General features: G+C 36.6%; 2 protein-coding genes and 1 long non-coding RNA gene across 7 annotated transcripts in view; 2 read left to right on the top strand and 1 right to left on the bottom strand.

Moving 5' to 3' along the window:
• The window catches only part of Mfap5 (microfibril associated protein 5), a 15422-nt gene extending 8614 nt beyond the window's left edge, over positions 1-6808 (bottom strand). Inside the window, exons 1-4 of the mRNA XM_078015283.1 lie at positions 6583-6808; positions 5811-5870; positions 4786-4821; positions 238-273 (exon numbers count right to left, since the gene is read on the bottom strand). Coding sequence (XP_077871409.1) covers positions 238-273; positions 4786-4821; positions 5811-5868 — 130 coding nt within the window. The 5' untranslated portion in view covers positions 5869-5870; positions 6583-6808. The remainder of the gene's footprint in view (positions 1-237; positions 274-4785; positions 4822-5810; positions 5871-6582) is intronic.
• A 16332-nt stretch (positions 6809-23140) lies between these two features.
• On the top strand, positions 23141-100869 carry Rimklb (ribosomal modification protein rimK like family member B). 5 transcript variants are annotated; one of them, XM_078015281.1, is made up of 6 exons: positions 23141-23342; positions 61630-61856; positions 89608-89838; positions 91669-91755; positions 92956-93159; positions 98242-100869. In XM_078015281.1, the coding sequence occupies exons 2-6, from the start codon at positions 61682-61684 to the stop codon at positions 98703-98705; spliced, it is 1161 nt and encodes a 386-aa protein (XP_077871407.1). In that variant the 5' UTR covers positions 23141-23342; positions 61630-61681; the 3' UTR covers positions 98706-100869. The 5 variants fall into 5 exon arrangements, with proteins under 5 accessions (XP_077871407.1, XP_021576539.1, XP_077871405.1 ...); XM_021720864.3 differs by lacking the exon at positions 23141-23342 and adding an exon at positions 27465-27483; XM_078015279.1 differs by lacking the exon at positions 23141-23342 and adding an exon at positions 27584-27802.
• Positions 100870-102816: 1947 nt separating this feature from the next.
• LOC144364946 (uncharacterized) lies at positions 102817-110325 on the top strand. The gene is made up of 3 exons (XR_013423109.1): positions 102817-105802; positions 106801-106893; positions 109503-110325. It is a non-coding gene; the product is annotated as an uncharacterized LOC144364946 (long non-coding RNA).
• Positions 110326-144179: the final 33854 nt, after the last annotated feature.

Raw genomic sequence — 144179 nt, 5'->3', positions numbered from 1 at the left:
TCTAAATAAAATACAAAATAGGACTGGGGCTAGGGGCTCAATGGATGAGTGCCCTTGGGTTCAATCTGGGCAAAAAAAAGACAAGAGAGCTCTGGTCTGGGTGAGCACACAATGCCGACCAAGTTTTTGTTTGTTTGTTTGTTTTTTGGTCAGACATTATCCTCAACCCTTGTATTCCCAATATGATAGCAAGAAAGTTACAAAAAAAAAAAAAAACAGTGGGGGTGGATAGCTTACTGGGATCTTCTGTGAATGTTTCTGGAGTCACATCATCTGAAAGAAAATCAGAAAACATTTTTTGAGCCCCCTCTACACTTGCACTTCCAATAAATGACATTATCAAGCACAACACCAGTACATGGTTAAGTATCCCCTAAATTGTTTTTCTTTATCTGCCTATAATAATTACAATGGATTGATGATCTCTTTGCTAATCACAAATTCTACCACTAAGATATACCTCCAGCCCAACATTTATAATTTTGATATGAATTTGCTGATAATGCTATTATACAGAGTGCCTACAAAAGGTGGTGGTGCTGATTTTCTGATGCTCAGAAATGAGAGAGGGGGTGGGGGATGCCCAAAGACAACTCTTTGCATTTGATCGTCGGAAAATTAAAGGCAAGAAGAGAGGAAATAAAAATGGTCCAGATCTTTGGGTGGATTCTATTAGGAAATACTGAGAAAACTATATCTGGGATTTTAAATAATGGTGCTTTTAAAAACAAATTGTCTTTTCTATTATTCTTATTATTTGGTGCTGTAGATTGAACAGAGAGCCTTTGTACATGCTAAATACATATTTTACCTCTGAACTATGTTCTTAGCCTACTGTCTTTACATTAAAAGCAAAAAACAAAAAATAGCAACCAAAAAAGCAGTTCTATGTTTCATTTAAAAAAAAAAAGATCTTTTTTTATATGGACACAATATCTTTATTTATTTTCATGTGGTGCTGAGGATCAAACCCAGTGCCTCACATGTGCAAGGCAATGTTCATTTGTCTCGTTTTTAAATTAACTTTCTTCTTCCTTTTTTCTGGGAATAAATCCAAAGATGTTCTACCACTGAGCAACAGCCCCAGCCCTTTTTACTTTTTATTTTGAGACAGAAGATCTCGCCAAGTTGCAGAGGCTGGCCTCACCTGAACTTTCGATCTTTCTGCTTCCATCTCCTGAGTAGCTGGGATTATAAGCATGGACCACCATGCCCAATTTAAGATTTTCATTGATTATTATTCATGCTAGACAAGGGCTCTACCACTGAACCATACCCAAAGCCCAACATTTTGCTTTTTTTTAGATGTCAATGGACCTTTATTTCTTATTTATATGTGGTGATGAGATTCAAACCCAGTGCTTCACACATGCTAGGCAAGCACTCTACCACTGAGCCCCAATCCAGCCCTTTGCTTTGTTTTAAAATGTATATATTTGTATTAAGTGTACAAATGATGTGGTTTTTATAAATTTATTTATTTATTATGGAGTGCTGAGGATGGAACTCAGTGCCTCACATGTGCTGGATAAGTGCTCAACCACTGAGCCCCAACCCCAGCCCCACAATGTTTTTGATATATATTCACAAAGTGAAATAATACTACAGTCAAGCAAATTAATTATGTCTATATTCTTACATAGTTACTGTGTAGGTGTGTATGTGGTGGGGAGAGAGAGGGAGAAAAGAGCATCTAAAATCTGCCATCTTGGCAAATAACTTTTTTTTTTTAAAGCAGATACCACATTTTTTATACTTTTATTTTATTTAGCCATTTTTACGTCGTGCCGAGGATCAAACCCAATGCCTAGAACATGCTAGACAAGCGCTCTACCACTGCTCTGAGCCACAATCCCAGCCCTTGGCAAATACCTTTTAAATACTGTATTTAGCAAATGTTCCATCTGGAATTGTTTGAATAGTTCATAGTCATAATCTATTCTGTCCACTAGAGGTCAGCAAATTCACAAAGTTTGCTTTGACTTTTTAATTTAATTTTTTTTTTTTTTTTTTTTTTTTTTTGGTACTAGGGATTGCACCCAGGAAAGATTTCCCATTGACCTACATCCCCAGTTCTTTTTATTTTCTTATTTTAAGACCAGAGTCTCACAAAGTTGCCCAGGCTGGCCTTGAATTTGCAATCCTCCTGTCTCAGGCTTGGGAGTTTCTAGGATTATAGGCATACCCCACCGTATCCAGAAGAATCAATGTTTTTTGTTGTTGTTTGTTTGTTTGTTTTAATAAAGCATGTCAGAGTTATTGATAATTGTAAGGAGGAAAAATACAAATAAAGCATTTCGTAAGCATTTCTTCTGGTTATCTCATTCTTTCTGTAAACTTCAGATAAAACAGATAGAAATTCATCCGATCTGATAAGCATCTTTTTTTTGTGCCTGTTGCTAAGTATTGAACAGGATCTCCCATAAGCTAGGCAAGCACTCTATCCCTGAGCTACACCCTCAGCCCTGAGCCTTGTTAACATTCAGAAAAAGCTTTCTTCTTTCAGAACAAATTTTGATAAAAGGAATCCATGTCTGTTCCAATATCACAGGATTTTTTCTTTTCTTTTTTTCGTCTTGGTACTAGCGATTTATCCCAGAGGCTCTCTACCACAGAGCTCCATCCCCAGTCCTTTTTATTTTTTATTTTGAGACAGGGTCTTGCAAAATTGCTGAGACAAGACTGTCCTCAAACTTGCATCCTCCTGCCTCAACCTATCCAGTTTCTTCGATTATATGTATGCACCACTGGGCCCAGCTATCACAGGATATTTGAAATATTATCACTAACCCACATCATTCTAGATATTATGAGAGGTAGATAGAGCCTCTCAAAGGTAGAGCCCAGTTTCAACCCACTTTCTCCCTTTCTCCAGAGGCTTCTCCACATTCCAGTCCAGACACACACATAGGTAGAGTGAAGCCACCGGAGGGAAGAGTTTAAGAGCATGGTCTGTCCTTTGGTTTTCAGGGCAGAGTACTGCTTTTCTGTATATATTGCAGTTAAACCAACTTTTTCATGAGCTACCACTGTGAAATCCTTACTCTAGGTTTCATGAAGTTCTCTGAAAAGGAATCCTTAGAAATTTTCATCATAACTTATACTTTTTATGTTAAAAAAGAATCCTAAAGTCATAAGACAGGACTGGTCCTTACCGCCCTAGAGAAATCGACTCAAGAGTTTTAATTTTACTAGTGCTGTCTCATTCAAAAACTTAGCAACTCAGATATTTTTACCAATAACAGGAAAAAAGTTTATTTCTATATTTTTATCTTCAGTACCAGGACTTTCAACAAGAAATATATATTATATGGGCCCTGGATACAAAAATGTAAACCTGAAACAACTTTTGTAAAATAATGCTTTACTCTTACAAAACACAAATAATAAATTCTGATACATTTAGTTTACCTTAAGTTGTTTAAAAAAAAAAATACCAGTTGTGACCCACTAAATTGATTTTATGACTCATTGGTAGACTATATATTTCAGTGTTCTATTCTCTAGCCCTCATGGGCTGGAAAAAATAAGGTGATAAATTATAATCATGTCAAAAGCTTAGAGGCAGGGTGGAGTTTCCTTAATCAGATTGAAGGAAGAGTCCTTTAGGAACCAAAACTTTTGAGTCCTGTCCAGTTGTGCCACAGTTTCACCATAGAACTGCAAAGATTTCTTGCCCTGTTTTTGCATTTTAGTTTTCCCACTATTATGTGGATAGAATAATGCTTTCTGGGGGCTGTGGGTGTAGCTCAGTGATAGAATGCTCATGTAGCAGGCTCAAGGCCCTGATTCAATTCCCAGTGCCACATAAATAAATAAATATCCTTCCCAAATCATAAACAAACAAACAAACAAAAAATAAAAAACAAAAAAAATAGACCTAGGGATGTAGGTCAGTGCTAGAGCATTTGTCTAGCATGTGTAAGGACCTGGGTTCAATCCCCAGCTCTGGAAAATAAAAAAGAGAATGTTTTCTTGCTGGACCTGGTGTCACAGAACTGTAATCCTAGTGACTCAGGAGGCTAAGGCAGGAGGATTGAGTTCAAGACCAGCCTCAGCAATTTCATGAGGCCCTGAGCAATTTAGTGAGATCCTGTCTTAAAATAAAAAATTAATTGTTAAGTTCCAGGCCAGCCTCAGCAATTTAGCAAGACCCTGTTTCAAAAAATAAAATTAAATAAATAAATAATGTAAAGGGCTGGGATGTAGCTCAATGGTAAAGCACCCTGGATTCAACCCTCAGAGCAAAAAATAAAATAAAATAAATAATAATAATAATGTTTTCCACAAGGATTGAAGGGTAATGAGTATTTTCTTGAGTTAGATAAGAGATCTGTAGAGGAGAGTGGAAAGGAAAGAGAAGAGATGGGCATAGAAAAGTTTTTGGAAAAGATGTTTCAGTATTGGAAAAAAAAGAAGGTTTTTATGAATAAGATTATAAGATTGTGGAAGCTGGTGAATTAGATCCTGTTTCTTATGCCTTGGCAATGCATCCCTCCCCACCCCCACCACAGATTCTTTTTTTTTTTTTTTCCCTGGTACTGGGGATTGAACCCAGGGGTTCTTAACCACTTAGCCACATACCCAGCCCTTTTATTTTTTATTTTGAGACAAGGTCTCACTAACTTGCTTAGGACCTCGCTAAATTGCTGAGGCTGACTTTGACCTTGTGATCCTCCTGCCTCAGTCTCCTGAGCTGCTGGGATTACACCAGATTCTTTAACTGTTCATCTATATTATCCTGATAAAAACCCCAATACAGCCCATATTCAAGGCTTCACCTACCTCCTCGTTGACCATCGACCCCCAGAGTTATCCATTCTGCAGGAAGGAAGAAGAAAGGAGATATGAATGACTCCCACCGTATGCCCCATAAGGCTTTCATGAAGTGAATCAGAACACGATGTAGAAATGGTTGAGTGTGATCTTTAATTTATTCCCATAAGCTCAACACAAAATTGCTCAGACTACTAGTGCTATGCACAACACTGATAGAAATAGAAACAATCTAGAAAGGCAAGTTCCTGAGAAAATGCACTGAATCAGAATGTTCTCTTTTCTTCATGCCCAGCCAGGAAGGGTTCTTTTGCACAAGGGGATCCAGCAGCCTTTCTAGCCCCACAGCCTTCCATTGACACCCTATTGAACAAGTCAGAAAAATTACATTCTCAGTCTCTATCTGGTAGAATAAGGGGGAAAAAATAGAATGGTATTTCTTTAAAGTCCAGGGTTACTTTTTGTGACCAATCATTTAGCTAGATTCTGCGAAAATCTGTGAAGATGGTTTTTTCTTTTGAGTGTAGGTGTCTGTTTCTTGCACGCATATGAATATATTTATATAACTGTACATGCAGATGTTAGGTATCAGTGTATACATTCCCACCAGTTTTCTTCAGGATTTAAATCTTGTTCATTTTCTTATTATATATTCTCTGTACATTTGTGTATATATTGGTATATTAGCTTCTTTTTCTTCAGGTGTTTGTTTACTTGTGTATTTGTGTGTGACTCCTTTTTAGTGGTAATAAGCAAGTGTGTGCATCATAATTTCACCCTAGTTTCCTAGGTTCAGGCTATCTTTTCCCAGTGGAAGGTCATCTCTGGTCACATTCCTGCCCTTTCTAATTTGACACAAAATCTGTTGTTCCCTTCTTTTTAATTTAAAGCAGTTCTAGAACTCAATGTCAGGCATGTCTCCTCTCAATCCCCTTTAATCTTGGCCCATTCCACCTTCTAACACACAGCTCCTCATATAGATAGAGCTAGGAAGCTGACATTTTGGGGAGAGAAGAATAAAAATAGGGACTCACCAGATGTGATGATGAGTGCAGTGAGAAACAGCAGCGCTTTGGGGCCAAAGAGCAGCATATCTGGTGGGGTAGTGGGAAGAGTAGAGAGGGTGATGCTCAGGGACACACTGACATTTTGCCCCAGGAAAAGGTACCCCAGTAGCTGGTTTCTTGTCTTCCCAGGAGCTTTCTTGGTTTCCCTTTGACTCAAACCCTTTCTCTCTTTTATTATCTTTCACACAACATTTATTTCTCCCTCAAATCTGATCTTTTCTTTGGTAATTTACTATTAGTCCCTCTTACTACTTTTCTACCAAATTAGCAGAATTTCTTTTTCTTTTTCTTTAAGACTAAGTCTCACTACGTTGCCCAGTCTGGCCTCCAACTCCCGGGCTTAAGCACTCCTCCTGCTTCAGCTTCCCAAGTAACTAGATTTGTAGATGCTGGGACACTGCATCCAATTTTCAGAGGAATTTTTGTACTCTAAATAGTCCATTCTTTGCCAAACCCCATGGCCTTTTTCACCCCTCATATCTTAGCTTCTTTTTGTATATCTCTGTCTTCTTTGTGTCATCTGCTCATCCTGGTTACTCCTCTTTTTGGAATTCCATGATAATTTGGGAGTCTGCTCAATTCTAAGTTCAGCAGCATTCCCCACTTCCCCTCTACAGCCTTTCAGTACACACACACACACACACACACACACACACACACGCACACACGCACACGCATACACACACAATGCACACACAATCCCTCTGTCTCTACAGAGTTTTATAATGGAACAACTCACTGTCTCTGGTGCTCCGCTCTCTGCTGTCTCCACCGAGTCCTTTGGCGGCTGTGTCTCTGTCCTCGCACTGTTCTCCTTTGGCTGGAGAGTAAGATGAACAGAGCCACGCCCTGGGAAGGACTTCAGATTTGGCCTAGTCTGAAACAATGAGATGAGGGAGAGGGAAAAGGAGAGAGAAAAAGCCAGGCTAGAGGCCCAGAATGCAGTGTTACAATAAGGCTGGAATGAGAAGGGAGAAGGGAATTTGTAGTCACTCACACCCTCATTCCAAAGGTTATGACCACACTGGTGAGAGATCTTGCTGCTCCCTAGAAGAGTTGGCCCACACTCATGTATGCCTCTTCCATCCGCTTATTTTCCCTCTTACTGTCTGGCCCAATCTTCCTTTACTCTGTGGGTTCCTTTTTACCTTAATGGTCCCCTCTCATTCTTGGGGTGTTTTATTGCACATTAGCAGATTTTATTTCTGTGTCTCTTTCTTCCATATTTGAATCATTCCTCCATTCCTCTCTTTTTTCTTTTTGGTACTGGGGATTGAACCCAGAAGCCCCCCACCACTGAGTCACATCCTCAACCTTTATTATTTTACTTTGAGACAGAGGCTCTCTAAGTCCTGAGGCTGGCTTCAAACTTGTGATCCTCTTACCTCAGTCTCCCAAATTACTGGAATTATAAGTGTGCACCACAACACTCAACTCTATTCTTTTTTGTTTTATATGTTTTTCTTTTTGTGTGTGTGTGTGTTTGTGTATATGTATGTGTGTGTGTGTGTTTTTAATATTCATCTCTTCAGCACATTCCTTTGTATCTCTGTACTTCTTTTTCTTCTTTGCCTCTTTCTTGACTCACACATACAGGCTCTTGTTTTTCCCTTTGGGGTTATCCTATTTATTCTCACATCCAAGCAAACACAGACACCACGTGAGGTTTGTCCAGGAGAAAGTCTGGCTATCTTGGAGTTATAAAAAGTTGAAGCATTCAGAACTGTCCAAATCCCTTTCAAATGTGGAGGAGCTCCATGAGAGGAGCCAGTCTTATTTTGTCTTTGACTTTGTTTAGACTTGTGCTAAGAATCTTAGTTTCTGAAATTTGAAAAACAAAATGCCTTAAGAAGCCTAAAGAAAATTGGGAGTCAAGTTCATTCTACTTATTTTCTATCAGTATTTTTTCTCAGATCATATAATATGCTGACAACATTCTCTCTGATCCAGGAATCTTAAAAAGATTTTGTATTTGCTCTCCTTCATAAACATTCCCACTTTGGAAGAAGTGGACTTGAGTTACAGAAACTTAAGATTGTGGAATGTTTGGCTTTATATGCAATAGAAATATCCTCAATTTCAAGTCACCTGCTAGCTCCCTTAGTGTATGTTATATAGCACCCTGATAAGATAAACTAGACTGTAGATAGAGATCAAATAGTACGAATAAATTACAGACTAGAAGAAAAAAATAAATGATGGAAAGAAGAAAGGAAGGTAGGTGCTTGGTTAGAAAGGAGAAAGGAGGTAGAGAAAGCAATGAAAATAGTCAGAAATAAGCAAATTGCACTCCATAAGCACCTCTGGTCCCTCTGAGGGAGGTATAAGTGTTGCATCTCTGAGATACATGGATTCTGGTCAGTTCCCAGAACAAAAACGAGTACAAAACCCAACCCTTGAGCTGGGTTCATGGCTCAGTGGTAGAGCATCAGACTAGAATATGCAAGGCCCTGGATTCAATCCTCAGCACTACATAAATATAAATAAATAAAATAAAAGTATTGTGTCCAAACTACAACCAAAAAGTAAATATTAAAATAACAGACAATCAACAACACAACAGAAAAGAAAACCCAGCTCTTCCTGATCTGCTTGACCCAGAACTTGCCCTTCTTCCATCTGGTCCATAGTGAGGGGGCAGAGGCTAGAAAACAGATGTGATTATAGTTTGAAGAGAGGGAGAGAAAAGGTTGAGGTAGGGGGTGTGAGGGGGGGAAAAAAGCGGATGCAAAGCAGAGCTAAGACGACATAGACTAGAGAGCCTAGAGCAACAATCATGTTTTCCATAAAGCTTAGACAGATGGGGAAACTGAACTCAGGCCAATCGTTTGGCAGGGAGAGCAATGACCTCAATGTGCTGGCCTAGCTAGAGACTATGGTTTAGGAAAGCCTCCCCAGGCAGTAGGAGGGGACCATCTCCTGGGGTCTTAGGAGGAAGTCTGAAAGCTAGGGCAGTGAAAATGAGAACAGAATGTTCAGAGCAAGGCCAAAGAAAAGGAATGAGGGAGGAAAGCAGCACCTTAGAAGGCAGGGAGACACAGAAAATCAGAACAGCTCTATGTTTGGGGGCTTCGTTGACTTCCAAGAATCCAGTTTGTTGCCAGACACAGTGGTACACATCTGTAATCCCAGGGTAATCCCAGGGACTCTGGAGGCTGAGGCAGGAGGATTCTAGATTCAAGGCCAGCCTGGGCAATTTAGCAAGACCCTGTCTAAAACTAAAAATAAAAAGGGCTGGGATGTAGCTCAGTGTGTAAGATCCTGGGTTCAATCTTCAGTACTGCCACAAAAAAAAAAAAAATCTCAGGTTGGGATACACAGTGGCACACATCTGTAATACCAGTGACTCAGAAGGATCTCAACTTCCAGATGAGCCTCAGCAACTTAGTGAGACTCTGTCTCTCAAAATTAAAAATAAAAAAAAAAAAGAAAGGGCTGGGGATGTTGCTCAGTGGTTAAATGCCCTTGGGTTCAATCCCCGGATTCCTCCAATCTAAAAACAAACAAACAAACAACAACAACAAAAAAAAAAAACATCCAGTTTGTTCAGGGTAATTTAGTTTGGTTAATTTCTTCCTGGTCACTGTGAAGGTGTTCCCTTTCTTCTAACACAATTCCCATTTGTTTTTGAAGTCCAAGCTTGGATGTTCAAGCTCATAAGAGCTTCAGATTTACTTATGTCAGGGTGATCTGGTCAGCTCTGTTGTATTACACCATCAGCTTATCATGTAATTACATCAAGTCAAAGTCAATGGCCAGAAATGAGAAAATGCCATCTAGAGATAGAAGCCTATAATTTTCGGAGGCTCTCTATGACTTGGGATGAACTCCTTGAGCAATAGTCCATATTCCCATTCCACATAGGCTACATCTTCTGTGTGAAGAGAACACATTTCCAGTAAAAGAAAAGCCCTCTGTGGAACTGACTGGCAGGTGTAGAAGTGACTTAATAAAGGCAATCTATGGTAATGCATTCCGCTGTCATGTATTTAAAAAAAAAATCAATAAAACTTAAAAAATAAATAAATAAAAATAAAGGCAATTTATGTTTGAGTTAACCAGAAAACTTTTTTTAAAAAAGTTCTGTGGAAAATGGGTAAAATGCAAAGAAAAACAAGGGAGACAGAGATGGGAGACAGCAGGCTGGCTTTATTCATCTGTTTATTAGCCTATAAAGAATACACCCATTAGCTGAAGGCCTCTGGGCAAATGTACAGAAACATTACTACACTCCAATCCAACTAAATTAAATCCAGGGGCTAACACACACACACAAAAATTCCCATAAAAGGAAGGAAAAATACGAGAGGAGGGTTGTATGAGATGGGGGAGGAGTAGAGGGAGCAGTATGTGTAGAGAGATGAAGCAAAGAATTAGTAACAGCCAAATGCAAAATAAGGACTTAGATGCCAGTAGGCATATGTTCTCAGAAAACCAGGGCTAGGGAAAATTTGTTTCTCCCTCAAAATCCAGCCTAGATGTTATCTCCTCCCCAAAACCTTTCCTGATTTCCCCTGTTCCTAAAGAGTTAATCATTCCCTCTACTGAGTCCTTTGTTTATTTTTATAATCTCAGGATCATCTTTATTAAACTCTTTTACATATCTTTAATCTCTATTCATCTACAAGTTCCTTGATGGCAGAGTTTAAGTCTTATCCATTACCAGCTGACATAATGGTTAACATATGAGAACTAAAATATAGTCACTGGAATTGAGTGGAGATGAAGACTTGAAACAGTAACTTTCCATTTCTGAAGTATAAACATTCAAAAACTTAGTTAAATAGAAAGGGGGTACAGGATAAAGTTTTAGTAAAGTAAGCAATTTGAGAGTACACAGGGAACTGTTGCAAGTGGAACGAGTAAGCAGTGTATTAAAGTGATCTGAAGGTAATAGAGGAAAAGAAAATAGGTACAAGGTATGGTGGATCACACCTTTAATCTCAGCTACTCAAGAGACAAGAGGATAGCAGTTCAAGATCAGCCTCAGCAACTTAGTGAGACCCTGTCTCGGCATAAATTTTTTTTTTTTTTTTTAAAGAGAGAATGAGAGACAGAGAGAGAACTTTTAATATTTATTTTTTAGTTCTCGGCGGGCACAACATCTTTGTTTGTATGTGGTGCTGAGGATCGAACCTGGGCCGCACACATGCCAGGTGAGCACGCTACCACTTGAGCCACAACCCCAGCCCTCGGCATAAAATTTTAAAAGAACTATAGATGTAGTTCTGTGGTAGAGGAATTGCCTGGCACATTCCAGGCTCCACTGGACTGGGATTATCATTTTGCTTTGTATAAATTTTCTGATGGCACTGCTGGTCAGTCTTGCCCTATTACATCCATTCTCACTTGACTGTGCAAATGTAAAATGTTTGATCTAGATTCAGGATTCTGTTACAGTTCCTGAAATAGAACCATCAGCAGCAACAACAAAAACTTTAAAAGCTCTGATAAGACTGGCTATAGACAAAATAGGACAAATATTAGAAATTAATTTAAGAAAGGGAAGTCCCTATCTTTTCATCTCCACTCCACACCCTGCCCCCAAGAAAAACCAGATAGAGAAACTAGAATTTGAAAATATGAAAAAAATCCCAGGAAAGTTCAGTGTACCTAAAACTATTAATAAATAATAATAGGTAATATAGTTATATCAGCCCATTTATATAACAAATATATTTATAACAAATATATATATATATATATTTTATATATATATATATTTTTTTATATATATATACTATATGTGCTAGGCAGCCTCCAAGATGGCCCCCAGTGTTCCCTGTTTTCATTCTCTCCCCTTTGTGAAATACTCTCGTTGATAGTGGACTGGATTTGGGGACTACTGGCAAACAGAATACAGCAGAAGTGATAGGATGTCACTTCTAAGGTTAGGTTACACAAAGACTCTGGCTTCTGTCTTTGGTGCTCTCCCTCTCTTGCTTGCTTGTTTGCTCTGAACAAAACTTGTTGCCGGGCAGTGAGCCACTTTAGAAAGATGCCTACATGGCCAGGAACTGAGGTCTCTAGCCAGCAGTTAGGAACCTCAGGCCTGCCAAAAGCCATGAGTAAACTTGGAAGTGAATCTACTGTCAGTTGGTTGGGCCTTGAGATGTCTGCAACCCCAGCCAACACCTTGATTACAGCCTTTGTGAGATATCCTGAGCCACAAGTATGGCATAGGCTGTGCTTGGATTCATAATAGCATACATTTGGGGAAAATAAATTATTGTTGCTTTAAGGTGCTAAATTTTTAAAATTCGTTATATATGACAGCAGAATGCTTTACAATTCATATTACACATGTAGAACACAAGTTTTTATATCTTTGGCTATATACAAAGTATATTCACACCATTTGTGTCTTCATAATGTACTTAGGGTAATGATACCTATCTCATTCCACCATCTTTTTTACCCCCATGTCCCCTCCCTTCCCCTCTCACCCTTTGCTCTATCTAGAGTTCATCTGATCCTCCCATGCTCCCATACTGAATCTAATCCTTCCCCTTCCAACCCCATAATAAATCAGCCTCTTTGTATCAGAGAAAACATCCGGCATTTGGTTTTTTGGGATTGGCTAACTTCACTTAGCATTAAATATTCGCCAGCTCCATCCACTTACCTGCAAATGCCATGATTTTATTCTCTTTTATTGCTGAGTAATATTCCATTGTGTATATATACCACATTTTCTTTAAAGATGCTGAGAATAAGATGCTAAATTTTGAGGTGAATAATTATAAATGTCTATATAATAGATAAAATGCACATTGTAGTTATACAATACTGTACAATATGTATTTTGAAACTATATGAAAGTATACAAATTTGCATATTTAAAACTATAGTATTGGGCTGGGGATGTGGCTCAAGCGGTAGGTCACTCGCCTAGCATGCATGCGGCCCCGGTTCAATCCTCAGCACCACATACAAACAAAGATGTTGTGTCCGCAAAAAACTAAAAAATAAATATTAAAAATTTAAAAAAAATAAAACTATAGTATCAATAAAAATATTAATATGAAATACTATAAGCTGGGTGCAGTGGCACATGCCTATAATCCCAGCTACCAGGGATGCTGAGGCAGGAGGATCACTTAAGCCCAGGATTCTGAGGCCAGACTAGGCAACAAGGTGAGACAAATAAATAAAAGAAAAACAAATATCTAGGGCAGAGGTTATGGCTCAGAGGTAGAGTGCTCGCCTAAGGACATGTAAGGCTCTGGGTTTGATCCTCAGCATCACATAAAAATGAATAAATAAAATAAAATCACTGTGTCCATCTACAACTAAAGAAAAATACTTTCAAAAATAGCTAATAAATATGAAATACTATATATTAGTTATTATAATATATTAGCTATTAATCAAACTAGTTAGTTATAATAACTAAAAAGTTTGGGTTTTTTGTTTGTGGTGCTGGGGACTGAAACCAGGGCCTTGTGCTTGCAAGGCAAACACTCTACCAACTCTATACCCCAGCCCAGTGGTTTGTTTTGTTTGTTTCACGGTTCTGGGTTAAACCCAAAGCCTCATACCTGCTATGTAAATGATTTGCCACTGAGCTACACACCCAACCCTAATAATACCCAGTGTTTATGGAACATTTACAGTATACTTAGCTATGCTACCTAAAAACTAAGTATGATTATACCATACAAATTTATATTTTTCTTTTTTGCCGGGCACAGTGGCACATGCCTGTAATCCCAGAGACTCTGGAGGCTAAGAGAGGAAGATCACTGGTTTAGAGCCAAGCCTCAGCAATAGCGAGGCACTAAGCAACTCGGTAAGACTCTGTCTTTAAATAAAATACAAAATAGGACTGGGAATGTGGCTCAGTGGTTGAGTGCCCGTGAGTTCAATCTCCAGTACCCTCCACCCCGCAAAAAATTACATGCTTCTTTCTAAAGTTAGTACCTTCTTTGGAAAGCAGAGAGAAGAGGAAGGAAAGAAATTCAAAGAAAGGAGAGATAAGGGAGAAGTGACAGACAAAAAAGGAAGAAGGGGAAAAGGAAAAAAGGGGGGAAAAGAGGGAGAAAGAAGGAAAAAAGAGAGAGAGGGAGAAAAAGAATGTGAGCTAAGGATGCAGCTTAGTGGTAGAGCAGTTGCCTTGCAGGCAGGCATGAGACCTGGGGCTCAAACCCTAGCACCATTTAAAAAAGAAAGAAAAGTATTTTAAAAGAAAGAAAGAAAGAATGGAAGGAAACATTTATTCTGGAGCTTAGTTTCAGTTATATCTTGGAGTGACTTTGCTAATGATGACTACAAATAATTAAATTCCTTTATTCGTTTAACAAATATAGAGAACTTTTTATGCTGTTATAAGTATTTGAAATATGCAGAAATAAAACAACATTTATTTTGCCTTTGTATTGCTTACATTTTCTAAGGAAGACTATGGAAATTCTTTTGTTTTCTTCTCCTTCTCCTCCTCCTCCTCCTCCTTCTTCTTCTTCTTTTTGTGGAAGACTGCAACTCCAGTGCCTTGGCATTGATAAATTTCTACAGACAGAATGATGGATTAGATGATTAATAAGGGTTGGGACTGAATCCCATCATGGGGAAATTGGAATTTGTTGTTGTTTTATGTGGTCTCCTGTATCTTTCTATTTTCTGGCATGATTGAAGGCAACTGGTAGAGATATCCTAAGAATAGTGGTGGGCAGAATACAATGCTGCTCTTTCAAACACTACTGATTGTCTCTCATGAATCTTTGATCTCTTTCTAATTGAAGGTCCTTCTCTCCACTTCCCTTAAAAGTGCTGTTTAATAAACTATACTCAATTCATTGATTTAAAACAACATTTTTGTTTGTTTAGTTTTTGGTTTTTGTACTAGGGATTGAACCCAAAAGCACTTTACAACTGAGCCTATCCCCAGACCTTTTTATTTTTATTTTGAGACAGGGGCTCACTAAGTTGCTGAGGGCTTTGCTAAATTGTTGGGGCTGGCCTGGAACTTGCACTCCTCCTGCCTCAGCTTCCTGAACACTGAGATTACAGGCATGAGCCACGGCACCTGGTGTAAAACAACAATTCATTATTGTCCACAGTTTTGTGTGGAGGAGACATGGTGTTGGCCGAGCTGCAGGGATGACTAAAAGATACCAGATGGCAAATTCAAATGGCTAATTGGTGCTAGTGACCAATAGGGATCTCCATGGGGCTTGTGGGCGGAAGCCTTGGTTCTCTTCCTTGTAGTATCTCCATGTGACTCACTTAGGCTTCTGACAACATGGCCTTGGTTTGAGGGAAGCACTCAAGGAGCATATAAAGAAATTACAGATCACTTAAGGGTCAACCTCAGTTCTGTGGGCCAAAATAATTTACAAGGTCAATTCCAATTTAAGAGGAAGAAAAGTAGATTCTACCTCTTTTTTCTTTTGCTTTCTTTGTCATATTTATTTATTTATTTATTTAGGCAGTACTGGGAATCAAACTCACGGCCTTACACACGCCAGGCAAGCATTCGACCACTAAGCCACATCCCCAGCCCTCTCTGTGGTTTTTAGGCTCTGCCTCTTAATTGGAGGAAAGGCCAAAAATATGCTGTCATTTTTAGTCCATCAGCATGCTGAATGAATTTTTTCAACAGACCAGGGTTAAATACCAAACAGGAAATATTTATATTTTGCCCTTTCCCTGAAATCTAACTCACCTCTTTCACAATTCTAAGAAAAGCTGTCACACAAAGACCTCTTTGTTGCTCAATATTGTAGACACATTTCAGTCATATTTTCTTTAGCATTAGGACTGCTGACCAGTCCCTTCTTCTTGAAATGATCCCTTCCTTTGGCATCTGTGATACCACATTCCTTGTTTTCCTCTCCACACCTCTCTAGTGTGCTTTTTTACATTTCTTTTTATTTAGAAAAAATTTTTGTGGCACTGGAAATTGAACCCAGGGTTGCTCTACCACCGAGCTACATCCCTAGCCCTTTTTATTTTTCATTTTGAGATAGAGTCTCAGTAAATTGCCCAGGCTGATACAAAAACTTGATCCTTCATCCTCTGTCTCCCAAGGAGCTGGCATGCGCCACTGTGCCTGGAATTTCTTATGTTTAGTCTTAAATTTTGATAATTCTCGAGGCTTTGGCCCCAGCCACATTTCCTTCCTGCCTTTCTTCCTTCCCTCTTCCCTCCCTCCCTCCCTTCCCTATTCTTCTTTCTTGTTCTGGAAACTGAATCACAGGCCTGGTGCATGCTGAGCACATGCTTCCTCTGGGCTACACTGACAGACCTCCACCTCTATTTTCACTGTACTCTCTTATCTCATTAATCCACTCCCGTGTCTTCGTGTGTTGTCTCTTGGTTTGTTTCTCCCTTTTCTATACCTCAGTCTAATCTGCTTCTATCTTCTGATCCCCAGATCTGAATATGCTATAGCACATCTTTACAGAGGGCGGTATCATTTAAGAGACAGAAGTTAAAGAGACACACCCAGCTTCCAGGAAGGACTGCCAAGAGACTCTATTGCTCTCTCCATCTTTGGAGGACACTTTCCAAATTGGAATGTTACCAGTTGGCCTCTAGAACTATCTCAACGCTGCTATGATGCACAATAAGAAAAGGGATCCAGAGGCTGGGGATATAGCTTAGTTGTTAGAGTGCTTGCCTTGCATACACAAAGCCCTGGGTTCAAACCCCAGTACCACAAAAAGAAAAAAAAATAGAAAGAAAAGGGATCCAGGGGCTGGGGCTGTGGCTCAGTGGTGGAGTGCTTGCCTCACATATGTAAGGCACTGGGTTTGATTCTCAATGCCACATAAAAATAAATAAATAAATAAAGATATTGTGTTCATCTACAATTAAAAAATTTTTTTAAATAAAGAAAAGAAAATGGATCCTCGTTCCCTGCCTCTGTCCTTATTTATTTTTTCTTTCTTTCTTTTTGGTTAACATTGAACCTAGGGACACTTTATCACTGAGCAACACCTCCAACCCTTATTTTATTTTTTTAATTTTTACTTGTTCTTTTTAGCTCTACAGGAATGTTTTTTGACATATTATATATACATGGAGTATAACTTCCCATTCTTGTGTTTGTACATGATGTGGCGTTATACTAGTCATGTATTCATATACGAACATAGGAAAGTTATGTCTGATTCATTCTACTGTCTTTCTTATTCCCATCCTTCCTCCCTTGCCCTTTTTGCCCCCTTTGTCGAATCCAAAGTACTTCTATTCCCCCTACCCTAATTATGTGTTAGCATCCACACATCAGAGAGAAAATTTGGCTTTTGGTTTTGGGGGACTGGCTTATTTCACCTAGCATGGTAAGTCTCCAGTTCCATCCATTTACCGGCAAATGCCATAATTTCATTCTTCTTTATGGCTGAGTAATGTTCCATTGTGTATTCATGCCATATTGTCTTTATCCATTCATCTGTTGAAGGGCACCTAGGTTGGTTCTAGAGCGTAGCTATTGTGAATTGAGCTGCCATAAACATAGATTTGACTACAGTATGCTGATTTTAAGTCCTTTGGGTGTATGCCAAGGAGTGGGATAACTGTCTCATGGTGGGTCCATTCCAAGTTTCCTAAGGAATCTCCATACTGCTTTCCAGAATTGCTACACCAATTTGCAGTTTCACCAACAATGAATTAGTATACCATTTTCCCCATATCCTCGCCAGCATTTATTGTTACTTGTGTTCTTGATAATTGCCATCCTGACTGTAGTGAGATGAAATCTCAGTGTAGTTTTAATTTACATTTCTATAATTGCTAGAGATGTTGAACATTTTTTTTTTGTTTATTTGCTGACCAATCATATTTATTCTTCTGTGAAGTGTCTGTTCAGTTCCTACGCCCATTTATTGATTGGGTTATTTGTGGGGTTTTTATGTTTAAGTTTTTTTAGTTCTTTATATATCCTGGAGATTAATGTTCTAACTGAGGTGCATGTGCTAAAGATTTTCTCCCATTCTGTAGGCTCTTCCTTTATATCTTGATTGTTTCCTTTGCTATGAAGAAGCTTTTTAGTTTGATCCCATCCCATTTACTGATTCTTGATTTTATATCTTGAAGTTTAGGAATCTTGTTGAGAAATTTGGTTCCCTAAGCTAACATGATGGAGAGCAGGCACAGGGTCTCTTGATCCACTTTAAAGTGAGTTTTGTGTAAGGTGAGAGATAGGGGTTGCTACATATGGATTTCTAGTTTTCCCAGTACTATTTGTTGAAGAGATTATCTTCTCCAATATATGTCTACAGCACCTTTGTCTAGTATGAGATAATTGTATTTATGTGGATTTGTCTCTATGTCTTCTACTCTGTATCATTGATTCATGTCTGTTTTGGTGCCAATACGATGCTGTTTTTGTTACTACAGCTCTGTAGTATAATTTAAGTTCTGATATTATGATGCCTCCTGCTTCACTTTTCTTGCTAAGCATTGCTTTGTCTATTCTGGGTCTCTTATTTTTCCAAATGAATTTTATGAGTGCTTTTTTCTATTTCTATGAAGAACCTCATTGGAATTTTAACAGAATTTGGATTAAGTCTGTATAGTATGGCCATTTTCACAATATTAATTCTGCCTATCCAAGAACTTGGGGGATTTAAGTTCTTCAATTTCTTTTTTTGGGGGGTGGGGGTATCAGGGATTGAACTCAGGAGCACTCAACTACTAAACCACACCCCAACCCTATTTTGTATTTTATTTAGAGACAGGATCTCTCTGAGTTGCTTAGCGCTTCGTTTTTTGCTGAGGTTGTCTTTGAACTTGGGATCCTTCTGCCTCAGCCTCCAGAGCCCAGCCTTTGGATTACAGACATGCACCACCTTGCCTGCCTCTTCTTCAATTTCTTTCTTTAGCATTCTGTAGTTTTTTTTTTTTAATATTTATTTATTTATTTTTAGTTCTTGGCAGACACAACATCTTTGTATGTGGTGCTGAGGATCGAAGGGGCCGCACGCATGCCAGGCGAGCGCGCTACCGCTTGAGCCACATCCCCAGCCCTCTGTAGTTTTTATTGTAGAGGTCTTTCATCTCTTTTGTTAGATAGATTCCCAGGTATGTCCCCCTCACCAGGCTATTGTGAATGGGATAGTTTTCCTAATTTCTCTTTCAGTTGATTCATCACTGATGCACAGGAATGCAATTGATTTATGGATGTTAATTTCATATCTTTATACTTTGCTGAATTCATTTATGAGTTCTAGAAGTTTTCTGGTGGAGTTTTTTTGGGTCTTCTAAATGTTTATTTAGAATATGTTTTACGTGGTGCTGAATGGAACCAAGGGCCTCAAGAGTTCTAGGCAAGCGCTCTACCACTGAGCCACAACCCCAGCCATGGGTCTTCTAAATATGGTATCATGTTGTCAGTAAATAGAGATGGTTTGAATTCTTCTTTTCCTATTCTTATTCCTTTAATTTCTTTCTTTTTTTGCTGTTGTTAGAGTTTCAATAACTATGTTGAATAGAAGTGGTGAAAGAGGGCATCCCTGTCTTGTTCCAGTTTTTAGAGGGAATGCTTTCAATTTTCCTTCATTTAGAATGATGTTGGCCCTGGGTTTAACATATATAACTTTTATAATGTTGAGGTATGTTCCTACTATCCCTGGTTTTTCTAGTGTTTTGAACATGAGTGGATGTTGTGTTTTGTCAAGTGCTTTTTCTGTATATATTGATATAATCATGTGATTCTTGTTTTAAATCTATCGAGGTGATGAATTACATTTATTGATTTCTGTATGTTGAACTAAGCTTGCATCCCTGCCTTATTTTATTTTTTATGGTATTGAGGATTCCACCCAGGAGAGTTCTATTGTTGTTGAAAGCTCCATCCTTATCCCCAATGCCAAGCCAATAACAAGGATACTGTTTTGAAAAAAAGGAGAAAGAAGGTTTATTGCTTTGCTAGCAAAGGAGAAACACAGGGGACTCCTGTTCCAAAGCTGTGATTCTGCACCTCCACAGGATGGGGACTTTATAGAGGTGTTTCAAAAAAATGAGATTAGAGAGATCATCTCAGAAAGGAGATCAGGAAGAAGTTTAGGGAAAAGAAGATCAATGAGGAGAAGTTTAGAGAAAAGATTGGGGGAAAAAACTTTTTAGTTTTCAAAGCCACAAATTATATAATCAAAGCATCAACTGAATCCCTGTTATACTATCACTGAGCTACATTTACAACCCTTTATGTTCTTAGGCAGAATCTTGTTAAATTGCTGAGGCTGGTCTCAAACTTCTGTCCTCCTGCTTCAGCCTCCAGAGTCTTTGGAATTACAGGTGTGTGCCACTTCATCTGGCTTTTTTTTTTTTTTAATTGTTGTTTAGGTTTGTTTTTTTTTTTTAAGAGAGAGAGATAGAGAGTTTTTTAAATATTATTTAGTTAGTTAGTTAGTTAGTTAGTTTTCAGCGGACACAACATCTTTGTTTGTATGTGGTGCTGAGGATTGAACCTGGGCCGCACGCATGCCAGGCGAGCATGCTACCACTTAAGCCACATCCCCAGCCCTAGTTTGTTTTTTAAGATTTTGAGATAGGGTCTTGCTAAATTGCTTATGACTTTAGTAATTGCTGAGACTGGTCTTGAATTTATGAACCTTCTGACACAGCCTTCTGAGTTGCTGGAATTATAGGAATGCACCACTGTATCTGGCCAGGTTTGGTTTCTTTCTTTTTTCTTTCTTTTTTTTTGGGTACTGGGTATTGAACTTAACTCTGAGCCACATCCCTCAGAGTTATATTTTACTTAGAGACAGAGTGGTTAAGTTACTTAGGGCCTCAAGCTACTTACTAAATTGCTGAGGCTGTCTTTGAACTCTAGATCTTTCTGCTGAGCTTCTGGGATTAAAGGCATGCTCTACCATGCCCAGCCCAATTTTGTTTTTAATTCCAGTCTGATGCTAATACATGTAATTGCAGGAACCTAAATCACATTCAAAATCTATCTCTAGCCAGTGTGGTAGAGCACCCCTGTAATCCCAGAGTCTTGGGAGGTTGAGACAGGAGGATTGTGAATTCAAAACCAGCCTCAGTAAAAAGCAAGGCTCTAAGCAACTCAGTGTCTTCCTGTCTTTAAACAAAATACAAAATAGGCCTGGGGATGTGGCTCAGTGGTCAAGTGTCCCTAAATTCAATCCCCAGTATCCCCTGCCAAAAAAAAAAAAATCTATCTGTAGAAGAGTACAATGGGTAGTTTTTAGTTTCCCACTCTCTGTAATACAGAAAGGTATAAGAAATTTGAACAAAGATTAAACAAGCTAAGTCATAGTATCTCAGCATATCTAAAATCATTTAAGCCATTATCTTCCAGTACAGACCATCCCACCCCTAGCTCACCCTGTTATACTGCTGACATATCTGTGAGTCATTGTTAGCATCTATCTTCATTTCTATCTTTTCCTCACTTTGAATCCCAACAAACACCCACATATGCATACACACACTCTTGGCTACCCAAATCCTATTAAGCCTACTGTTTTTGTTTGTTTGTTTTTTGTTTTTTGTATTAAAGATCAAAACGGAGGTGGGAGTGGAGATTGGGCGTGGTTAACTATATCACAATTTCTTTTTTTGAGATAAGTTCTCCTAAATTGCCAAGGCTGGCCTTTAATATGCCATCTTCCTGCTTCAGAGTCCTGAGTTGCTTAGATTACAGCTTTCAACCACCAAACCCAGTGGGCCTACCTTCTTTTTTTTTTAATATTTTTTTTAGTTGTAGATGGACACAATATCTTTATTTTATTTACTTATTTGTATGTGGTACTGAGGATCAAACCCAGTGCCTCACGCATGCAAGGCAAGCACTGTATTACTGAGCTACAACCCCAGCCCGAGCCTGCTTCTTAATATCTTCAAATTTGTCTGTTCTCACCATTCTTTCCATTACTTTAGTTCAGTCTTCTCTTTAGCAGAGTCCTAACTGGTGTCTGAGTTCCAGTGCTTTCCTACCTTTATTCCTAATATGCAGCAGCCAGAGCAATCTCTTTAGTATTAATCAGATTAAGTCATCTCCCTGGTTTAAAAATCATAAAGGTTCCTCACTGTTTTTAGGATATGGATGAAACTTCATTCCATCATTATGTACAACTATAATGCACTAATAAATGAATATGGAAAGAGAGAGAGAAAGAGAGAAAGAAACTCACTAGCATTATTATTATTATTATTACTATATTTTTGTGGTGGAGGATTGAACCCAGGGCAAAGTACATGTACATGATAGGCAAGTGCTCTATCACTGAGCTACATCACCAGCACTTTTTATTTTTTATATTTTATTTTGAAATAAGATTTCACTCTGTTGCCCAGGTTACCCTCTAATTTGCAACCCTCCCACCTCCACCTCCTATCTCTGGGATTGCAGGTAGGTACTAGCAATCTTGGTGTATAGGCAACATTCTATTTGTAATGTCTCTGCCACCATCCTTAATTGTCCAGAATCCTTACTTAAATTTGGCTAATTTATTTTCTTCTTTCTTTCTTTTTTCTTTTCTTTTTTTAATTCTCTCTCCCTTTCCCACAACCCCCTCCCCCTCTCTCTTCATAGTGCTGTGGATGGAACCCAGGACTCTTGAATACTAAGCATATGTTCTACAACTGACCTATACCCCAAGCCCATGGCTAAGGATGAGTATAAATAAAAAATTTATATTCATCCTTCCTAACTCAGTATATCCTTTGGATTGTCTTCCTGGATATCTCTGCTACAATGTGAATTTACTGTGGACAGATGCTTTGCTCACCATCCTCTGCCCCAAACCAAGCACAGGAGCTTACACATCCTGTGCATCAAAACGATATATTTAAAAACAACAAAAAGATATGTTGAGGGGCTGGGGATGTGGCTCAAGTGGTAGCGCGCTCGCCTGGCATGCGTGCAGCCCGGGTTCGATCCTCAGCACCACATACCAACAAAGATGTTGTGTCCACCGAGAACTAAAAAATAAATTTTAAAAATTCTCTCTCTCCTCTCTCTCTCTCCTCTCTCACTCTCTCTTTAAAAAAAAAAAAAAAAAGATATGTTGAATAAATGTGGTATAAGAAGCATTTGATTTTTACACCGAGTTCCTGCACAGAACTCCTAAAATTCTTGGAATTTTCTGAGTGGTAGGAGTGTCTTTTGTTATTCATAACAAGCCTCTGATCTTGCACAATGATCACTCCTGGGTTCATGCTAATGAGATGATTTTAGTGTGGGCCCCTAGTAAACTTCAGGATTGGGCTGCTCTCCAGAAAGACTAAGAGATTAGAACGGGAACTTTCAGACCCACCCATCTACCTCCAAGAAGCAGGGAGTGGCTAAAGGTAAAGCACTATAAAATCTCTTGAACCAAGGAGGCTTGATGAACTTTGGGGTTGGTGAACTGAACCCATATTCCAGGAAGGTGGTGCATCCCAACTCCACCTAGGGACAGACTATCCTGTGCTGAGGACTCTTCTCAGACCCCACGTTCTACATACACTCTTCGGCCAGCTATTCATCTGGTTTTTGTTTTTTTTCTTTCATCTGTTCTTGATAATATACTCGATCATGAACTGGTAAGTAATGTGCTTTCTTTTTTTCTACCATATTATTCAGACAGTTGAGGAGGTCATGGGAATCCCCAGTGATAGCTTGCTTATAAGTCAGAGGTACCAAACTTGAGGTTTGCAGCTACTGTAGGTGGGACAGTTTGGTGGGATTAATCTCTTAATTTAGGGGATTTGACATAACTCCCAGGAGACAGAGTTGGTATGAATTGAACAACTAATTGCTGTCAGAATCCCTCAATGCAGAAGTAAAAACAACCTGGCACATCTGATTGTCAGAAGTGTTCTATATGAGCCTGGCACACCTTTAGTCCTAGCTACTCAGGAGATTGAGGCAGGAGGATGGCTTGAGTTTAGGAGTTCAGGGGACAACAAGGGTGACATAGTGAGGACCCCCCCACTTAAAAAGTCTTCTGAGTTAGAGTATAGAGAAACTTTGTTTCTTAGAATAAATAAAGACGTTATCAGCAAATTAAGAGGATTCTGAGCGTGAAGGGGAGAGACTGTATTTTCTAAAACCAGACACAAGAGGGCAACAAATAACTTCTACAGACAAGTTTAACTGTTCAGTTGCTGAATGTTAGTTAATGTAATTCCTGTAGCAATAATATTGGGCTATACCTAACAGTGTGAAAGACCCTTACAGACTAAGACCTGCCTCATCAATGATTTTTCTCCGATTGTCTTTGTGGTAAACACTTCGCAGCAGCCAGGCACGGTGGCACAAGGGCTCAGGAGGGTGAGGCCAGGAGAGACTGTATTTTCTAAAACCAGACACAAGAGGGCAACAAATAACTTCTACAGACAAGTCTTACTGTTCAGTTGCTTAATGTTAGTTAATGTAGTTCCTATAGCAAGAATATTGAGCTATACCTAACAGTGTGGAAGACCCCTACAGACTAAGACCTGCCTCATCAATGATTTCTGTCTGATTGTCTTTGTGGTAAACAGTTAGCAGCAGCCAGACACGGTGGCACAAGGGCTCAGGAGGGTGAGGCAGGAGGATCACAAGTTCAAGGCCAGCCTCAGCAGTTTAGAGAGATTATCAGTGAAGTGAAAAAGAACCAAAGTAACGCCATTTTGTTCTGACCTGACTCCATTTTATCCTTGCTTAAAATGTTTTCTTTTTCAGCCTCCTGAAAGATGTATCTATGTTGACAGTACAGTAGGATCTTCCCGTGTCCCTGATTATGGCCCTGATGTATAACAAAATGACTCTGAAATGTGTAATCAAAACAATTCTCTCTTGCAATCAAAATACGTTCCAACAGGGTCTTTCTGACCTAAATGTGTTCTTGTGGGTTTTGTCTCTATAAACTCTGTATTTCCAAAATTCAGAAGCTGGGAGTTCTTTGAGGCGTTAGCCTGCTTCCAGCTGCTTGCCTGGCATGCTCATTAAAGGGCCCTTTTTCCCTTTCAATTTGTCTTAATATGCTTGGTGGTTTGTAATTCTCACACACTCCATAATAATCAGCAATTTAGGGATACACTGTCTCAAAAATAAAAAGGGCTGGGGATGTAGCTCAGTGATAGAGCACCCCCTGGGTTTAATCCCCCCACAGATTAGATCATACACCTAAATGTAAATTCCCAGAAAGAGGAGGATAGTGTCAGGTGCCTATAATTCTAGCACCTTAGAGTCTGAAGCAGGAAGATGCCTTGAGCCTAGGAATTTAAACCAGCCTGAGAAACTTAGAGAGAGTCTGTTTCAAACAAAATAAAATAAAAACATTACAAAACTAGAAGATAAAAAAATCTATACCTACCTCCTGCCTCCAATATTTCTGCCTCAACCTCTCAAGTCACTAGGATTATAAGCATGAGTCAATCATATCCAACTCCCCTTTTTAAGGTGTGTGTGTGTGTGTGTGTGTGTGTGTGTGTGTGTGTGTATCTTCCTAAATTGTTCAGGCTGGCCTTGAGGTTGCATTCTTCTGCCTCAATCTCCTTAGTCCCTTGGGATTATAAACATATACCACTGTGCCTGAATGTGTTGTCTTTTTAATTTTGTATTCTACTTTGTTCATTGCTGATACAAAGAAAAACAATTTAGATTTATTTATCTATTTGTTTATTTGCAGTGCTAGTAATCAAATGCAGGGCCTTGCAGTTGTTAAGCAAGTATTCTTACACTGTGCTACACCTCCAGCTCCCTCCTTTTTGGAGAGCTTTATCACAGAGCTACATGCTCAGATTTTTAATTTTGACTTAGGGTCTTGCTAAATTGTTTAGGGCCTTGAATTTGTGATCCTTCTGCCTCAGCTTCCTGGTTTACTGGGATTACAGGTTACCACCGTGCCCTTTTAAATTTTGAGTCAGGGTCTCACTAAATTGCTGCAGATCATCCTGAATCGTTGAGGCTGACTTTGAATTTGCAACCCTCCTGCTTTAGACAAGGATTGCAAATTCAAAGTCAGCCGTCTCAACAATTCAGGATGATCTGCAGCAATTTAGTGAGACCCTGACTTGTACCACCACACCAAGCACCCACTGACTTTAAAAAGTTAATGTTTTGGGTTTAGCTACGTGGTGCGGCACTTGTCTAGCATATGTGAAGCCCTGGGCTCCATCTTCAGCATCATAAAAGACAAAGGAAGGAAAGAAGTTTTAAAAGGAAGTTAGTGCTTCTATAGTGTAACAGATATATGTACAAATGTATATAAAAATATAAGTGGCATGGTGCAGTGGTACATACTTATAATCCCAGAGGCTCCGGAGGCTGAGGCAGGAGGACCAGGAATTCAAAGCCAGCCTCAGCAATATCGAGGTGCTAAGCAACTTGGTGAGACCCGTCTCAAAATAGGATTGGGTATGTGGCTCAGTGGTTGAATGCCCCTGAGTTCAATCCTGGTACCCTCCCAACTAAATACTAGTTTTTAATTCTATGCAGATTCAGGGAGGGCTGTGTAGCCCTCCTAAAAATCAGTGGTTATGAAACTTTCATGCATCACAATTATCCAATGTATATCAAACTGAAGAGGTTTTTTTTGGGTTTTTTTTTTTTTTTTTTTTTTTTTTTTGGTACTGGGATGGAACCCAGGGGTGCTTAACCACTGAGCTACATTCCCAGTTTTTTGTTTTTTATTTTGAGACAGGGTCTTGCTAAGTTGCTTAAGGCCTGAAGAATCTAATTCCATCCCTGCAGATTTCAATTTGGTGTGTGTAGCATACTTTGCAATCACCTTCAGGTGATCCTGGCTCTGTCAGGTATTCTTACTAAATGTGAGTATGTATCTGAATCTCCTGAACGTGAATGGATGATAGCCAGATGCATACAGGATGATCAGTTAAATTTGAGTTTCAGGTAAATAACAGATAATTTTCAAAAATAGGTTATGTCTCATAAGGTAATATTTGAGGCAAAACATCTGTTTAACTAAAATCCAAATGATACTATCTCTCCAAGCATCAGAAAACATTTTCAAATTAGTAGCTGAATCTCCCTTGTGGCAGGTATTTGTCATGGTTATATACTTTGACTTTTAAAGAAAATTTCAAAGTGTATAATCTCATCAGGATTTTTCTCTTACTGATTATCCCCCTGAAACAAAAAGCTCAAGAGAAATAATATTACTGATCTCTGATATTTTACCATTTCACATCTCTTGCTGTTTCCTCCTCTGCTTCCCCTTTTCTTTTTAAGTTTGTTTCTCTGATTTTTGTCCAAGTTTTCAACAAAATAATTTTTTTTCAGAGCTCCCTCTTTCTCTCTCCCTCTTTTTTTCTTTCTCCCTGCTTTCTCCTCAAGCTTTCCAAGCCTACATTAAAATTTGTAGAAACTAGTTAGAGTACTAGAGACCAGCCTACAGTATCATGTTCCCGAAGGAGATTCTGTTCTGCCTGTTCTTTGGCTGAAGCAAGTTCCTGGTCAGGGCAAAAAGGAGCTTCAAGAAACAACAATTGCTTTGCTTTAAGGATCTGTTGGGAGAGTGATGGATGGCACTGCAGTTAGGACTTGCAGAGCTGCAGGAAAAGGAGGGGAGTCATTGCCAGGCAGCATGAGGGGAGGAGGTGTCTGGAAGAAAGAGCCAGTCAGGAAGAGCTTATGAAAGGGGTGGAGAATGCACTGCCTGTGTCTGCTGCCTGCAAGACCTTTCTGCAGACATTGTGTCTTTGTGAGCTGACTGCAGAGGCCATGTGCACGCACAATGTATGTGATGTATGTGTTGCTTCTTTCAGATCATGGGTCTGTGTGAACTGCTGACTACAAGAAACAGGAATGGATGTTGAAAAGATTTTGCAGTCAGAGTGCTTGTTTGTGGTTGTGTGGAATGTGTGACTGATTTTTTTGCCAAATGCACTGTTCTGATTCCAGCTCTGAAAGTTTAGTGGAAGTCTGGCAGACTAAGCCAAGACACAACAAAGTCAGAATTTAGAAGGAGATTATGGGGGCAACCTGAGATGGAAACCAAGAGAGAAGCTGTTGCAACAAGAGAAAAAGAGAGAAAGGGGGAACAAGAAAGCAGAAGGTAAAAAAAAAAATTCCTTCCTTAGAAAGGAAGAAATTTCAGAGGAGAAAGGAAAGAAATAATACATACTTCCAGATTTAGCACTAGACCCCCCTAGTTCTAGTACCTAGCTAGCATAGTTCGTCTCCCTCATATTCTTCTAGACATGGCTTATCCTGAAATATGTATATTAGAGGTATATTTTGGTTCACCGGGGGATATTTAAAATCTTAATTATCTAGAAAGGAGCATTACCAGTTCTTATATGAACAAAAAAGAGATTTTGTTGTTATTATAGAAAGGCTATTGGGCATGATGGAAGGACATCAGTTTTGGTCTAGGAATTCATTGAGCAGGATTAAAATATTTATTTCTGGTGATTAAAATAATGTGTGAAATGCATGACATTTCAAAAGCAGGGGTATTGAAATATACCCAATCTCCACGTGCAAAAACTGTTATTGTCATTACTTTTAAAAAATTTAATAGGTACCACCTAAACTTGGAATGAGAATTTAAATTAGTCATAGATTTTTTTTTTCCCAGATCTAGACAGGTAAACCAGACAGCATAACTTTTAATGTGGATGTGAGTTGAAGAGTCCTAGTTGGGAGTATCCCAGTTTTGATTTGTTGGCAAAAAACTAACTGTATTCTTAATTTCAAGTTTCAACCATTGTGATGTCCTGTTCCTAGCATTTTGCTCACTAATTTGTCTTTTGTTTCCTTCAGCCATCTTTTTCACTTTTTTTTTCTTTTTTTTTTTTTATCTGTCTCTCTCGGTTTGTTATCTCTTCCTCCATTTTACCCTGGATTTGAGGAATAGTTTCTTTACCTCGTTTCCTCATCCTTCTCTCCTTTGTCGAATCTTTCTTTTTTCATGTTTGTCCTTCTCCTCATTGCTTTCAAGGTGTCTTTGTCTCCAGCAGAGGGGGTCTGACCAAGACACTGAGGTAGGGACGTGGCCTGGGAGAGAACAGGGGAGAGGCTGGTCGGGAGGAAGTCAGGCTTCAGCTGTTTCTGCAATCAGCCTACAAAATCTGACCTACAGCCCTGCTCTGTAAATCCCACCCCACAGTCTCCCAGTCAAAGGGTCTCCACTTCTCCACCTTCAATTGTACCTCCCCCGCCCCCATGCCTCGGTGACATCATTCTCTACCAGCTGTGACTGTCAGAGACACTGACCTAGTTTTGGCCTCTCTATTAGGCACTAAACCCTGATTTTTTCCACTAAACTGAATTTTCTGCTAAACCCTTTATGTCCCAAAATGTCAGTGGGTTCCATTTTAAACCTCAAAACATTTTACAGTCTCCCACAACATAGTAGTTTACATGTCTGAAGTAAGAGAAAAAACTTAATGATAGGACTTTAGCAAATCCATTTGTGACTTAAATGGATTTATACATTATTCTTAAATAGAATCTACAAACGGGGTGGGGAAGCACAGGCCTTTAATCCCAGCATCTCCAAAAAACATGAGGATCACAAATGCTAGATTAGTCTCATCAATTTAGTGAGACCCTCAGCCATTTAGCAAGACCTTGCCTCAAAATTAAACAATTAAACTAAAGTTTAAAAGGCAGGGGACTGGAATGTAACTCATTGGTACATATCTCTAGGTTCAGTCTCTGGTGCAAAAAAAAAATTTTTTTAAAAATCAGAATCAATACATAGTGGGGCATTGTGGCACATGCTTGTAATCCCAGCAATTTTGGAGGCTGAGGCTGAAAGATCTAAAAGATATAGAGATGGGGATGTAGCTCAGTAGTAGAGCACCTCTGGGTTCAATCCCCACTATTGTAAAAACAAAAACAGATTAAACAAACAAAAAACCCTAAAACAAACAACCAAAACTACACATATTTGAGGAAATATACATTTATTAGTAATACTTTTTGTTAAATCCTATAGATGATGTTGTTTAATGGGTTCTTAGATTCTTTATGTGCAAATTCCAATATATGCATCACTATTTTTCAAATGTCTTTTTAAATGCTGTCATAGATAAGCCAAGACAGAAAGCAGTGATATTTAAATTAAATTTAAGAAGTGGGAAAACTGTCCACAATCAATTTTATGGACTTTGGTTGGATTACAAAAAGAAATGAAGCAAAGCTAGGCGTGGTGCCACATGCCTACAATCCCAGCCACTTTGGGAGGCTGAGGCAGTTCGAGGCCAGCCAGGGCAATTTAGAGAGACTGTCTTAAAAAAAAAAAAATAAAAAAGGGCTGAGGATATAACTCAGTGTTATCCTAGCATGTTTGAGACCTGAGGTTCAAACACCAGTATGGCAAAAAAAAAAAAAAAAAAAAAAAAGTTGAACAAAATGGTTGATAATCTGTACTTCTTAGCTGTCCACTTATAGCTGTTTGACTTTGGACAAGCTACTTAACCTCTCTGAGCCTCAATTTGCTCATTTATAAAGAGAAGATATTTAAATCCAATAATGGTATTAGGAGCATTAAAGGGCTTGCTATATATAAAAGCTCTTAGAGTCAGGTACAGTGTCATATGCCTGTAATCCCAGTGACTTTGGAGGCTCAGGTAGGAGGATTGCAAGTTTGAAGCCAGTCTCTGCAATTTAGCAAGTCCCTAAGCAACTTAATGAGACCCTGTCTCAAAAAAAAAAAAAAAAAAAATAGAATGTAGCTGAGTGTTAAAGCACACCTGGGTTCAATACCCAGTACTACTACTGCTACTACTACTATCTATAAATGTTAACTACCCATTCAGGGTGCTGCTGGTGGCATAGATGGTGACAAATCCTCACAGCCCTTATGTGGTTTGAATATTATAATTTCCATGGGTAGATTCCATGAATAAGTTGTCTACTAACTCAGCCATGTTTTTTTGCATCAAGTGAGGGGGTGGTCCTATGTTTTTGTTTTTTCTTTTCCCCTGCTTCAGTGGTTCCTCTATTTATGGGAGAACACAATGCCTTTCCAAATTTACTTATTCTATATTTTTCCACTCATTCTTCAAAGCTTTTATATTTATATTGAACCCAGAGGTGATTTACCACTGAGCTACATCCCCAGACCTTTTTATTGATTTTCAGGCAGGGCCTCAAAGTTGCTGAGGTTGCCCTCAAAACTGCAGTCCTCCTGCCTTAGCCTCCTGATTCACAGGTATTACAGGTGTGTGCCACCATGCCCTGCCCCAAATCGACATACTTTTAAAGATACTTTTGTCAACCATAGGTAACAATTCTCTTTTGAGGGAATAAGAAAATTTTTTTTTCTCGGAGTCATAGATGAGTGATAAATGCCCAGGAATATAGTTTTGATTTATAAGGCATGACATAGTTCTTTCTTAGAAGTTTCAGGAGCTTTTATAGTTATAAAAGAAAGTAGTAGTGTCATGCAGTAGGTGAAATTGAGGTTGGGAAATCTCTGCCATATGATTCAGATGTTTTTAACAATGCAGGGGAATCTTTTACAGTATTCTGACATTATCATATTCTTATCTTTAAGGTTGGTGGAAGCCTGAGATCCTAGAAGGTTAGTATACATTCCAAGAGTTTTATCTAGTCTCAGGAATGCTAGGTCAGAGATGGGGATTGATAGTATATAGCTATTAAAAGGGACTACACCCAACTCAGAATAACTTTAGCTCTTAATCTGCAACATCTCTTTATAATAATGATATTCTAATCAGTGAACCCTAGTCTGCATACTCTTAAATACAGATGCAGTTTCTTTTCTTTTTTGATACTAGTAGATTGAACCCAGAGGTGCTTTACCACTGAGTCACATCCCCAGCCTGTTTTATTTTTCATTTAGAGATAGGGTAGTGCTAAGTTGCTTAGGGACTCACTAAGTTGCTGAGGTTGACTTTGAAGTTGCCATCTTCCTACCTCAGCCTCCTGAGCCACTGGGATCCGCCCCCCTCTTTTTTTTTTTTTTTTTTGAAACAGGGTCTTTTGAAGTTGCTTAGGGACTTGCTAAATTGATGAGGCTGGGCTGGGGATGTGGCTCAAGCGGTAACACGCTCGCTTGGTATGCCCAGGTTTGATCCTCGGCACCACATACAAACAAAGATGTTGTGTCAGCCGAAAACTTAAAAATAAATACTAAAAATTAATTTCTCTCTCTCTCTCTCTCTCTCTCTCTCTCTCTCTCTCTCTCTCTCTCTCTCTCTCACTAAATTGATGAGACTTGACTCAAACTTGCAATTCTCCTGCCTCAACCTCCTGGGTTGCTGGGGAATTACGGGCATGTACCACCATGCCCATCCAGATGTAGCTTCTTTGGTGAACTTCAGTTCATATTCCTATGGACACTCAGGAGACCAGGAAATTATCACCAATGAGTTAATATCATTGACTTAATTTTTTCTTCTGGCAGAGAAGACTAATAATATTTGTTCAACCTTACAAGTTTGCTTGAGGCTACAGTGAGTTAATAAATGTTGAATTCTTTAAAGAAAACATTTTACAAATGGTCAGTTTAGTCTCTTTAAAGGCACTGTTTTCAAACTTTTCATGTGTCCAAGAATCACTTGATATGCTTATTTAACAAACACCCAGATTTTGGTAGGCTGGGGATATAGCTCAGTGGTAGAGAAATTGCCTAGCAACAAGAGGACCTAACTGGGTTCAATGCCCAACAGAGCTAGAGGGAAAAAAAAAAAAATGCAGATTTAGGTGGCTCAAGAAGTATAGCTAGACTGGCTGATTCAGAAGGTCAGAGGTGGGGGCCACGGAATCTGCATTTTAAACAAGCATCTCCCCTGTGATTCCTACGTGGTAGACAAAAAGAAATTTTACTGACAACCAGATGCAATTTAAGAAAGAAGGGGCAACCTACATCACCCCTTGACTTTCATTCAACTCCTTCTCTGATTCAGCCGCTGAATTCCTTTCCCCACCCCAACTCCTTTGTGTCTGGCATGGGCATTGTCTTAGCATAGTTAGAGAGGCACTGAGTTTAATGTGCAGAAATGGAGTGGAGGAAAAGGAGGAGGGATGTGGGTGGAGAAAGACTAGACTAGTGTTTAGCTATTCTAACAGCGAAGACTGTTGTTGTCGGGCTGGTTCTAGCCGGCTGGCTCCGGGAGAGGAAACAGCGGGGAGAGCTAGATTTACTGCAGCTGCCGCTACTGTTCTTATTTGCTAGTGAAGATTCTGATATAAGACACCCGCCACCTTTTTCTCTAGCCACATGAATTTTGCAGTAATCACATTAGACACTCCATAAAGAATACTATTAAATACTGAAATCAGAGGTTAAATTCCTATTTATAGTTCTCTTTACTAGTTTTCAGTCCTTTAGTTTTGATCAAATTCCAGCTTGTTTCCTTGAGACCCTGAAGGAAAAGATTGGTGGCAGATGGTGCCTCTGGGGCACTTAAAAGATTTTTGTTTGACCTGCCATCTAGAAAAAACAATGTTGCTCCTTATGTGTTTTTTTTTTTTTTTTTTTTTTTGACTGATGTATATATACACATAAGCACACAAGTAAAATCAGAGATTTGGGATTGGTCGGATCTGGGTAACTTTGTTGGGGGGAGTTGTTTTCATTAAACCCTGTTCCTGTGCCTTCCTGGTATCATCATGTTCTCTCACAACGTACTTTAAAAAAATACTTCTTGCTGCTATTGTATTCTAACCAGCTAATCTGATTAACTGAAATGGCTAGATAACGTGCACTTCAAACACAGCCAGATATAATTAATTTTAACATCACTGTTGGTTGTACTTTGGGGGGCACAATAGAATCCCCTGGAAAGCTTTAAAAAAATATTGCTCCCATACCAAGGGACCACTGTACCTATTAAAACTCATTTACTCCTTGTGATAGTTCAGTGAAGTAGGTAACTCTCCTCCCTTTTACAGGTTACTAGATGAAGATACCGGGAGGTTAAATTACTTCAGAAGATCATATAGGTGGTAGAACCAGAAATTCAATCCAGGCAGTCTGATTCTAGAAGTTATCACCTTAAGTTCTGTAACAGCTCTTAAAAGACTCTTAGTACTCTGAAGAAAGTCAGCAAGGAAAAACAAAACAAAACAAAAAAAACAGACAAGTGATGAAATTATATTGGCAGCAGATTAAAAGCACTGTATAGAAGCTATTGGCTGAAGTGACTGAGAAGGGGATATGACCTGAAAGAAGGTAAACAGGTTAGGACAGGTAAAGTACTTGATTCTTAGATCCAGACATCTGGCTTTAACTATTTTTGGAAGCTTTCCAATTGATTCTAATATATACATGAGAATAAGAGCAAAAAATCTGGAAGTGTTTTGGGTTAGGTAAAGAGTGAACTTTATGATCATCTCAAATTCATCACTTACCCATAGAGTTGTTCTCACTCTCAGAGACATACAATTAATATTAATTATTTGTATTATTACCACTCGTGTACACTTTGTATAATTTCTTCTCTATTGATAAGACTATTTTGCTATCAACTTGGATAATAATAGTCAATAATTATTGAGCAATTATGTTGTATGTTATGTTTGAGTTATTTCCTTAATCTTGTAATTTAATAAAGTAGTACTAATGAAGTCCTGATTTTTGCTGATGAGAAAACTTAGATTTATGGAAGTTAAACAAAAATCCCCTGCTGCTGAAAAGTTAAACCTGAATTTCTAATCAAATTTATCTGACATGAGGTTTATTTTGTTCCCCAAGGGATTCAGCTGATCTTAAAGCCTTCTGAAGAATATTAATTCACTGGTTAAATATGAGTGGTACATGATTAAGGCAAGACAAGCTACTTAAAGTATTTTTGAGTATATGTTGCTCTCCAAAGGACATAAAAACCACTCTTCTCTAAACATATCAACCATGAAGCCCCAAAGATTATAACTGAATTTATGTATAGCCTTTCTTGACTTTGGTATCCCAGTATGAAAATGGTAGAAATAATTTTCTCCCTGGTTATTTTATACAAAAAAAATGTGAAGTGTGAAATGATTATTATTTATGTAAATATATTTTTTTTAAAGAGAGAGTGAGAGAGGAGAGAGAGAGAGAGAATTTTTTAATGTTTATTTTTTAGTTTTCGGTGGACACAACATCTTTGTTTGTATGTGGTGCTGAGGATCGAACCCGGGCCGCACGCATGCCAGGCGAGCACGCTACCGCTTGAGCCACATCCCCAGCCCATATTTATGTAAATATTGTATCAATATAATGATAATGACACACAGTTTTAATCACATCATTGACTTTTTTAAAAACAGTCCTTTTTAAGGCTAGGGTTGTGGCTCAGTGGTAGAGCACTCGCCCCACGTATATATAAAATAAAGGTCCATTGACAACTAAAAATTTTTTAATAGTTCTTTTTTATGTCCCTTATTAACATATGTCAAAAACAATGTATAAGCCGGGTATAGTGGCACATGCCTGTAACTCCAGTGACTGGGGAGGCTGAGGCAGGAGGATCTGGAGTTCAAAACCAGCTTCGTCAACTTGGTGAGCCCCTAAGCAATTTAGTGAGACCTTGTCTCCAATGAAACAAAAAAAGAGCTGGGATGTGACTCAGTGGTGATGTGCCCCTGGTACCAGAAAACAAAACAAAACAAAAGCAATGTATATATAATAGGAATAATTTCAGTGTAGCATTACAACCAATGATACAACTCCCCCCCACCCCCCAACTGGGAATTGAATCCAGGGTCATGGTTACCACTGAACTAAATCCCATCCCTTTTTATTTCTTACTTTGAGTCAGGGACTCATTATTGCCAGGCTGGCCTTGTGATCCTCCTTCCTCAGCCTCCTGAGTTGCTGGAATAACAGGCATGTGTCATCATGCCCAGGTAATAATAGCATTTTTAAAAGGGCAGATGGCAAATAAATTAATAGTGTAATGTTCCCTAATCATAGTTTTAACATTAAAAACCACTTTTTCTGGAGGGTACATTGTTACCATGATGTGGATTCCATCATGTGGGACTGAAGGAACAAACTTAAGTATTATTGGTCCTCTGTGCAACGTTTGTCCTGTGTTATCTTTTGCTAGATTTTCATAGTGTTAATCTCCCTGTGATCAAGCTTTACTTGATCACAACTATTGGTCTGTGTCCCAGGAGGCTGAATAGAAAGAGTGGAAATCAATAATGTTGTATTTCTTTAGACTTTATCCTCTTTTGAAGGTATGTCATATACAACATTTGTTTTTCTAAACCTGTCCTCTGTGAGGATAGGCACTATTCTCCTTGGTTACTCTCAGTGGTATCACATATAGTAACAACAGTAAACTCTCATAATAGCTCTTGCTTTGTATCAGACACTGAGTAGTGTATATGGCTAATCATTCTGTATCCAAGAATTCAACAAATGTAGATTGAAATATTTGAAAAGAAATTGTCAGTACCAAACATATACTGGCATTTTCGTATCATTTCCTTAAATGATCCAGTGTGACAACTATTTACATGGCATTTATATTGTTAGGTATTTTAAGCAACCCAGAGATAACAAAGTATGTGGGGACATGCCTACATTGTATGCAAATTTTACTTGCAAATTTGTATTTGGGACTCAAACATCCTAATTTTGATATCCAAGAAGGGTCCTGGAGCCAGTCTCCTATTGGTTGAGAAAGAACTATGCATTATTAAATGAGTTAACTCATTTATTCCTTGTGAAAACTATGTGGAGTAGGTAACCATTTTTTTCTCACTTTTATAAGTTAACAGATGAAGTTTCTTTAGAAGATCACATAAGTAGTATAAACAAATCCAATCTAGGCAATCTGATTCCAGAAGTCATCACTCTAGGTTATTCAGCCGCTCCTCAAGGGCTTTTAGTTTCCTGAGAGAAATGAGCAAAAAGCAAGCAAACAAACAAAAAACCCCAAGATAGGTGATGAAATTATATTGGCAATAGATTGGGAAAGGAATGTGAACAGAAGTTATTGGCTGAGTTGACTGAAAAGGAGATGTGACCTGCAAAAAAGGCAGATCAGTTAGGACATTACTGTAGCTCACATCTGGGCTGATTATTTGGAAATTAATCTTTCATGGATAGAAGGGAGGTCATCTGCCTTTTTTATTTATTTACTTTTTTTTTGTACGGGGATTGAACTGACCGGCGCTTAACCACTGAGCTGCATCTCCAGCCCTTTCTTTTATTTTACTTACAGACAAGGTCTTGCTGAATTGCTTAGGTCCTTGCTGAATTGCTGAAGCTGGCTTTGAACTTGAGATCTTCCTGCCTCAGCCTCCCGAGCTGCTGGGATTACAGATATGCGCTACTAAGTCAGACTCATCCACCACTGTGGATTTTATTTGAGGTCTAGAAAAATTAGTAAGGTAGTCAAACATTCATAATTTTATCCTGCTTTGGACTATGTGCTTTTACTTCATTTTCATAGTTTCATAGAATTTACAGAATGTTCTTAAACATTTCGTCTCATTTCGTTCTCATCGGAACCCTGAAATACACTTTTGTCTTTTTATAACGAAGGCTGAGGGGAAGTTAGGTAATCAACTTGACCAAGGTTTACGCTGGTTTCCAAGTGGTAGAGCAGGTTCTGTCTGCCCTGGTAGATATCTTTCAACCTGCTAAACACAGTGTTTATGGTGTCGCTTTATGTGCCTCCATATACAATGACTTTGTGTGTACGCCGATATGGACCCTCTAGGTGCCCATCATCTTTGTCCCCAAATCTTCGCCTCCTGGAGGGGGCGACCGCGGTGGTGGTGGGGGCGGCAGGCGGCGGGCGCCGAGGTTGGGATGTGGGGACCAGACACTGCGCACAAGAGGCTGGTGGGCTCGCGCCAGGGCTCCCGTGGATGGCTGAAGCCTGAGCAGGAATGCGAGGGCGGGGAGGGCGTACAACGGAAGGGACTAATCTCGCGGTTTCGAGCTGGGAACCAACCTCGCCCCCCACCCGTTTCCCTCCTCAGCGAGAACGGTTTGGGGGCGGGTGGGAAAGCGCGTCCTCGGAGCGCTCTCGTGCTCCCTTCTCCCTCGCAGCGCGCGCACTCCATCGCTTTTCGGCTGCCCTGGAGGACCGCGATGGCTGCGAGCGCCGTCGCGGAGAGGGGAGGGAGAGTCGCGACGCAGGTGTCAGATCCGCTCGGCCCAGTTAGCTCGCTGTCCCGCCCCTCCTGCGGGCCGCCGCCCCCCGCCCGCCGAGCGGCCGCGCCAGGAGGGCGGGGCCGGGCGCGCGCCGGTCCTCTGTTCGCGGGCGGGGGGGGCGCGCGGCGCCTCGGTCTAGGGGAGCGCGGGGCGGCCTCCGCCGGCGTCGCGCGCGCTGTGTGTGTGAGCGGGGTCGCGCGCGCGCGCGAGCGACAGGCGAGTGAGGGAGCGAGGAGCGGCCGGGTGTGAGCGTGTGGGAGTGTGTGTGTGGGAGTGGGGGGTGAGGGAGAGGCTGACCGACCGCGAGGCCGTGAGAAAGTGGGCGAGGGTGCGAGGACGCCCGGCCAGGCTGCGGGAGCCGCGGTCGGCGGAGGAGAAAGGAGGCGGCTCCCGGCATCCCTCCCCCTCCCCCTCCCCCTCCTCTCCTCGACCGACTTCCAGCCGGACCCGCGGCCCGCGCTTCCTTGGAGGCCCCAGCCGGGTCCAGCCGGTCAAGAGCGAAGGAGGAGCCGCCAAGCCAGGTGAGCCTCCTCACGGTCGCCTCCCCGCTCGCGGTGGGGGCGTGAAGTGGGGCGCGGCCTCGCGGGCGAGCGGCCGCGGCCGCGGACGGGAGGGCTCCTAGAACGGGGGCTCGGCCGGGAGAGGGGTCGGCACCACGCGCGCGGGGCCCCGGGTCGCGGAGTCCGGTGGTAGCTGCGATGCCAGTCGGTGGAGAGCGGGGCAATACACGGTGGTCGCCTACGTGCGGGGAAGGGTCGACAGTGCGGGGTGCTGGAGACTGGGATAACTGACGGAGGGAGGCGGCGACCTCGGCGTGAAAGAAGTATGGTTTCCCCTGTCGGCGAGGGGGTGTGGTAACCCTGGGAATGCTTGCTGTAGTAAAACCTGCGGGTTGCTAACCAGTCCTCGGGCGTGTGGTAACCGCCCCTGCATCCCTGAATTCCGTAGCGTGACCCCAGCAGCTGGATAGCGTGCCACACACCCTGCAGTTACTATGTTCCTCCTAACGTGTGAATTTGAGATCGTCAGTCGTTTCGCGTTTTCCTTTGACAGTCCTCTGAATAAGAAGAGGATAATCAAATAATTACTTGTCTTGATTTTCTTTTAGAGCATTTGACTATGATATAAATACTCCCTCAAAAACCAAACCAAACAGAGTATAACTTTAGTCTGACTTATTTATCTCCGATCCCAGATTTGTAATCCCAATATTTTGTGAATAGAGACAGGGACTAATTCTGCTTTGAATGGGGTTCTACTAACAACGGTGCTAAGTTTAACTTAAGTGTAATTTTTTTTTTCAGTGTGCTGTTATTTCACCATTGCATATATTTTTACCCCACGTCATTGTGGTGTTTGGCTACATTCTAAATCTGTAAGGAAAGTGCAGAGGTAGCATATTTAATATACAAGATTTTTCTGTCCACTTGTGTGTTTATTGGTGGGCATTCTTATTAACTGTAACCATTAAAATTTAAATGTTCCTCAAATGCCTTTTTTTCCCCTTTCACAATATTGAATAGCTTAAATGTGATTTCTTCTCTTTTAAAGTGATTTCTTAAAAAACAATGAATTGGCAAAAGGTACTTATTTGGAATAAAACTTTGAAATTCCAGTCATGTAGGTTCAACATTGTTTTTTCTCCTTCCATATTTTTATTGATGAATTATAGTTGTATTAATGATGGGATTTATTTTTACATACTCATACATGCACACAATATGACAGTATAATTTGTCGACATTTATTTTATAGGTAATCCTCTACTTTTAAAAAAGTCAGTTGAATTTATTTTTTAAGAGTTATTTGGTTATATGTTAAAGGGGAGAACTATTTTTGTTTTGAGGTAATCTTACATTTCTACCTTTGATAATATATTTTCTTTTTTAATGTCTTTAATTTAGTTGTTGGTTTGGCAACATGCCCCCCCCCAATCTTTTCTCTATTTCCCTTCTTTTTCTTTCTTGTCTTCTCTTACTGTTTCCAGGTATTGAAGTTGCTTGTGGGGGGTGGGGGGGTGCAGTCTAATTCTGAGAACAGAGCCAAGAAGAGGAACAGCAAATTCAGTCACATGCAAGCCTCCCCTCATTTTTTTCAACACCCACTTTTCCTGCTTTGCCCCCTTGCAGTGGGTAAGAGGCTGAGTATCTAACCTGCAGCTCATTAGCTATCAGCTAAGATTCCAGTTGTCTTGGTTATAGTGTTTTTTAAAATTTTCTTTGATTCCCCATTGAACATACTCACATTAGTAATAGCATATGGTAGTGGAGGGGAGAGTGACAACAAGAAATTGTCCCTATTTTTTCTTTCCTCTCATTCAGTCTCCTTTTACTCTCCAGGGGGAAATTATACCAGCAAAATCTTAGAAACCTTCTATCCCTTCTCCGCCATATTGTAAAGAAACCCACTGAAGTGGATAGTCTTGTTTTCTCTGACCAGTGTATATGAACCGTGCCTTGGGCATTAGTTTGTTGGGGCACATAGAGAAACATACATTTTAAAATATCCCCCAATTTCTCCTTTCCCCAGTTTGTATCCACCTGGTGCTTGTTGCTGGGGCAAGTAATTACATTTATTCTCAAAGTTCCCTCCTTTGAACTAAGTAACTGATGGACCATGAACATTGGTAGAAACTGAAGGAAAGGGACAGAGCACAGCCAGTTGTTCCACACTTTGTGAAGGAGTAGTTTTTACCATCTTTATAGAGACACAGACAGTGAAAACGGGTGAAGGAAGAACTTTTGTGCCTACAAACAACAAGCGAAGAGAAAACTAAACATAAAGTAAGGAGGATGAGTTTTTTGTATGTTGCTTGACAACTGTTTGGGGGCATTTTAATGATGTAGATGTGCAGACTTTTATGGAAGATGAGTTTACAAGGAATATTTTGCCAGCATATGAGAAAAAGTCTTTAGAAAATATAATAGTTTTATTTTAAAATTTGAGGGAGAAGATTGTGCAAGGAACAATAAAATAGGTATTATTTTCAAATGTAAGATGTGTTGAGGTGCAATTTTCTCAAGAGAGGTTGAGTGTTGTGGATGTTGGGGAAATTGTCGTTTATTATTTGGAATTTTCCTGCTTGTCATTAGGATTATTAAGAAATACCATAGTGCCTCAGGATTTGTACATAACATTTTAGATACATGTACCATAGGTATCTGTGTATGTTTTAGGTTTGCAGAAAAGATCTTTCTAGCTTCATAGTATATTCACTAATGCCATAGTGATGTATTTAAGTTTTCTTTTCTATTTTTCTTTTCTTCTCAGTTGTCTTGGAGGAGAAAAGTCACAGAGCTAGTCTTTTCAATTCCCTTAGAGGCTGGTCTACACAGAACCCATCTGCTTATCTTTTTTTCAATTAACGAAATTGTGTTTTTTATTTTTACCCCTAAATTTAACTGTTAACAAAGTTATTTATTTCAGGATGAGTTGTGATGATAATGGAAAGTAATTTTAGATTTGCTTTTCTTTCTTTTTTTAAGAGAAACAAATTATGAATTTTGACAGCAACATTTAGATCTTACCGCAGTATGCATTTGCTTGGTGCTTAACATTGAAAATACCTGTTGATATTTGATGCTATACGATTTGATACAGCCAACTGTTAAAAATAACTCAAAATAACTGTGGTCTTTAGCTTGTCAGTCTGTTATATATCATGTTCTTTGCTGACCATTGGATAACAGCCGAGAATAACACTAATGTATGTTTTGTCTTGGTGGATTTTTGCAGTCTATTTCTCATTGATCGTATACTTTTTTATCTGTCATTCAGTTTTTCCAGCAGTGTCTGGAAAAGTCTGCGGTTCTCATGAAATGTATACCAATTTGTCAGTTGAGTTGGCAAAACAAAAAGTTGTTTAAATGTTTACATTCCTTATTAATTTTACTACTTTCCCCCCTCCAAATAAGTGATATGCCACTAAATTGTGACCAAAAAATGTAAAACTTCACATTTGTTAAATGTTTTCACTCTGCATTCATCTCCTTACATTCCATTTCTTCTTTCTTTTCCTTCTAATACTATCTTCATTTTTTAAAAAAATATTTTTTCAGTTGTTGATTGACCTTTATTTTTATTTATTTATATGTGGTGCTGAGAATTGAATCCCAGGGCCTCACATGTGCTAGACAAGTGCTCTACCATTGAGCTACAACTACAGCCTACTATCTTCATTTTTTTTTTGGTACCTAGGATTGAACCTGGGGTGCTTAACCATTAGCTGCATTCTGAGCCATTTTTATTTTTTGTTTTGAGACAGGGTCTTGCTAAATTCCTGAGGCTGGCTTTGAGGAAATCCTCTTGCCTCAAACTCCCACGCTGGGGTTATAGGCATGCATCACCTCACCCAGTTAGCTTCATGTTCTTAAAAATAAGGTTTCAAATAAAACATGGAATTGCAATATAAGATCAGATGACTTCTTTCTTACTACTCTGCTTTCATTTGGTGTGACATTAGAGTTTTGGTACTTTATCAGAAAGCTGCATCATGAAAATTGCTGTAGATTTGCCCAAGTAGCAACCTTGAAGTTCTTACCTTGATGCTTTGGAATGATCAGTTGTTAGCCAATTCCTTTAACATGTGATTTAGTTAGCCATGCCTTGGGCTTGTGAAAATGAGAAGATTGCTAATTTCTTTTTTAGAAATATAGTAATGACTGGAAAGAAAGTTTGAAGGTCTAATACATCATGTTAAATGTGAGGAACTTTGATTTGTACTGTGCATTTTATCTTGTAACATTTTTCAAATTTTATGCCATGTTTCAGATATACTTTTATGTATTTTTCTTGCAGGGGGTGGGGGGGTACCATGGATTGAATTTAGGAACACCTGATGACTGGGCTTCATCCCCAGCCCTATTTTGTATTTTATTTAGAGATAGGGTGTCAAGAGTTGCTTAGCACCTCGCCATTGCTGAGGCTGGCTTTGAATTTGAGATCCCTTTGCCTCAGCCTCCCAAGCTGCTGGGATTACAGGTGTGCGCTACCACACCTGGCTACTTTTATGTATTTTTCCTCTTGAGTGAAATTAGAAATTTTATTTTGACTCAAGACCCCCTCCCCCATCTTTAAGTTTAGAATGTTTTGAATATTCTAGATAATCTGGGGAATTCAGTAACTAAGCTATAGATAATTAAGTAAAAGTTAACATTTTTCTGACTGTAGCTGAAAATGTGCAAAATTTAGCAGTTAACTTTCATGGGTTTTTTTTTTTTCTTTTAGTTTTCTTTATTGTGATAAAGTACTCAGAAAATTTACCATTTTAACCATTTTTAGGTATAAAGTTCAGTAACATTAAACATATTTATATTGTTGTACAACCATCCCCATCTATTCCAGAACTCTTATCTTGTATAACTGAAATTCTACCCATGAAAAAAAGCCCCATTTCCCTTAATCCCCAGCCTCTGGTCACTACCGTTCTATTTTCCATGTGTGACTTTTTTTTTTTTGTACCAGGGATTGAACCCAAGAGTGCTTAACCATTGCAATATAAGATCAGATGACCATTGAGCCACATCCCCGGCCCTTTTAATTTAAAGATAGGGTCTTGCTGAGTTGCTTTAGGACCTTGCTAAACTGCTGAAGCTGGCTTTGAACTCATGATCTTCCTGCCTTAGCTTCCTGAGTGGCTGGGATTACAGACATGTGCCATTGTGCCCAGCATGTCTACTTTTTTAAAAAATATTTTTAAAATTTTTTTTCTTTTTTTTTTTAGTTGTCAGTGGATTTTTATTTTATTTATTTATATGTGGTGCTGAGAATTGAACCTAGTGCTTCACACATGCTAGGAAAGCACTGTACTAGTGAGCCCCAATCCCAGCCTGTGACTACTCTTGATAAGTGGAAATCATGCAGTATTTATCTTTCTATAATTGGATTATTTCACTTAGCATAATGTCTGCAAATTTCATCCAGATTATAGTATGTATCAGAATTGTGTTCCTTTTTAAGTCTGAATAATATTCCATTTCATATACATGATCCCAGCTTGCTTATTCATGTGTCAGTGGACTTTTTTTGGGTTGCTTCTACTTTGTAGCGATTGTGCATAATGCTATTGCAAACCCAGGTGTACAGATATGGAGAGACCCTGCTTTCAATTCTTTTGGGTATATATCCAAAGGGGAATTGCTATATCATATGGTAATTCTATTATTTTTTCCACATTTTTTTTAGTGCATTACAGTTGTATATACTGATGGATCTGTTTTTAATTTTTTGAGGAACAATCATAATATTTCTGCAGTGCCTGAACCATTTTATATTCTCATTAGTGGTACACAAGGGTTCTTCTTTACCTATATCCTTACTTGTATCTGTATCCTTACCAACACTTGATATATATATATATATATATTAATAGTAAGTATTCTGATGGGTATAAGGTGGTAGTATCCCATTATGGCCTTTCGGGGGTAGGTGCAGTAGTGTCTATTTGCATTTTTCCAGTGATAAATGATGTTAAATGTCTTACTCATGACATTTAGCATCAGGTATTTTTAGCTTTATATGCATGTTGACACTATTTTTTTGTCATGGTGTCTTTAGAGTACTTACGAGACAGTTTTAATATTAATTGAACAGATTACTTAGTCTTGTATACTTAGTAGTTTATATTCTTAGCTTATGTGGGATTGTGACTAATTTTTTACTTAGAACAGTTTGTATAGAAATATGTCTACATATATTTTTTTTATTTCCTGAGTATAGAAATATGTCTCAGGGGTGTGTGTGACCTGCACAATAAATGTGATAAACACTGGTACCACTTTTTGCCGCTGATATACAATACTTAATGATGTCAAGGGAATGATTTCCTATGGCACTCTTTTTTTTTTTTTTTTTTTTTAATTATTACCGGGGATTTAACTCAGGGTCAATTTTTACCAGGGATTTACACTGAGTTACATCCTCAGCCCTTTTTCTTTTTTATTTTGAGACAGTCTCAATAAATTGCTTAGGGCCTTGCTTAAGTTGGTGAGGTTGGCCTAAATTTGCAATTTGCAAATTTGCAATCCTCCTGCTTCAGCCTCTTGAGTCACTAGGGTTACAGATATGTGCCCCTGGTCCTGCCTTCCAGTGACTTTTGAACAGGTATGATAGGGTATAAATGCTATGGTTAAATACATTGCAGTGACCTAAGCCAGATGTGGTGATACACACCTGTAATCCCAGTGACTCAAAGCTGAGGCAAGAGGATTGCAAGTTTGAGGCCAGACTCAGCAATTTAGCCTCTATTTCAAAAAATAAAAAAGCAGCATCTGCTTGACTGTCCTGTCTCTGGATTGAACAGAGAGTTACAGCAAGAGTCATTATACCACTCCTTCTGCCTCTCTTCTTTTTTTAAAAAATTAATTAATTTTAATTAGGTATATATGACAGCAGGATGCATTTTGATTTATTGTTCACAATTGCAGCACAAATTTTAATTTCTCTGATTGTACACAATGTCACACCATATGTGCAGTCATACATATATCTAGTGTAATCATGTGCATCTTATTCCACCATCTTTCCTGCCTCCATAACCCCTTCCCACCCCTCCTTCACTTTGCCCAAAGTTTCTCCATCTTTCCATACTCCCCGTATCCCCATTTTGGATCAGCATGCACTTATCAGAGAGAACATTCAGTCTTTTGGTTTTTGGGATTGGCTTATTTAGCTTAGCGTGATATTCTCCCAACTCCATCCATTTACTTGCAAATGCTATAATTTTATTCTCTTTTAATGCTGAGTAATATTCCATTGTGTATATATACCAGTTTCTTTATCCATTCATCTATTGTAGGGTATCTAGGTTGGTTCCATAGTTTAGCTATTGTGAATTGAACTGCTATGAACATTGATGTGGCTGCATTGCCTATAGTATGCTGATTTTTAGTCCTTTTGGTATAGATGGAAGAGTGGGATAGCTGGGTCAAATGGTCGTTCCATTCCAAGTTTTCTAAGGAATCTCCATACTGCTTTCCAGATTGGTTGCACCAACCTGCAGTCCCACCAGCAATGTATGAATGTACCTTTCCCCCCACATCCTTGCCAGTACTTATTGTTGTCTGATTCTTGATAATTGCCATTCTGACTGGTGTGAGATAAAAGTAGTTTTGATTTACATTTCTCTGATTACTAGAGGTGTTGAATATTTTCATGTATTTGTTGATCACATGTATATCTTCTTAGAAGAGTCTGTTCAGTTCCTTAGCCAATTTATTGATTGGGTTTTTTGTTTTTTGGTGTTAAGTTTTTTGAATTCTTTATATACCTGGAGATTAGTGCTGTATCTAACGTGTGTGTGGCAAAAATTTGCTCCCATAATGTAGGCTCTCTCTTCGCCTCACTGATTGTTTCTTTTGCTGAGAAGTTTTCCAGTTTGAGTCCATCCCATTTATTAATTCTTGATTATTTCTTGTGCTTTAGGAGTCTTGTTAAGGAAGTCAGGGCGTAATCCGTTGTGATAATGATTTGGGCCTGTGCTCTTTTTAATTAACAGGCTGTGGAATATAACTCCTCTTGATATATCCACTCCACCATTGCTTACGTGTCAAGGAAGATGAACATCCTGGTTGGTGTAACATTACATAGGGCAGAGAACAGGGAGAGAAAACATGGAGGATGATCATAGTAGCTTTTGTTTCTAACAATTTGTTATCCTGGCTACTGATGGCAGTGCTCACAATTGGCTCTGGTGGAAAAAACATGTTATTATCTATGATCAAAGCTTTATTATGGTGCTTTATAAAGAATTCTGTCAAATAAAATTTCTTAATTAAGTATTACCCAATAAATAAATAGAATAGGGGTTGTATCTCAGGTGGTAAAGCACCTCTGGGTTCAATCTCTAGTACCAGAAAAATAAAAGATTCAATGGCCTATAACAAAGAATCCCCAAATACTATAAACAAGATAGAAATATATTTCTTTCTCCTGCAAAGAGAGGGAATACAAGGCCCTGATTTTGTGCAATTGTCAGGGTTCAAGTTCTTTCCAACTCTAAGGTTGACCTCTGTTTTGATGAGTACAGATGATTGCCAGAGGTGTAGCTATAACATTCATATTCCAGATACAGGATGAAAGAAGGACCAAAGAAGAGTATACCTTTTGAGTATGTTTTCTGGAAATTGCAACACAATACTTTTGCCCAGATTGCTTTGCTCAAAATTTAATTATATGACCACATCTAATTATAAGGAAGCATGAAGAACATAGTCTGTTACATGACATTATGGTCAACTAAATATTAGGTATCACTAGGTACAGGGGTGCATGCCTGTAACCCCAGGCAAAGGTGGGAAGATTGCAAGTTTGAGGCTAGCCTAAGCAACTCAGCAAGACCCTGTCTCAAAATTAAAAATAAAAGAGGCTGGAGGGAGACGTGACTCAGTGGTTAGGCACTCCTGGGTTCAATCTCCAGTAACCTCCCTCCCTTTAAATTATTACTAAGGAAGTAGTAGTAGAAAATAAAATATTGGGAGACAGGACATTTGGCAATCTTTGTCATAAAAGGTGTGGAATTTAAAGTCACCCTAGCTCTACCACTTTCCAGTTGTAACCTTAGACATACTATCTAGATTAGCTTCACTGCAAATGAAGATTGTAATATTTCAAAGAGGCGTCTGTGAGGATCAAATAATACAAATAAACATTGTATTTGAAATACATATTCACTCAAATATAAGTTTATTTTCTTTATCCAAATTCCCTTTGATGTCTTTATGTATAGTAGAAAAGAGTACAAAAAATCAGGAAAAGATCCCAGTTCTGGCTTTACTGTTGAATCTTGGGCTGGTCTTTAACATGTGGCCTGAGTTCCTCATATAATTATTGTATTATGTACTGATTAAATGAGAAAATATAAAATGTATGGTGAAAGTATTTTTATGAAATGTAAACAAAAAAAAAATTTTTTTAAATAGTACCAAGGGGCTGGGGATGTGGCTCAAGCGGTAGCGCGCTCGCCTGGCATGCATGCGGCCCGGGTTCAATCCTCAGCACCACATACAAACAAAGATGTTGTGTCCGCTGAAAACTAAAAAATAAATATTGAAAAATTCTCTCTCTCTCTCTCTCTCTCTCTCTCTCTCTCTCTCTCTCTCTCTCTCTCCCTCCCCCCCTCCTTCTCTCCCCCCCCTCCCTCCCTCCCTCCCTCCCTCCCTCTCTCTCCTCTCTCACTCTATCTTAAAAAAAAAAATAGTATCAGGGATTGAACCACAGGATCACTTAACCACTGAGTCACATCCTTATTTCCCCCCACCTTTTTAAATGTTTTTTTATTTTTGAGACAGGGTCTTACTAAGTCCTTAGGGCCTTGCTAAACTGCTGAGGTTGGTCTTGAACTTGCAATCCTCCTGCCTTAGCTGGAATTACAGGCGTGCACCACTGAGCCTGGCAAATGAAAATATTTTTAACTTCTCACTTGTGTGCATTGTTTTGCATTTCTCCTAAATGAGTTTCTTTGAAAAAGTGGAAACTATAGGTACTTATTCACGGTTTTCTTTTTTTTTTAAATTTGTTCTTTTTAGATATACATGACAGTATATAAAAATATTTATATTTTAGTTATAAGTGGACACAGTATTTTTATGTGGAACTCTGCCTCACACATGCTAGGCAAGCGCTCTACCTCTAATCCACAACGCCACCCTAGTAGAGTGTATTGTGACATATACATACATGGAGTATAACTTATTCTAATTAGGATCCCATTCTTGTGGTACATGATGTGGAGTTATACTGGTCATGTATTCATATATAAGCATAGGAGAGTTTTTGTCCAGTTGGTTCTACTGTCTTTCCAATTCCATCCTTCCTCCCTTCCCTTCATTCCTTTTGTCTAATCCATTGAATGTCTATTCTTCCCTTCCCTACTCTCCCTTGTTGTGTGTTAGCATCTCCATATCCGAGAGAGTATTCGGCTTCTGGCTTTTGGGGACTGGCTTATTTCACTTAGCATTATAAGTCTCCAGTTTCATCCATTTACTGGCAAATGCCCTAATTTCATTGTTTCTTTATGGCTGAGTAATATTCCATGTGTATGTATGTCATATTTTCTTTATCCATTCATCCTTTAAGGAGCAGGTTGTATGTTGGTTCCATAGTTTAGCTATTGTGAATTGAGCTGCTACAAACACTGATGTTCCTGCATCACAATAGTATGCTGATTTTAAGTCCTTTGGATATATACCAAGGAGTGGGATAACTGGGTCACATCTTTTTTTTTTTTTTAACACAGGGGTATTTTACTATTGAACCGTCTTTTTTTTTATTCATTTTTTTTAAAGCTAACCTTTTTTGGGGGTGGGGTACTCAGGGGCATTAAACTACTGAGCCATATCCTCAGCCCTTTTTGTATTTTATTTAGAGATAGGATCTCACTGACTTGCTTAGCTTTTTCTAAGTCTGGCTCTGAACTCTCCATCTTCCAGCCTCAGCCTCAGCCTCCCAAGCCCATGGGATTACTGGCATGTGCCACCATGCCCAGCTAAAACTAACCCTTTTTTTTAATTAAATATTTTTAGTTGTAGATGAACACAGTGCCTTTATTTTATTTATTTTCATGTAGTGCTGAGGATTGAACCCAGTGCCTCGCACATGTGAGGCAGGTGCTCTACCACTGAGTTAGAAACCCAGCCCCCCTTTTTATTTTGAGACAAGGTCTTGATAAATTGCTAAGGCTGTCCTCGAATTTGTAATCTCCTCTTGTCTCAGCCTTCCAAGTTGTTGGGATTATAGATGTGAGCCATTGAGTCCAACTTTATCTACATATTTCTAAGTGTTGCCTTTCCTTAATTACCTTTTCTGCTTTTGTGTAAACATTTGTGTTTTTTTTTTAAGTTGCAGATGGACACAATATCTTTATTTTATTTTTAAATGGTGTTAAAGCTCAAACCCAGTGCCTCATGCATGCCAGGCAAGCGCTCTACCACTGAGCCCCAGCCCCAGCCCTAAACATTTCATATTTTACCAGTCTTTTGATAAAGGGACCACACTGAGTTTGGATAGAAAAATGGTTATGTATATAATCATGTGTACAGCTGCCTTTAGGGGAAAAAATGTATTATAAGAACTATCTGAAAGGAGAAAATAAATGAATGTAGAATGAAACTTTTAGAAATTATATGTTTGCTCTCTTTTTGAAGTATACTCTTGAGTGTAAGGGGATATTAGTGGTCATACATTTCTTTTCTATTTCTGTTTAAGTTAACTTTGATTAATATCTAGTGTCATGCTCCTTATTTTTCAGCATCCTATCTACCTTTAAATTAATGTGGTATTGGGCATAGTGATGCGTGCCTGTATTCCCAGCAACTTGGGAGGCTGAGGCAGGAAGATTACAAAGTTAGTCTCTGCAATTTAGTGAGATCCTATCTCAAAAAACAAAATGGTCTGAGAGTATGGCTCAGTGGTTGAGCACCCCTGGATTCAATCTATTACAAAAAAAATAAAATAATGTGGTAAGGAAAATGGCATTTTATAGACTTAAAAACATCTAAATCAAGTGATATTATTTTAAATGACAATAAGATTACATAATAATTTTCTAAGTTTCAAAGGGACTTTTCTTTTGTGTGGTCATATATTGGTGAACATTTTTAGTGGACATGAGATAACTGAGCCATCACTTGATTATTTCTGAGACTCTACCCCTGAGATTTCAATGTGTTATTAATTTTCTGCATCTTTCATTATATTTTTTTATTTTCAGTTTTTTATTGGTGTGTTATGTAATAGTGGGTTTCAGTATGCTAAATTAGCATAATTTGATCAGTCTCATTCCCTAGGACCTCCCTTTCCCACCCATCCTCCTCTATCTGATTGCTTCGTTCTACTGATTTTCCTTTCTATTACTATTTATCGCAATTAGTATATTATAATGATATATATATATATATATATATGTGGGATTCATTGTGATACATTTCTATATGGACATTCCATTCCTCCTCCTCTGTTATCAGTTCCTTTTATCTATTGGTCTTCCATTTTTGTGACACACACCCCCCCCCCTACACACTTTTTTATTCCTTCTCCCCCCCCAACTTTTCTCATTTAAGAGAAAAATTTGATCATTGACTTTTGAGTCTGGCTTATTTCACTTAGAATATTGTTCTTCAGGGCTGGGGTTATGGCTCAGCTTTAGAACACTCACCTAGCATGTGTGAGGCGCTGGGTTCAATCCTTAGCACCACATAAAAATAAATAAATAAAAAAGTAAGGGTATTGTGTCCAACTACAACTAATATATATAAATAATGAGAATATTATTCTTCAGTTTCTATTCATTTACCAGCAAATGACTTAATTTTATTTTATTTTTTTGTGAGGGGTACTGGGGATTGAACTCAGGGAGGGCCATTTTACCACTGAGCTATGCAACCTTTTTTAAAAAAAATTTTATGGGAGAGTTTTGCTAAGTTCCTGGGGCTGGTCTTGAACTTGTGGTTCTCCTGCCTCAGCCTCCCAAGTGGCTGGTATTACAGGTGTGGGCCACAATGCCTGGTGATTTCATTCTTTTTTTTTTTTTTTGGCTGAGTAAGATTTCATTGTGTCTGTATACCATTTTCTTGATCAGTTCATCTGTTGACAGACACCTGGGCTGGTTCCATAAAGTGGCTATTGTGAATTGTGCTGCTGTAATTTTTGTACCTTACTTAAAAGAGCTGCAAAGAAGTTTTTCTCTCCTTTCCTCAATCAAGATGGGTGTTTTCCTTTAACTTATCTTTCTTGTTAATATTTTTGTCCCTATCCCCTTTCTCTCTAATTTCTAACAATAATTCATATATACTTTCGTTGTTTTTCTTTCCTGGTACAAGGGAATTCAATTCAGGGTCTTTTGTTAGGCAAGTACTCTACCACTGAGCTACATCCACAGACTACTTCTGGTAGACTTTTGTTAGAGTAAAGGAACCACTAACATTTTATACACATGAAATTTTGTTTTGTGTGTTGAAAAGAATTGTATTAGAACTCAGTGATGAGGAACAAACCTTGATAAACGGCTCTTTAGCCAAGACCCGAAATGTTGTAAAGTTGGCATTAAAAGGTAAAATTTTACTAAACCAGTTAATACATGATTTGAAGGGAGACTATTGGGATCTAGAATTGAAACTCTCCTGAAATCCAGACTGTGTTACTTAATGCTGTTGTTAGTATTTTATAAATTTCTTAACACTGTGCAGTTTCTTAATCTATAAAATGGTTATTACAGTGCCTAAGGTTGAGTTGAAATAGCATTTATGAAAGTGCTCAGTAAATTAGCCCAGTATCTTAATTTTAATAAGGCATGCAGTCATTCAACATTTTTAAACATTGTGCTTGTATTATATATCTTAGTGCTATTTCTGAGGATAGACAAGAAAGTGTAATTCATGTTTATAATAAGATTTAAAAGTATTGGGGAAATAGGGCCAAAACTTTTCAATTTTGTGTAATGAAAATTATAGGAAAGGGGCTGGGGTTGTGGCTCAGTGGCAGCGTGCTTGCCTAGCATACATGAGGCACTGGGTTCGATTCTTAGCACCACATACAAATAAATAAAATAAAGGTCTGTCAACAACTAAAAGGTATTTTTAAAAATTAGGAAAAATGTTCATAGCCCCCTGAATGTCTTATGGTCCTAGTTTGAGAATTTAGGTTTATTTTTTGAACATGCTTTCAAGTGTGATTTATTTTGTAAAAGAGAAATTGTCTTTATGGTAAGTAGAATCATTTTAAAAAGATGATAGCTTGCTTGAAAACATAATGAATTAAGAATTCATCTCATAGTACTGGCAGATCCCGGTTTAAAAAAAAATCTGTATTATAGTGTGATGGTGCTAGAAGGAATCTACGTTTATATAAATTCACACACATATATGTAAATGATAATGTACGAACATAGAAGAAGGATGATTGTAGGAGTCAGGGGAAACTTAACAAATGTATTAAACATTTCAATTCAGAGTTTTGAAGTAGATTGGTCTTGAGTATATATATATATATATATATACACACACACACACACACACACACACACACTCTCACTCTCTCTCTCTCTCTCTCTCTCTCTCTCTCTCTCTCTCTCTCTCTGTGTGTGAGTGTATATTCAAAGCAATAGGAAACAAGAGAGTACAGTAAGTCTAGAAAATTGGAAGTGAGAGGCAGTAGAAGATTAGTTCATAGGCTTTTATAGTATTCTGGTATATGATGAATGTACTAGACATCAAAGAAAGTGAAATTGAAGTAATTAGGAGATAGGATTAATAGATTATCTGGTAAGTCCACAATCTGTAGAGAAAGCTGACCACCTGTGAACTAAAACAAGTTGACATTGAGTCTTGAGTCAGTTGGCTGGGCAGACCAATAGACTGGAAATCAGGTAGGGTGTCTGTGAGTCCTGACTCTTGAGGCAGAATTTCTTCTTTTTAGTTTTTGCTCAATAGCAAAATCTTCAACTGATTGGATGAGGCCCTACCACATTTAGAGGTTAATCTCCTTCATTTAAAGTCAACTGATTATAGGCTTAATCACATCTACAAAATATATTCAGCAACATGTAGATCAGTGTTTGATCAAAAGGTGGGCATCATAGCTTAACCAAGTTGACATAAAATTTCATGACTGCAACAGGGAATACAGGCACTGAAGCAGGTATGTGAATTGAAAAAAAAAATTATGTGTCTTTTGTGTAAGTCCAATGAGCCAATAGTGGGTGGCATTAAGTTAGGGTGCTTGGTAGGCTGATTAAATAGATCTGAAATTCAGTCTTAGGCTCCTGGTTGGGAAGAAATATTGGATCCATGTTTCAATAGTAATTGAAACCTGGATGAGGGTGATTTTCCAGAGAAGAAAACAGGATTTAGGAACACGGCTCTGAGGATTATGTACAGGAGAGCTGTCAGAAGAAAGGAAATTAATTGAAAGCCAGTGGATGGGAAAATTGAATGTTTTCGTTGAAATCAAGTCTGTAGCAATTTACAAATGGGGTTTTATTCTAGTGTACATCATAATAGAATTGTATACAAATTATATAGTATATTATATCCAGTTAGCCCTCTCTATCCCTGGTTCTACTTCTGTAGATTCCACCAACCTAGATTTGAGAAAAAAAGAACACTTGATCATATACAGATTTTTCCCCTTGTCATTATTCTTTAAATGACACAGTATAACACATGTATATAACATTGACATTGTATTAGATATTATAGGTAATCTAGATACGATTTAAAATATATGGGGAAATATGCTTAGGTTATATGCCTGTACTATGCCGTTTTTTACGTGGGACTTGATCGTTTGGGGATTTTGGTATCTCACAGGAAAGGGAGGTCCTAGAATCAGTCCCCCTTGGCTCCTGAAGGATAACTGTATATGTATTTCCTTTCTTCCTTTCTTTCTCTCTCTCTCTCTTCCTTTCTCTGTCTCTCTGTCTCTCTGTCTCTCTGTCTCTCTGTCTCTGTCTCTCTCTCTCTCTCTCTCTCTCTCTTTCTCTTTCTCTTTCTTTGTTGTAGATGGACACAATATCTTTATTTTATTTTTATGTGGTGCTTAGTATTGAACCCAGTGCCTTACATGTGCGAGGCAAGCGCTCTACCACTGAGCCACAACCCCAGCCCCAACATTTATTTTCTTCAGTTGAGTTCTGACTTAATACATTATGGTCTTATCTGGAGTTAAAGGTTTTTCTGATAGTAAAAAATATCTTAGTATCTTTAGATGTACACTTATAGGTACTTTTTTGCTTTTTCTTTTCTTTTTTTTTTTAAATTTAGTTGTAGTTGGACATAATATCTTTTGTTTATTTTTTTAAAGAGAGTGAGAGAGAGAGAATTTTTTAATATTCATTTTTCAGTTTTCAGCGGACACAACATCTTTGTTTGTATGTGGTGCTGAGGATCGAACCTGGGCCACACGCATGCCAGGCGAGCGCGCTACCGCTTGAGCCACATCCCCAGCCCTTAACTTTTTCTTTTACTCTATATTTGTTGCAAATACTATGCTGTCTCATTTGTTATTCTGTAGGCGAAGAGATGAATCTTTTCATAAAATTCTTTTATATTTTTTTATTGGTTGTTCACAACATTACAAAGCTCTTGACATATCATATTTCATACATTAGAATCAAGTGGGTTATGAACTCCCATTTTTACCCCAAATACAGATTGCAGAATCACATCGGTTACACATCCACATTTTTACATACTGCCATAAAATTCTAAATGCTCATAAAGTATTACAAGGTTTTGACTCCAAACATTGAACTTTCCCCTTTGTTTATTAAGGACATTTGAACCGATGTGAAAGTGATAAGCTTTAGATACTGGAATGCTTATTGAAACAATTTTTAAGGTAGAAAAAAGATATCTTTATTTTGGTCTAAATGGGAATTAAAAATCAGAGTAAATAATTTAAAGCAATACTCTCTAAAATATCTTTTAAAGCACCTAAACAGGGACTCAGGATGTGATTCAAGTGGTTGCGTGCTCCCCTGGCATGCATGAGGCACTGGGTTCAATCCTCAGCACCACATAAAAATAAAATAAAGATATTAAAAAAAAATTAAAAAAATAAAGCACCTAAACACTTTTTCATTTTTTAAAATATCTTTATTTTCATGTGGTGTTGGGGATCGAACCCAGGGCCTCACCTATTGTAGGCGAGCACCCTACCACTGAGCCACAACCCCCACTCCTCTTTTTCATTTTTTTAAAAATATAATCCTACAAACATGTAAAAGTGTTCATTTTTCTCTACATCCTCTCTAGAATTTTTGCTATTTGTATTCTTGATGACTGTTTTTTTGTTTTTGTTTTTGCTTTGGTATTAGGAATTGAACCCAGGGATGCTTAACCACTGAGCCACATCCCCAGACCTTTTTTAACTATTTAGACAGGATCTTGCCTAATTGCTTAGGGCCTCACTAAATTGCTGAGGCAGGCTTTAAACTTGTAATCCTTCTGCCTCAGCTCCTGAGCTACTAAGATTAAAGGCTATGCCACTTTATATAAGTATAAATTCTCACTGAGTTTGGCGCCTTATACCTGTAATCTCAACAGTTTAGGAGGCAGAGGCAGTAGGATCTCAAGTTTTAGACTAGCTTAGCAAACTTAGTAAGACCCTTTGTCAAAATAAACAGGGGTAGGGATGTGTAGCTCACTCCTTGGTTCAATACCCCCTGTGAACGGTCCCTCCCCCCCCCAAAAAAAGTGAATTCTATTTGTAGAGTTTTTTTTTTATTTCTAAGAAGATATTTTTCCCCCATAGTATTTACTTGACACCTTAGTATTTATGTATTATTTTTCTTGATATTCTGGGAGAAATAACAAAATAGAGAACAGGAGTTAGTGATATGAGTTCGTATTCTAAGAAAATGGTATGTATGTGGACATTTGTAAATGCTGCGTTTATCTTACACTGCTGAAGAATATTTTCTTACAGATACCTTTATTACATGATCAAGTTTCCTCCTTTTATTTATTTGTTTATTCATATGTGGTGCTAAGAATTGAACCTAGTGCCTCACACATTCTAGGCAAGTGCTCTGTCACTGAGCCTCACCCCCAGCCCCCAAGTTTACTCCTTTAAGTGCCAGGAAAAGTAACTATTTTACAGGGGACTCTTTTGCATCTTTTATTTATTTTTTGGTACTAGGAATTTAACATGAGCACTTTACCTCTGAGCCACATTGCCAGTCCTTTTTATTTTCATTTTGAGACAGCTTTGCTAAATTGCTGAGGCTAGCCTTGAACTTGTGATCCTCCTGCCTAAAGCTCCTGAGTTTTTGGGATTATAGACACTGGCTCCTATTTTTTAAAATTGTGAATGTCATTTAAACTTTACGATTCTGGAGCATCAGTAAGATAGTCACTTTATTAGTGAACTTTTGCCTTCTGTACTATATAGGTTTACTGTGCTGTCCAGATTTTTGTGTTTGTTTTTGTTTTTGTTTTTTTTTTTTAAAGGCTTTTTTTTTTTTTTTTTTTTTTTTTTAGTTCTCAGCGGACACAACATCTTTGTTTGTATGTGGTGCTGGGGATCAAACCCGGGCTGCACGCATGCCAGGCGAGCGTGCTACCACTTGAGCCACATCCCCAGCCCTTGTGTTTGTTTTTAATGGTACTAGGGATTGAACCCAGGGTTGATCTACCACTGAGCTACATTCTCAGTCCTTTTTATTTTAAGATAGAGTCTCACTGAGTTGCCCAGCCTGGCCTTGAACTTGCAATCCTTCTGTCTCAACCTCCTGGTGCTGGTGTACACCACTGTGCTCTGCATGCTTTCTGACTTATCAGCATTTATTTTTCCTTTTTCCTTACTAGTTTTTTCTTTATTTTTTTATGTGTTGCTGAGGATCAAACCCAGTGCCTTACCCATGCTAGGAAAGCAAGCACTCAACCACTGAGCTATAATCCAAGCCATTTTTCCTTACTGTTAGTATATACAGACAACATCAAAATGTTGAAAAGGTAGAAAAGTAGATGTTTTAAAATTTCATTAAGGATGGATATACTGTGGCCAGTGGAGTGAGGTGTCCATTTGATGTTAGCTGCCTGAGATCAGGAAGACTGTGGAAGAAAGAGCTCTAGTCACTGTGTTTGGCTCAAGGACCTTTCTGGGTCTCAGATGTGAATCCTGATAGTATAGCCCTAAGGTAAACACATGTGGTGGCACACTCCAGTAATCCCAGCAGCTCCAGAAGCTAAATAGCAAGGGGATTGCAAGTTCTAGGCCATCATTAGCAATTTAGGGAGGCCCTAAACTACTTCTTAGTAAGATCTGTCTCAAAATAAAAAAGGTCTGAGCATATGGCTCAGTGGTTAAGTGTTCGGGGGCGGGGAAGGAAAGAAAACAGAAAATGAAGCTGGGTACAGTGGCACATGCCAGTAATCCTTGCTGTTTGGCAGGCCAAGTCAGGAGGATCCCAAATTCAAGGCCAGCCTGGGAAACTGAGTGAGACCCTGTTTCAAAATAAAATTATACAAAGGCAGTGGGGCAGGATTTCACTCAGTAGTAAAGTGTTCCTTGATTTAATTCCCCGTATCTCAAAAACAAAACAAAACAGAAAATGAAATGTGATAGGAAGCCAAATCTGAATCTATAGTTGTTGGTTGCAGTGTAGAGACATAGAATTGTCCTCAAGGATGTCGGGTATAGCTATTAAACTAAACAAGATGATATTCCTAGATACATAATCTGCCAGGAGTTGCTGCAGTGATTGAGTTTGCAGCTATGCATTATAGTCTTTTCAGCTTGTTGGTCAGGTAGTATGAAGTGATCATCTCTGTACCCCACCTGCTCTGACTGGATTTATAAAAAACCACCTCACAAAAGTGTATCTTATTTAGCATTCAGGCAAGTGTTAGAGTGAAGAAAATGGAGTATAAATGCCAGAAATAAAATCACTTGACATTCTGCAATCTAAAGTCAGGAAGTCCTTTTCTAGTAAAGAGGGAAATTGAGAAGATCCACGAGAGCTGTTGTGTTGACAGCATCTCTTTGAATGTTAGGCACACATGTATGCAGACAATGTACCCCTTGCCCTGCATAGGACCTGAGAATGAGCTGAGGGAATGCAGTTCCTTGGGAATGTACCATTGGCCTCTTCCAGCTTTATGGCAATTGGGGATTATGTGTGGCATCTGCAAGAAAGCTATAACCTATACAACTGCTCCTTCTAACCCATTGCAAATCAGAGAGCAGAGTATAGACTTGCTTCTAGACCTGATGCCAGGTCCAAGTCTTTGAACTTGACCTGGGTGATAGATTTTGAACTGGAATCCCAATAGTTATGATTCAGACATCTTACAACAGTTATCTGACAACTAGAGGTTTCATGTGAAAAAAACAGGTTGACTGAAAGTTGTACTATTCAAGGGGGGTGGGTAGATATTTGTATTGTTTGATTACAGAATTACTAGAAATATTTGGGATCCATGAAGTTTTCAACAGCTGACATTAGTATCAGCAAAACATTTTTGTTTCCTAGTTGCCAATGGTTATAAGGTTTCATTCTGATTGCTATTGGGGTAAGAACTGCCACACTTAGTTGGAAGCCCACCACATAATCAAATTAAATCATCAGTGAAGAGATGAGGCTCAAGAATCAATTGTCAGGGGAGAAGGGACTGACATGGCTTGAGTATTGGAGGTTAATGGCAGTTTTAATAACTGTATATACAAATATTTTTAAGTGTTTTTTTTTTTTTTTTACTTTTGGTACTTGGGATTGAACCTGGGGAATCTTTACCACTGAACTACATCCCCAGCCATTTTTATGTTGAGATGGGGTAATCTTTTGGGGGTAGGAGGAGGTAGGGATTGAACTCTGTTTTATTTTGTATTTTATTTAAAGATGGTCTCACTGATTTGCTTAGTGCTTCACTTTTTGCTGAGCCTGGCTTTGAAATCTCAATCTTCCTGTTTTAGCCTCCCGAACTGCTGGGATTGCAGGCCTGTGCCACTGTACTCGGCTGAGATGAGGTAATCTCAGTAAGTGGCCAAGGCTGGTCTTGAACTTGGCCCATAATGCATATTTTATTTCATTACATCTGGTGATTATTATTATCTCCTCTCCTCCTGCTACCTCCTCCTCCCTCTTTCTTTTTCCTTTTCCTCTTCATCATAATCATCATCAACAGCAGCATCGGGGTACTCTTATCACCCAGGGTCTCACTAGATTGCTCATGCTGATGTAAGACTTGCCATCCTCCCGAGTAGCTGAAATAATGGGTTTGTGCTGCCATGTCCAGCTTGGCAGTCATCTTCTAATGAGGTTTAAACATCACAAACTATAACACAAAGAGTATAATTTTTAATTTACAGATTGACCAGAATTGAGTATAATATGTTATGTGAGCATGGTTCCTTCCTAGTGTAAGTTAATATCATATTTAGAATAGATATCCTTCTTATTTAATATCAGTGACTTATTTACACCTTTGAGGAAGTGGGTTGAGGGATAGGTAGATTGAGAATAGCATAGGTGAGTGAGTTTGACAGGCATGGTGTAGGTCAACGTGCACTGTTGAATTTGGTTTTACCATATTTCCGAGGATCAGGTCCTTCCAATTGTATATCTGAGAGAGAGTGGAGGTGTGCATGAAGGACCATTATAGCTGCTGCTCTTCATGAAGCTGCTGCTGATCCCTTTGGATTTTGTTATCCTCTAATCTTTACCCTTTGTTTTTGAGTTAGTTTTACCACCTTATCTGGGATAATACTTGAATAGTAGTCAGCCCTCTATGCCCTGGTTCTGCATCCATAGATTCAGTCAATATTGTATTGAAAATATACAGACTCTTGGTATTTTTAAACAAAACAGTAAAACAACTACGTACATAGTATTTATACTGAATTAAGTCTTATAAGTAGCCTAAAGATGATTTAAAGTTTACAGGAGGGCCGGGTGTGGCCAGTGGTGCAAGCTTGTATTTGCAGCAACTTGGGAGGCTGAGGCAGAAAGATTCTAAGTTTGGAGCCAGCCTTGGTATCTTAGAGACCCTGTCTCAAAATTAAAAATTTAAAAAGGGCTGGGAATATAGCTCAGTTGTAGAGTGTTCCTGCATCTAATCCCCAATGATGTGTACAGTTGTATAAAAATATACCATTTTATGTAAGGGACTTAACTCTGGATTTTGTTGTACCTGGGAGTAGGATGTGGTGTGTAGGCAGGGGGTGGAGTTCTGGGATACCTAGAGCACCACCTCTTGGATACCTAGAGCAAGGGACAACTGTACTTGAAACTTTTTAAAAACATATATATTTTTAGTTGTCAATGGACCTTTATATATTAATTAATTTATTTATTTGTGGTGCTGAGGATTGAACCCAGGGCCTTACACATACCAGGCAAGTGCTCTACCCCTGATCCACAACCCCGAACCCCTGAAATTATTTAATTAAAAAAATTTTTTAAACTTCCTTCTTATTCTCAAACTCATTTTGTTTATTTTTTGCCTTCCAGGAAGACAACTTTAAACTGTTGTCTTACTCAAAATCTAGTGACTTTTTATCACTGTGAAAAAAGTCCTTTTTTTTTTTGTATTCTAGTAAACTGAGTTTCCAAATTTCTATTTAAAGAAAGAATACAAACACTGAGTAAGAGCATAGTGTTCTCTGACTGAAATGGACAAAATTTAGTGTGCGGACCTGGGCATTTACTTTGATTATTCAAAGTCCTTTTTCTTCTTCTGTATTTATTTTGATTAAAATTACTACGTAAGTGATGTCAGCATTTAATTACCTAGTAACATCAGTGCTGTTATCTCATTTTGTACTATTACAAAGCTTGGGAAGGAAATTGAATGTTAAGCTAATTACAGATACAAAATATACATAATGAGACTACTGATGGGAAATATGGGGTATCTTGTTGATGATTGGGATTTCGTCTATTTCATGTCAAGAAGGAGATTGATTTTGAGTGAAGAAATAAAACTGAAAAGGAGGTGATCAAGTTGAAGTATATTGCTAGACAATATATTGGTCTATGTTCTTTCTTTATGTCCCACCTTTCTTTGAAGTGACCAACTGAAATTATTAATGTTAAGCTGCAGTGAGAGTTTCCTTAAAGGACAAAAGAGAAATCTTATTTCTGGAAAAGTTACCAGTTTCTATATTTTTACTAGTATATAATTTTTAATTTGAATGAAAATAAGAAAGGCATAGTATCTTTACCTTATTCCTAGCTATTATATAATAACTATATTATAGTTATTGCATAGTTTTGTATACTCAGCATTTGCATGTATAAAATCCAAACATTAAGTAGATTCCTTGATTTGCACTTGATTTCTTGATTTGTATGTATATTTTTTTCCATCTAGAGTTTACATTCAAGAAGAAATAATCCAGAAGAGAAAGAACAAGCAGATCAAGATGTGTAGCTCTGTGGCTGCAAAGTTGTGGTTTTTGACAGATCGTCGTATCAGGGAAGACTATCCCCAAAAAGAGATCTTACGAGCTTTGAAGTCCAAATGTGGTGAAGAGGAACTGGACTTCAGGGCTGTGGTGATGGATGAGGTGGTGCTGACAATTGAGCAAGGAAACCTGGGTAAGTCTATGCTGACTGATCTTCTGAATTTTTGCTTGGAATAGGGTGAATCTTTCTGTTTTAGGACAAATGAATCATTAATAGCCTTAGCATTTTAAGCATCATTTGATCATAAAATCTAGTGAATTTTATGGAAATAGTACTAGTTTCCTAATTGGATTTACGAAACACAGGAAAGAAGTTTAAAATGACTTTCTAGTTTTCTTCTATTTTTATTGTCTTCTAATTTACAGTGCTGGAGATTGAACTCAGGGGCTTGCACATACTAGGCAAATGCTCTACCTCTGAACTACATTACCAATCCTACTTTTTAAAAATTTTATTTGAGACAGGTTCTTTTTAAGTCATCCAGGTAGACCTAGAACTTGCCATCTTCCTGTCTGAGCTTTTGGATTAGATGGGACTACAGGGTGTGTGCCATCATTCCTTTCTATTTCTATCTTCTAGTTTTAAATACTTGTTTATAAGGAAATCCTAAGGGAATTTGTATCTTTCAGAGGTCTTGTTAACCCATGTACAGTGACTCTTATTTTCATTTTCTTTACAAAATAATGTGTGGCTTAAACTACTAAAATAGTTAAGGGTAAGTGTGCGTTAATGATGTGACTAATGATGTGTGTTAATGATAAAAATACTTCTGGTATTTGTAATATTTCACATTTGTTTTAGAATTAAAAGGGAAAGATACCCTGGAAGAGCATAGCAATTCTTGAGGTCTAAATTTCAGAAATCTAAATTTTTGCTTTGGAAAGTTACGGTTTGTTAACATAAGTGGTATTTCTGTCTGGGAATTTCATATGGTATCAGAAAAGTGGAATTTTTTATTGGCTTTAGAACATAACTTGTAATTTAGTATTCTTCCTTTTTTGGTACCGAGGATTGAACTTGGGCACTTGAACACTGAGCCACATCCCCAGCCCTATTTTGTATTTCATTTAGAGACAGAGTCTCACTGAGTTGCTTGGCACTTTAGTGTTACTGAAGCTGGCTTTGGACTCACAATTCTTCTATCTCAGCCTCCTGAGCCATTGGGATTACAGGCGTGTGCCACTGTGCCTGCCTATAACTTGTAATTTAGCATATGCACATTCTAGATCACTTAGGAAACAAACAAAAGTAGATTATTTACTTGCTTTGTGACTAGAATCATAGTGAAGCTCCATGGTTTTAATTTCCTCATTAGTACACTGGGGAGAGACAATTATTGTGTGAATTAAAGATATGCAGAGTATATTAAATTCTTACTTTTATTTGCTGTTAGAAAATAATTTTATTCACAGGGTGATTAAAAGATGCAGAATCTTGTCTAATTCCACAGATTCAATTAATAAGTAGACCATCTTAGACCAGTCTTTATTCTCAGCCTTCTTTTAACATTTATTTCATTCTTTGAGCATTTGTTGTTATGTTTCCATGCTATTTCATTTAAGTGAGTATTCTTTTTCTCTTGGATATAATTACCACTTTTTCTTCTTTTTATTTATTTTTTAATATTGGGGATTGAACCCAGGGGTGTTGTACCACTAACCTGTACCTCCAGTCCTTTTTATTTTTGAGATCTGGCCGTGAGTTTGTAAACCTCCTTCCTCAGCCTCCTGAATCACTAGGATTAAAAGTGTGTACTGCTGCACTGGCTAGTTACTAACTTTATAAGGATTATGCTCATTGTTTTATTTTTCAGTCCAATTTTTTTTTTCAATATATATGCCTAGATTTTCAGATTCAGAAGACATTGAGCAAACTCTCTTTCATTCTTTCATTGCATATTATTGGAGTATTTCCTAGATACTAGTTTACTGAAGGATATGGTATGCAAAATAAAACATAGTTCCTGTTTTCTAGAGGTCGTCTTTAATAATTATTCAAATACATGTAAAATTATTATAGCTTGCTTATAACTTATAGTATAAGTGTATGTGTAGTTATTGTTGAAACTGAAGTCAGAACCTCAGATACTTTTTGTTGGGAGCTATGCTCTTGAAGTGTGCTTGAGAAGAGATATGCCAGTATGAAACATTAGTTCACATAATACCACTCCCACAGGCTTTTGGTGTGTACTTCTGTGTTTTACAGATTAGAAAAACAATGGCTAGAGCCAGGGTTCTTTAAGAAATCTGGTGTCTCAATTGGGCCTGGTGGCAGAGCTTGTAATGCCAGCTACTTGGGAGGCTGGGCAAGAGGATTCTAAATTTGAGGTCAATGTAAGCAATTTAGCAAAACCCTGTTTCAAAATAAAAAAGGGCAGGGTGTGGTGGCGCATGCCTGTAATCCCAGCAGCTCAGGAGGCCGAGGCAGGAGGATCATGGAATTAAAAGCCAGCCTCAGCAAAAGCAAGGTGCTAAGCAACTTAGTGAGACCCTATTACAAAATACAAAATAGGGCTGGGGATGTGGCTCAGTGTTCAAGTGCCCCTGAGTTCGATGCTTGTTACCAAATAAATAAATAAATAAATAAATAAATAAATAAATAAGCAACAACAAAAGGGCCAGGCATGTTACATGCTCAATGGTTAAGCTCTGGTTTGATCTCAGAGCTTCAAAAAAAAAAAAAGAAAAAGAAATCTAGTGTCTGTCTAGTAGACAGACAAGATTTGGCAGGTAGAAATTAGTTTGAATAGTTGAAAAAGATCTAGGGTTGAAAACTATTACTCCTGCATTTTTTTCCTCAATTTGCCTGCTATATATTTTCACTTCTATGTCAACTAGCATTTCTATGCCAGTTTGTCAAAGCTGAACTCACTTTTTCCCCTACAACGTTCTTCTTTATAACATCACTTTTCTCACATACACCTGGACTTGTGATGACATTTAAAAATTTAACTCTTTTAGAGCCTGTCTTAACACAATTTTCTTGTTTATTTTCATTCTAAATTTTAACCATTCTATCTTCTTATTCTGAGTCAGACAGTCGTGGCCTCAAATTTTAATGACTACAACAGCCCTTTAGCTCTTTCTCTTTAGCTCTTTCTCTTTTCACATTGGTCTTTCCTCTTTATTTTTCGAATCTTCATTAAACACTGCTCTGATTATCTTTTTTTTTTTTTTTTTTTTTGTACAAGGGCCTGAACCCCCAGGGGCACTTAGTCACTTAGCTACATCCCCAGCCCTTTTTATTATTTATTTTGAGACAGGGTCTCACGAGGTTGCTTACAGCCTCACTATATTGCTCTGGCTGGCTTGGAACCTGCAGTCCTCTCCTGCCTCAGCCTCCCAAGCTACTTGGATTACAAGCGAGCGCTGCCACACCTATTCTGATTATCTTAACATCCATTAAGAAGTATTCAGGAAATTATTATTCCCTATAGAATGGTATATACCTCTTGTGTATCCAGACATAACTATATAACTAGGTGTTTTTCAAAACTATTATTTTACATTATTTAAGTATTATGTCATTTTAGGGAATGTTATATTACCATTTTATAGATGAGAAAACTTTTTCACAGAATTCTCTTTTTCTACATAGTACCTAAAACAATGGTCTCCAATAGATTTTCTTTGAATCCAGCTTCATCAGTTAAAAATTTTTGGAACATTCTCCCCAGTATATGCCTATTTGGGGAAAAAAAAAATAATGCTAATCAGAGTTGGTTAGACCAAACTGGTCTGTGGTAGAACTGTGTCCTTGGGCTACCAGAATATATTTGCCCAGTTCATCTCTTTTATTGTCAGTGAGGCCTTGGTTTTTTAGCCTCTGTGCCTCATTCTCAGAACCACCGTCTCTGGCAGCAAGTGTGCTGTTTTTCCCAGCTACTTCATCCAGGTCAAACTACCCTTGCCAACCAAGCTGTGAAGGTAAAGATAGGAAATGGTAGCAGCCTTAGGCAAAAAAGCCATAGACTTCATTGTTCATACCCACAGTTCTACCCTTTTGGGGGGGTTATTATTAAATGTGTCTCAATTAATTTGTCTTTGGCTAATTTCCTGAGCCCCAAAAGTAGAATTTAGACACACACACATAGGTAATTTTGTAGTTGAATGTTTTGAGATGAGAATTTGTTCACTTTCTCATAATGGCATAGTTGGAAGTCTAAGCCTTTTTTTAAAAAAAAAAATAAATAACTTGGGCTGGGATTGTGGCTCAGTGGTAGAGCACTCACCTAGCATGCCTAGCATGGGTGGGACCTGGGTTAGATCTTCAGCACCACATAAAAATAAAGGCATTGTGTTGTGTCCATTTATACCTAAAAAATAAAAGAATTCGTATAAAAAAACATCAATTTTTAGAACAATTTTAAGTTTACATTCAAATTGCATAGAAAGTAGATTTCTTGTGTATCCCTTCCCTACACACATGCATAGCTTCCTCCTATCATTTACAGCCCTTACTAGAGGGGTACATGTGTTTAAAATTGGTAAACTTAACGTTGACATCATTATTACCCAAAGTCCTTAGTTTACCTTGTGGTCCACTCTTGTGTTGGACATTCTGTGGGCTTGGACAAATGTATGACATGTATCTATTGTTGTAGTTTTATACAGAATAATTCAGTGCCCTAAAAAATCCTGTATGCGCTCTGCTTATTTATCATTTTCTTCTTCTCCCACTTATTCATCCTCTGTCCTTTTCTTCCCTCTTGACAACCTTGGACTTTCATAGTTTTCCTTGCCTAGAATTCCATAGCTGCAGTAATAAACTCTAGCCTTTTTCATGTTGGCTTCTTTTAATTAGTAATACCCATTTAAGACTCTAGCATGTATTTTCGTGGCTTGATAGTTTTTTATTTCTTTTCAGTGCTGAATAATGTTACATTTGTCTGGATGTACCACAATTTATTTACTCATATACCTATTGGAGGATTTCTTGGGTGCTTCTAAGTTCTGGAAGTTACGAATAAAGCTGGTTTAAATTATCTTTGAATATGTTTTGTATGGACATAAATTTTTGACTCCTTCAGGTAAATAAGTGCCAAGAAGCATGATTGCTAGATCATAAGGTAAGGATATGTTTAGCTTACTAAGAAACTGCCATACTGCCTTAAAAAGTGTTGTATCATTTCACATTCCAGTTAGCAAAATGAGAATTCTTTTGGCTCTAATTCTCACCAGCATTTGGTGAATTCATTCATCTTGGTGACTTGTTGATGAAAGAAGGAATCAAAGGGAGACCAAGATCTTTTCTGGAGCATTTAGAATAAAGTTAATTATTGTTATGGATAGGAGAAGGAATATATTTTCTTTTGGAGATGGAGCAGATTAGAAAATCTTTTGGAGTCAGAAAATAAGTCAGGCTTCCTAGCTATAGTTTATAGCTAAGTTATATATAGCAGGATTTTTGTTTTGGTGCTGAAGATCAAAGTCAGGTTTTTGTGCTTACTAGGCGAGTGCTCTGCCACTGAGCTACACTTCCAACCAGGCTGAAGGTTTCAGCAAGCATTTAGATATTTAATCTTATTACTGTCAAAAGTTAAGGTTTTTTGGGAAAAGCACTTTTCTACATTAATTTGTTTGTAGTTTGTTTGGGTTGTATGCTCTCAGATTCTTTTAAAAATGAAGAATATTAAAATAAGAGTACATGTTTTATCTGACTTAATTTGAGTGGGGATGTGTGTTTATTAAAGGGTGTATATATGTAGAGGGGAGTGAGAGATCATATTTTTAGTACAAAAGTTCCTAAAATTAAGCCAAAAGGGAACTATAGGAATTAGGAAAAGCTATTCATCCTCTAGTATCATATATAATATATAGTTATGTTATAATTAATTGTCATAATTATAGTAATTATATTAATTATTATTGATTTATGTATTTTGTTCTGGGGATTGAATCCAGGGCACTCCAGCACTGAGATCCATCTCTAATCCCCCCTTTTTTTACTTTTATGTTTTAAATAAGATGGGATCTTTCTAAGTTGCCAGTGCTGTCCTTGAACTTGAGATCCTCCTGCCTCAGCCTTTTGAGTCACTGGTGTTATAGGCCACCATGTTTGGCTCTCATCCTTTAATTTAATTATTTTTAATTATTTTTATGCTGGGGAACATGCTGAGCAGGTACTTACACATGCTGGGCAGGCACTCTACCACTGAGTCATGCTTCTCTAATTTTATTTATTTATTTAGGTACCAAGGATTGAATCTAGGGTCACTTAACCATGGAGCCACATCCCAAGCCCTTTTTATTTTATTTTTTAATTTTGACATAGGGTCTTTGTAATTTGCCTCGCTAAATTTCTGAGGCTGGCTTTGGACTTCTGGTCTTCCTTCTTCATTCTTCTGAGGTGCTGGGATTATAGGAACATGACAAGTCACCTAGCTCAGATCCTCTAATTTAAAGAGAACAAAAAAGTATGAAAGATTGTTACTTGCCCAATTTTGTGGAATAAAATACCATTTAAACAAATCTAGTTCAATGAATTTTCCAGTTTTCCTAGTTCTATGCTATTAACCAATTTATGATGAGCTATTCATTCTTAATTAGTTTATTTTTTCTTAGTAAATTAATTGGTCAAAGGTTATTTTCAGCTTTTTTCCTTCTGGTGTCTTACAACTGAGACTTTGTTGAAGCAAACAAAGTATATTTAAATTCTAGCTTTACTAGTTGTAAGACTTAGGACAAATTATTTAACCTTTCATCATATCAGTTTCTTAACCAGGATGGTAATATGTATACAAATAACAAAGTCATATATTAAATTTCTTAGAGTAGACATTTAAAATTGTTTTCCCAACCCTTTCTTCCTAGTTGTTGATAATCTGTTTGTGGAACTCAGACTTTTGGAGCTGATCGAGCTTTGTATGTACAAATTATGACAGGATTTCATAAATATACCAGTATATAGACTCATTAGTGAGAAGCAGATTTTTTAAAAAAATTGTTTCCCACCTGGGTGTGGTGGTCCACATTTGTAATCCCAGTGATTCTGGAGGCTGAAGCAGGAGGATTGCAAATTCAAAACCAGCCTCATCAATTTATCAAGGCCCTAGGTAACCTAGAGAGAATCCTGCTTCAAAATATTTTCAAAAAGGTGGGCTAGGCAATCCTGGTACTGCCCTAGCAAATTTTCTAACAAAAGTAATAATTGATTTGTTTTAGAAAATTGGAAAAATATAGACAAGAACAATGAAGTTTAGCAGTTTTTCATAATTTTGTGCTAGGGTATAGCTCAGTTGTAGAGCCTAGCATGCACTATATTCAGGGTCCAATCTCCAGCACTGAAAACATAATTTTCTTTTTCATATTTTTTATTAGTGCATTATAGTTGTACATGAATGTGGGATTTGTTGTTACATATTTGTATGTGCACACAATATAACTATAATTTGGCCAATATAAAAAATAATTTTCACATCTTGAGAAAGTCACTATTAAACTTAGGTTATATGTATCCTTCAAGTCTTTTTATGCATAACATATCTTTATGCAATTACAAATTGAAGTTTTAAATGTGATTGTAAAAATATTTTCCATTTTTATTTATAGCCTACCTTTACAATCTAGCTCTATCTTGAGGCCATTTTTCTTGGAGGATATTGATCCATAACACAAATTTTAATAATTTTAAAGTGTTATATTGACATAATATAGCAGTATAGGATTAGTGGTTAAACAAATTTGCTCTAGAACCAGACTGCTGGGGATTAAATCTTACTAAATGTATATCATGGACAAGAGATTGGACTTTTGCATGCTTTTCTTCATGTGTATAATGGAAGCCATGTTATAGGATAGTTATGAGGTTCAAATAAGGTGATAAATGTCAAGTCTTAAAATAGTCCCTGGCATATACTAAATCTCAGTGTTGTTTTTCTCATACTTTATTCGTCAAGTATTTAAGTTGTTTACAGTTTAAAAAGAAACTGTTAGTAATCTGATGGAATTTTTATTTATATCTTTTTACTGGTCATTTGTGTTTCTATAATGCAGATTTATGAATCATTGAATCAGTGTATATTTTTGTTTTTTGGGGGAGCGGGTGGGTTGAGGGGTGTTTTGCAAATTGATTATCGGAAAGATTGTATAAGTTTTTTCTTTTTTCTTTTTTTTGGCTGTATTTGGAATTGAGCCCAGGGCCTTGCATGTGCTAAGCAAGCACTCTACCACTTTACTGTATCCCCAATTGTAGTTTATTTTCTTATGAACAAGAAATAAGGGCTATTACCCTCACCTCAATTAAATTTTATAGAAATGTACATATATCTATTTCATAAGACATACTGTTTCATTAAATTATATATTATTGATCTCAAAATGAATCCAGCTGTATTTGGAATGAATCAAGTTACTTTTATTTTATGTATATATATATATAAGATTATGTATTGATTTATTTTTTAGTATTGGGGATTGAACCCAGGGGTGCCTACGCACTAAGCCACATCCCCAAGCCCTTTTTATTTTTTATTTTGAGACAGAGTCTTGCTAAGTTATTTAGGGCCTTGCTAAGTTGCTGAGGCTGGCCTCAAAACTTGGGCTCTTCTTGCCTCTAACTCTTTGAGTTGCTGGGATTACAGGTGTGCACCACTATGCCCAATACTTTGAATTCCTTTTAATAGTATTAATTGTGGCTTTAAAATTAATCAGTTTTGTAGAGCTGGGTGTGGTAGCACACGCCGTCTATTCCAATGGCTCGGGAGGCTGATGCAGGATGAGTTCAAAGGCAACCTCAGCAATGGTGAACCATTAAGCAATTCAGTGAGACCCTCTCTTTAAATACAAAATAGGGCTGAGGATGTGGCTCAGTAGTTGAGTGCCCCTGAGTTCAATCCTTAGTACCCCAAGCCCCTCCAAGAAATCAGTTTTATAGGTGGCCATTTGGTTTAGGTGTTGTCATATTTTACTTGCTCTTGGTATCATTTAGCTTCTCAAAGTTTGTTGTATTAACTAGCTAAACACGTTAATACTAAGAAGGAGTTAAATTTATTAAATTGCAGATTTTAATAAATAGATCTATTTACTTATGTAAAATAAAAGCATTTTATTTTCCAATGTGAAGGTAATAAATATGAGGAGGGAAACTGAGTTCCACCTTTTCTGTTTCAATTAGCCTTTGGAGTTCTTTGGAGTTCTTTCATGAGGCTTCATCTCAGCTAAGCACAGAATACATTAAGGACCAGAAATTCACTTCAGGGGACAAACAGGATGAGGTAGTTTTGCTGCATTGTCATACTCTGGACTGTATTCCTTAAACTGTGTTCAACGACAGTAAGAAAAAATCATCTAATTATTTTGGTGTAGGAAATTTGTAGATCAAATTTTAAAAAATGGTTTTCTTTGGTCATAGAGCTTCAGAATATCTGATAATGATAAATTTTGGAGTTTATGGCCTATTAGATCTGCTTCTGTTAAATAGGCTGAAATTGAAAAATTTTTTAAATTGACTTAATAGCATATCTTTATGAGTACAGTAATGTTCAGTGCACATATAGTATGTATTGTTCAGCTCAGAATAATTGACATCTATCACTTCAAACATTTAACATTTCTTTGAGGCTAAAAATTTCAAAAGTGTAAATAGCAAGGGATTACTATTTAATTAAATGTGGAATACTGCTGAGTAGATGAGATATACAATTAACCTTTGGTTAAAAATTTAAAATTTATTTTATTGAGCTGAGAATGTAGCTCAATGGTAGAACACTTGCCCAACATATATGAGACCTTGGGTTCAGTCTCCAGTACTGTAAACACAATTTTAAAAAAAAACTTTTTTACTTGCTTTTGATTAAAGAGTGGTTTGGGGGAGGAGTCCTTATTTCAGAATTTTATTATCTATATTATTAATGTCTTCTGTGAAGCTGGTGAGCCAATTTTGTTACAGTGAAAATTCCTCAGATGGCAGTCTTTACAGCTGAAAAACCATTGTTTTTATTTTATGTTTAAGGGTAACCCTAATTTTAAGATGCCACAAGATTTGGGTTTGCTTGATAAGTTATTTTTTTCTTTTAAGGTGCTATTTAGTCTTGAATAACTTCTCCTTTCAGTAAGCTAAAATTGGTCTACTAGCCTTGTACTTCTTTTAAAACTTTTTTATTTAAAATAGTTTCAAATTTATAGAAATGTTGCAAAAATAATACAAAGAACTCCTGTTTACTGTTTACTCAGTTTTCACCAATTGTTAACATTTTGCTACATTTGTTTCCCCCCATGTACTTTTTTTCTGTACTATTTAGTATGAGGTACAAAAAATTCATAAGTGTATACTTCCTAAGAATAAGTAAAAAGCTTAACACAATAGTCAGGAATTTTATTAGATTTTTTTTTTTTTTGAGACAAAGATTCACTATGATGCCCAGGCTGTTCTCAAAAGGCTGGACTTAAGCCATTTTTTTGTGATTGTTGTTGGGATTAGGGGGACCAGGGATTGAACCCCCAGGGGCGCTTAACCACTGAGCCATGTCTCCAGCTCTTTTTATTTATTTTTATTTTTTATTTAGGGACAGCGTCTCACTGAGTTGCTTAGGCCCTCTCTAAATTGCTGAGGCAGGCTTAATCATGATCCTCCTGCCTCATCCTCCTGAGCAGCTGGGATTATAGGCATGTGCTGCCATGCTTGACTTCAAGCCATTTTTCTGCTTCATTCTCCCAGATAGGTAGGAACTACAGGTATGCACCACCACATCCTGCTTCTGGGTCTCTTCAGGATCACTCATTGCACTTATTGTGTATCATTAGTTTTCTTTAATCTTGAATTGTTTCTTTACCTTTCTTTATCTTTTGATATTGACTCTTGCAGAGTGTAGGTGAGCTTTTCTGCACAATGTGTTTCAGTTTGGGCATGTCTGATATGTTCTCAGGATTAGTCAGGTTGTGTCTTTGGAGGATATTTCTTCCCAGTGTATTTTTCTTCCATTCTTTTAATATTATTTTAAGAGAACAGAGTTTTTAATTTTAATGAAGTTCAAGTTATTCATTATTTCATAATTTCTTGCCTTTGACATTGTATCTAAAAAGTTACGGCCATACTCAGAACTTATCTTTGAAAACTGAAGTTCTGTACCCTGGGCACCTCTTAGACCAGCTCCACCATGTACCAACCCCTGGTAATCACCATTCTATTCTGTTTTCGTAAGTTTGACATTATACATATGCATCATTTTTTGTGCTTGACTTATTTTGTTAAGCATAGTGTTTTTCAGGTTTATCTATATTGTTGCAAATGGTAGGATTTCCCTTTTAAAGACTGAATAGTATTCCATTATATGTACATTCTTAAAAAAAATCCATCAACAGCTGGGCATGGTGGCACATGCCTGTAATCCCAGCAGTTTAAGAGACTGAGACAGGATTGTGAGTTCAAAGCCAGTGCAACAGCAAGGCAGTGAGCAACTCACGTTTGTCCCATTGACTTCACTTCTGAAATTTTCATGATCCCTTAGTTGGTCTGCTTGATGATATCTTGTAAGTTTCTCAGACTTTCTTCATATCCTTCATTTTTCCCCCCTAAATTATCTTTACTGAGTAATTTCACATGACCCACCTTTATATTCATTGAATCTTTTGCTTAAGTTTTTTGCTGAACTGTTCTAGTGAACTCTTTGTATTACTAAGCTTTCTGAATCTATTTAGTCATTTTCATAATTTCTCTTTATTGATAATTCTCACTTTTCATCATTTTTCTAATTGTTTAGTTATCTGTGTATTCTTAGTTCATTGAATTCTTTTTTTTAAGAGGGAGGGAGGGAGGGAGAGAGAGAGAGAGAGAGAGAGAGAGAATTTTTTAATATTTATATTTTAGTTATCGGCGGACACAACATCTTTGTTTGTATGTGGTGCTGAGGATTGAACCCGGGCCACACGCATGCCAAGCGAGCACGCTATCACTTGAGCCACATCCCCAGCCCCTCATTGAATTCTTTATTGGATAATTTTCTGCCAGAATTTGGGTATTTTGAAAAGTTTCTAACTCAAAAACAAAAAAGTGGCTAATGCCCAGTTTGTGTGTGTGTATGGGGGGGGTGTGGTTCTGGGGATTAAACCCAGGACATATGAGCTACATCCATACTCCTTAACTCTCCTAGTCTTTAAAAAGTGATTTTTGTACAGGGAAATTCCTTCACCAGTCAACCCAGTGAGATATATTGTTCATCTCTAATGTTTTCAGGAGATGTGTCTTCTCACAGCTTATTTTTGTAATTTACTGGTTAGAGAGTTTATTAATCTCTTGCTCTCTCTGGTGTTTGTATTTGGTACTACAGGCTTCTGGTTCTGCAGTTGACCACCATCGGAAGTATGCTGGTTCCCCATCAGCTCTTAAAGTCAGTCGTGACAAAAAAGTAGACAGTTCTTTGCAGAGAAAACTGAACAGTTTTTCCTGATTACATTGGGTGCTGGCTTTGGAGCAGGCTTTTGGTGGATAAAATACAGAGGATTTTCTTTGCTATTTTAATGCGGCTGTTCTTAGCATTGCATTTGTCAAGAACTGGGATACTGCAAATGTAGTAGTGTGACTTCTTAACTAGTTTCTGGAGTTTTTAGAAAGGCCTTTTGGACCTCAATATATTGTTAAGTTGTGGTCTCTGTGGGGGAATGAGATCTGAGGCTTCCTATGCCACTACTGTATTGAGGCTGCTCACCTTCATTGTCTTGTAAGACCATGATGCATTTATATATATACCTGGGCAGGTATATTTTGTAGACTGTCCCACAGTTTTTGGTGCTTCTCATAGTTAGATTAAAGTTAGTATTCTTACAGGGACTGACAACAGACTGGCCACCTGTTTTTATAAAAATTTTATTAGTCATAACAGTACCCTTTTTTCTCTGTTGATTGTGGTTGCTTTTGTGCTATGCTGGTAATGTTGAAAAATTGTAGTCAAGACTATATGGCCCGCAGAGCCTAAAATGTTTACTTCAGCCTTTTGAAAAATAGCTTTACTATGTCCCAAATTATAGTGACATACACCACAGGAGTGACACATCTTTCTCAGTACATCCCATCAGGGCATCCATGATGCTGCTATGTTCTATTACAGTTGGTGTTAATCTTGATCACTTAGTTGAGCTTGTGTCTGTCAGCTTAACTATTTTTCCCTATATAATTAATAAATGATAAGGAGGAAGATATCTTCAGACTGTGCAGTTATCCTGTTTCTCTTTAAACTTTTGTCCACTAATGTTAGCATTTACCAGTTGGTATTGCTTGAAGTTAGTGCTGTATTTTTTTTTCTGAGTGATTTTCTCTATATTGCTCATGCTGGCCTTCAACTTGTAGTCCTCCTGCTTTTAGCATCCCAAGTAGCTGGCATCACAGGTGTGTGGCATCATAGTTCCTGCTGCAGTATTCTAATGCTATTATTTCTCTTTTCTCCTACATTAATTAAATGGAATTATTGTACCCTTTTTATTTAAATCAGTAAGGACTCATGTTCTTTAGGTTTATGCTCATTTTAAAATTTAACTTTTTAAAATCTTTTTTAACTTTTTGTTTTTATATTATATATTCTAGATACAAGTCACAATGGATATCCTTTTGTAAATATATTCTTCACTGTATAGCTTACATTTTCACTGTTAATAATGCCTTTGGTATATAGAAGCTTATAATTTGCAGTCTCATATATACACATTCTTTCTTTTTAGTTTGTGGTTTTGTGTTGTATTTAAGGAAAGTTTACATTCCTTAAGAGTCCTTCTCTTGAGATACATACCAAAATATCTACTGCTTAAAACATGATACTCCTTTTTTGTTTTTTCATGTATTTTTATATTAATTGACATTACTATATTTTACTAAATTTTACATATTTATGCAATACAGTGTGACATTTAAATACATGCATATAATGTTTATAAGCGAATGGGGTCACTGGCATATCTGTCACATCAGATATTTATCACTTTGTGTGTTTGTTTTGGTTCTGGGAATTGAACCCAGGGGCAATTTACCACTGAGCTAAATTCCCAGCCCTTTTTATTTTTCACTTTGAGACAGGGTCTCACTAAGTTGATTAGGGCCTCACAAAGTTGCTAGAGGCTGCCTCAAACTTGCAATCCTCCTGCCTTAGCCTCCGGAGTCACTGGAATTACAGATGTATGTGCCACTGTGCCCAGAAAAATGGGATATTCCTAAGAGAAATTAGTAAATTGGGAAAAGGGATATGATGATACCATTATCTAGGGGGGGAGGACAGTGTATAAATATAATTTTTGCAGAAATAAATAATGCAAGTTTAAACTATAATTGAAGAAAAGATTCATGACCTTTTGGGAAAAGGAGAAAAAATGTTGAGACAAGAATGAACTAAATTATGTCTTGTTTTGTAGACCCAGATTATTTGTGGTTGGGGGAAGTTTTAGGCATATAGTGAAAACAAGGTTGGTTGTGTTCTGATAATAGTTGAAAATGGTAATAATAACTTGGATTTATCACACTGTTTGCAATATTTTGTTTGAAGTATTCCATAATAGAGAAAATAAATAGAAAGCTTGAACTGATTATTTGTTATTTCTCATGTAGTTTCCTGATTTGATTTAAAGTAAAATTTTCTTATTACTCTGTAGCCTGCAAAATCCACATTGCTTTCAGAAATTTGCAAAAGATCATGGAAAAGGAAGACATTATACTTGATTATAGTAGACTTGTTTAATTATTTAAGTCTTAAAATTTTATGCATATGTTAACACCTGTCTATGTAATTTATCATACATAAAAGTGATTATGTCAATTTACAAGTTAGCCTGTTATTGTGGTTTTGTTTGTTTGGTTTTTTTTTTTTTTTTTTTTTTTTTGTACTAGGGATTGAACAACCCAGGGGTGCTTAATCACTAAGCCATGTCCCCAGCTTTTTTTTTGGAGGGGGGAATTTCCCTAAGTTGCTTATTAGGTCCTTGCTAAGTTGCTGAGGCTGTCTTTGAACTCATTATTCTCCTGCCTCAGCCTTCCAAGCTGTTGAAATTACAGGTGTGTGCCACCATGCCCAGTGTGACTGTGATTTTATACTTGAGCCATCAACCTTTTTATGGACTGTCAATCTTCTTTGAGGAAAGAGAACAACTCAGCTTTATACTTTCCAAAATTCTTGTCGTATCTATAACAGTTTACAATCTCCTTTTCTCATTTTAAAACTTCAATGCCATTGAGTCTGGAAACGAGAGTCTCTCTCTCTCTCTCTCTCTCTTTTTTAAAATTGTTTTGCAAGAAGATTCCATTTTGCTTTTATATATATTCTCTTATTTTAATGTTTTAGTTTTCATTTCAAATTATGTATTTTTAACAGGAAAATACTATGGTTTCTTCCTTAATTTAAAGTCATTAGATTTTCTATGTGGTATTTATTGATTCAGTTATTTATTAGCTATTTGAGATTATTGTTATTGAGAACTCAGTTATCACTAAAATCTACTTGGAAGTTTTCTCTGAGTTAATTGAGAAGAAATGGTTTGAGATTACCTATTATATACAAGGTATGGTGTTAGACATATACATTTTCTCTTTTCTGAAATGCTAAAAACATATTTAAAGGAGAAAGCTTTTATATCTTAAATTATCAGGAAGTAATGTCTTCTTTTTTAGGTACTTAGGTCTTTTTTTTTTTTTTTTTTTAAGCTCCTTCTGTTAACAGAGTACCAGGGAGATTTGATTATAGTCTGCATACTAAATCAGTCTGCCTTTTAGTTATTAGTTCTTGGGTGAGGTACTGGAATGAAACCTTATCTTCTCTACCAGGACTAAGTGACCATGCCTATATCAGAGTGATTGTCTGTCCTTTTCCAAAGTAGTTCAGGAAAATATTGGTATTTGGTATTTTGTGACCCTGATGTTTAATTTCTTTCAGATTTTAGGGATCAGATGGCTCTTGGAAATGGTGGTAGTTGTGTTTTTTTTTATGTGGTATTGAATATTAAACATTGGGTCTAGCTGTATGAATAAAAGTTACTATACAAATTGAAGTAAATGTTATATTCTTGTAAAATAAGCAGGTCCTTATGCATCATGTCAAAATAGTTCCCTTAGTAATGATGTGGGATGAGATAGTGATGAAATGTAACAAGACATGTAGTATCTCTTGTCCCTGTCCATTGAAGGCATTGTTATAAGAATAATCCCATAAAATGTTATAGATATATGAAAACTAGTACACTCATATGCATAAAATTATTTGTTCAGTTTTGGGCCTCTGATATAATATTTCTTCATCATTCCTCCAATGACCAGTGCCTCTTTGATCAACCCCTCTTTTCCCATTTTTTTGCTTTACTAATAGCAAATGCACTTTCTTTTGAGAAATTCCTATTTCTATTATTGTACAGTGTTGATTATGTAGTTATTCAAGGTCCTCTGCTTTTATAACCAAACTGAGCCATCAGAGTTTGTCATTATGTCTCTTACCCTTTGAATATGAGCAGTTTGACTCAAGAACAAGAGGAAAATGGAATTTAATCATTTTGGTACAATACCTTGATGAGACTCTAGGTTGTTTCCTAGATTCCAAAAATTGACTTTTTTTCTAAGCCTGGTTTTCCCTTTTTTTGGGGGGGTGTGGGTGGGGTGGGGAGTACTAGGCAGAGGCACTTTACTACTGGTCTAGATCTCCAGCCTTTTTACATTTTCTTTTGAGACAGGATATTGCTAAGTTGCTGAGGCTGGCCTTGAACTTGAAATCATCCTATCTCAGCCTCCCGTGTTAGAGAACAGATCACAGACAGTAGACCATTAGAATATTGTTTACCTGGTATATGTAGAGCAAAAAGCAATAAGGATCACTTTTCTTATTTCAGTATGAGAATTTAAAAACTCATGTTACTTGAAGTGAAACTGATAATTGGAAAATTATCTTTATTCACTTGGACTTGTTGAGGGCAAGGATCAGGGGAACTTGGTAGCTATTGACAAAGAATACTTTGTAAGATTGTGAAGAATTTGGAGTTAAGAGGCTAGAATGGGCTTCTAAATAACATTAGAGAGAAAGTAGAGCATGAATGAGGAGTTCAGATCTTTAAATTCTTGACTGCAGGTACCGTCGTTAGAAAATATTCCTGCTAAAAGGAGTCTCCCAGCTATTATATGCTGCTTAGATAATTAGCACAGCTAGGGATTTTAGGGTGAAATTGTATGACATTGTAAAAAGAGCTTGGGCTTTACAATTATGTAGTTAGGTCTGACTGTCCTAACTATTTATTAACCTGTTAATAAGGGCAGAGATTGGAGTTGAATGGTGGAGCCATTGTTTACATGCCAGAGAATATATTGCAATATTATCTACCTATTTCTTGTTTTTTGCCTTTGCTTTTCCCTCATTATTATTCCTGAGTATTTGAGGTTTAAATGCAATGTGGGAGGGTAACCTTAATATTATATTTTCTAAACAGTTTTCTTCAAAAAGTTCAGGATTCAAAGTTTTATATTTCCCCTTCTTTATTGTTCATTAGTCCATATGTTTCTGTTTATGGCTTTATTTGAAAGCTTTAGATAATGAAGTTTAAACTATTCTTTTTTTTTTAAGAAAAAGAGAGAGAGAGAGAGAGAGAGAGAGAGAGAGAATTTTTTAATATTTATTTATTTTTTGGCGGACACAACATCTTTGTATGTGGTGCTGAGGATCGAATCCGGGCCACACGCATGCCAGGCGAGCACACTACTGCTTGAGCCACATCCCCAGCCCCTTTAAACTATTCTTGATTGAAAAAAAAAATAGATTAATGAAAACATTTGATTTTAACTAGGAGCCACTTTTAAAAAGAATTTATTTCTTTTCAAAATTGGGCAGAGGCAGACTTTTCTTCATTGCATTAAAAAGCTTCGGGCTAGGGATGTGGCTTAAGCGGTAGCGCACTTCACCTGGCATGCGTGTGGCCCGGGTTCGATCCTCAGCACCACATACAAACAAAGATGTTGTGTCTGCCAATAACTAAAATAAATAAATATTTTTAAAAAATTCTCTCTCTCTCTCCTCTCTCTTTAAAAAAAAAAATTAAAAAGCTTTGTATCCTTTCTCTCCTAGTTTGTTGCTAGAAGAATGAAGTAAATTTTTATGGCTGGTTTTATTATCAGTGACTTAAACACTTGTTTACTTATCTTCTATATAGCTTTTCTTTATTGTTTCTACATAGAATATTATTTTATGATAGAAGAAAATACAATAAAATGCAATTATTAGTTTAGATGTAGTTTTCTTGTTTACTTTTAAATGAATGAAAAGACAAATCCTTTATTGGGGCCCCAACCTGGAAAGAGTGATGGAGCTCTGGAAAGTCAAGCTGGGTCACTGGGGTGGTGTTGGGGACCAGAAATAAACAAAAATGGAGCTAGTTTTCTTGTCTGTTTGGAATAGGGGTGGGTTTTGGGAATGCACATTGGCTTTAGGTGCACTTTCTCCCAGTGAGTTCAGTGAGTACACCCTGGCTTTGATGATATACCCAGTAGAGAGGGTAGAGAGTGAAGAGTGAGGCACATTTGTTACAGTATTTGGAGTGGAGTGGTACCCAGGGACCTACTACCAGTGAGCTCTATCCACAACTCCTTGCTTTTTTGAGACTTTATAGTCTCAATAAATTGCCCAGGCTGACCTCTAAGGAATTTGTGACTTTAGCCACATCCCTCTCTGAGTATTGGATAGAGTATTTTAAAGGATCTGGTCCCTCCCAACCTTCTCTACTGCTAGAGATTGAACCCAGGATCTCATGTGTGCTAGGCAGAAGCTCTGTCATTTAGCTCCATCCCTATCCCTGGATATAGTATTTTTAACTTAAAATCCAAACCATATTAGGAAGATTTCATTCTAAGTGAAGTAGAAGTCTCATTTCTACTATTGTATCTTTTATGCATTAAAAATTAAATAAGCCAGATAAGTTTAAGGCTAGAGGGCAAAAGCCATAAAGAAACAAGTTTTCTAGTTATAGTAGTAGTGATAGTAACAGGCCATCAACATATATCAACCCACTGTGTGAGCTAAGAGTACTTAATAACTATTATAAAGAGCTTACTATGCGCTAATCATGTATTAAGTACTCTATATGTATTTTTCCTCTGCTGTCGCCCTTAAAACTTCCTAGGTAGAGGTAGGACCTTAACCCCAAGATTCAGTACCCGAATAAAGCAGGTACTCAGCAAATCTATTTGAGTGAATAAAAGACTGATTGAATCCCTAAGGTTTATCTTTTTGGTTTATCAGTTTCATTACATTTTCCATTTCCTGAGTGATTTTTATTTCACTGTCTAGGTGTAGAAAAGCTGAAGAGAAAATTGAATTGCAGAGCTTGAATGTAAGCATTCACAAAATTTAACAATAGATTGAATCACATTATTTTAGCATTACAATTCTATTTGATGTGTCTTACCCCCTTTGCCAACTATTAGGATACAGTTGGTTATGTTGACCACAGACCCTTTTTCTTTATTATTATTATTATTATTATTTTTAAAAAATATTTATTTTTCAGTTTTCGGCGGACACAACATCTTTATTTGTATGTGGTGCTGAGGATCGAACCTGGGCCACACGCATGCCAGGCGGGTGCGCTACCACTTGAGCCACTTCCCCAGCCCTTATTATTATTATTGTTATTATTATTATTATTACTATTATTATTTTGTACTGGGGATGGTGGGGAGGGTAGCTGCTTTATTTTGAGTCAGCTTAAGTGACTTCAGAAGTGCACCACTGAGCCCATCTATTTTAAAGGGTACTTTGAAAAAAACAGAGCATCCTTAATCTGATTGCTTCTTTGCCTGCTTTTTGTTTTCCCCTTTCTCTTATCTCTTCTCACTTTAAACCATAGCTCTTGGCTGCAATGCAGCAGTGCTCAGTGATAATGAGGAGTGAATAGTCTTTTTGTTTCTGTTCCCTTGAACAAGGGATCTGGGTAAGGAATTTTGTTGGTTTCACATCATTTCCAAGAGACCATACCTTCAAAGATAAAAATTTTGTTCCTGCCTGGGGCATATTAAGATATTGGAGGGGAGAAGAAGTATTGCTGAGGTGTTAAAGAGGGAAATTATTTCAGGAAGCAAACATATCTTGTTAGGAAGCCGCTAAGCAGATATGAAAGTCACATTCTTACATTATAAGCATATTCTTATACTTGTTTTTGATGCTTGAAAATTAATATGAGTTAATGCTTTGTGTCACTATTGAGTTACCTAATTCTTGGTACCGTTTTCATATTACCAGTTGATCTGTTCTTTTTAAAATTTAGATAATTATGTTTTCTTAAAAATTAATTTGGAACCTGATTGGATTGAAGTAGGGGCACAAACCAGTGATTAAAAAAAAAAGCATAAAGATGTCAAAATACATTCTCCTGTTAGATATAAATAAAAAGAACAAATAAAATTTTTTTAAAAAGCACAAGGGGACATCTCTGATATGTTAGATGTACATGAAGATAAATTAACGTTTATGTTATGTGTTAGTTCTGTATTACTATATGACCTGTATTCATTTGCTGAAATCTTTTATTAGTTAATACTCAAACAGATTAATTAGAAAAGAGATTCATAATGCCCTGAATACCTTAAAATGTTTAGAATTATCTGATTTTTTTTTTTTCTTTTTATATCTATTTTTGGAGGGTGGGTGTGGGTACCAGGGATTGAACTCAGGGGGCACTCAATTACTGAGCCACATCCCCAGCCCTTTTTATATTTTATTCAGACAGGGTCTCACTGAGTTGCTTAGGGCTTCACTAAGTTACTGAGCCTAGCTTTGAACTTTCAAGATCCTCTTGCCTCCACCTCCCAAGCTGCTGTGATTACAGGCATGAGCCACGTCCCTAAGGCTCTTTTTTCTTTTTCTTTTTTAATTTAGTGTGGTAAATACTTTTTTTGTCATTGTCAAGACACTTGATATGTAAATGGCAAGAGAAATGGAGCCGTGGGGGGAAATAGATAGAGCTTTTGGTATTGGTGAGATAGAAGAAAAGAAACCATTAAAAAAAAGAAAGTAGAAAAACTGTATCAAATACCAGAAATTTTGAAATGAGAATGATCCAGCATCAGTTTTCTTTGTAGAATACTCAGGAATTTGATATAATGTCTTGATTTCTTTTCCTTCAACCCAGCTTTTTATTAAAAAACCTTCTTCCATCTTTCTCTCTCTCTCTCTCTCTCTCTCATAATAGGTTTGCATTCATATGCATAATACAGTTTTTAAAGGAACTAACATTTCAGATTAAATAGCATCTCATTTTCATTTTACCCCTAAATACTTTAATGTATCCAGAAAATAAGGGCATCAACACATAATCCTATATATTATTAGCATACCTAAGAAAATTGACTGTTTAATATATATATTATATATATAATGTATATAGTAGTCTAATACATGTAGGCTCTAGAGTCAGATTTCTTAGTTAAACTCAACATATCTTTTTAAGTTAGTCTTTTCAGATTGGCTCTGGTAACATTAATAAATTCATTTGAATGTAATGTCTACATAGCCTTAAATGTAGAACAACCTCGCCATCTTTATTTCTGGAATCACATTGTTTAAAGGTGGTGAGAAGAGTTTTATCACATTCTAGATTTATCTGATCATTTCTTTTTGATATCTGCCTCATGACATTTTCTATATATTTATATGATTATATCTAAGTTGCACATTTTGGGCAAAATTTACTTCATAGGTAATGGTGTGTACTTCTTATATATAAGACCCAGAAATACAAAATGAAAGTTTGTGCCACTATTATTGATTTATTAGTTGGCATTTGTATTTAAAGGTAATTCCCATATTGATAATGTTCTTCAAAAATGGTAGGATAATTGTAGTTTTCTCACATTACCAGTTCATAGTTATATAATAGTGATAACAAGTGAAATTCTTTTTTTAAGCCCCCTCCCCCACTTTTTTTTTTTTTTGGTACCAATGATTAAACTCAGGGGCTCTTAACCACTGAGCCACATCCCCAGCCCTTTTTTGTATTTATTTAGAGACAGGGTCTCACTGAGTTGCTTACAGCCTTGCTAAGTTGCTGAGGCTGGCTTTGAACTCCTCCTGCCTCAACTTCCCTAGCTGCTGCGATTATAGGTGTGCACCACCGCACCCAGCTTGCTCTTTCTTCATATAATTATAGATTCATGAACTTTTAAAAAAAATTACTGTTACTAGTTTTGGCTTTAAATTAATCTTTCTGTCTATCTACTTATTTTGGTACCAAGGATTGAACCCAGTAGCCCTTAAACACCAAACCCATCCCCAGCCTGTTTTGTTTTGTTTTGTTTTGTTTTTTTGAGTAAGGCTCTCACTAAATTGCTCAGTGCCTTGCTAAGTTGCTGAGGCTAGTCTTGAACTTGGGATCCTCCTGCCTCAACCAACAGAACTACTGGGATTACAGGTATGTATCACTGTGCCTGGTGTATTTTTTTTTTCCCCCGATGGTCAGAGCATCTCAAATTTAGCTGGTCAGAGCACCTCAATGCTGTCTTCTGTGTCCTTGCAACAAAGATTATGAGTGTTTTTAGTGGTATATAAAACAGTACCTTCACTTGACATTTCTATTAACATTCTTAGAATTCCATAAACATTTGAAAGATTCCAGAAATCCTGAAAAATCTTTCAGAACTCTAGAGGATGGAAGAATATAAATGCCATTCAGCAAGAAGCCTATGAGTTGTCTGTCTGTCTTTCCTGAGAAATAAGCACTAGGGTTTACTATTAATAGTATAGTCAAACTCTACTTTCAAAGAGCAGAAGTTCTGGGTAGGCTTTGAGGAACTTCCCACTTAATTATGGGGAAGAAGATTGTTAATAGCCTAAGGAATCTTTCAAATTAGAGATTGGCTCATAATATCCTCACTCTGCCTTGACAATAGCAGTGACCTTTTAATAAGTAATACATTTTTTTATCTTAAAAAGTAAAAAGGAACAAATACGTCCTGTTATCCCAGTGCTGTTCTAAGGTTAACTCTTCATTGGCTGTTAATGCTTGCTCATACACTTAATCTAATATTTATATCCAAAATATTCATGTTGAAATCTTGCTCTCGGTTTTAAGTTTACAAACTAGATGAACAGTTTGACAAATTAATGTTTAAGGTCTTAATTTAAAGACAATATAAGGGGTTGGGGACTAGTTCAGTGGTAGAGCATTTGCCTGGCATGCATGGTTCAACTCCCAGTATTATGATAAATGAATAAATGAACAAATGAATGAATGAGTGGGAGTGGTGTTGAAAACAAAATTGAGTATTATCATTTGGAATATGTGTTTTTAGAGCAAGTGTAATGAAATGGTAGGTAAAGTTGTTTACACATTTGTATACATTTATATTCTGAATAACATGGATCTAAGAAATGTCAGCCATTCTTTTTATTTCAGTTTGTGAGCTGTACATCAAAGAGTAGTCTTTGCTAGAAAAACCTAAGAGATCTGTAGCACATGATACTAGAAGATGTCACTTTGCCTTTTTGATTCACACTCTGTCTCCAGTCTTGGACCACCTTTTGCTTACCTAAAATAGCAGTGTTCAGTTCAAACTCAATGTTAAAGGAGGCATTGAGTTTCTTCATTTTCTCAATAATATCTATAGACTTGGTGTACGATATAAATCTGATTCTGATTTTAGTAGAATCACCCCCATTTTCTGGTGGTAGCAGATGGACAGTTTATTCTAGTGACAGGAATTATTCTATTCTCGTTTCATATCCCTTTTGGGGGGGGGCATGGGGAGTGTTGCAAATTGAACCCCAGGGCTCTGAACTACATCCCCAGCTCTTTGTTTTAATTTGGGAAAGGGTCTTGCTAAATTGCAATCCTCCTGATGTAGCCTCCCAAGTTGTCATGATTACAGATGTGCTTTAATCAAGCTGAGTTTTTCCTTTCCTTTCTTTTTATGTAGTACTGGTTATTGAACCTAGGACTTCATACATGCTAGGCAAATGTTCTACCACTGAGCTAACTATATCCCTTAGCCCTCAACTTTCCCCTTTTCTATCTTTGTCTCCAAACTTTAATTCTCAATGGTAGTATGTGTTCTTTTCCCCAGTTTTTTAAAAAAATACTCTTTAGATTTTCCTATCTTAGTCAAGCCCTTGGTAAAGCTTAAGAAATGAGTAAGTATAGGATTGTAGAAGTCTGCTGACCATGATCTCAAGTTACCTATAATAGCAGAGTGGATGTTTGAGGGGAATGTTGGGAAGCCTCTGGCAAACTTTAATTTCTAATTTTCTTTCACCATCAAAATGTTATATGAGGGTCATGTCATTGGTGGATTCTCATAATAGAATTCTGCTGTCATGTGGTATATGGGAAGTGCTTCTAAGATCCTGCCATAGATGGGAGGGGTGAAAGATAGGGATGGTGTGTTCTGTAAACAGGAAATGTCCAGCACACTCTCTTAATTAAAAACTCGTGGGGCTGGGGATGTGGCTCAAGCGGTAGCACGCGCACGCCTGGTATGAATGCAGCCCGGGTTCGATCCTCAGCACCACATACAAACAAAGATGTTGTGTCCGCCAAAAACTGAAAAATAAATATCAAAAGTTTCTCTCTCTCTCTCTCTCTCTCTCTCTCTCTCTCTCTCTCTCTCTCTCCCCTCTCTCTTTAAAAAATAAAAAATAAAAAAATAAAAACTCTTTATCTCATAATATGTGATCTTGCTTACTTATCAACTTACCCTAATAGCAGTATCTTACTTAATAAAATTATAGTTGAGGCATATAAATTGAGAAGATCCTTGAGCTTTTATCTAATACTTCTATTTAGGGAGGCTCCAAATAATACAGGAACAAGGTATTCATAAGTTACTCCTTAAAACCTACTTTGACTTTAAAATTTTATATATATTTATTTTTAAAGCACTCATACAAAAATTTCAAATGTATTCACCTCCCATCCAATTCTGTAAGTATTTAGAGTTACTGATGTATTTTCTCTACTGTAGTCTTAAGTATATAGAAAACATATACTTTTTAAAACATTCAGGTTTTATATTTTTATACAAATTACTTTAGAAGTCTATCAGAGACCTCTTTCTATGTCAATGCATATATAGCATTCATTTTTTAAGTGGGCTGAATTGAATTACATTTTATAGAAGTAACCTATGATCAATCCCTTACTGAAGGACAGTTCATTGAATAAACATTAAGCAATTATTATGTATTGATATTCTTTTCTAAATGCTCAGGATGGATTAATAAATGAGACAAATAAGGTCCTTGTTCTCAAGATTTTGTGAGGAGAAACAGATATATAAATAATTAATTTTTATTATTCGCTTTTCCATATTTTTTATTGTTGGTTGTTCAAAACATTACATAGTTCTTGATGTATCATATTTCACACTTTGATTCAAGTGGGTTATGAACTCCCATTTTTACCCTGTATACAGATTGCAGAATCACATCGGTTACACTTCCATTGATTTACATATTGCCACACTAGTGTCTGTTGTATTCTGCTGCCTTTCCTATCCTCTACTACCCCCCTCCCCTCCCCTCTCCTCCCCTCCCCTCTTCTCTCTCTACCCCCTCTACTGTAATTCATTTCTCCTCCTTGTATTATTTTTCCCTTTCTCCTTACTTCCTTGTATGTAATTTTATATAACCCTGAGGGTCTCCTTCCATTTCATTGCAATTTCCCTTCTTTCTCCCTTTCCCTCCCACCTCTCATCCCTGTTTAATGTTAATCTTCTTCTCATGCTCTTCGTCCCTACTCTGTTCTTAGTTACTCTCCTTATATCATTTGGCATTTGTTTTTTAGGGATTGGCTGGCTTCACTTAGCATAATCTGCTCTAATGCCATCCATTTCCCTCCAAATTCTATGATTTTGTCATTTTTTAATGCAGAGTAATACTCCATTGTGTATAAATGCCACATTTTTTTTATCCATTCGTCTATTGAAGGGTATCTAGGTTGGTTCCACAGTCTTGCTATTGTGAATTGTGCTGCTATGAACATCGATGTAGCAGTGTCCCTATAGCATGCTCTTTTTAAGTCTTTAGGGAATAGACCAAGAAGGGGAATAGCTGAGTCAAATGGTGGTTCCATTCCCAGCTTTCCAAGAAATCTCCATACTGCTTTCCAAATTGGCTGCACCAATTTGCAGTCCCACCAACAATGAACAAGTGTACCCTTTTCCCCACATCCTCGCCAGCACTTGTTGTTGTTTGACTTCATAATGGCTGCCAATCTTACTGGAGTGAGATGGTATCTTAGGGTGGTTTTGATTTGTATTTCTCTGACTGCTAGCGATGGTGAGCATTTTTTCATGTACTTGTTGATTGATTGTATGTCCTCCTCTGAGAAGTGTCTGTTCAGGTCCTTGGCCCATTTGTTGATTGGGTTATTTGTTATCTTATTGTCTAATTTTTTGAGTTCTTTGTATACTCTGGATATTAGGGCTCTATCTGAAGTGTGAGGAGTAAAGATTTGTTCCCAGGATGTAGGCTCCCTATTTACCTCTCTTATTGTTTCTTTTGCTGAGAAAAAACTTTTTAGTTTAAGTAAGTCCCATTTGTTGATTCTTGTTATTAACTCTTGGGCTATGGGTGTCCTATTGAGGAATTTGGAACCTGACCCCACAGTATGTAGATCATAGCCAACTTTTTCTTCTGTCAGACGCCGTGTCTCTGATTTGATATCAAGCTCCTTGATCCATTTTGAGTTAACTTTTATGCATGGCGAGAGAAAGGGATTTCTCTTTTGATGCATGTGGATTTCCAGTTTTCCCAGCACCATTTGTTGAAGATGCTATCCTTCCTCCATTGCATGCTTTTAGCCCCTTTATCAAATATAAGAAAGTTGTAGTTTTGTGGGTTGGTTTCTGTGTCCTCTATTCTGTACCATTGGTCCACCCACCTGTTTTGGTACCAGTACCATGCTGTTTTTGTTACTATTGCTCTGTAGTATAGTTTGAAGTCTGGTATCACTATACCACCTAATTCACACTTCCTGCTTAGCATTGTTTTTGCTATTCTGGGTCTTTTATTTTTCCATATGAATTTCATGATTGCTTTCTCTATTTCTACAAGAAATGCCGTTGGGATTTTGATTGGCATTGCATTAAACCTATAGAGAACTTTTGGTAATATCGCCATTTTGATGGCTTTTCCATATTTTCATTGGTGCATTACAGTTGTACATTATTTGGGGATTTGTTATTGTATATTCGTACATGCACACGGTAGAACAATATAATTTGGCCAGTATCATTCTCCGTTATTTCCCTTTTCTCTTCTCTCCTCTCTTCTCTACCAATCTCCCTTCACTTTTTATGAGATCACCCTCTACCCTTTTTTTCCCCTTTTCCTGATTTCCACATGTGAGAGAAAACATGACCCCTGACTTTCTGGGTTTCACTTATGTTCATGAAATATTCTCAGGTTCCATCCATTTTTCCCACAAATGATATAATTTCATTTTTTTATGGTTGAATAAAACTCCATTGTGTATATATACCACATTTTCTTTATTTATTCATCTGTTGATGGGCACCTAGGCCGGTTCCGTAGTTTGGCTGTTGTGAATTATGCTGCTGTAAACATGGGTATGTATGTATCATTATAGTATGCTGACTTTAGTTCTTTGGCTTTAATTAGCTTTTAGACATAGTAATTGAGGTAACACTTATAGTAAAGTTAGGACAGAAACATTGAGGGGTAGGTGTATGTCTCTGGGTGTATGTATGTGTGATATTCATGACATGACATTCTTTTTAATGGCAGTGTAGTAATCATTGTTGGCATATATATGATTTAGTTAACCTATAGGAATTTTCTTTTCTCTTACAAAGGAATGTGTCTCTCTCCCAACCCAATATTAACAACATAGTACATTTAATTTTGTGATCTAAGTTTTTGTGTATAACTATTCCTCTGTTTTATTATCTATTCCTTTCTAAAGATTTTGGTTTCATTCCTGTATTTTAGGTCTGCGGATCAATGGAGAACTAATCTCTGCCTACCCCCAAGTGGTGGTTGTAAGAGTTCCAACCCCTTGGGTACAAAGTGATAGTGACATCACTGTTTTGCGCCATCTAGAGAAGATGGGATGCCGATTGATGAACCGACCCCAAGCCATCCTTAACTGTGTTAATAAGTTCTGGACATTTCAAGAATTAGCTGGCCACGGTGTTCCTCTCCCAGATACTTTCTCTTATGGTGAGGCCATTAGTAAGAGTATATGTCCTAAGTGTTCAAAGCACTGATAATTTTGAGATCCATATTAATTTATATTGTAGATTTGTGAACATGAAGAAGCTTCTTAAGAGAGTGACTTTCAGTATTAAGAATTTTGAGTTATGTCTTCAGATTAGTTTCACAGTATGAGGTAGAATGAGGTTAGCAAAATTTTTTGGTAAAATTCTTTGTGGTGACCTTCAATAATACTGTTGTGCGGAAACTGCTAGAGACAATGCTTAAGTGAGTTTGACTCTGTTCTAATTAACTATCATAAAAGTAAACGGAAAGCCAAAGTTTGAGGTAAAAGATAATATTTGTGTGATTTCTTATTGTCATTATAATTTTCATAACTTCATAAATATATTTTTAAAGAAAATATCTTAAGTGCTTTAAAACAGTGTTTCTGAAACTATCTGTAGTTTCAGAATCTTTTTTTTTTTTAAAGATCCATTTGCTAAGGATTAATACTCCTGTAAAATACAATAAAAATATCACCACAGTTGCTTTAAAGCTTCTAGTTAGTGTTTACTCTGTTTGTGTTTATCATATGTCAATAACAAGTCATAAACACGCACAGGTTACAAGACCATACTTTGAGTAGCAGTGCTGTGAACAATATTATGCTAAAGTATTTCTTGCCCTTCCAGTTTTTCTAGTTTGGAAAAGATCAGTACAGTATTTTCCACAGACATTTCTCTAAATAAATCTCTAGTTGAATACTTGGAGGTACTCCCCCCCACCCTCCCGCAACTTTCTTTAATTCAGGGTTAGGAATCAAACCCAGAGCCTGATGGATGCTAGGCAAGTTCTCTAACTGTAATCAATACTTCCAGCCTTTATTTTAAAAAAAAAAAAAAAAAAAAAAAAGTGGATCAATGGGAATTCTGTCTTCCTGATACTTTTGGTATATTAGCTTGGATTCTGGTTTTTATGAGAATAGAAAGAAGAAAAAGGTTAATCAAATCCATCAACTCTAATATTGATGGATTAAAATTTGTTGGCTGAATTATTTTAATTTCTCTAAACTGCAAATTAACTTTTTCATGGCTTGATTTCCCTCTGTAATCATGCTGAGTTTTTACTAGCTACATTCTATTTATGCTCTAATCTTGCTGTTGTATCATTTGTTCCTGGGCAATAAAGACAAGTAAGAAACAAGACAACCCATGGATTCTGAGTGCCTCAGTGTAGAATGAACTCTTATTAATCACAGCATAACAATAAATAAGCTGTGTGTTTGATAATTAAGAGAGGTATGTATGCCTGCATCTGTAGGTGTATACATGCATGCAGTATCTCCTCAACCCTGAATAAATCTTTTGTTAACCAACTCAGTGTTCAGTGCCCCCCCCCCCGCCCCAGTATTGGTGATTGAGTACAGGGCCTAGTTAGTATTCTACCACTGAGCTACACCTTATCCAGCCTTCGTTGTTTAGTTTCTTAATCTGAGGAAGGAATGTATATATTAAATCTTGTGGCTTTGGTTATTTGTGTGGTAGAGGGTTACAATATTAAAAATATAAAAAATGATATTATTTTTAACTGAAAGACACTTTTTCTTTAGGTTGGATATCAGAATATGTACAGTTTAAGAAAGCTATTACCTGTTTTACAAGGAGTAGTTTTTTAAAACTGATAACTGGGTAATACTTTCAACTTACTTGTGTCCTGCAAGAAAACATTAGCTCCATACAGACTCTTACTTTCTACCTTCCTGAACTATTTATTTTTGGCCTCCATAAAACTGTTCACAAAATACTTCTGTTGTTCTTAGATTTCTTTCTTTCTTTTTTTTTTTGCCTAAACCAGGTGGCCATGAAAATTTTGCTAAAATGATTGATGAAGCAGAAGTACTGGAGTTCCCAATGGTAGTGAAGAATACACGGGGTCATAGAGGTATTGTATAAGTTCTTGACATGATACAGAATTTTTAAATTATTTTTGAAAATTAGTAAGGGTGATTTTTGTAACAGAATGCTGAAGAATAAAGAGAAATTGATAGGTACATGACATGTCACACTTCTAGGTGGTTATTGCAATATAAGTTTAACTAGAAGCTGTTTCTGTTTAGAGTTGTTCTAGATGTTTTACATGCACATTCATAGTAAGCCTCAAATTAATTACTTTTATCTTCCTTCTTAAAAATTTGAACACCTTAGATCTCTAACTTAAATCATCTCCCTCCCAATTTATAAGTTTAAATTCTTGGATATTTAAGGCAAACTATAAGTCTTTTTATAAGAGTCTGTGAAAATATGTAATGACTTCAAGTTAAGGGAAGAATGTTTAAGGCATAAAATGATTTATAAACATGAGGACAGTACAAATTTAGTGCTTTGACTGGGATGGCTGGATCAGTTTAGCTGGAACTGTTGACTGAATCAGAAGGGACATGGGTTTTGTCCCCCAAGAAAGGAATTTATAATTACATTTAAAAAGAGCTACTTTGATTGGCACAAAAATAGGAGTAGAACAGACTAATGAATTTAGAAATAAGTTGACATGTATAATACCATGCTGTTACTCCATACTAATACAGTATTAATATTATACAATAGTATATGACACTTATACTTCTAACTCAGAGGGAAAAGTTTTGTTAATAAATGATACTAGCATTATTGGCTAATCTCTGGATTTTTACCTTTCAGCATTTGCCAAAATGAGTTCTAGTTTACCATAAAGTATGGAGGTTGAGGGAATGGTAGAAGAAGATTATTAGCTTTGTCCTTAAACATTCTTGTATTATCTCATTAATTATAATTAAATTACATTCTAACAAGGAGAACTTTAAAAAGTGTAATTTTTTATTTCCTTTTTTTCTTTATACCAAGAATTGAACCCAGGGACACTTTGCCACTGAGCTATATCCCCAGCTCTTTATTTTATTTTGTGACAGGATCTCACGAAGTTGCTGATGCTGGCCTCAGACTTGTGGTCCTCCTGCCTTAGCCTCCCAGGTCCCTGAGATTATAGACAAGCACTATCATGCCCAGCTGTAATTAGTTTTGATTGGTACTCAAGAATGTGCAGGTAGTAGATATTAACTGCCCACAGTTTGACTTATGTGTATATATTATTCTTTTTAAATCACAGGTAAAGCTGTTTTCTTGGCTCGAGATAAACATCATTTGGCTGATCTAAGCCATCTTATTCGTCATGAAGCTCCATACCTGTTCCAGAAGTATGTTAAAGAGTCTCATGGACGGGATGTGCGAGTTATTGTTGTCGGAGGCCGTGTTGTTGGTACCATGTTACGTTGTTCAACAGATGGGAGAATGCAAAGCAACTGCTCACTAGGTAAAAGTAATGCAGGTGTCTTTCTGATATACAAAGTAAATGTTATAGCTTTTGTCCTGTATTTGTATACAGCTATAGGCCTTTTTACTTAATAAGTTTTTTTTAACAATTTTTAAACATGCCGTAAATTCAATATACTTTTTTTTTTTTTATGGAGTTAGAATTCTCTGATCATGAAAATTTACTGTCACCCAGGTTGAATTTATAACCTGAGTTAATACATGTATGAGATATCCAACCAAATTTAAGAGTTTTTGTCTTTGGAGATATATTTATCTTATATATAAGTGGAATTTATTCAGGCTATGGCCTGAATGTTATGTTATGACCTACTTTACTTAGCAGTCCAAACAAGATTGCTGATTCTGATTTACCTAATTATGTGTTTTCCAGGGTGGGGTTGTGGCTCAGCATTAGAGCACTTGCCTAGCATGTGCGAGGCCCTGGATTCGATCCACAGCACCACATAGAAATAAATAAAATATATTGTGCCCAACTACAATTAAAAAATAAATAGTTTTTAAAAATGTGTGTTTTCCTTGATCTCTAATTGAAGTGTTTTTCCTTGATCTCTAACTGAAGTGCATCAGAGGTTAGCCTTTCAATTTTCCTCTTCCCTGTTTATATCACTTACTTACTTAGTAATCTAGCTCCGGACTTTAAATACCATCATATGCTTATTATTTTCGAATTTGTATCTTTGATTTAGCCTTTATCCCTGAACTCCTTGCTCATACAAGTAACTAACTACTGACCATGTTCATTCTTGAACACCTGATCTGTCCATCCTACTTCATGTTCTACCCACAATATTCTCATCATTCAATGAATACTCTGTTCTTCAGATTAGACAAAAATCTAGTCATCCTAATCCCCCTGTTTTCTTTAACTGCAAAGTGTTAAGAACTCCTTGAAATCTTTAGTTTCTCCAAATATATTCAAATCTGCCATTTCTCACCATTGCATTTCAGAATGGAAACATTGTAAAACTATAAAGAAAAAGCAGTGTATTTTTCCTTTATTGGGATTACCTTGATAGCCCCTTAATTGGTCTTCTGGATTGTGTTCTTCTCATCTTTTCCTAACAAAGTAGTGATACAACAGATCCTTGTACAGCAGTAATTCTCTTCGCTATTTATGTTTCACTTTTCATTATTTCATTTATAGTATGAAAAAACTAGCAAATTTTATAAGTGAATTATACGTAACTTCTAAATTATGCACCATTCTAAGTATATGAAGTTTTACACTCTCTGGTGATATCCTCCATCTCACCTAGGACATGAATCATGCCTTTGTATAGCATATCTACATTGTACGAAATACCCACCTTTAACTTGGTTATCAGATTGACTAACCACTAAACAATGATTCCAAAGTACAAGAATAGTAGTGTTGGGGCAGTTTTATTACAATATGATTGTCAATTTTTATTATTGTTGTTAATATCTAACTGACTAATTAATAAATAAACTTTAACATAGCTAGGTATTGTAGGAAAAAAAACATAGTAAATGGTTTGGTATGCACAATTACTGGCATCTATGGTAAGGAGAGGGGTGTCTTACAACATATTTCCCACAGATGAGGGAGGATTACTGTATATTGCAAGACAAATCAGATCTTGCTCACAGTCCTTTAGTAGCTCCCCATTTAATTTAGAGAAAAACAAGTTTATGTAGTGGCTACTAGACCCTACATAATTTTATTCCTAGTTACTTTTCTGAGATCTACAACCACATGGATGAATCTCAAAAACATCATGTTGAATAAATGCAAGTCAGAGGAGAATATATGTAGTCTGATTCCTTATTATGTAAAATTTAAATATACAGCAAAACTTAACAGTGCATAGTTAAGAATGCAAACATTATAAAACTATAAAGAAAAAGCAGTGTATTGATAAGCTTGAAATTCAACATAAAGACTTATTTCTGAAAATATAGGATATAGAGTAGGAGCACACAGAATTTGAAAGGAATTAGTTATATAATTTTCATTGTAAAATTATCTCCTTAGTTATATTAATTCCAAAGTTTTTTTATTTGTTTGTTTGTTAAGGTTGTTGTGAATGGAATGATTTTCCTGATTTCTTCTTTGACTGAATCACTGTTGGAGTACAGGAAAGCTGTGGGTTTATGGGTGTTGATCTTGTATCCTGCTACTTTGATGCACTCATTTATAAGCACTAGAAATCTTTTGATGAAGTTTTTTTGGGGTCTTCTAGATAGAGGATCATGTCATTGCAAACAGATAGTTTGACTTCTTTTCTTATTTGTATCCCTTTGATTTCCTTTTCTTACCTGATCCCTGGCTAGTGTTAGAAGGAGTATATTGAGTGGTGAGAGTGGACAGCCTTCTTCCTGATTTTAGAGGAAATTCTTTTAGTTTTTCTCCATTCAGTATGATGTTGGCTTTGGGTTTGTCATGAATTTATGGCGTTTATGAGGTTGAGCTAAGTTCCTTCAAACCCTAGCTTCTCCAGCATTTTTAATGTGAATGGATACTGAATTTTATCAAAGGCTTTTTCTGCATCTTTTAAGATGATTATGTGATTCTTGCCCTTACTTTTTTTTAAGTGGTAAATTACATTTATTGATTTGTGTATGTTGAGTCAACCTTGTATCTCTGGAATGAAACTTACATGAAAACTATCTTTTTTCTGTGTTTTTTAATGTGGTTAGCTAATATTTTGTTAAGGATTTTTGCATCTATATTCATCAGGAGTGTTGATCCGTAGTTTTCTTTCCTTGATGTGTCTTTGTCTAGTTTTGGTATCAGAGTTATACTAGTTTTATAGAATGTATTTAGGAGTGTTCTCTCCCTTTAATTTCATGGAATAGTTTGAGAAAGATTGGTATTAATCTTTCTGTACAGTCTGTTAGAGCTCAGCTGATATTCCATCTGGTTTTGAGCTTTTCTTTTTTTTCTAAGGCTTTAATTGCTGTTTCAGTTTCATTCACTTGATTATAATGTATATCTTCTTCCTGATTCAATTCGGGCAGGTTATGTGTGTCTAGAAATTTGTCAGTATCTTCTAGATTTTTTAGTATATTGGAGTAGAAGCTTTCAAAATAGGTTCTGATAATCCTTTGGATTTTAGAAGATTCTATGGTGATATCTCCTTTTTCATCTTTAATCTTATTAAATTGAGTCTTCTCTTTCTTAAGTGATTTCTCAAAAATGACTGTACTCTCCTTCAGTTCCCATTTATTATCATGGTCATCATTATCACCACTACCACCAGTGATACTGGGGATTGAACCAAGGGTGCTTTACTCTGAGCTACATCCCAAGCCCTTTTTAAATTTTGAAACATGGCTGAGGTCCTCATTAAATTGTTGAAGCTGGCCTTGAATTTGCAATCCTTCTACCTCCTGAGTTGCTGGAATTAACAGTTGTGTACAAACATAATGACTTTCCTTAAGTTCCTCTACTGAATTTTTTCGTTCCGTACTTGGTGCTGTACCACTGAGCTGTATCCCCAGCCTTTTTTTTAAATTTTGGGACAGTCTCATTAAGTTGCCCAAGCTGACCTCAAACTTGAGATCCTCCTATTTCAGTCTCCTGAGTAGTTGGGATTACAGGTATGCACTGCTATTCTTGGATGTTCTCTTCTGAATTTTTTAAGTTGGGAAATCATGTTTTGTTTTTGCTTTAGAAAGTCTTTTTAAATTGAACTTGAATCTCATTAACTTCTTATTTCTTTCATTCAAGTGGTAGATTGATTTTTATCTTGTTGTTGCATCAGGGCTCACTCAGCTCTGGTTATTTGCATCATATTATGTATGTCCTCTGCAGACACTGGGAAGCTTTGTTTCTTGAACCTCCCCTACCAGCTTTGGTGGTAGGGAGGACTCAGCACATCAATCTAGCTACTCTTTGGCCTCTTTGAATTCAAGGAGAAAAGCGTGCTCATGTAATATTGTTAGAGATACTTCTGTGAATGCACAGAGCTATTTCACTCAAACTTTTCTCAAAGGTCTTTTCCTTCTTTCTCTCTTCAGAATCCTGAAGCTAGTCTCCAAGAGAGAACCTAGTTCTGCTTCATTTCTCTCAGATAACAGCAAAGCCCATAAATCACCGTGTTCAACTAGTTAACAACCCAGAAGCTTTTTTATTTTAGGAATGGCAAGATAAATTAGAGTGTAGGTTGTATAGAGGAACAGAGCCATGTTCAGCCATTCTTTCCTAGGTCTTTATTTTTCATCTCAGCTGTCTTTTTCAAATTAAAAATTTATAAAAGTTTTTTCTTTTGTAACAGAAAGTGGCCTAACTGTTTTTGTGCAAAAGTTCATTATATAATTATCACTCTATATCTACAGGTTCTGCTTCCAAAGATTTAACAAACTACAGATTGAAAATATATATTTTTATTCCATCAAATTCCAAAAACAAACCTTGAGTTTGCCATGTGCTAACTAATCTGCAAATCAAGTGATGTATGGGCATACCCTGCTGTAGTCTCCTGCCATATGACAGATCCTTGGTCTCTCCCCACACTTGTTGTTTGAGCATTGTTCATCTTGAGTCTTCTTTTTGTAATGTGCAGTTAGGCCTGCAGTGATGATGTTGTATTGAACATGTTGGAGGTATTTTGGGATTATTACTCCTAAACAGTACAGTATAAGAACTTTGTATACAGTGTTTACATTGTATTCAGTATTGTAAATAATCTAGAGCTTATTTTAAATTTTGTACTACATCATTTTGTATGAGACTTCAGCATGTGTAGATTTTGTATTTGGATGGTGGTGGAACCACTTCCTGTTGGTTATCAATGAGCATTGTATTAGGTTCATATTATTGCAGGTAATATGAAAGTGCTTTAGAGAAAGTTTAATGACTTTCTCAGAAAAAGTAACATTGAAAAAGTGCTAAAGTCAATTCTTTAAGAGACTAGATAAGGACAGAATCTCTAATGCAGTAAATCTAGAGTCCAAAATTCCAGTTATATACTAGAATAGCACCTTTGTTTTCATTACAGAATTAGAAGAGAGGATTAGCCTTATGAGACTAACATCAGTTTTACTTCAAAACTTTGTTATTTTGGTAACTTTTTTCTTGTTTCTCCTTTGCCAGGTGGTGTGGGAATGATGTGTTCATTGAGTGAACAAGGAAAGCAGCTAGCTATCCAGGTGTCTAATATCCTGGGGATGGATGTGTGTGGCATTGACCTGTTGATGAAAGATGACGGCTCCTTCTGTGTCTGCGAGGCCAATGCAAATGTAGGTTTCATCGCCTTTGATAAGGCTTGTAATCTAGATGTAGCTGGTATCATAGCAGACTATGCCGCCTCCCTTCTGCCCTCTGGCCGGCTCACCCGGCGTATGTCCCTGCTCTCCGTGGTGTCCACGGCCAGTGAGACTAGTGAGCCGGAGCTGGGTCCCCCTGCCAGCACTGCTGTCGACAACATGAGCGCAAGTTCCAGCTCTGTCGACAGTGACCCTGAAAGCACGGAGCGAGAGCTACTCACCAAGCTCCCAGGGGGCCTATTCAACATGAACCAGCTGCTAGCCAATGAAATCAAACTCCTAGTGGAGTGACTCCACTGGTAAATAATTAACCAACAAAACCCTTGTAAAACCTTCTTTTTCTTTTTTCCCTTTTCTTTTTTAAGCCAACTTGCAATGCTGTTCATGGAGGATGCTCAGGAGGATGAGAGGAAAATTAGTAGGATTAGTTGAGAGAAGAGGGAAATAGATGAGACCTTTGCTAATAAGATATTACTGACTAATTTACAGATTCTACAAAGAGGCAGAAGAGGTGGGATAGAATGATGTCAGGAGGCTCTCTTAGTTACTTTTTAAATTACCAGAAACTGTATGCTTTCAGGCCATGAGGCACATGAAAATTTTGTTCATGGTTCCTTTTGTTTTTATACAAAACATTGATTTGGTTCAAATATCCGATAGCATAACCTTACACTGTGTTTGAAAATTTGTAAAGAGCGAGGAAAACATCTGCCTAAATTACAGGAATTTTTAATCTGTAAATCTGAAAATTCTACCATTTTGCTGTTAAATAGCAGCTTTAATTCATAGTTGTTTATGAAATCTTAAGGGGCTCTTTTATTGGTATTTTTCATTTTTATGTTTTGTTTTTTCCCCTTAATTTGGGTGGGAGGGCAAACTAAATATAACCCAATAAAGACATTTTTTTAATGACAAAATTGGCATGTTTGCATGATGACAGAGAAATGAACAGTATTGCAATGTCTGGTATACAAAATAACATTTACTCAATGTAGATAAAGTTACGCTAGTTTAAAATATGTGCATTGACTTGTATTTGTTAGTGTTTTAGTCTTTTTTGAAAGATATATGCTCTGTTAATGTTACTTTTTTTTTTTTAATACATGCTAGTCTAACATTCCCTGCTCTATGCCTGCATCTTTTAATAATGGCCAAAGTGGAAAAAAAAAATGCTACCTTTTTGTTAACAAGACATTGACTTGAAACATGTACATTTAAAACCTTTTATTTTTTTTTCTGTTTTTCTCTTTGTGGTTGGACATTTAAAGAATAAGGACAAGGAAAAATATTTTTGGGGGGCACATCAGGGACCTATAATTTCTTAAGTATAAAGCTAAAGTGTTTTCTAACGCCAGCGTTACATATTTGCATTTTTCACATTTTACAAGGGAGTATATATGTATGTGTGTGCACGCATGCATGTGTTTGTGTTTTGCTTTTATTTATACCAACCAAACAAAAAGGATAGATTATAGAGAATGGAGCATGATGGGAAACACAGTTTTTTACTTTAAAAAACAGATGCATTGTTTTCATGACTTAGACTCCACTGGGGTAGAGGTAGTCACCTAAAGACATAAGAATAGGTGCTTCTTAGGCCTTCATGTGTATTATATGTATGTTGTTTGGTTTTTTCCTTTGTTTCTAGACTGTTCGGTGTATGATTTATTCAAAGCTACATGCTTTTTGTCAATGCTCATGGCTATGCATTTTCTCTTTTTACACATAGGATTTGGGGTTGGGTAGACTGGATGTTTTTATTTGGGGATTAAATTAGCAGTATTGAGTCTCATATAGCCCTACTCCTAAGCCTTCAGTACTGACCACTCTTTTTATTTCTTTATTTTCTGAATCACAAAAGCCCCAGAACTGCATATAATATGAGCCTTTATAACATTGGTTAAATTATCTTAATGATGGGTTTGGAAGGTATGTTAAGAAATGGAGGTGCTACAGAGCTCAACATAATTTTTTAAACAGCAAGTTCCATCTCCCTACAAATCCTCTGAAGCTTTTACCCAAGCCCTTCCTTGCCTCTCCAGTGCTATTTTTCCTTCAGATGGACCTTAACATAATTTCTTGGACACTACTAGAGAGACTTCGAGGCAATAATAAAAGATCAGTATTAACCAGCTCTAACAGAGGTTTGATCATGCTTACTTGTACAGTTTTTCCCCGTTTTAAAAAGGAATGTAATAAAACTTGTTTTTTCCATAGAATTAAATACTATTAAAATTGAGTGAAAGGTTGATTGTTGACAAATAGAATAGTACCTCTAATCTGTGCACTGTCTCATTTCACCTGAGAAAAAATATAACTGAAGAGGAGTTTCTAATTTATCTTTAGTATATTCTAATTGCATCTAAAAGAATTTGACTTGCACAGGGTTATTGGGGGGCTCAGACTCACATAAGTACCTTTGCCTCATTAACAAAAATAAATACTTGGTACTTTTGCCGAATGACCATATTTTGAAAGGTGCATACTATTTGGTATAGAGAAATAAATGAAGAACTGCTTAATCAAACTATCATTCATATGTTCATGTAGAGACCATCTGGTTGCCATACATATTATGATACATATACTTTGAACAGTTATATATCATATGTATATAGGTTAATATGTATTTAAAAACACAAAATGAACAACCTCCTTATTTGATGAAAAACTAATTTTGTGTTGTGGGTAAGGGATGAGGAAAAATGTAGTTAGCCATTTTTTAACAACCAAATTAAGCAACCATTTTCAAGAAATATCTGAAATCTTCACCTATACTTTTACTCCCTGTTTGTCCATTTTCTGTGCATTCATACTATATTAAAACATGACCAGTCTATTTCTGGAGTTCACACTCACACATTAGAATGAGAAGGTTAGGAATGATCATATTAGATTTCAAAAACATGGGTATCTTGAATTTCCTCAAAAATTAAGGTAAAGAACAAGAAAAAAAATCATGCTGGAAGAACTCAAAGTGAATATCAGCATTAGATATTTAAGTGGTAGTTGAATTTATTTTCATAATTGTTCAATAACTTTTGTATGATCTTCACTATTATGAGAGATAAAATGTATTTATCAAATATATGTAATCATTATCATGCCAAATTCTGAATTATTGTTGAATTTTTGTATATTGTTAAAATTGTAATTCTAAATTGTATTTTTAAAATAATTCTTTCTGATATTGTTTTTATGTCACCCATGATGAAAACTGGACTTTTACTATATTATCTATACATATGAACTATTTCCATTTAAAAATTTTTAATAGTCTTTTTTCTTTTTTGGTGCCTATAATTGGTCATTTCTGCTGGCTTTTCTCCAATGAACTTTGAAAAAATCTTTCTGTATATGCTATCAATAAGAAAACTACCCTGGAACATTAGAAAAATCCAACAAGAGACTTGCTTTCATGGAGCACTTTGTCAGACTTTGAGAAAAGGTACCGAAGGCATTGAAAAAAGTCACTGACTTTCAAAATCATCTCCTTTTTTCTCAAGAAGAAAGCAATGGGAAAACAAATTCTCTTCGTTCAGTGAGCCCCCACTTTGGGGCTTGGGGGGCTTAGAGACATTGTGAAATCAACCCTTGTGTTATATTTTTCTCCTGGCTCGCTTTTTTTGAGAAGGTTTATGGGCTATTTGGCTGGTGAGACACGATCCCCTCCTAAGAAAATGTAGGTGCTCAGACAGGTAACCTCTGCTGCTACTGTTTTTATTTGTTTGTTTGTTTAATTTTATTTAAAATTTGTTTTTTGTTGTACTAGGATTTTAAAAATATGTAATATATTGCAGGATTTATAACCAGGTTCACTGCTCTTTCTTTTTTTTCTTCTTAAACAAAACAAAACAAAATTTCATTTAAAATACAGTGTAGGTGCATTTGAAGCTTGGATATTGGAATATTTCGGTAGTGGACAGAAATCTGCTGTTGGAATCTCTAGTCTTCCAGGTTTAATTTGAAATGTTTTTAGTTTTGTTTTCGATTTTTGTGTGGTATTTTATTTCCTTTATACCAGTGCCCTTTTGCCATGCTGTTTTGGTGGCTGTCTAACTCTAGTGAAAATTTTTCTATATTAACGAAAGTTTGGCTTTTAAAATTCCTTAATGTTTTGGATTTTTAAAATTGTTTTTAAAGAAATATTCTAATTGCTTGCACTGTTACTGTTCTTTGCCAGCCTTTTCAGGAGCCAAAAAAACAAATACAAACAAACAAAAAAATACCCAGAGAAAAAACTTTCCTTCTTCCCCCTTCCTGATGATGAGTGAGAAGTATTGAGAACTTTCGGGGTCAGTGCCCTTCTAAACTCCCCTTCCCCCAATAATGCAGCTGTATAATGAATGCTAAATGCAGCGGTTTGGATTCAGGCACAGCCCCAGCCTGCTTGCAGGTAATTTGACTCTCCTTTCTTTCCATCACAAGGCTAACTTTACTTTTCTTTTTAAAAGTTTCCTTTATTTATGCACTTTAAAGGCAATGTGGGTTTGTCATAACTGTCATTTAAAAAAAATAATGCATAAATATATCTAGCAAATTTGATTAAAGGAGATGTTTTGTGGGTAACATTTGAATTGATTTGAGATGAACTCAGAACTTTTCTTTGGGAATTTTGTTTAGCCATTTAGAAAATTCCATTCCTTGCATATATGTCTATAATTAAGTATTTCAGAGTGTGACTTTTGGCTTTGTTTTTGTTTTGGGTTTGTTTGTTTCTTCCATTGTGCTACTCTGGCTTAAGCTTTTTCAGGGGTTGGTGTTCCGAATACACAGTGAGCTCACAGTATAAAGACATCAATTAGGAGTTGACAGGTATGGAAAACTAGAGTTTTGAAAAGGTAAAATTAGGTTGTAGGTTATATATATGGTAAAAACTCACCATAGCATTCAATTACCTTAGTGCTTCTCTTTCAATAACATAATTATAAAAGGGAAATAAATGATGAAATACAGATAATAAAAAAGCATTTTAGTTATGGAAGCACTGTGATATCAGAAGTAATTAGCATTTCTGAGAAGCTAGCTCTTAGAGAAATAAATGTGAACAGTTTTAAGATTATCACAAAGTCAAGGTTTTAAGCAATCAAAAATTACAGTTAGAATAGTTTGAACAGTTAGAAAAGCATTACTGAAGCACAACATAGTGAAGCAGATTCATGATGATCATAAAGCCAGTGACAGGAGTAGGAGTGCAACTTGTCCATTTCAGTAGCCTTCCTATTAGTAGACTTATCCCCTTCTCTCTCTGTCCCCATCCACCCACCTTTTCCTCCTTTCTTCTGTCCTTCTGCAAGTTTTAGTTTTAATATGAGAGCTTAAACTACCATATTTTTGCATTTTGGTAAATAATCCTCATTTCCAGTATGTTAGAATGGCAGCAAAAGTAGCCAGTACCTTTTCTGTATATGCTTCTGCATAATTTTATACTGTAGCTTTAAATTTCTTATCCAAAAAGGCTATAAGTTTTAAAAAAAAAACTACTAGTTAGTTAAAAAGAAATCCTGACTCTAGTTCTCTTTCTAAAGCTAAAGGGAGGGCATGTAATAAGTCACATGTTCATTTACGTCATATAAAAAGATAGCAGAAGTCACTCCCATAGCATTTTAAGACAAAAATAATTTGTTGAGGTGAAATTTATTAATAAAGTAGTCCCAACTTCAGTCTTGCAGGAATTTATGATGTGTACTAATAAAAAGGTTCATTCAGGAGACCCTTGTTCTTTTGCTGCTAAGAATGGCCACCATTAAGATGTATGTAGTATGTAATTACATAGGGTATGGAGAGTTTAACAACCTCCATTCTGCTGCCCCCACTGCAAACCACTGACTTGTAAAGGATGATCTTGCTTTTAGATTTTACCATATTCAAACTTATTAGGTGGACCTTATATAGCATATATACCTGGCTGCAATTGTGGGGTTTGGGAACATGAGGGGTGGGGTGAACTGTTGTTGTTTTAGGTTTCAGTCAGACAGACATCCCTGTGCCCCAGTTCCCAGAAGCACAGCAGGCCTCTAGGAGCATCCGTGGGAACGGCGCAGTCCTGACATCACCAACTTCTCCTGCTCAGGCTCATCCCATATACAGAGGTCAAAAGGGTGGGGATTGAGATGGGGGAAGGAATGAGAAAGCAGATACAATGTCATTGCAGTGCCACTGTTGACTAGCTTTTGGTGCTTATGTCAGTGTTTGTTTTATTTTGACTTTTTTTTTTAAGTTGGCAAAATTGTGCATATTTATTTTATGGTGAAGGTAGTGGGAGGGTGGAACAAAAACAAGCCATTACTGTTACCATCCGTTCATTATTAGATATCATTCCTTAATAATTGATATAGAATAAATTTGAAATGTAGACCCCCAATGACAAACGGAACAAGAATAGAAATGAATCTTAGGTTTTAACAAGCAAAAAACATTGATGCTGTGTTAATTCCCAATTCTCCTATGACTGCTATTACATTTGTCATTCTGTCTGCCTTTTCCCCCTAATTTTCTATGTATATATATATATACAATTTGAGGAAATATGCATTCATGGTCAATATTTTTAAAAGACTTAAATTTATTACTCTTTTGAAAAAAAAAAAAGATCTATATATGTACCTCAGTGCTTATATGGGCATACAAATGCTACCCTATTTTAAATGTAGGTGGAGTATATGTTCGTGTTTTAATGTATTCAGAGCCATTGGGCAATAAGCAGTCCAGAACATTGAAAGCTCAAGCAGGTAAAGCACCTAAACACCCTTAGTTTCTAGAATAACTTAAAAAAAAATAAATAAAAGCACGATTTTCTATTGACGTATCTTCCATAATTCTTTGAGTGGTCTCAGAACTTTAAATTTGTAGGAGTTATAGACTACCCAGTTAAATTTGTGAGTTATACATTTACATAATTAACATTTATAGGGTAAATGTTAATTTACCCTATAAATTGTAAAGAAGGTAAAGAAGGAAACTATGACAGAACAGAAAATGAGATGGCAGTTGTTGGGTGTCTGAATCTTTTCACTTTCTTTTTTTAATTTTCCCCACTAGCATGAACATTGATCATACATTATTTGATTTTTGTGATTGGGATTTTTGTTTATGATTTTTTGGGGGGAATATCTGGGTGAGACATGCAAAAGTTTACACATGTGAAAATGTGACATGTTAAAGGTTTTTCTCTTTAGTCTTGAATAGTAAGCAAGAACTTTTTCTATATACCCTTCTGCTGCAGCAGAGAAATAAACTGGTAGGTGGCAGCAGAGGAAGGAGTTCTTCAGATTGATGGCTACTGACATAAAATCTGCATAGGAGAGGAGATATAGAGTATGACATAACCAAGTGAAGCAAGGGGGGCAAAAATGGAAACAAACATTACTGGATTTTGACTCTAAATGGTAAGTAATTTGTAATCAACGGTATTTTTTTAATTTGATACCAGTGCTGTGTTACATAATTAAAAATGGAAAAAAGTTAAGCTGCAAGTACATCTGATGTTTTAAAAATCTTCCAAGAAGAGTATACATTGTTAACCATTTTATAAAATTAAGACTGCCTCATTTTTAGTAGGACTGCTGAAGGGATAATTAGAGAATGTATTTTGGAAAAAAAAAAATCGGGGTAATAGGATATGGTCTATTGGCTGTTTCTTTTTGAACTAGTCCCATTTCCTTGTCACCCTGCATGCACATCAGTCCACTCTGTGTATTTATATTTCTTTCTTGCTTATCTGACTCTTAGTTTTCTCCTCTGCCTCTTTCTATCCCTTTTTAACTTCTCTTACCTTAGTTTGTCTGGATGGTCTTCTCTCTTTCAGAGTCCTTTGGATTTTACTTATCCAATGTTGTTATTTTGCATCTCTGCCTGCCTCTTTTTTTCTTAATAGTTAGTGAGTAAGTGTGTGTGTGTGTGTGTGTGTGTGTTCTTCCTCCTTTCCATTGGCATTTTTTGTCTGTAACTGCCTAGGCGTCTGTACCTGCATTTAGGTAAGTGAATCCATGTGGCACCATTGTGATTACTTACATATTAGAATTTGTCTGGGCTAAATAAAAGACAACAAATCATTTTAATTTTTAGTTGAACATGGACACAATACCTTTGTTTTACTAATTTATTTATTTTATGTGTCGCTGAGGATCTATTCCAATGCCTCACATGTGCCAGGCAAGTGCTCTACCACTGAGCCACAACCCCAGCCCAGCAAATCATATTTGAAGTTTATATTTACATTAAATTTATAATAAGCTGTAGGCCTGGTTATTCAATTATACGTTCATTTTAATTATAGTTTCTTTATTGTTTCCACCAACCAACCTGTTTGTTTATTTGAACAGAAATGAGAGGCAGTATAATTCTTAGTCTTATTTAGATTTGTTTGTTTTGTTTTGTTTTGCAGTGCTGGACTGTGAATCCAGGGCTTCATACATGCTAAGCAAGTGTTCTACCACTTAAGCTACTCTTCAGCCTTATTTAGGCTTTTAACTTCTCGGTAACTGATTTTTAAGGTCTATTATATTCAAACATGAGAAAAGCGGTCATTGTGTTATAGATACCATGTATTAGAGAAGATGAATTTTTAGTCTTTCAAATAAAAGTTAAAACGTAGCCATCTAAATCTTATACATGAGCATTTCAGAAGCTTTTCTATTCTCTTAAACTAACACACAAATAATTGTTTTCAGGAGTTATAGATGATAGAAATATATTATCCAGACAAGTGGTTATTTTTTAAAAAGTGAGTTCTCTCTCGCTGGGTTTGGTGGCACATGCCTGTAATCCCAGTGACTAGGTAATTTCAAGATAATCTGTGCAACATGGCAAGACCTTGTCTCAGAAAAGTGTATGTATGTTTGGGAGGGGGTTACTAGGGATGAAGCTCAGAAGGTGAAGTGAGGCCTGGGTTCAACCCCCAGTACTCAGGGGAGAGAGGAGAAAGGGGGAGTTCTATTGATGTCTATAATTGAGATGCTGACTTACAAAGGTCTGCCATAGAAATTTAGGAAGTTTAAAATGTAAACCATTTTATTTGAATTTGTAGAAAAGGAAATTAAAGTTTAGAGAAGTTAGTGATTTGCCCAAGATTAGAGAACCAGAACTAAAATCCAAATTACCTGATTATCAATGTGTAGTACTCTTTGCACTATATACCATATATTCTTTAAAATCTAATTACTGAACATGGTGTGATGCCACCAAAAAAGTTGTCACTTTCTATGCTTATCAATATCTAATACAGTATGGGGAGTCTGTTAAAGCAGTAGGTTGCCATTTTACATAATGTCATACAGAATTGCTTGCTCATTCACTTATTTGTGTTGTGTACATTAAATGGTATTATGAGTGCATCATTTCCAGGGTTTAATATTGAAAAGTTATTCATTGTTAAAAGAAGTTACAAAAAGGGCTAAGGATATAGCTCAGTAGTAGAGTGGCTGCCTAGTATTATATGCAAGGCCCTGGATTCAATCTCCAGCACTGCAAATTAATAAATTGTGTTTATTAATTTTATTAATTCTTTGTGTTCAAAGAAGAGGAGTGGATTTTTTTAGATCTAATATACCATTAATTAATTCTCACCTTGCCTACCATCCATTCCTATTCTGGAAAAGAAGTCAGTTTATAATAAACAATAATCTTTTTTTATTCTGAAATATCTTTTTTTTTCCTTGCATATTTTTTAGGCCAGCAGGGGGGCAAGTGAATAAATGAGTATTTACTTAGAAAGATAGGAAGTAACATGTAACATGATACTGGACGGGCTGGGGATGTGGCTCAAGTGGTAGTGTGCTCGCCTGGCATGCGTGCGGCCCGGGTTCGATCCTCAGCACCACATACCAACAAAGATGTTGTGTCCGCCGAGAACTAAAAAATAATAAATATTTAAAAAAAAAAAAAAAACAACATGATACTGGAATAACTGATATATTGTCTATGCAGTAAATTTTAATTTTCATTACTGTGTAAAAAGAAACTACCTTGTATTTTAAAAATTAGTGCTAAAAACATGCATATTAACATAAAATATGAATACACTGCCTTAAACAGCTTTGTGTTAATCAAGAATTTTGATTAGTTTATGAAATCATTGATTTGTGTTGTACTAGGGATTGAATCCATTGGCAGTGGTATTCTACTACTTAGCTACATCACCATCCCTTTTCACCTTTAAAAAATTTTCAGACAGTGTCTTTAAGTTGCTAAGGTGACCTTGAACTTGGGATCCTCTTACCTCAGCCTCCTTTAAAATAAATAAATAAAGTTATGCTTTTTTAGAGCTGAAAAAAGATGACCAACATGAATTGAATCTAAAATTAAATTATTCCGTTCTATGATTTATTGAAGACTTAGCCTAGAATTTTGTTTGGGCCTTTTAGTACTATATATTTAAGTTTTTTTTTTCATATAAGGAATTTTTAATCTTTCTCAATTTTGTCCTCTTGGTACAGTTTTTCTGACTAAAGTGGAACACAATGCTATTATAGTATTGTTAAGGAATAATACTATTATAGCATCTTTGTGACTGTATTTAAATTATTATGAATATTGTCTGTCTTCCATTGGATTAATTTTTATAAAATGTAAGTAAGCTATTTCTCTGAGGTAGTTTAATCCCTGGGAAAGTATACTTAAATAAGTAACTGTCTAAAATAAATCTAAATACTTGGGATAAAGAAAAGGAAAGGGAAAAAATGTGAGCTGTTGTATTGACAGCATCTTAAATGAAGTAGACATCATTATGGACCTATAAATTGAACTAACTAGTAAGTCTTCACCTACTAGAAAGAACAAATCCTAGAGATTTAGAATAGTTTCTCCTGGAGAAAACTCAAATTTGCTCATACAAAATAATAATAGGTATAGCTTTTAATTTTTAATGATAAGAACATTAAGAATCTTTCAAATTGGAATTAGAATATACTTTTGCTTACTGGGAAAACCACGACACAGAATGGCAATGTAAAGATTGTAGTCTTTGTTATCTATCCAATTTGTAGTAATTTATTGTTATGTTAGTTGATGTTGTGTCTTTCCCCCTCCCAACTGATCATAAAATTTATTTAAATCTGTAATTTGAGTTATATTTGTTTTTCCCCCTAGGTTCTCTTGAAGTAACCAGTGATCCTTTGATTATCTCATTAGCAGAATGGATGAAGATAGATTTCACCCTTTTTTCAAGTGAAAAGTAGAAATACACAGAACAAGAAAGCAGTAGTTCTAACTTGTTTAATTCAATGTGTTTTCTAAAATAAAAGCACCATGAACTGAAAATTGAATAACAGAAAGTGTGACTTGTTCTTTTGACATTTTATCCTGTTCACTTTTATCTGGATATCTAAACTTGATATCTAGCTCCATGTATGTCATTTAAAAATTTTTTTTTTGATTTCTCATCTTATGCAAAATGAAACTCTTGAGTTTTTTGGTTCTTAGTCTTTGATGGAACTTTAGTAATTCTGAATGATTACTACTTTTGCACATAGGTGAACCCTAAAATATGTATTATGGATTTCACCCTGTGCCTTTCATCACTTTATCTGTCCATGCAGAATAATTGTTATTGTATTGTTTTATTTTTAAATCTCTGGAGAGTACTTTTCAAGAGTGGACTTTGTAATCAGATATTGGTACAGATTCCAGTTTCATCACTTAATGATTATAATGACCTTTGGACGAGTTACTCTCTTCAAACCTTAGATATATATTTGTTAAAAATGAAAATAATTGGTGGACTGGGGATGTAGCTCAGTGGTTGTGTTCTTCCATGGTATGTGCATAAGGCCCTAGATTCAATCTCCAGCATAACAACAACAACAAAAGAAGGAAATAATTGTTATTAGCTTAATGTGTAAGGATTAACTAATACATGTATGGTGCTTAGCAGGTACTTGAATCTTTAATAAATACTGTCCATTTTTATAAATTTTGATTATTGATACTTTATTCAAAGCTATGGAATCACTTTTTTTTTGTTTTGTTTTTAATACTAAAAGTTGGATTTTCTTTCTTGGTTTACTTTTTAGTTTTTCTACTTGAACTTCTTTCACCTGATCTGTGGCTGGAACATGAGGGTGGGGAGAGTTGTTGCCATGGCATTTTTCCTAATCTAGGCTGACAAATTCTTATTTCCACATTTCATTGGATTAGGAATTTTATGTAAGGAAAAAAGAAACATTATATATATTTATATATAAACATATGTATATTTCTTGCTCTTAGTTGGGAAAATTAAATCCTATTGGATTAAGGAATATGCATATGATACATAATATTAACAAATGGGGGAAATTTAGGTGAAGACAAAAATAGAAAATAAAGGTGAGTTAAATCTTGAAAAATGCAAACCATCAGGTTGTGTACATTTCTTAAGTAAATGTACAGTGGAACAAAATTGGTTACAGTAGAATAAGATAATGAGAAGATTCATGATATTCTTAAGATAGAAGCAAATTTGTTGTTTGGGAAAAGCAGTATTTCCCAAACAGCAGATCAATATCATAACTCTGAATTAACAGACCAATAAAGGCAGTTCAATAAGAAGTCCCTTTTGATGGTCTTAAGATGATCCAGCAAATACATTTTAGAATGTCCAGAGGAGTTTTTCCTCAAAATATACTTGACCCATCTTATAATCTCTTGGGTTATTGAATGGAGATTCTAGGACCCTCACATGAATCTTTGGATGCCAAAAATATGCTTTTTTGCAGGAGTGCTTTACCACTGAGCTATATCCCCAGCCCTTTTTGAGACAGTCTTATTAAATTGCTGAGGGTCTGGTTAAGTTGCTAAGACTGGCCTCCAACTTGTGATCCTGCCTCAGCTGCCTGAGTTGGTGGGATTAAAGGAATGTACCATCACACCTGGCAAAATTTGCATTTTGGTACGATGCAGGTGACATTCATACTAATGCTTGATCACTACTGCTGTAAATCTCATCACTAGCGCTTTTAAGAAACTGCTTGAACTTGCCTCGCATGTGCAAAGCTCTGGGTTTGATCCCCAGCACTGCAAAAACCAAAACAACAAAGCTGAAATAGTCAATTTTTACCTCTAAAAGGACAAGTAGTAATACTGTAGCCATTGCTTCCTACATATGGTCTGTGGAGTTTTAAACACTTTTAAAATGTAAAAAAAAAAAAAAAAAAAAAAAAAAAAAAATACTTAGCTCCTAAGTTATATAAAATAGGCTGGTCTCTCCAGGTGAAATTGTCAAAAGTGACTTCATATGTCGTATCAACATGACCTTACCGCAAATTGTAAGCCCTGTGCTTCAGGCACCAGGAGGTGCTAGGTTGAAAGCAGGGCTTTATGTCCCACAGATCACCACCAAGGATAGCTCACCAGGACTGGGTGGGCCATCTCCACTGCCCGGAGCCTCACTGAGCCTACATGTGTACCCTAGACTAACACTTACTCTGGAAGAATGGGTGGATTGAATGTGAATTGACAATGGTCCATAAATTAATATTCATCTAAATTGAGACTTTGGTGACAGTTCTTTTTGAGGTAGGAAAGTGTATTGAAATTCTATACAGTGGACCAAGAATGATACGTCAGTGCAGTGCAGGAAAGTGGAAGATATAGTTGATTGATATTCTTATGAAAATTAGCGTAAGTGGGATTTTGAGCAGATGGTCACTCTTTGCATTAAGGCAGTACTTGTATGATCAAAAAGTATTAAGGCACCCAATCCTTCAGAATTCTTAAGGTTTAAAAGCTTATTAAATGTTGACTTTATTATTATAAACAGATGACCTTTGGAAGATTGTTTAGTGTTTTTGTTTTGTTTTTATATTTTCCCTCTATTCAGTTACCACTCACACAGGAAGAATCCATGTATGTGCCTGGCTTTTTTTTTTTCCTCTTTTTTTTTTTTATTATTAGTTGTTCAAAACATTACAAAGCTCTTGACATATCATAAGTGTCTGGCTTCTTGAAGCAGCTACAACAATACTGAGCTATTGATGTTCTGATATTTATGATATTTAGAATTTAAATTGTTTAGATTTGAGAAACTGTAGATTATGGCAGTGAAACTTGTTTTCCTCAAAATTGGGTAAAATCAAGAGGTGTAAATGATTTGGCAAAATCTTTGCCCCCTTTTTTTTAAATAACAAGGTTATTATTTAAGCATACATGACAGTGGAATTTTATGATACTCAGACTCCCAAATACAGGGAAAAGATACAGTCAGATGTGCTAGAAATGTATTGAGGGGAATGCCTGTAAACGGTAATAAGGGAGAAGATCTAGAAGGTAGGGAATGCCTTCAAATTGAAATCTTGAAAGCTGTGATAGAGGAGAAAGAAGAAAGGAAAATTAGAGTAGACCTTCAGATCTCAGTCTTTGCCACTCCAATGAGGTATCTTAGAGTAAATTACCCACTAAAGTATTCTTGCATTGTGAAGAAGTGGTGTGATCAATATGCCCACAGCAGCCCAGCTTCTGTGTGAATGCTGCAGTAGTTCAGGAGTAGCAACTGGAGGTTGTCAGCCAAATATGTTAGTTGTATCTAGTTTGCTTGTTTATTTGTTTGTACTGATGATTGAACCCAGGGGTGCTTGACTACCTAGCTACATCCCCACATCCCCAGACCTTTTTACTTTGATAAAGGATTGTTTAAGTCCTTGCCAAGTTGACAAGACCAGCTTTAAACTTGAAAATTTCCTGCCTCAGCATCCTGAATTGATGGGAATTTATAGACATGCCCCACCACACTCAGCATATCCAGTTTTCTTGAGAAACTTGGGTGGCACACTTTGGGATAACCACATCTCACCCCTTAATATTGCACAGGTCTACTTCACACACATTGAACCCCTCCATAGTTCAGTGAGCCTCTGTCGTAATTCTACATTTTATGTTTTCTCACCTTCAATAGCAATATTTGCTATAACAGCTCAATTTGCAGGGTTATTTGCATCATAGCTAGAATCTTCTCTAGGTCCCTACTCAAACCTTGCAGTTTTTCATATCATTCAGTCTATGGGCTGGAACAGTGTTTGTAGGTGGCCTCCAGAATCTGGAGACCTTCCGGGTAATGCTTGCTTCCTTGTAGCAAGTGATATGTAATGTCATTTTATTTTGAGATAATATTACAACATAAGGCTGACCACTGTTCTAAAACAGAATTAGCACATCCCCAAATTTTTGTGGTGTTTACCTCTTACCTCTGGAACTAATATTTCAGCAGGACCTCTATTGTGCTAGCTACCTTGTGCTCATCTTGCCCAGGATGATGTCGTTGATTACAGTGGTTCCCCCTTACCTGAGGCATTATGTTTCAAGAACCCCCAGCGCATGCCTGAAACTGCAGATTACTAAACCCTATATATTCTGGTATTTTTTTTTATAGCCCACCAGCTTTGCTTCTTAATACTAGAACTAATCTGTCCTTCCATATTCTGTGCCTAGGTGCTTCCTTTGCATCATTTTTCTTGTTCTTTGGGACCATATTAAGTAAAATAAAGGTTACTTAAACATAAGCATAGTGATACAGCAACCAATCTGGTAACTAAGAGTAACAGGTAGTATATACAATACAGATACTCTAGACAATGAATGGGATATTTCACATTTCAAATAAGACAGCAGGACAGCACAAAATTTTGCCACAGAATGGTGTTGATTTCTGGAATTTTCCACTTAATATTTTTTGACCACAGTTGACTGTGGTTAACTGATAACAGAGAGGACTATGCTAATGTGATATTATCTAATTCACATGGATAAAAACTATTTCAGATTCTTTTGAGTGTGTAAAACAAAGCAAAACAAAAACTCCCATATTTACTAAATTGTTGGCTATACCTGACACCTAATACCCTGCTATATATAATTATTAACTGGGGGTAAGCCAGGAAGAAAGTGGCCCTGGTGAGATGGGTCTGAGAGTGGTAGTTGGAGGTCAGTAGCTTACTACATTTCATAGTGGGTTTTGGGGGGGTTTTTTGGCATGATTTTTTTTTTTTAGAGAAGTTTTATTTAAAGAATAGAACAGAAACAGACTTCTCTCATTACAAAATCATACATGTATTCTGTATATAACGATGAGGATCTCCTTCCATCTTCTGTTTTTTGTGGCATGAAAACACCAGAGCTTAATAGGTTTTCACATGCATACTACAGTATCTACAGGCACAATGTTATACAGCAGATCTCTGGAACTTACCTTGTATAACTGAAATTCTAAACCTATAGGTTAGCAACTTTTTATTTTCATAGCCAGAGCAATCCATTCTACTCTCCACTTCTATGATTTTGACCATCTTAGATAACACAAGTGGAATCATGCAGTATTTCCTTTTTTTTTTTTTTTTTTTTTTGGTACCAGGGATTGGACCCAATGGTGCTCAAACACAGAGCCCCATCTCCAGCCCTTTTTAATTTTTATTTCGAGTTGAGATCTCGCTGAATTGCCGAGTGCCTCTCTAAATAAGTTGCTGAGGCTAGCTTTAAACTCACGATCCTCCTGCCTCAGCTTCCTGAGGCACTGGGATCACAGGTGTGGGCCACCGTGCCTGCCTCAGTATTTTTTTTTAAAAGCTGAATAATATTCCATCATGTGTTTATACCACATTTTAAAAAATTCATATTTCTGTCAGTGGGCCTTTTCCCCACATCTTGGCTAAGAATGGTGTTTAAATAAACATGAGAGTGCAGGTATGTCTTTAGGAACCTGATTTCAGTTCTTTTGAATAAATGCCCAGAAGTGAGATTTCTGGATCACAAAGAAGTTGTATTTTTAAGTTTTTGAGGAACCACCACATTGTCTACCATTGTGGCTGCACCATTTCTCCATGGGATTTCTTAAGGGATCTGACAACATAAAGCCTGCTGCTGCAGTGCTCATGGGAGAAGAATAATTCTCAGGAAGAGAATAAACTAGAAAGTAAAATCCACTGACACTCTTCTCCTCCTGCTGACCTTACTCTACAGAAGGAATCAACTGTTAAAAGATTGTTGCATATTTCCCAAAAATTGTATATTTACTTATAAACATTTCTTAATGGGATCATGACATAAGCAGTGATCCATAATTTCATGATATATTTTGAGTATTTTGCCATACAAGCAGGTGTATTGCTACCTTGTTTTTTTTTTAATATTTATTTTTTAGGTGAACTGAACACAATACCTTTATTTAATTTATTTTTATGTGGTGCTGAGTGTCAAACCCAAGCCCTTGCACGTGTTTTCCTGCTGAGCTACAACCCCAGCCCATTACCTCAGTTTTTTAAACAGTGACATAAAATTCCATTATTTGCTTCTACCAGATCTTGTTTCTTTGGCTTACTTACATAAAGTATCTCAGTATTCTTCCAATGAACTTTCCCTCTTAAATTTTCTCTATTACATGCAGTCAAAGGACTCTAATACAAGAAAAGAGACTAGGAACAAGAGGTAAGCTGTATTTGATATGCTTGCTTAGTACAGCCAATTGAATATTATTTTTAGAAAATCATTTATATCGGGCTGGGGATGTGGCTCAAGCCGTAGCGCGCTTGCCTGGCATGCGTGAGGCCCAGGTTCGATCCTCAGCACCACATACAAACAAAGATGTTGTGTCCGCCGAAAACTAAAAAATAAATATTAAAATTCTCTCAAAAAAAATAATAATAATTTATATTGAGTTAATGGCTGTTGTAGAATTTTTCTCCTCTGCACTGAGCATTGTTGGAGAGGGAATTCTTTGGGGATGGTGGGGGGCAGAGGATATCTGTATAGTAAAATGGCACCTGGTAAGGTATGGAGAGGCTCAGGAACTATATAATGGTTATATCCAAAGTGGACCTGAAAATTTCATCATGTGGTCAAAATCAGGAGAAAAAACTTGAGTTAATAAAAAATAATGTCTTGCTTCCACAAATTAGTAGAAGTCTTATCCTGAGTGATACTAGATCTAATGGAGGATAGCTGGACTATAACAAGGATGTGGTAGGAGTAAAGAATTGCCGAGTCTGATTAACATCTAGGGATTATGCAGTACCAAGAAAAATAATAAAGTAATTTGTACTTTAATAAAATTTCCAGTTTAATAAAACCATTTGAATATTTGGACACATTTTGGGGAATATAATCAGAATCCACATTTAATGAGGTACAAACCTGAATGGTAAATTATTATTGGAATTTGGGGACAAAGGGGAAATTGGTATATCTTTATGAAAATAACATGAAAGGGTTTTTAAGTAAATTTCACATGAATACCACATCATCTAAAGCTGGTTTTTATGAGATGTCCTAAGAGAAATTGTGTATTTAAAAGTACAAGACTATATAGCAGAGCATGTATCCATAGGAGCTGATTTCTAAAGAGGAAAAGGACCATTTTTCTGAAAAAGCCACTGTGATCAAAGTAACGTGTATGGGAAAATAGTAAGATCTTCCACTTACTGAAAACTGGATAAGAACAGAAAAGTTTGGATTTTGCCACCTTCATGTTAGGGACTATATTTTTATGGGACGATAGGCAATTTACAAAGTAAATAATTCCCACCTATTTCTTAGTTTGGATAGATTTTTGTTCTTTATTAATTAACTGTACTGGTTAAAGCAGAAATGGTAAGAGTAATGAGATTTTGCAGGAATAATTGACCTGGCAACATAATAGCTACAACATATCTTTATTTTACATTTAAGTGGTGCTGGGTTTGAACCCAGTGCCTTGTGCAAGCTAGGTAAGCACTCTACCACTGAACCACATATGTAGGGTATTTTAAAAAATGAACCAAAGGAGTCTTTCAGATTCTCAACTAGGAAAACTGTCAAAAGATGATGTGGTATACAGGTTTACCTTGTTGAGGGGCTTAAGAAAAATTCTCTCATATCTGGAGTCTAGAAGTTCAAAGCAAAATTGTTGGTAGAGTCAGGCCCCTCTTAAACCACCAGGGAAGAATCTGTCTATGCTTCCTCTTAGCTTCTGAGGGTTTCTGGCAATCGTTGGCATTCCTTGGCTTGCAACTGCATCACTCCAACCTCTACTACTGTCATCACTTGCCTTTATTCCCTGTGTGTCTGTGTCTTCACATATCCTTTAAAAGACACTAACCTTTAGGGCCAATCCTAATCCAGTATGACCTTGTTTTAACTAATTATATGATAACTGGTTAATGTTATTTCCAAATAAGGCCACATTCTGAAGTTGAATTGACATGAATTTTGAGGAATACTATCTAAACCAGTATGGCAGGTAAAATCTTTTCATAAAATCAGGTGAAAGCTAAGACTTAAAAAGTTTTTTCCTTTATCACAAAGCAATGCAAGTTAATTATTTTCCACAATTAATAACAAAAACATGGTTATGAAAATAGAGGTGTGTGTATAAAAATGGGGATCGAACCCAGGGTGCTTAACCACTAAGATACATCCTCAGCGCATTTTTGTATTTTTGAAAAATATTTATTTTAGTTTGTCGATGGACCTTTATTTTATTTATTTATATGTGGTGCTGAGAATCAAATGCAGTGCCTCATACATGCTAGGCAAGCACTCTGCCACCAAGCCACAATCTCAGCCCCCCTTTTTTGGATCTTGCTAAGTTGCTTAGTGTCTCACTAAGTTGCTGAGGTTGGCCTTGCACTTGTGATTCTCCTGCCTCAGCCTCCCAAGCCACTGAGATTACAGGCATGTGCCACCATACTGGCGATGAAAATGGAGTTTTGGAAAGCATTGGAAGTTTAGATTTGCCAGTTATAAGCTCTAAAGTAATTATTGCCCATACATACTTCTGTTCGTGGGGAAAAAAGAACAGAAGGTGAAAATTTTGGTGTATTCTGGAGAATCAGTGACTTGGGAGGCTGAGGCAGAAGGATCATGGGCTCAAGACCACCCTAAGCAATTAACAAGGCCCTAAGCAACTTATCAAGACTTGTCTCAATAAGTGGGGGTCAGGGGCTAGAGATGTAACTCAATGGTAAGTTGCCCCTGGGTTCAATCCTTAGTAAACCCCCCATCCCCCCAAAAAAGAATGTGGAGCTGAAGGGAAAAAAAAATACAAGTTCAGTTTTGCAGAGGAAATGGCAAGAGAATTGGATTCTCATTTTTTGTCATGCTAGTAATTATTTAATTACCAAGATGTCTTTCCATCTTCTATACAAACTGCTACTCATATTCTTAACTACATCCCCTATGCTCCTTCATATACCTGTGTGTATTCTCCAAAACTGGATTTACAAATAGGACCTAACTAACAGCCATCTGTGCTTGTATTTTGCTTCTTTTAAACAATTTTTTTGTCAGTAGAAATGGAAACCTTGATCAGAAATTTACAGGTATGTGGATTGCTTTAACCAGGACTCTCAGAAATGATTAATCCAAATTAAACTAGTTTAGGAAAGAAAAGGGGTTGTGATTATTTATTGGTTCATATCTTATCTAAACCATCTATATTTCTAAGATTATAATGGCTTCAGGCAAAACTAGATCAAGATATTCAATTTATCTCTCTTTCCATCTTTATATATTTATTTGTTTGTTTATTTGTTTATTTTTTGAAGTGCTGGGATTGAAACCTGGGCCTTGTGCATGTGAGGCAAGCATTCTACCAACTGAGCTATATCCCCAAATCCCTGTCTTGCTTTTTTTAAATGTTGGGGATTGAGCACAGGGGTGTTCTACTTCCAAGTTACACCCCCATCCTTTATTTATTTATTTATTTAGAGATAGGGTCTCACTAAATTGCCACAGCTAGGGGCTGGGGATGTGGCTCAAGCGATAGCACGCTCACCTGGCACGCGTGTGGCCCAGATTGGATCCTCAGCACCACATACAAAGATGTTGTGTCTGCCAAAAACTAAAAATAATAAATATTTTAAAATAAATAAATAAATAAATAAAAATTGCCACAGCTGTCCTTGAACTTGGAATCCTCCTGTCTAAGTCTCCCAAGTTACTGGAATTACACCATGCCAGGCTCTTTCCATTTCTATAAGGCAGACAAAATAATCTGTGGTCTCTATCATTTAAACATAGTAGCTTCAGTTATTTTTCTCAAAATGCTCTTTCAGGAAATCTAGGAGAAGGGTGGGAATGAGCCTCTATTTGTCCTTGGGTGGGTTCTCACATCCACCCAAACTCATTCTCTACTCTGGGGGGATAGTGAAGTTTGGTGAATTAGCAAGGTTTGGATCAGCCCCTCTTGGTACATTTGAATGAGGTTTCCACAAGAAAAAAGGCCAAGGCAGTATCCTTTTTTCAAAAGGTATGGGAGAAATGGTGAATGGAAGAACATTAATTTAGAGATATTATTCCCTAAATTAATATAGATAATATTCTGATTCTATTGGAGATAATATTTGAAAATTAAGACAGATTTAGAGAAATAACCTTCCAGTGGTCACACAGTAACAAAGTAAAAAAAAATTTAAAGTTCTTTGTTTTTTTAGTCACTGCTGTAAAAGTGGAGATTTCATTTCATTTTGATCAGTTTTATGATGATCTTGTAAAGGAAAATCAATCGGAATAACTATAGATAATCAGAAAGTGAGCAAAACAAAATCTCTGCCATTAAACATTGTAGAAGGAGAATTCTAAAATAGCTCCCATGATTCCATCCCCTAATGTACATGCGCTGTACAGTCTTTTCTCCTCGAATAGGACCTTTGAATATGATGGACTATCATTTCTATAATTATGTATTGTTGAGAGCCACAGCCAAAGGGGCCCCAGCAAACTTCCAGCTGCCAGCAAACTTCCAGCTGCCGGCTGATGATTGGCTCACAGTGGCCCCAGCAACATCTAGCTGATTGGCTCCTCTGCGGTGATGTTCATTGGGCTGTTTCCCTGCCCTTCAGAATGCCAGCTGATGATTGGCTCACAGCGGCCCCAGCAACATCTAGCTGATTGGCTCCTCTGCGGTGATGTTCATTGGGCTGTTTCCCTGCCCTTCAGACTATGGAACTGCTCATTGGGGAACTTCTTTGGCTCTGCCCACGTGACCCAGCCAATCAGCCTCAAGAGCAGGAGGATTGTGGGAGGTGGTGGGTGAGAGGCTTGTGGAAGCCGGTGGTGGCAGTTGGGCTCTGAGGGTTTTTTTTTTCCTGAGGAGCTGTTTTGTTTGGCGTTTGTAGTTCTAAAAATAAAGTTAGTTTCTTTTGACAAGTGACTCCTGAATTGTGCCCAGCCAGACTTCGGCAATGTATGTTATAATTAAACCCTCTAATCAATTGACTTTAAGTTATTTGAAAGGGAGAATATCCTGGGTAAGCCCCTTAAATGAATATCTAGAAGCCAGGGATAGAAGAAATCGGAAACACCAGAAACACTTCTTATTGGCCTTGAAGATATAAACTGCTGAATGAAGAAAGAGGGCCATATGGCAGGAATAGTAAATGACCTCTAAGAATTGAAGCCTTCAGTCCTAAAATCACAGGGAAATGAACTCTACCAATAAAATCAAGAATTTGGAAGAGGAACCTGACTTCAGATGAGATGGCAGCCTGATGGGACCAATCAAGGCACAGGTCTACCTACACACTTGATGCATGATTATGAATTAACAAATTTGTTGTTTAGGATGCTGTTTGTGGTTAACATATAGCAATAGAATAAATGCAAGATTCTTCATAGTTAAGAAAATTATATAAAAGAAATATGAAAAATAATATGAATATTTGCATTTTAAAAAATATTTATTTTCTAGTTGTAGTTAGATAAAATATCTTTAATTATTTTATTTATTTTTATGTGGTGCTGAGGATCCAGGGCCTTGCCTGTGCTGGGCAAGCATTCTACCGCTGAGCCACAACCCCAGTCCCTTGCATATGTTTTTGACATTAAAATACATAGTACGGGCTGGGGTTGTGGCTGAGATAGAGTGCTCGCCTACCATGAATGAGGGACTGGTTTTAATCCTCAGCACTACATAAAAAATATTGTGTCCACCTAGAACTAAAAAATAAATATAAAAAACCCATAGTAATATAGCTTATATGTTACCCATTATGTGGTATATTATAAAAATATCTGTGGTATATAGACTTTTGTGGCAGAATTGTGTTGGCTGATGGTGGGATAGCATGTATTTGAGATAGCTTTTAGGTTTACAAACAGCAAATCATTAAAATGTTTTAATGATTTAGGACTGTAATGTTATAGTGGAAAGAACATTGATTGTCATGCAGGAAACAGTATCTTGGTCTTGATTCACTTGATCCTTTTGGGGTAAAAGTTCTTCTGGCTTTTTTTTTTTTGTGGTGGGGGGGCATATACTGGGGATCAAACCCAGGGCCTCATGTATGCTGTCAGTGCCCTATCACTGAGCCTCATCCCCAGCTCTCTGTCTCTCACTATGTTAAATATGTTGTTTATAAGCAGGATGTACTTAAACGTGGAAGGGAAAATAAGCTTTTCAAAGTAGTGATACACAAATATTCAGGAAATAAAATGTCTGCACACAATTAAAGAGCAGGTCAGAAAAAGAGATGCAATAGAAACAAATTTATGAGAGTGATAGAAGGGAGAAAGAAAGAGGGAGGAAAAATTAGAATTTATAGGAATAGAATCTGGAAGTTAATGAAGAAGTGCTTTTCTAAATGCAGCTGGGTTGAAAACTATGAGACATTGAACTTGCCAAGTTATGGCCATGAAAAAGATTATGGACCAAAAATGTCCTATGCCTTTTATAATCCTCTGACCTAAATAATGCCAAGATCATCACTATCCTGAAAGCAAGAACACATTTTGGACCTTCTATTAGAACTCCATACTACTCTGTCTTCTGCAGATGGAGAGCCCTCAGCCCATAAACAACTGCCAGGTCCAAATAAGATTTCCTGAAGCTTAGAACTCCATCCCAGTTCATGCCAGGAGAATTGGTATTGGCAGCTGTCAGAGTACATGGATGGAAGAACTGCCAGATGTTCTTGCAGCATAACACATAATTGAAAGATGAGATCTCACATTATGAGAAAGGGTTGAGTCAAGGACACATGTTCTCCTTTCGAGAGGGGGTTTTCCTGTATTGCCTTGAACTCCTGGGCTCAAGCGATCCTCCTTCCTACCTCAGCCTCCTAAATAACTGAGACACAGGCACATTCCACTGCATCCTGCTCTTTTCCTTAAAGAAGAAGCCTTACACCTTTTTTATTCCTAAAATAGAATAGGATATGGGATTGAATGCATACACAAGAAATTATAGGGCTTTCTGGGAGTCACCTGTGCTTTTTCTGCTTATACTGTATAACTAATCTCTTCATGTTATTGAAGAGGTTTATTTTTTCACATTTTTATTGAAACATTATAATTACACATAATATTAGGATTTGTAATTACATATTTGTATAGGCACATGATATAACAATATAATTTGGTCAGTATTGTTCACCAGTATTTCCCCCCTTTCCCTCCTCCTGGTCCCTTTTCTCTACTGTTCTCTCCAATTTTCTTGGGATCCCCCTACTATTACCTTTCTTTTCCTTTCTCCTCTCTAGCTTCCACTTAGAAGAGAAAATGTATAACCCTTGATCTGCTGTGTTTGGTGTATTTCACTTAACATTCTCAAGTTCCATTTATTTTCCTGAAAATAACATAATTTCATTCTTTAGAAGTTTCTTTCTTTTTTTTTCTTTTTTTTTTTTTTTTTTTGCTTTTTGAGGTGCTGGAGATTGAACACTGGACTTTGCACATGCTAGGCAAGTGTTCTACTATTGAGCCACATCCCCAGTCCTCAGAAGTTTCTTAATTTATTGATTATATAGGTTGTAAACACCAAAGTATAAAAAGTTATTGCTATATTTAAAGAATGATGGTATTGAAAAAGGTTCTGGAGATAGATGTTGGTGATGGTTGCACAACAAAATGACAAACTTAATGCTCTGGCACAATGTGAGACACTGGGTTCCATCCTTAGCACCACATAAAAATAAAACAAAATAAAACTACAATAATTTTTTAATTGCAACTGTTCTGTTAGTTTCTAAGGTATGCATTTTATCACACCTTCATCATTATTAAATGTTTTAACAAATTGATATTAAAAAAGAGAATGATAGTATTATATAGCAAGTCTTTACTAAATCCTCGTAGTAATTATATATATATATATATATATATATATATATATATATATATATACACACACACACTATATATATATACCTCTGGAATTCTGTTATTAATCATGATCACTTTAAAATCATGTTTTTAGAGCATTTCAGGCTGAACTTAATATCAAATCCTACTTCACATAGTTTAAGTCTCTAGATCCCCATCTTAGCCCAACTTCTTGATAAGTTTCTGATCTTTGACAAAAATGCATTAATTATTTCTGGTTCAACATTTGGCATCAAATGACCTTTGTTACTGGCAAAATTCTAGTATTACAATTCCATTTTTGGTTATTGAATTTCTGTTATGTCTCCTATGGTTGAGTACCTGTTTTTGTTAACCTTTCTAATATCCTAAATGCTGTATAGTTGGGCTCGGACTTTTCATTTAACAAATATTAGAGCGCCTCCTATGTGTGATGCAGAATTTTAGGTGACTGGGTTAAGTTGATGAAAACAAAATTTGCCCTCTTTTATGGCGCATCAGGGGAAAGAAATGATAAATAATAAACATTGTAAATAAAAAGACCTTGAGCTAGATGTGTGCTTGGCGTGTCTGAGGAACATCAATGAGGCCAGTATAGATGAAGGCAGAGAAAGCAACTGTAGATCAGAGAGGTAAAGAAGGGCCAAATTAACCACTTCCTTAAGTAGAGACAATGTTTCCATAGTAGAGACATTGTTTAATTTGGAGAGAAATTAAAAGCCATTGCAGTTTTGAGAAATACTACAATGTAACGTTTTTTAAAAATTATTTTTGAGATGGAGGTCTTGCTTTGTTGCCCAATTTTGTCTTAAATTTGACTGGGATTGCATTGACTGTAGATCAAGCTGGGAAGAAATGACACTGTGACAATATTGAGTGTATCTATGAATGTGGAATAATGTTCCAATTAGGTTTTCTTTGCTATCCTTCATTAGAGTTATAGTTTTCCTCATATGGACTTTATAAGTAGTCTGTTAAATTTAAATCTAAATATTTATTTTTTTGAGGTGATAATGTAAGTGGTATTTTCAAATTCCTTTTTGTTGTTGTTGTTGTTGTTGTTGTTGTTGTTAGTATATAGGAAAGCAATTGACTTTAGTATATCAACTTTGAATCCTGCAAGTTTGCTATCATCTCTTATTAGTTCCAGGAGGTTTTTGTGTGTGTGTGTGTGAATTCTTTTTGGTTATCTACATAGGTGATCATTTCATCTAAGAACAAAGGTATTTTTTTCTTTTTTTTCTCAAATAAAAATATTTCTTATCTAACTGTATTAGCTAGAACTTGCAGTATGATATTGAAAAGAAGGAATGAGAGGGGTCATCTTTGCCTTATTCCTGATCTTAGTGGGGAAGTTTCTAGAATTTCACTATTAAGTATGATGTTAGCTATAGGATTTTTATAGATATTATTTATCAAGCCAAGACAGTTTTCCTGTATTCCTACTTTAATAAGAGTTTTGGATTTTGCCACATTCTTTTTATGCATCTATTGACATGACCCATGTGATTTTTCTTCTTTAGCCTGCTGGTGTGATGGATTACATTCATTGATTTTTTTTTTCAAATGTTAAATTACCATACCTAGGATCAATCATCTTGGTCATGGAATGTAATTCTATTATTATTATTATTATTATTATTATTATTTTGTAGTTGTGTGTGGACAGAATGCCTTTATTTATTTTTTTTGTGCTGCCAAGGATTGAACCCAGTGCCTCACACATTCTAGGCAAGCGCTCTGCCACTAAGCTATAACTCCAGCCCTGGAGTGTAATTCTTTTTATACATTGTTAGATATGATTTGCTAATATTTTGTTGAGGAATTTTTTTTTTAAACACAGAGTTTCATATGTTGCCCAGGCTAGTCTCAAACTTCTAGGCTCAAGTGAACCCACACTGGAGCTCTAGAGTAGCTGGGACTATATAGGTGCATTCTACCATATCCAGCTTTTGTAGAGGATTTTTTTGTATCTGTGTTCATAAGAGATATTGGTCTCAAGTTTTCTTTTCAAATATGTATCCCTCTTTTTCTTGTGCTATCCTTACATGTTAGTCTCCCAACATTGCCCCATGAGTCTCTAATGGTCTCTCTACTTTTTTAAAGTCTGTTTTCCCTCTGTACTTCATTTTGGACAGTTTTCTATTTTTATGTATTCAGGTTTGATGATCATTACTTCAACAGTGTCTGGTCTGTTACTGTTCTCATTTAGCTTATTTTTAGTTTTGCATTTTTTAATTTCTACTAGTTTCATTTGAATTCTTTTTATCCTTCCATTTTTTTTGTATTGTTCATGTTTTTCTTTACATTTTTAGCATATTGATAAGATTTATAATAGTTCTTTTCAGGATCTTTTCTAATAATTACACTATGTCTTTACACTATGTTTGTTTCTATTGCTGTTTTTTTTTCCTGGTTATATATTGTACTCACCTGCTTCTGAACATGTCTGAAAATTTATTGGATACCACACATTGAATTTTAGATTGTTATTATGCAGGATTTTGTTGTATTGTTTTTTTAATATCTTTTTAATTATCAATGGACCTGCATTTTTTATTTTATTCTCTTTTATTGCTGAGTAATATTCCATTGTGTATATATGCCACATTTTTTATATCTTTATTATTCTTTATTTGTTTATTTTTACGTGGTGCTGGGGACCGAACCCAGGGCTTCACACATTCAAGGCAAGTGCTCTACCATTGAGCTACAACCCAACCCCCACATTTTTTAAATCCATTCATCTATTGAAGGGCATCTAGGTTGGTTCCACAGTTTAGTTATTGTGAATTGTGCTGCTATAAACTTTGATGTGGCCGTGCCCCTGTAGTATGCTGTTTTTAAGTCCTTTGGGTATAGACTGAGGAGAGGGATAGCTGGATGGTTCCATTCCCAATTTTTTAATAAATCTCCATACTGCTTTCCGTATATGCAGTGCTAAGAATCAAACTCAGTGTCTCACACATGCTAGGCAAGCACTGTACTATTTAGCTACAATCCCAGCCCCTTGTTGTATTCTTTTAAATATTGTTGCACTTTGTTCTGGGGAATAGTTAAGTTACTTGGAATCTATTTGATTCTTTTGAGTCTTGCTTTTATATTACTTGGGAAAAGGGGTTGGGACTTGAACCCAAGGCTTTTGCATATGCTAAATATGCACTCTACTATTGAGCTACCCTGTACCCCAGCCCTGTTTTTGTGATTTAGTAGGACAGGTTCAATAATTTTTTTCTGAAAATTAATTTTTCTATATTACTAATGCACAACCTCTGAGGACCCTACCAAGGGTGTGTATGTTATGATATTTATCGACTCAGACTGCCAGAATCATGAAATATTCTCAGGTCTATGTGATCTCCATAAGTTTTCAGCTAACCACATCCTAATTGATGCTCCCCACCTCATTTAGTGGTCTCATGGATATTTAATTCAGGACTAACAGAAGGCTCAAGAGGATTCTCCAGTGATTTCTAACACGTAATGAGAGCACAAAAAACTCTGCTCTGCAAGTTTTAGTTTCTCAACCTCTAAAAATTTAAGGCCCATCTCATTTGTTTCTTTTTTCTCAGTGAATAGAGCCCTGAGCTACCTGTCCTAATTTTGTCCAATGATGGAAGACTATTATTTCACATATTTTATTTGGTTTTCAGTTGTTTATGGCTATAGGGCAATTTGTACAGCACTTATTCCCTCATGGGCAGAATTGAAATTATGCTTAAAATATTTTTTAAACATCCAGGTATTTTATTTTATCAGTCCCTTTTTAAGTCTGCTAATTTTGATTGTCTTCTATCCTTATGTGTTAAGTCCCAAAACATCTTTTAAGAAATTTGTCACTATTTCTCCTGTACTCTGGATCACACCTTATTATATTGTCCAGTATTATGTTGTTCTCTGAACCTACTTCTTCCCAACATTTGGTTTGTTCTTAGTATTTTATACTTGTTTCACAACTTTACTTGGTCCAATCTTATAGCTACTGAGCTTTCAGTGAAGCATCCAAATACATATAAGCATTCTTAAGGCAACCAGAATCTATATCTATAAAGTTTTCCCTGAAGGTATTTTAAAAGTTCTATTTCTATCCTCTTTTAGGACATTTTAGGACAGAGTACATTGGAAATATTGGCACTGTGGGCATAAAGGGATGTATGAAAGGGATGTATGTATTTCAAATGAGTGTGACAGAAAGTATCTGGACAAGCCACTTAGGTAGTTCTTCTGTCATTTAATTTCATATTTGAACAAGTTTGACCAAATAATATTCTAACTTAATTTGGCAGAACCTGTTTCCCAAGTATTTTATCACTTCCCATTTTGTATCCTTGCCTAGAGATAACAATCTAAGCTTCCTAATGTCTATGACCATATGACTTTCTATTTCTGTTCATGTCTCTAAAAATATTTGTTTTATCCTATTCTAGTACCTTTTTCCCCTTAAATATGCCCTCTGTACTCTGAATTACTAACAAATGTAGCCTAAAATAACAATGGATTTTACTATAAGACTCCTAAGAATATACAGTTTATTACTGATAAACTGAACATTTCCTTTAGAAACTTTTGGTGGCATTCCTTGGATTTTAAACATGATCTAATATTCTCTTTTCAAGAACTTCCACCAAATCTTTTCAAAGATTCTAACAAATTTATACAGAATGTAAAGACACTTTTTGAAGGATGTTTTTGGAAACCATATAGAATACTATGGTGCATAGTTACTAGACTAATTGCCAAAGGTATGTCTTTTTTTAATACTTATTTTTTAGGTGTAGATGGACACAACACAATGCCTTTATTTTTATGTGGTGCTAAGGATCAAACGTGGGTCCTGCCTGAGCTAGGCGAGCGTTCTACCACAGAGCCACAATCCCAGCCCCAAAGGTATGTCTTTATGGCAAACTTCTGAGCAACTAGTGAAATGAAATAAGTCCAAGATAAATTCTGTAATATATAAGTGATACATGATAATAATTTAGTGCTAAAATTATATTTAAGCTTATTTTTAGTGTTGTTCTGGGGACTAACATTAATAATTTAAATCAATCCAGTTTGGACTTATACCAACTTAAATAGTATACAAAAACTTTGCTCCTATGAAGTTCTGTTTTCTGCCTCTTGTTATTGTAAAAAAAAAAAAATCTTTCTACATATAAATCTACAACTTGGATTTATAATTGTTACATTATACAGAAAAAAAAAAGACATTACAAAGTGCACATTTATGGGCCTGGGGTTGTGGCTCTGTGGTAGAGTTCTCCCCTAGCATGTGTGAGGCACTAGGTTCAATCCTCAGCACCACATAAATAAATCAATAAAGGGACTGGGTACGATTAAAAAAAATTTTTAAAAGTGCACATTTATATTTATCTATTTCATTACCTTTAATGGCATTCTTCATGTTTTGTGTGAATTTGAGTTACTTCTAGAATCCTTTCATTTCAGCTTGAAAGACTCCCTTTTATATTTCTCATATGGCAAGAAACATCCTGGAGCAGTGAAATATCCCAGTGTTTGTTTATCTGGGAATAATGTCTCCATTTTGGAAAGATATTCTTTCCAGATATGGAATTCTTATATGACAGGTGTTTTCCTTCCAGTACTTTAAATATATCATCTCACTGCCTTTTAAAATATATATATAAATATTAAATATATTATATATTAAAATATAATATATTATAATATATTATATATTAAAATATATTTATTTATTTATTTTTTAGTTGTATTTGGACACAATACCTTTATTTTATTTATTTATTTTTATGTGGTACCGAAGATCGAACCCAGGGCCTCGCATGTGCAAGACAAGTACTCTAACACTGAGCTCTCTCACTGCCTTTTGATTTCCCTGGTTTCTGTTTTCTTTCCTTCTCCTCCTTCTTTTATCAGGGATTGAACCCAGCCATTGAGCCACATCCCCAGCCCTTTTAATTTTTTATTTTGAGACAGGTTCTCCCTAAATTGTGTAGGGCCTTGCTAAATTGCCGAGGCTGGCTTTGAATGTGCAATCCTCTGCCCCAGTCTCTGGAGTCACTTGGATTACAGGCATGTTTCAGGTGAGAAATCAACTAGTAATACAAAGATCGTTTATATACAATGAGTTATTTTATCATTTTGCTTTCCAGGTTTTTTCTTTGTTTTACCCTTCAATAGTTTAATTATAATTTGTGTAGATGTGGATCTCTTTGAGCTATTCCAACCTGGAATTCATTGAAACTCTTGGATGTATAAATTGTTTTTAAATCATTTTGGAAGTTTAGGCCATGATTTCATCAAATATTTTTTCTACACACCTCTCTCAATTTCTCTAACTCCCTTTATAAGTATGTTGATACGCTTGATGGTGTCTCACAAGTTCTGAAGTTTTATTTATTTTTATTCTTTTTTCTTTATGCTCTTCATCCTGGGTAATCTCAATTGACTTGTATTTAAGTTCACAGATTCTTTCTTCCACTTCCTCAAATTTGCTAGTGAGCCTTTCTACAGAATTTTTCATTTCAGCAGTTTTATTTTTCAATTCTAGAATTTCTCTTTGACCGTTTAAAAAATTTTAAATCTCATTCTTTATGTTCTTTGTTGAGACATCATTTTCATGCTTCTTTAGATGTGTTTTCTATTGACCCTTTGAGCACATTTAAAATAGATTTAAAATCTTTGTCTAGTAAGTCAAGCATCTGAACTGCTTCAGGGACTGTTTTCTACAATTGCTTTTATCTTCTGTGTATGAAGTGTGCCTTCTTGTTTCTTATAATTTTGGGGGTTGAAAACTAAACAGAGTTCTCAGATAATGTGGCATCTCTGAAAATCAGAGCAGGAATCTGCTTCTCCTGCATTTGTTGCTGCTAGTGCTTTTTAGAGCTAGTGTTATATGTTTATTTAGTGAATAACCAGGAAGTCTTTTGAACTAATTCCTTGAAAATTTTTAGATGTCAGAATTTTTCAAAGTCTCTATAAGTATCCCATTTATCAGGCTTTCCTTTTAAGCTTTTTGGTTAATATATTGTTGATAACACTATTATAAATTATTTCAGGCATCTGTGATGTTAAGGCACTTACTAAAATCTCCCCACCACCTCCAAAGGGATTTAGCACTGGGAAAATCTGAGATTAAATAAATAAATAAATAAATAGTATCTTTTCTCTGGAGTCTTCCAGTGAACCACCAGCAAATAGATCAAATAATGATATTTCTTTGGAATGAGGTCCTTTTTGATCCTGCTTGTTCTAGGAATGTCAGGTGTTTTTATTTTTCATCACTAAACTGAAGAATGATTGCTAAGAAACTCCTGGCTTTTACTAAGATTCAACCTTTTTTCTTAATTGTTCTTTGGCTTGCTGCAAGCCTTCCATTAATTTCCAGAGTTTTAAAACTGATTCTGAACATTTCTGTTAGGTCTTTTTTGCTGTTTGTATGAGGGACAACATTTAAGAGGTCTTTGATGCCTGATTTTTGCTAAAATCACCACAATTAGGCCTGGTTTTGCTCTCATTTTTTTTTTTCGTTTGTTCATATTCATTGAATGCCTACCATAGCCAACTGTTCTAAATGAACAGGGGGTATAACGTGTTCCGTCCTCTAACATGTTAATAAGATGGTGACTAGAACCAGGTGTGGTGGTGCACATCCATAATTCCAGTGACTTGGGAGGCAGAGGCAGAAGGATCACAAGTTTGAGACCAATTTCAGCAACTTAATAAGACCCTCAGCAACATAGCAAGACCCTGTCTCAAAATAAAAAATAAAAAGTTCTGGGGATGTGGGCAGTGGCAAAGTACCTCTGGATTCAACCCCTAGTACCAACAAAACAAAAGAACAAAATGCAAACAAAAAGATGGTGGTGGGCTGAGGATGTGACTCAAACAGTAGCGCGGTCGCCTGGCATGCGTGCGGCCCAGGTTCAATCCTCAGCACCACGTACAAAGATGTTGTGTCTTCCGAAAAACTAAAAAATAAATATTTAAAAAAAAAAAAAAAGATGGTGGTTAAAGGTATAATGTAATTTTATCTGGATACCTAGCTTTGAAGAATTTATTTTGCTTATTCTCTTAAGGTATTCAACAAAAATGTATTGAACACTTACTCTGTATCAGGCATTCAGAGTTTTAAGGAAATCCTTTGTTCCTGTCTCCTTTGAATTCTTTGTTTAGTCTTCTTTTCCTGAAAAAGTTTATGCCTCACAGGAAGCACTTCTGTCTTTTGTTACCTCTCTTCTTCCCTCCCAAGATAGTGCCAACAAATTCAGAAAGGGCAGCTTTGTATGGACAAGACAGCATCTCATAGAGAAAATGATATAGTTAGTAAGACTGAGGGAGGAGATCCTGCCTTCAAGAGGGAAGAGGAAACTCTTTTTGGTTGTTTGAAAGTATTATAGTTTGAAGAGTAAGTAGGATAAAAGTATAATGAAAAAAACCCAAGAGTTTTCCTGAAAATTTTTTCAGTTATATGCTGAGTTACATGCAATTAAACTTTTCCTGACAACTCTAACCCACCCATTATTTCTAAGTGAAGAATCTTTATCATCACTAGTGCACTTTAAGTAATAAATCACATACTCTTCAATAGCATTTCTTCAGTTTTACTTGTTATATATGAATATCTTATGTTCTGAAATATTTCCCTTGAAGTCAAAGAAAACAACATCAGATATATTTCCTATCATGTCTAACATGCTGAAAGTGTCTGTATTCATCAGCATTCTTCAAAGAAACAGAATGCACATATTTTATAAGTGGCTTGTGTGATTGTGGAGGCTGGCTAGTCCAAAAATTGCAGGATAAACCATCAGGCTGAACCATATCTCAAAATACAGTCATTTTCTGAGATAACTAGGAATTAGGAATTCAACATACAAATTTGGGGAAGGGCCACAATTCACTCCACAATACTGCTCATTAATATTTATTGGAAAAAAGTGTTTTTACCTAAGTATAATCTGATCATTTGATCTCCATGTTTATCCTTTCCTTCCTCTAACACAAATTTCCATTTTAATTTCATTTCTAACTTTAGGAAACTACATGTTAATTGATGTACTGTCTAAGCTTGGGTGGGGTTGTATGGCCACCTCATTTGCTTTGATGCACTCACTTGTGAACTTTGACACATTGCACAGTTTACTCAATGGAGTTGAGAAAGGAAGAGTGAGGCCCATAATTAGTATGAAGGATAGAGGGAACACAGAAGCAAGCAAGGATTGGCACAAACTTCAGCTGAATCCTTTTTCTTTTCATCGGTATTGTGACTTACTTTGATTATATCCCTGCTCTCCAGAACTGAAGCCTCAGATCAGCAGTCCTGGCATGAGGAAGAAATGGATCCCTCCCTTCTGGCCTCCTCTGGTATAAGGAGAACAGAAAACTGGCTTGCTAAGAATACCATTCTGCAGCAGATACAACCAGACTATCTCCTAGAGGTTCCCAAGGAAAGTGGGTCAATGATTTTTGAAAAGTTCATCATAGAAAAGTAAAATAGTTGAAGAACATCTTAGCAGATATAAAACCAAAGACTATATGTGAAAAAATGGAAATAATCTGGAAATGAGAATGTAATATCCATGAACAGAATGATGTGGGATAAAATACAAAATACATAGAAAATAGTCAAGAAAGTTAGAATATTACAAAAATAGAAGAATACAAAAACATCTTTCTTAGAAGCTATATTGGTTGGTCTTTATCAAGCAATTAGCACCACTAGGCTGTAGGTGTAACTCAATGATGGAGTACTTGCCTACCATACATGAGGTCCTAGGTTCAATCCCCAGCAACACACTCATGCTCGTATACACACAAATAGCATGACTAATCTTTTGATGAGGATGAATTGGAAATTTATAATAGTACCTTTGAGTAACAATTACAGATTGAATATATACATATAATAGTTATGCCTAATATAATATATACCATGTGTTAGTAACATTTTGAAACTATAGCAAAATACCTTATTAAGTGATTTATAAAGACAAAAAGGTTTATTTTGGCATACAGTTTGAAGGTTCCTATCCAAGATAGGTAGATTGTTCCTTTGGGCTTCTAGTAGGCCTGGGAATGGCAGGAAGAATGGTGGAACAAAGTGCTCACTTTATAACTAGGAAGCTAAAGAAAAAGAGGAAAGGACCAGGTCCTACAGACCCTATAACAGACACACCCCCAATGATCTAAAGACCTCCTACTAAGTGCCACTTTCTAAAGGTTTTACCATCTCCCACAGTGCCAATGTAGGGACCACGTTTTTACGCATGAACATTTAAGGGACACTTATCCAAAGCATAAGATAATAAGCTATTAAGATAATATATAATTGCTATACACCTTACCGTAGAAATGCTTTTATTATTCACAATAAAGATCAAAATGCAAGAAACCTTCCAGTAATATATTATGATATCTATGTAGGCTAAAACTCTCAAGTCAGTATTCTGATAAACAAAACAAAATGCAGTAAGCTAATTCCTTTATAGAATAGACCTCAACATGACTCAGTTTTTAAAAAAACTTATGTATCTGATACATCATTTATTTGTGGTGAAAACTTAAAATCCTCTCTTACAACTTTTTGAAATGTACAGCATAGCATTGTCAACTATAGTTACCATCCTGTTCAATAATACCATGGAACTTCTTGTGCCTTCCTAACTATAACTTTGTACCCATTGATCAACCTTTCTCCCCACCACTTTCCCCAGCCTCTAATAACCACCACTCTACTTTCAACTTCCATGAAATCAAAATTTTAGATTCCACATACGTGAGATCATATAGTACTTATTCTTCTGTGCCTTTTTTCAGGTATAATGATCTCCAGTTCCATCTATGTTGCTTGGAATTACAGGAGTTTTTTAATTTAATTTTATTTTTTTATAGTTGAATAGTATTCCAGTATACATAATGTATCACATTTTCTTTATCCATTCATCAGCTGATGGATGGATTGTCTCCATTTCTTGTCTATTATGAATAGTGTTACAATGAACATGGCAGTGCAGATGTCTTTTTCACTCACTTTTGTGTGTGTGTGTGTGTGTGTGTGTGTGGTGCTAGTGATTGAACCCAGGGCCTTGTGTGTTCAAGAAAAGCTCTAGATGTCTCTTTGGTATACTGATTTCATTTCCTTGAGACATATATCCAGCAGTGGGATTGCTACATCATATGTCAGTTCTATTTGTAATATTTTGAGGAAACTTTAAACTATTTTTCATAATGGCTGTATTATATTCCTACCAATAGTGTGCAGGGACAGCTCAGTTTTGTCTTTGTGTCACATGATATGCCAGGAATAGGGAATTTATGCAGCAGTACTTTTGGAGATTGTTAAAACTATGGACATTTTCCGACACCAAATTCCAGACAGATTATCAGGCTGATAACTTCATTTTAATAAGTTTTAAAGTAGATCAGAAGAGAGAAAAATATCAGTGAGTGAACCAATTTAACCAACAGAAGTAGTGAACTGAATAAACAGCTCCCAGTGGCAGACCACTTAGCCTCCTATAGAGGAATTGATTTTAATGGACCTGGGCAAGTCCCCTCATGCAGGAAATAGAGACAGACTGATGGGACGAAGAAAAACAAAATGTCAAAACCAAGCTTCTATCATATATTTCATTCATATATCAGTGTTATGACCAAATCACATTCATGGGCCATTTGGGGCTGCTGATGCTCTTAAGTTTATTTGAATTGCAGTCCAGTTCAAATTGAGAGAAAATGTGGAGAGATTTCCCAATTATAATTCAAAATAGCTACCAGTTAGATCAGTAAATGTAATTGATTGGAAAGTATTTGTACTTAATTAGTGTAATATAACTCTTTAACTACTGAAGCATGTTTGAAGCCCCTAAGAGGTGAGACTGACCCTAGCCATAGTTAAAAGCCATCCAAACAACCACCCTTCATGGACATTTAAGGAAGGGGCAGGTAGAAAAGGGAAGGTTAGTCAAATCTCTGTTACTATGAAAAAAAAAAAAAAACTTAGAAAAACAAACTATACAGAAGAAAAGTTCATTTTGACTCACAGTTTCAGAAGTTTCAGTGCATGGTTCATTGGCTCTGTTCTTTTTTGTGCTGTAGTAAGGCAGAATACCACTGCGAGGAACATGAGATAGTACAAAGCTGTTCACCTATTGGTAGCCAAGAAGCACCGGGGAAGAGGGAGGGGTTGAAGTCCCAATGTTCCCTTCAAGAATATGCCCCCAATGACCCAACTTCCTTCCAATAGGCCCCATCTCCCAAAGTCCTACCACTTCCCAAAACACCACAGGAAAACAACCCAACTGAACACTTGGGCCTTTGGGGAATATTTAAGATCCAAGCCATAACAGTGTATTATGGAACTGTGTGTTCAAAGACAAGAAAGAGGAGCTGCCAATATAGCTCAGTGGTACACTGCTTGCCTAACTGTTCTGGGTTTGATTATTCCCAGCTCTGGAAAAGAAAGAAAAAAAGAATGAAACAGTGGAATATATTCTAGGATATTTGAAATTCTATATTTTGGAATATCCTATTTTTTTAAATTGGTATTCGTTTTCATATAAACTTTCTGTAAGATTGCAAATTATTGGTAGTAAGTGACAATTTATTTTAAAATGTATATGGTGTAGGCCAAAACCTTAATTGGCTGTACTGTTATTCCCTTGTGTTCAAATCAATCAGCGACTCTAGAGGCAATTATAAGCAAACTATACTTAATAAAGAGCACTGGTGTGTGCCTGTACGGGCGTCTATTGTTTGTGTTTAGCCTGGGATTGAGAGGAAAAATAGAGGGATTATTTTAGACCATAGCATCAAGTCCCCTAGAGTCTTAGCAAGGTTCTGAAGGGATTTTTATGTCAGATCCAATCATACACACCCACACATATACATGTATACATATGTGTAAATAAATAAACAAACGCAGATGAGTTAAAATGTACTTTTCTCCCTCCTGGTACCGGGGTTTGAACCCAGAGGGCACTTTACCACTGAGGTACACCTTCAGCCCTTTTTATTTTTTATTTAGAGACAAAGTCAAATTACTAAGTTGCCCAGGCTAGCCTCAAACTTGTGATCCTCCTGCCTCAGCTTCCCAAGTAGCTGGGTTTAGAGGAATATACCACCACTCCTGGCAACAAAAAAAAAAAAAAAAAAAAAGTACTCTATATCAATATTGACTGAAATCTTCTTAGGTGCCAAGTACTATATACAATACTTGGGAGACAACAATAATTAGCAGAATCCCTGCCTTCATAGCTTATAGAGTCCACTGGGTTCCAGACACTGTGCACAGAAGAGAGCTTTGCATGGGAGGAGTAGATGAATTCTAGATAGGGCAGAGGGGTGGAAGGGAAAGGGATTAGCAAAGATTGTGGAATGTGATAGACATCATTAGCCAAAGTACTTGTATGAAGACACGAATTGGTGTCAACATACTTTATATACAAACAGAAAATTGTGCCTTTATACGTGTAATAAGAATTGTAATGCATTCTTCTGTCATTTATTTTTTTAAAAAATCAATAAAAGAAAAGAGATGTGAATCTTATATTCTGGGTCTTCAAAGGCTAACCAAATACTCCAACAAGGTGTAGATTAAATTGATCATTCATTGTTTTACTTGTGAATCACTACTCATGTAGATATATTTTAAAGACAATTACAAACAATAAAAACTTGAGGCAATCCCTCGTGTTTTCTGAGTAACTTTGTTTCCCATCAAGGGAAAATACACCAAGACTTATTCCACAGAGAACTTGTTAGCCTTGGCACCTTGTTTCTCATACCCCACATAGTTACTATTTTCATTTTACTCTGTCCCAACAGAGTCCCAAAGTATAATTGCTGATAATAGGCCCAGAGAAGTCCTGAGAGAAACAGACTGAAAGAGACAGAGAATCATAAGAGAAAGGAAGGGGCTGGGGATGTGGCTCAAGCGTTATTGCGCTCGCCTGGCATGCCTGCGGCCCCAGTTCAATCCTCAGCACCACATACAAACAAGGATGTTGTTTCCGATGAAAACTAAATAAAATATTAAAATTCTCTCTCTCTCTCTAAAAAAAAAAAAAAAAAAGAGAAAATTTTTAAAAAAAGAAAATAGGTGAAATAATTATTAAAAAATAATAATAAAATAAAGAGAAAGAAAATTTTATAGCTGCTGCTTATTTTTTTTTTTCCCCTTTCAGTACCAGGGACTGAACTCAGGGCCTTGAGTGGGCTATACAAGCTTTACCACTGAGCTACATCCCCAGCCTTTATTAATTAATTAATTATTATTTTTTTTTTTTCTGCAAAATCTTGCTAAGTTACCCAGGTTGGCCTCCAAGTTGCAATTCTCTTGCCTCAGATTTCCCGGTAGCTGGGATTATAGGCATGTACCACTATGCCTATCCTCATGGCCTCTTTCTATTGGACATTGGTAAGGGATAGGTAGGGGGAAGGTTGACATTCTACACTTTTATTATCACAACTTTGCTCTAAACTCCAGTTTCTTGACAACCTACTCTTAACCCAACATTACATCGGTGGTTCTCAAACGGTTGTTCTCGCATTAGAAGCATCAGCATTACCCAAAGTTTTGTTCAAAATTCAAATTCTTTGGTCCCATCTCAAATCAATGGATCATATACTATAGGACCAGGGCCCAGCAAAATGTGTTTTAACAAGCATTTTACTCCCTAATTAATAAATTGAGGTAGAAAATTGATATTCTTCCCACAGTTCATAAAGTATTGTCAAGTTACCATAAAAAAAAGAATAATTAATTACTGTTGCCACTAGTTGTAATTTTTTTTTATCAAGCAGAGAAGGAATGTTGAAAGGGTTTAGGAGAGGAAGAACAAAGGATTTCCTCTGGAGACCATCCAGAGATGGACAGGAGGTGGGATGATCCTTGCCCTTTGCTCCTCATTTAGGGATCACACTGAGTACTTAGACTAGGGGAAGATAGATAAACTGATTCTCATCCTATTCTCATTGTATGGGTGGGGAAAAGGATCATGTAAGAGTGACCAGACAAAATGGCTAATGCTCTGGTCAACTTCAAAAAGTACTGAAGAGGGGCTGGGGATGTGGCTCAAGTGGTAGCGCGCTCGCCTGGCATGCGTGCGGATAGGGTTCGATCCTCAGCACCACATACAAACAAAGATGTTGTGTCCGCCGAGAACTAAAAAATAAATATTAAAAATTAAAAAAAAAAAAACAAAAACAAAGATTTTGTGTCCGCCAAAAGCTAAAAAATAAATATTAAAAAATTCTCTCTCTTGGGCTGGGGATGTGGCTCAAGCGGTAGCGTGCTCGCCTGGCATGCGTGCGGCCCGGGTTCGAGCCTCAGCACCACATACCAACAAAGATGTTGTGTCCGCCGAGAACTAAAAAATAAATATTAAAAAATTCTCTCTCTCTCTCTCTCTCTCTCTCTCTCTCTCTCTCTCTCTCTCTCTCTCTCTCTCCTCTCTCACTCTCTCTTAAAAAAAAAAGATGTAAAAAAAATTCTCTCTCTTAAAAAAAAAAGTATTGACGATTTGGAGTATAAGGGAATGAGGAAATTGTTCTGCCTTTGAGGTGGAAGATGAGGAGGTGGGTTAGAAATGCCTTTAAAAGGAGTGTATTGAATCTTGAAGGATAATGAGAAATTCTACAGATAGAGAAAGAGAAAAGGCAAAGGGAAGGGCAGGAAAAAAAGGTTGCATATGAAATTGTTTTTCAAGTTTTTTCCTTCACGCTTTGATGTGCATCTCTGGGCCTTCTGCTAAGCCTTTGGTACTCCTCATGCACCCAAGCATAAGTAAACATCTGTCCACAATTTTTTAAATGGAAGTTTGATTTAATTGAGAAATGCTAGAATAAATTAATTTTATCATGATTCCCCCATCTCTAAATCTTTCTTATTATTATTTTAATTATTTTTTTTTATTGGCACCAGGAACTGAACTCAAGGGCGCTTTACCATTAACCTCGTCCCCAGCCTTTTTATTTTTTATTTTGAGACAGGATCTTGCTGAGGGTCTTACTAAGTTACTAAGGTTGGCCTCAAACATGTGATCTTCCTGCCTCAGCCTACCAAGTCACTGGGTTTACAGGCATGCACCACTGTCCCCAGAAACATTTATTCTTTTAACCTTCTGGAAGTGTACAGTTTAATAGTATTAACTATATGCATGTTGTTATGTAATAAGTCCACAGATCTTGCCTTAGTTAGTAATTAGAAAAATGCAAATCAAAACTACTCTGAGATTTCATCTCACCCAAGTCAGAATGGCAATTATCAAGAATGCAAGCAATAATAAGTGTTGGAGAGGATGTGGGGGGAAAAGTACATTCATATATTGCTGGTGGAACTGAAAATTGGTGCAACCATTTTGGAAAGCAGTGCAGAAATTCCTCAGAAAACTTGGAATGGAACCACCATTTGACCCAGCTATCCCACTCCTCGATCTATACCCAAAGGACTTAAAAGTCAGCATACTATGGTGACACAGCCACAACAATGTTTATAGTAGCTAAATTCACAATAGCTAAAGTGTGGAACCAACCTAGATGTCCATCAATAGATGAATGGATAAAGAAACTGTGGTATTTATTTATTTATTAATATTTATTTTTTAGTTTTTGGAGGACACAACATCTTCGTTTGTATGTGGTGCTGAGGATTGAACCCGGGCCACAAGCATGCCAGGCGAGCGTGCTACCGCTTGAGCCACATCCCCAGCCCCAGAAACTGTGGTATTTATACACAATAGAATATTACTCAGCATTAAAAGAGAATAAAATTATGGCATTTTCAGGTAAATGGATGGAGTTAAAGAATATTATGCTAAGTGAAGTAAGCCAATCCCAAAAAACTAAAGGCCAAATATTTTCTCTCATTAGTGGATGCTGACCCACGATGGGGACTGGCATGGGAAGAATGGAGGAATTTTGGATTGGGCAAAGGAGAGGGCGAGGAGGGGTTAAGGGCATAGGAAAGATGGTAGAATGAAATGGACATCATTACCCTTAAGTACACAAATGATTGCATGAATGGTGCATTTCTACACCATGTACAACCAGAGAATTGAAATGTTGCACTCTATTTGTGTACTGTGAATTGAAAGGTATTCTGCTGCATATACAACTAAGATGAATGAATATAAATAATTAAAAAATTCTTATTGCTTATAAGTTACTAACACTAAGAAAGGCTGCTTCATCATATTCTTTAAAATATTAAACCTAGAATTTAAATCAATATTACTGTGCCTAACACTGTTCCAGACATTTTCCATATATGAAATAATTTTATTCTTACACCAGTTGTATGTGTGCTATTACTGTTCTCATTTTATAGATAAGGAAACTGAGACACTGAAATGTTAATAACTTGCCATGAGTCACACAGTTAATCAATGACATGTACAGATTCTTTGCACCACTCTCTCTTCTGCAAGATTGGTGTCTTCTGGTTGCTGGGACAATAATATTGTTTTGAATTCCTCTTAGTAGTAAAATTAACTTCCTAGGAACCCAAGATAAACACATCTTTCCTAGTTCAACCATTACAATCTGTTATGACTTTGACCTTTATCTTATTTATTTCGTAGCACAGGGGGTTAGACCCCAAGGCCTTAGGCATTCAAGGCAAGTACTCTACCAACTGAACTATGTCCCCAGCCCATTGATTTTGATCTTAAATGTCTCCAAAACACTTATGTCTGAAGGCTTGACCCCTGCAAATAATTATGGTGCTATTGAGATAGTGTAAACTTCAGAATGTAAATCCTAGTTGATGAAAGTTGGATCACTTGGGGGCATGACCTTGATGGATATACTTGATGGTTTATTGCTGTGATTATACTTAACCATGTGATTTGGAACCTCTGGGATTGTTCAGGAGGAGTTTTTAAAAGTTTGGAGATGCTAGCTAGAGAAGCATTAGAATTCTAGGAGCATAGCTTAATGGGTGATATTGGTGAGAGCTCAGATGATCAAAATATTAATAGAAAACCAGACAGTAAAAGCTGTGCTCCTTCCAGGCAGGAAAAGCTGTGCTCCTTCCAGCGATTCACAAGGGTGAGGTAGAATGACCACAAGTTCTAGGCCAGCCTCAGCAACTTAGTGAGGTCCTAAGCAACTTAGCAAGATTCTGTCTCAAAATAAAAAATATGAGAGTTATGGATGTGGCTCACTAGCTAAGTGACCTGGTTCAAAACAAGACTAAACAAACAAAACAAAACAAAACAAGACAAAAAAACTCAAATCCTGAGGTTTTACATAGAAATGAGGACTCAATTTGGAATTGGACTGGAGGCTATTTGTGTTATATTCTGGCAAGGAACTTGTCTACATTTTGTCCATGTCCTGAGACTTTTTTGAAGCCAAGTTTAAAGATGATGAACTAGTTTTTCTGGCAGAGGGAATTTAAAGGCAGCACAGCATTCAGGCAGTGATATAGGTATTGCTGACTCCTTTTAGCCAAATTTACAATGAGGAAACAGGAGGAAAAAGCACTACAGAAAGATTTGGAAAACTTGCAGTTTTTCCAGAAAATGAGCACATTTTAAAGTTATAGCCCAGGAAGCTGAAGTTGCTAAAGAGAGTACTGTTTAAAAGAAATCAAGTTATTTACATTGGACTAATATAAAAAAATCTCTTAATGATTGTCTCAGAAATTGTTGAGACTCTCTCCCCCGCCCGCCAGCCAATGCAGACTTAAAAACGTAAAAGTGTAAGCTTATTTCTAAGATTTTGCTTTGAGAATAGAGGCCCGGGTTGCCTAGGTTTCATAGATCCATCTAGGGAATTGTTTTCCCAGGGTTTGTTTCCCTGTGTTCAGCCATCCAGGAGCCTAGAGCAATGAAGCCATGGTCCAAGGGGGTCTGGCTGATGCTTCTGCTAATGACAAACCTTGGCATCATTACTGTACTACTTTTCCAGGCAGGCTGAATTCAAGAGTTACAGGGTTATAGAAGCTTCCACCATAATTTCAAAGGAAAACTTGGGAAGTGATGCAGTGTAAGAATTCCTTCAAGAAGCCTATGACAGGGTGATGTGTGAAGCTATTACAGTGAAGCCAAAATTTCAGTGGAGATTCCAGGAAGTTGAAGATACCAGTGAAAATGGAATGACCGGCAAGGAAACCTGCAAGTAGGGAGAATAACCAGCCCAAGAGAGAAACCACAGGGTTGCAGCCAGTAAGGCCATATGGGTTGGGTGTCTAAGTCCTTTGAAACTCATATCATTCCACCTTGTGACCCAGAGGTGAGACATGGAGCATTAGGATTTAATGTTTGCTCTGCTGGATTTTGGTTCTGTTTTGCTCTAATTCCTCCTTGCTGTTTTCCTACCTCTTTCTTTTGGGATGGGAATGTTTACCCTGTGCATTGTATCTTGGAAGTATATAACTTTCTTTTTTATTTTACAGAGGTTCACAGCTAAGAGTTTGTCTTGAAGCTCAGAGAAAACTTTATACTTGGATTTTTAATTTTTTTTAATTGTATATGTACATAATACCTTTGATTAATTAGTTTGTTTATTTATTTATTTTTATATGGTGCTGAGGATTGAACACAGGCTAGGCAAGTGCTCTGCCACTGAGCCACAACTACAGCCCCCAATATACTTGGATTTTTGAACAATGCTTTTTAAGATTATGGGAACTCTTGCAGATGAACTGAATGCATTTTCTATTATGAGATGTACATGAGTTTTGGGGGGCCAGGGCAGAATGTTATTATGATTTGGATCTTAAATACCTCCTAAATGCTCAAATGTTGAAGGCTGCTCATCTTATGATACTATTGAGTTGGTGGAAACTTAGAGTTAGGGCCTACCTGAAGGAAGTTGGGTCATTGAGAATGTGACATTTTATGATATATTGAGACCCTTGCCTCTTTCTCTCTTTCTCTGCTTCCTGGACACAATGATATAAGTAGCTTCACTCACCAAGCACTCTCTGCCTAGAGCAATGGAGCCAAATGAGTATAAACTGAAACCCCTGAAAGATGAGCAAAAATAAATGTTTCTCCCTTATAAGTTGATCATCTCAGGTATTTCATCACAGTGATGCAAAACACACTATGCTTTCACTGTATGGCTACTATGTTTTTGGAGGAATAGGTAACCCTGAAACTAGAACCATAATCCATTTGAGTTTCTGTCTTAGTATTGCCCACAGGATTAGAAAATTTTCAGTAGGATCTTGAAATTAACAAATTTTATCTATTAGAATAAAAGAGCCAGGGTAAAAGAAAATTCATGATTGTAGAGAGTAAAGGTATCCTCCTTAATGGGATTTTACAAAAGCTAAGAGAAGTACAATGTGTCATGGTGGACCCTGAACAATTTACAAGGAGAAGAAGAAAGTAAAATTTAGAGTAAGAAAATACAAAATATGAGAGAAGGTACCTAAGGAATTATGTTAAGCAGGCCATACAGTGTTTCTTTTATTATTTTCATCCTCTTTGTCTTTACATGTAAGAAAATTCATTATCCTTATACCATGGCTCAGAATGAGCTGTTTTTAGACAGTCATTTAAGAATTATTTCAAATATTTTAAAACTTTTATTTGATATTATTTCCATAAACCTTCATTTATTTGTATAATTTTTGTCTGGTATATTATCATAGGGGCTAACAAACTTTTTCTGCAAGGGATTGAATGGGGTTTGGATGGAAGACAAGATAGTCTCTTATAATTCCATCTTTTTTTTTTTTTTTTTAATTGAATGCATCTTGTGTAGAACAGGAAAAATTCAGGAAAACAGTATTTGTGCCCGGAATGA

The sequence above is a fragment of the Ictidomys tridecemlineatus genome, chromosome 6, assembly GCF_052094955.1.
Source record: "Ictidomys tridecemlineatus isolate mIctTri1 chromosome 6, mIctTri1.hap1, whole genome shotgun sequence".
In the NCBI taxonomy this organism is placed as follows: domain Eukaryota; kingdom Metazoa; phylum Chordata; class Mammalia; order Rodentia; family Sciuridae; genus Ictidomys; species Ictidomys tridecemlineatus.
This window is presented reverse-complemented; position numbering and strand designations above follow the sequence as displayed.

Bases quoted from the DNA above. Each gene is read 5' to 3' on its own strand.
- Rimklb (XM_078015279.1), top strand. From the start codon at position 27,735: ATGGAAACCAAGAGAGAAGCTGTTGCAACAAGAGAAAAAGAGAGAAAG. The intron at 89,839-91,668 runs GTGAGGCCATTA...TGCCTAAACCAG, and splicing joins CCCAGATACTTTCTCTTATG to GTGGCCATGAAAATTTTGCT. The intron at 93,160-98,241 runs GTAAAAGTAATG...CTCCTTTGCCAG, and splicing joins GCAAAGCAACTGCTCACTAG to GTGGTGTGGGAATGATGTGT.